The following is a 134,417-nucleotide window of genomic DNA, read 5'->3' on the forward strand; positions in this document are numbered from 1 at the left end:
AACTTTAAAAAAAAAAAAAAATTGACAACAAAACCAAACACCAGCGCAAACAGCTAATTAATATATCCGAAATCATAAATTATGCAAATTATTTTACACGGAATTCATTATTGATTTCTGCTACGGACTTTGGTTCATCAAAAACACTTTTCAATAAATAATATTTAATAATAATAATATAATAAGTAATCACCAACTGGCATTATGCTTCAAGCGCAATGGCATTATGATCACAACAATAGAAATGACAAACAAGACGATGTGGCTTCTTCTGTTCAGATCAAGATAAGCTCGAATGTGACACGGCGTAGGATATTGATTTGAATATGACTAATGCTGGGCCCGTTCTATAAATCACATCTCGCTCCTAAAGCCAGTTTGTGCCTGTTCCTGCTTGGTTGCTTTTGCTATCACAGCTCGCACACACACTGTCTTCTGCGGCTGAGAGCTCAGGAGGGCAATGTGTCTGGTTGCTGTCCAAGCACAGACCGCAATGGAACTGGTCAGAAAACGTCCAATCAGCCGGATGGGAGCTCACTATTCCAACAAGAGCAAGTTGGCCAAGGGCATTTTACTTCTGGGCTTGTTACAGATTTCATGAGATAAAGTCTACAACGTCTTGTGTCTGTTTTGTGTTCTGAAATTTTTTTTTGCAAATACGGCTCATTTTATACCCTTATTAAAATGTAGTCGGCAAGATGACCAGGCCCGGTCTGGAAATACACCGGCCATTCGTGAAAATGCTCCCGATGGCAACCTCACCCTTGGATGCAGTACAAGAGGTTGACCACTACAACTACCAGAGCAGTCATCTTGACTGTTCTCAAACATGCTGCATTTTTATTGCGTTAAACACTATAAAAGTAATTACATGTCATTATTCGATCAACTACTGCAACGGTCAATTTGAGGCCTAATTCATTTCATTGTAACCCTTACACATCGCTGGGGCGCCGGTGGGTTTCCATAGTAACAACCTGCTGGAAACGATGGTCAATTAAAAACGAACGTATACGGTTTGAGGAGGCATCACATCTGCTCCTGAGCATGAGTGGTCGTTGGATTGCTCGGCTGATACACAGCCAGCTGTCCCTGCCCCGGCGAAGGGGAGCCATGCCGCGTGGAGGCTGCTGGATGCGACAGTCATTCAATTTTGGGGGGATTAATTAAAATCAATGAATTAATAACCTAATGTGGTGCTTGTTGAAATAATTTCCCCACGGAACTCAGAGTTGAGGGGTGTGTTCGGACTTCCGATTAACTTCCTGTCCTTTCGATGGGAAGCGCAGTAAAGTATTCTTTTCTTCGGCACCACCAAATAACACAGCAAAAACACATCTCGTTACCAGGCGAGCTGTCAAAATGACTGCTCTGGTAGATCCCGGAGTTTTCAAATTCCGGTACTCTTAGTGGCAAAGAATGAATCTTATGCGGTGTTGATCAGGTAGATTACGGTTCTCAAGTATCGCCAAACGTTTAATTTGTATGATTGATAGAAGGATAATTATTCACTATTCACTATAACCTGTACGGTTCGCATAACACAAATGTATTATCAAAGATGAAGATTATCCATTGCCAGTCTTAATGCCATGAATAAATTGGTGCATCTCCTGTCCTGATATTAGAAACTCGAATCAATATGCAAGCAGCAGAGGAGCGTCTCTGAGGGAGGATGCTCAGCTCAATGCTGTGATTGTCCACTCACACAAAGTAATGAGATCATCTCGGGTGAAGTGATGCTGAAAATGAATCTTCTCCTCTTTGTCTTCTAACAGCACAGTGGCCACATTTCTGTTGGACCTTGTACTCCGAGGCCATCCGTTCTCCACCACATGGTGAGGCTTCACCTTTCACAAAGAAGTTGACGGCAAAGACGCATCAAGTAAAAATATCATTTTCCACGTGCATTCAATCACGGCGCACTTAAGTGCAACAACCAGTATCGCTGCCAAAGGCTCCATATAAAATGTTCTTGAGTGTTTTAATCAATCCAGAGGGTGTACACTAGTTCTGTCAGAAACTTGATTCAAAACACAGGGTAATTTTTGCACAATACAATGTTCGCTATTTAAAAGAGGACGGTGAAATGGGAGGTTTAAAAAAAAAAAAAAATCCCCATGAAAATGTTCCATCCTTGTGTTTATGCAGCTTTAAAACAGTTTTACAGAGCAAGAAAAATCTTTCCAAATACCAGGTTGCATATTTTCCACGAGAGAGCGGGTCCATAAAAATTATGGTGGGAACTAGTTCTTGTTTGCTGAGAGTTCTCGTGTACTTCTAATTTTTGAATTGATTAAAAATGTTTGACGACTAGATGTTGTCAGTTTCTGTGTTCAGGCCACCTTTTCGATGTTATGAATCTTAGAGAGTAGGATTAAGATTAAAAAGGTAATGAACTTTTTGGGACCATTTCTTGCGATTTGAAACCTCCTCGCATCGGCTAAGGTGCCATAAATGGGGGCGGGGTTTATGCAAATTAAGGCACCGCGGACATAAGCCATCACTTTCGGATTCCTCAACATACCGTAAGAAAATTGGGCGTATGTCGAGGTTGACATTTCTTTGCATTTATGAGTAAATGAGGCCCATTGTCGTTACAAAAGATGTCACGTTTGTAAAATCTTTTAGACAGATCAGAACAAATACGCGATTGCCATCAATCAAAATGTCATTGCACGGGCCTGTCCATACACGGACCGAGTACATGCGTGTGTGTGTGTGTGATATTCCCCACACCATTTTGATCAAACACAAATATAGGCACAAATAAAAACATATCTTCATGAGAAAAATACCCCTCAATCTGTGCAAATTGATACGGCCTAGAAAATTTGACACTTACCTTCCTCAAAGTGTAATACTGCAAGTACAGCGACCTACATAATACAAAATAAAACATGAGAAGGAATTAATTATTGCATTGGAGAATTCTAAAAATAAAAGAACAGCCTTCAAAATGAAATCACAACCTCGTCTCACGAGCGAAAATGACGATTCACAGCGGTGGGAAATCCATTAGACATCGCAGGGATGCTTTCACGCTGCCCCAATCTTAATTTAAGGCATATTGATGAAAGATGTTGTTGCAACAAAAAATAAATAATCCACTCCAAAGGAAAAAAAAAGGGGATGTGCCATGTGGCGTTGAAGATAAAGCTTAATCTATCAGCACTCTGCGAGTGCACGAAGAAACATCGTTTAAAGGTCTGAAATAATCGCAGGTGTCAGAAGCTATTTTCCGAAGTTGTGAGGGTACGAGTCGTCTTGCAAGTATGACGTCTGGAGGAGCTGTGCATTATTGTCGGAAAAAGTCTGGGAGGAATATTGCAGGTCAAGGGGTCAGATGACTGACAGGGCCACAGGAGATAAAATGAACACCGTCTGGCTGGAGGGAGAGACATCCTGCAGAGGACAAACAGGCCTTTGACCAGCTGACAGAGTGCGAGGAGCACCGTACGCGCTCTAAAAATGTCAACGACGACGCCGAGTTCCGTGTTGGTGATTAATGAGTCACTCTGGTCACCGGTTGTCACAAGAACGAGCCAACGGTGGCTAATGACCATGCAAATTTGCCTTGAAAAGAGCTGGAAGAGTCGCACTGCTGTTGAGGTGGCCGTTTATTGCCAAGGTAAGCGGCTCATCGCGCGATGGCTTCATTGCAAATCCATTTAGTGCGCAGTGCATTAACGGCGCTGCGGGCGGACGAGGCTCGCCACCTTTGCTACGCCGTGGATTAAATGGCAGTTTAATAAACGCAAGCTCTGCTTCTGCTCATGGCATTCATTTGTTTTCGCTAATGTTGCATGTGGCATTCAGCAAGAGCACAGACTTGACATTGCCATCCTGGAGTTGAATAGATATTGCTTATCACAAATATCGGCATCCTGTGAACATAACTGCGATAGGGAAAATGGCATTATTCTTAACTATATTTAAAACCCGTACAGGTTTTCTCTCATTAGCTTCGCTGACGATGTCCTGGTGACTTTGGACTCGAGCCTGATGTTCAAAACTAGCGCGGGCCACCGTTTTTCATCAGTGTTACCAGGGCGACAAGTAAGACAAGAATGCCATTTTAAATCTGGTCAGAATTTGTGCATATGTGGGGTTTTTTTTTTATTGGATCGATAAACATCGCAGTATTGTTAATTGAATGATCCAATGCATGGATATATAAAAAAAATAAAAAATAGCTGCAAATTTTTTTTCAAATCAGTTGCAAAAGGCGCTCTTCCATGTAACACCATTCAAAGATGGCACAAAAAATCAACTCACTCAGAGATTTTTAAACTGTTTGTCCTGCATGTCATTCCAAATCCCCAAGGCCAACTCACTCAACTGCATGATAGCTCAGTAAATTTTATTCTGTTTTCTTGTTGCCATCCATCCATTAAAGCCGCTCGTCCAAAGCACCAGGTCCACCCGGCCCAAGTATTTATTTCATAAGAAGGGTGCAAAAAGTAAACATGAGCTCCCAAGTCCAGTGCAGCGTGTTGCAGAGCATTCCAATTTCTTCGCTTCAAAGCTGTGAAATTTTATGAATAAACTGGGCTTCTTTTTGCACGGAGCAGAAAAAGCCCAAAGAAACGCTTCACTTGAAGGAAAGCAAATTACAAATCAAAACAAATCAATCTTTGTGAGCAGCTCCATTGCCTTAAAATGTGCGCGAGTCAAGCACGTCTTTGTTTTTTTTTTCTTTTGTAAAAACACACTTCATGATATTTGTCGCAAGTGGGTACAAGCAGCAAACAGTTAAGACTTCCAATTCCCTAACATGAGCGAAGCTGTCCGGCGCAGTGGTTCACAATCAGAAAGCTGATTCCTACGGTGACCTCGGTGTGTTCATCCTCACAGTCCACTCCATGCATCACCGTTATCTCTTTTGCCCCTTCGGGCATTTTAGTTCACTCTGCTGCCTTGAGAGCAACACATGGTGATGGCAGATTGCATGAAATACAAACATAGCCTTTCCTGGTCGTAAACGCAATCCAGAGGCGGCTATAACTGGCCTTCTCTTTGAATTGCACTCTAAATAAAAATGCAATGTAGATGATATTAGAGAGCTCACTCATTTCCAGTTTTATAGAACGTAGCGGTAGTGCGCGGAATATGTGGTTGGTGACCGCTCAGGATCAAAAACATGAACATCACCTGTTCATGTACACCATTACAGTCTACACACAGCCAATAAGCACAATTGCAATTTGATTCAGACCAAATTGGATCATATGATGTGCATAAAGCTAATTAAAGACAACCACTCGCACCAACGCACCACTTTGCTTGAGTTTTATCGACAATAATCTGAAGAAAATGATGGAAAATATGATTTTTCTAAGAATTTGCAGGTACTGTCCATAAATTTAGCTCTCAGAAACCAAAGCATGTAAACAAAGGCATGTGAGAACCTTCACCTACTAAGGAGTACTCGTTGAGAAAAACTAGAGCTGGTGCACTGGCCAACATGTGTGCCGGCATCCACCAGCTTAGAATATTTGGTGTGTGTTCAATGTTATGAACATTCTCTACAGTTACAAGTGTGCCTTTCCTTCGTTATAGTATCACCAGCTGGTTTGGCAATTTAACGAGAAATGAGATTTCTCATTTAGTTAAAACTGCAGGTTGGATTATGCAAGAAATGCCTTTTTATCAGACAGTACTCATGTGTTGAACTTTCAATTTATTCTTCTGAACCTTGGACGGCGATCGAGGCTTCCCCTGTGCAGGGACAATGGTCTTTTGTTCCAGTGTCAATCAAGCTCCTTAACAAGCACCAATGAATTTGACGTTCCTGACGGTTATCTGGAAAATGAATGGGCTGCTCTCGTCATTGCATTTTAGCGAGGCCTTTGTTCCAGACAAAAAAAAAACAGTTCTTTTTAAATATGCCAGAAAATTATATCCTACTTTAAACTCAGAATTTAAAATTGGGCATGGATTTGGTCAAAATTTGTCAAAAGCACCTTGAATGGGCGGCGAGGGGGCGGGGTTCACTATATGCAATGGTTGTTCTTTGCCTCATTCCTGGGACCTTGGCCTCAGTCGTAAAGCAGCAGAGAAGTCATTATCATTACACATAATAACTCAAGTGGCCATTCATGTAAGGGCAAATCCCAGAGGATGGCACGCCTGCAGTATGAACATCATTATCAATATAGGGCTCCCTTGTGAAAAGCCACCCCCAGAAATAGAAAGGAAGCGGCAAGGGTAGATTTCAGTTTCATGATCTGTGAAGTATGTGCTTGGGATCCAGGAATACAAACTATACCAAGGGCAAATTGGCGCTTATCAGAAGCATCCTCTTAATTAGGGTATTCATTTCATCGTAATTGCCGCTCATCCAGCGGGACATCAAGTGCTACGTTCCCAACTTCCTGATATTGAACAACCTGGGCAAGTTTTCAAAGAGACACATTCAATAATTTGCTTGAAACTTTGATATTAACGCTCAGTGTTTGTCGTCGTCTGTCAGCACGTTACATGCACTTTATTTGTTTTTCGTTTAAGGAAAATCTTTAATATGGGGAGTGTCAACACAGTTATGCGTATCATTAGTTTTTAATTATAACATATAATTAAAGATAATTTGAGCGTTTGGTTTTTTTTGTATCAAACTGGTAACCTTTCGTATTAATAAGTACCGAACAAGTAAAGTAGCTCTGTTTCAAAAAGGTTGTTAACTCCACTATTAAATTATCTTGAGAACCAGATGCTTTTTGTTTACGCAACGGAGTACCGTTGTACAGGTGCGCAATACTTCACAGGCATGTGGCCTTTTGCTACGACGATTTCTAATGACTCACTCAATTTCCTCCTACTCAGTGTGACAAACAATTGAGAGGACAGACAAGAAAGAGCAATCCTTTTTATCGCCGTGCTTTTGGACCAGCGTCTGACCTGTTTGCGACATCACTGACACACGGGCCGGGCTGTGTAACTGATGAGCTGCCTCGACAAATTGCTTTATGTGGGATTTTCACTTTATGCCAAATGAAACCTGTGAAAACACTCTTCTTGTGCTTTTTTTTTTACTTTCTTGAGCTGGGCTCTGTGTTTATTTCATGAAATGATGACATGAACTCGCTTTATATCTATCGAGGGGTGTGTGCCTTTCCAGATCACGTTGACGCCATTCATCATACACTGCAAGGTCATCGTACGTTTAGCGGCCACAACACACCAATCTGACATCGGCTGTCGGAAAGTCGGTACACACCGTCTGTTTGGTGTAACGTCGTAAAGTCGTTGGGGCGTCGGCTGACGTCAGATTGGTTTGTAGAGGCCTTAACGGATTTTCAAAGGTTTTGACTTTCATATCACACGGCATTTGTGCAATTATCAGAATCTTCCTTATTTATTTTTTCAAATGGCAAAGAAAAGGGCGGTGACTCCACTGTCGCTCTGGCTTCTTCCGTTCTAGCCTGACCAATTATTGACGCGTCTGTTGTCGCTTCTGTTTTTACCTCAAGTCTCGCCCTGCTCTTATTAAGTCTCTCAAAGCGTATTTGCTTGTTGAGACAACATAGATTTTTCCATCTAATTGTCTCTTTGGGGAGATGGGTCGCCATGTGTGTTAAAAAAGTGGGCACCAAACATTCTCCGAGAGACAAATGACCGAGTTGCAAGTCTTACCAGAGCAAAACAATCTTCCAACCTTAAAGCCTTTGAAGACTTCATTCTATTTGTCTTTCAGAATGTAAAGCATGAAGTGTCGACGACAACATGCTGTGCATTTATCGCAGGTCCCACCCTCACGTGATGCCCCGTATTCAAAGTTTATTTATTGTTTTTAATGGAAAGCTTTCCAGTCCGGGGGTGGTGAGTCAACGAAGGCGCTGCTGTGGTTTGTTCACAGACTTGCAAGTTGCCACCCCCGGAATGTCAGAGAAGAATCTCTGGCAAGGGAATAAAAATACACACCGGTTGCATGAAATGTTTTCTTGTGTTCCTTCTGAAACAGAGCACTTCATCTTCACACTGTGTCCCAATATGTTCATTTAAGTGTCACATTCCTGATGTGATAAGGACACAATGTTAAGCAATGTGCATATTGTGAAAAGACATAACTGCTGCCGTCTAAAGATAAAGGCTGCCACCAAATGTATTCTTGAAAAAACACTTAAGGCGGATTTCAAATGAGAAACTGACAAGAACAAAGGAAATTATAAATAAGAGAAGCAAATAAAAAACATCTTATTTCCCTTTGGATTGGCAACAGCAAATCATCCTCTTCTGTTTCTCTCAGCCCTCTTCATCTTCTGCTGGAACTCAAGCTATCAGCAAGTCTTCCTTCACCACACCCATAAATCTCTTCTTCGGTCGTCCTCTTTGCCACAGACCGGGTAGCTCCATTAGCAGCGTCTTTCTACCGACAGCGCGTCTTTCCTCGCTCATCTCAATATGACCCCTCCATCTTTGTCTACCCGTCGGTGTTGTCCGTCTGATGACCTCATTCCTGTTCCCGTCCATCCCCGTCACTCCCTTTGCGAATCTCAACATTTTCAAAAATCCAGTTCTGTCTATAATAAATGGTGTGTTGAATTTACTCAATTGTATTTCATCAAGTGGATCAGATTGATTCATTTTTTTTTGTTTACTCAGTAAATAGATGGGTCATCTACTCAATTGAATTCAATGAAAAGAAGATTTATTTTCAGTGTATATATGCAAAAATAAAATAATGCAATGTTGAAACAGCGTAGAGCATGGGTGTCAAACTCATTTTTGTGGACAGGCCACATCGTAGATGTGGTTTCCCTCAGAGGGCCGGTATGACTGTGAACCCATAGAAACTGATTGGAAAGCCAGTTTTGAAATCAGAAGCTAGTAAGTAATTGTTCTACAATTTTTCCATTTATTTTAAAAGGGGAGGATTGGTCACAAATAAATGGTAATATCTCATATCTCAGTGTTGTTAAAAGTGAAGAAAATATGCTAGAAACAGGAAGTTGATGCAGATGATTTGCCCTTTGCAGGCCACCTAAAATGAGGTTGCGGGCCAGATCTGGCCCCCGGGCCTTGAGTTTGACACAAGTGGCGTAGAGTGACCCGATTGGCTTGCACGCGTGTGTGGGACAGACTGATGCTGCATGTTTCATTGGGAGCGACCTGCTTCCAAATTCCCCCCATCTGATTGCATGCAGAAACACGGGCGGATAAAATAGAAGCGAGATATATGCCAAGCTGGAGAATCCAGGATGACAGAGGAGGGAACACCGTGGCTCATTAACAGCAGACGCTTGGACCGATCCCAGGACTCAGCCAAGGGAGTAAGAGCCAACTCGCTCTATTACCGAGAAGAGAGACACTTCTAAAGGGCATGACCATCTGGAACACGCTTTCACAATTTTATTTTTTTTTCTAAACTGCATTTGGGTGGGGAGGCAAAGCCCAGACTCTTCAAACAGGTTGACAATTAGGTGACACAGAACTCCATTCATGTTGGTTTGAATTGTCAAGTAGGCTCCCGGTGAAATATTACAGGCAGATGGAATGCATTAAACAAATGTGGCTTAAACAAATAGTGTTGGAGAGCCTAGAGTGGACTGTACAGGTGACTCAGCTCAAAGGTGATGTGCTCTTTTCACCCCCGGGTGTCGGTTAGAACGCAAGGACGAGTTCAAGATGTGGGTTGGCAGTTTAATGGTTTCTCATCAACCAGCATGTACAGCTCAGGCGGCGGCAATAAGGAATGCGCACTGCCCCTAACGGCAGACCTGACGTACATAGACGTACAAAACTATACAAAGAGGTGCGCCGTAGTGGAGCGCAACTTCCTTTATGTGACCAACACACAGAGAGGAACATTTAGATATTCACAAGTCCAGTTAAGGAACACACAATCACTTACGCGGCGAATTTCAAAGGGAGCTCGGCGACAAAGCACAGCAAGAAGCACGGCGGTGACGCACAACGACAAAACCGGACGAGACAAAAATAGAAATGACGATGCACGGCGGCGCGATGAATAAACACAATAAACGATACAAATTCACAAGGGTACTCACTTGAGGTCAGGAACGCACACGAACACTGAGGCATCGAACACATCTCATGCCGGCGGCTGTCGGCTAACAACTGCGGCGCAACAGGCAGTTGTCAGTAACCCGCATGCAGGTACTTCTCGCGAGAGCTCGGCACTAACGCGAGTCTAATCGTACAAGAAGAACGCAATTCATGACGACATCCAACTTTAGGAACCTTTCTAACAAGTAGAAACGTGAAATGATGAACTGTTTTTTTTTTGTTGTTGTTGTTGTTTAAATCACAACAAACTGTCATTCAGATCAACGACAAAGAAACAGCAGCATCTTTTTCCTGATGTCAGTCAGCGTTCCGGAAATGTCAAAATGTTATCTGCAGCGTTGAGATGACACCCCTCAAAGGACAAATGGCTGGTTATGAAAAATTGATATATGGCAGGAAATAGACTCTTGGTCCAATATAGTTAGACTGACCATGTGACTTTTGCAGTCGGAATCCAAATTATAGCGCAATGAATTATTCACGAAACTGCCACGCAGTATCAAAAAGCTCGACACAAATTACGCAAGTTTTGGCTTGTTTAAGGGAACATCCAGAACAAAACTAATGAGAAAAGGCACACAGAGTGATGAAGAGGCCTGAGGCTGGTCTGCATTTTTTTTCCAATTATAAATACAAGATAGATAACCGCACGTGCCCATTCTTGTTTTTTTTTTTTTTTGTTGAATTAATAACAATAAACAAAACAATAGTAAAGTATGATTAAAAAAAGTTGAGTAGTGCTTCGCAACCGTGCTCGGATCCATTCTCAAGACGGAAACATAAATAATCAAAGCATGACAGAAGGTTTTACATTTCAAATAACCCAGGGTGCATTATCAGCAGTTATTTACAGTGCATCACTGCTCATTAATTTTTAAACGAGCCCTTAAAGTCTGGCCGACGGGCAAAGCTGGCAAGCAGAAGCAAAAGAATGAGCTGTTGTTGTTTTTTTGTTTCACTCGCGATGTGAAATCTAGTAATGGCACTGAGCAAAGTGCTACCAAATGCATTATTAATGAACTGATGTTGTAATACGTAAAGGTCAAAGCCGTTGTCTCACCACAGAATAATTTGTCATACAAGCGTGTCGCTCATTTCGCCGCGCCACCATTTTGCATGACAATAACATTTGAGATGAAATGAACGTTTATAAATTTTATGCTGAACTACTGCCGAGGCAGTTGTATTTTCAAAGCAAACTCACAGCAGAGACTTTGCAGTGCAGAACAGGGACTGTATGGCGGTTGTTTTTTTTTTTTTTTTAAATGCTGGGTTGGTATAGATTTTGAGCAAATTGGGTTACTTTTACCAAAATAAGCTTAATTATTTTGGGCCAGCTGATTGCGTCGACAATTGGATTTGGGTGGGATGACGAGCTCCCATTTTTGATTAATATTTTTTTGCTCACTGAAGCTGAAATAAATTCAATGTAACATTTTTATAAAAGGTCACTGGGTGGTGAATGGATCCGTGGGGAACACCATTCACTGGTATGGACACATGGATGGGAGAAAATGGGTAGTTTGCATCAGGAAGGGCATGAGCCAACAGTTTTAATGAGTGTTGGATGTTGGATGAGTGAAAACAGATCACATCACTGTCATTTGTCCATCCACGGATTCTACGCTTGTGCTGTCATAAATGTTAGCTGGATTACACGTGCGGCAACATGCAAGCTCCTCTCGGTGACTTCTTGTGGTTTTTTTTATTCTGCTTCGTAATCACATTACCCATGCATGTCTCATTAATTCCCCGCATTGCTCAGTAGCCTACGACTCCTGCTGTCACAGTCCTCCGGCTAACGCATGCCAAAGCAAGACCTCTCAACAAAATGGCGGGTGAAGTTAAAACGATGGCCTGCAGAGCAGTCACAAATCATTGATGAGGGTCAGATGATTTCAAACTGAGAACGCGCCACGGGTATCGAACGCTCATATATAAAATCTGTTTGCAAACGCTGCTGCAACATTTAAATGGTTTTATTATTTTGGTACTGTGTACAAACATTTTAGGGCAATTTGTTTTCATTGTAAACATTCAAAATCAACCACATTATGCTGTGATATCGCAAAACTATTGAGGAAGACTTTCAAGGACTAGGGACTAATTCACCCCGTGACTTGGCCACATGAAGATTATAAAATCATGGTTGAAGATGGCCGACAATTTTGGAGACTTGGATCAATTTGGAACAGGGTCAAGAATGTCTAACAGTGCTTTGTGTTAGTGATAGCTAAGTATCTGTAGGCTCATCACTCCAATACTCCCCTCCTTGACATTACAGGAGATAATATGACCCACGCAGTGAATTATTGATTATACTAGCCTTCCAAATACATTTTTAATACACTTTGTGAATCATTATTGACTATTTTTCACTGCTTGGATTATAACATTACATTTTTGTATTGGATCATATTCAGGGACGAAATGATTGATTATGATTGACATTGTAAAAGAGGCCTCGATGACCCTCTCTGACCGCTTCCAAGCAATTATTTACAGAATTCCGTATAGCATACCCACGGCTAGGGTGGCGCAGGGCATCCAGACTGCCAGGAAAGAAGGCTAAGCTAACTGTTAGCGTAAACGGTAAGGACTGTATTTTCCGGACTGCGGAAGTCGAACCATCCCCAAAATACATCATAAGGGAGAAAAAAAACAGACCTAAGTTGCAGTGGAGGATAAGTCGCATGAAGGAAAAATAAACATGAATAGAAAAGGTGTCTAGTGTTCATGTTCCTGTTTTTGGCACACCGGTGTCCGTGCTCTGATAGAGAGGAGGTTGCGTTGCATGAAGTCCTTTATGTTTATCGCCGTTTGAAATGAAAAATCAAAAAGTGAATGAAATCTCTATTTTTTTTATTTGTCAAATACAAACACATACACTAAATGTAACCACATAAGTCATTCGGCTGATACTCTATTTGCTGTTCCTGAGGCTGCTTTCAAGGCACACAAGCTAAGAAAAAGTGACAAATGGCACTGTAAGAAATGTAAACACGGCTCTGTTCGGTCATGAAGAACCAACAATGCACAACAACACAGAATAAAGTTTCTATCATGACTTCTCTTGCTCGCACTTTCTCCATAATCGGACTCTCCAGTGATGCTCTAATTAACCTCATTTCATTCAACCCTCAAGCAGTGATTATCTTCTTAATACACCCGTTTCACAGGCACTTAATAAAATCCTTTTTTTGTTTTATGCCTCATCGTTAGGCAATGTAGCAGTTATGCATACAATTACATTTTATTCTTCCATGAAATGTTTTGTAGTGAGGTTCTGTTTGCTTCTCATAACAGAACTGATAGGAGATAATCCGGGGGGGGGGAACTACTACTACACACACAAAAGCTCATTTTTAAAATCAGCGCCGACAGTATTTGGAGCTCTCTGCACGGGTGCAGCACTTGGTTCCGCAAATGTGTTGATGAAACCCCAAAGCTTTTATTTGCGTAAATAACACTCAAACATCTGTTTCTGTCTAAATTGCGTAAATAGTCGGACATCATTCCATACAGCGCCGAAGCATAAAAGTCCAATCAATTAAGTGGAGAAAATTAACACAATAGTCGTTAAAGCGGACATTTTATGGGAAATTGACTTTTTAATTGCTTGCACAAACAGTTGGGCCAAGTGGGATACTTGACATTTAAATTTGGAAAAAATACATTCAATAATCAAGTTTTACAGATGCGTTGGAGACAATCCCATGTCGGCTTTCGGGACAATATTTTGCAAAAAAATAATAATATAATTATGAGCAGACTGCTTATGATTGTTTTGTTACAATTATAACTCCAAGTCATTGATTAAAAAAATAGATTATGCAACATTCAATGAATTTTCAACAGAGCCATTTGACAGTGATATTTTTCGTCTCACATTGAGGGAGAAGCAGATGATGGACTAAACTAAAATGAAGCCTTCACTTTGTACTCGCTTTTACATCCTTTGTAATTGGAAGCATGCACTCTTTCAGAAGGCTTGTGCTGACGTCCCGCAAAAATGCATCGCCCTACAAAATTACCATTTAAATGAGAAGCTGTTGTGTTTTCTTTCTTTCTTTTTTTTTGGGGGGGGGAACATCATTATCAACCAACATGTCAGGCATAAAATTCCAATATGATGATTTCGGCTCAAATTAGAATTAGAATGAAAATGATATGAGCCTATTTGTTGTTGACCAAGGGCTGTGTTTGAATGGCGTGTTTGGTGCAATGCAAAGCCGGCGTGACTAACCAAACGTAAAGTATGACATCATGGATGCTGAATGATTCAATCAGCAGATTTGAATGCAACTCCTCTCATGCCTCCCACTCTGAGTCACTCACAAAAACCAAGAGCCTCAATAATGTGCACACCACCAATTTAGTTTTTCCACTTGCACCGTTGCAAGTTGGCGGCGTGGAAACACCACCTGATGATTTCAGCGAGGTGTCCGTGTTGTTATTGCCGAAAACAAACACGTAATGGCTGATGAGACGATTTTTAGTTCCAACCGTCATTGGAGAAGTTGACACTTAACTCGTGGAAGACTTTCATTTTTGGAGATGTGGTTTACAATCGCTAGGTGGGATTGGTGCGACCGGTTATGATGTAATGACTGGTCACCTTCAGTGCTCTTGCAATGTTATATTTTTTTGGCAGAATTGTTTGCATGTCAAACATGTCAGCAACAAGTGAAGGTCGTGTTTGTGAAATTTGCAGTATCTTGAACAGACGTGAGTTGTGAAGTGAGGGCCGAGCGAAACCCGATTCCCCGCCGTCAATCATCTGACATGATTACGGCTCACACTTTCTGGTCCATTGCCTTTCGGAATCCGTCCTTTTGATTTCTCAGAATTGTTTTTTCCCAAAGGCAAATCTTTTCAACAAAGTCTTCATTCTCTCAAAGATGTTTTAGTGTAACTGTATCATGTTTAAGTCTCAACGCAAATATTAACAATGTAACAAACTCCATTTATGCTAATTTCTGTCTTGTTTATGATTGGTATTTGTGGCTGCAGAGAGTTTTTTGTATCCATGTTGTCATCGAATGATACTTTTGATGGTTGCGTTGTATTTTAAAATGGAACGGAGATAAGTCAACAGGCAAACAAGTCATATAAAAAAAAATGATGAAAAGGCAATTTAATACATCCAAAAACACAAATTAATCTTCTGAACATGCAAAATGCCGGATTTTTCTTTTTTCTTGTACAAAACAATGCAGTGACTCTGGTGCCTGACCTCAAGTAAAATAACAATGGAAGTGTCAAGTGTTTCTTTTTCGTTAACACATTTTCTAAATATGTAAATGTAATTTGCAAAAAAAAAAAAAATAATGTGTTCAGATTTAGAAATCACCTATTCTATACATTCATCATGTGACATTTTGTAAACTGGGCTGTTATAGCAAGCAACCGAGGCATAATGACAACATTTTTACTTCTAACATCAATAGAATCAAGACTCAAAAATATTTATGACGGCCAGGAAAATATCACTGGAAAATAAGTTAATAAGTAACCTTTACAGATAGATCAGAGTTTGAATATAGCTTAGACAGAAGCTGACAAGAATACATTTGAATGGATATAATGTTTATCAAAATGACATTGGGCCTCATTCACAAAAAAATGCGTAGAAATGTTCTTACTCTGCGCACAAGTTGAGCGAATACACAAAATTACCGTCGGATTCATGACACAAATGCGTGGAGGCCCGTTTTCCTCAGAAGTCATTCCAAAAGACTCCGCCCCTATTTCTCTCGAAATGGCCATTCAATTGACAGCATCCCAGCCAATGCAAAAGTTTCTTTTTGTGATTAAAGCCCAATCCATCATTATTCGCGCGTGCGTATGGTCTGAGGAGTCGAAATTTGTTTACAGACGACGCACATGTATCAACATTTTGCCAAATAAGAGATCTGACAATGAAAGGAGTGCGCGCACACAAATTAGTGTGTAGGCTCTCCTAATGAATGAGGCCCATTGAGGGCAAACAATAATAATCAAAAACAGGCCCTCTATATTTTATTGTAGTAATAATTAAAAAAAAAAAGACACTTCATGTAAATATCCATACACAGTTGACCTCGCCCCCCACCACCCGCTATTCATAGGACTGGGCCCACAATTAGCATAATTCTGTAAATATGTTTTTTTTTAACCCCCAAAATTCTTCACAAAACACATATAAACATTTGCTCTACATTTTCTACAAGAAACAAGGAAAAATTGAGGGGAAAAAAATCCCGGAATCACCCCCATAAAAAAAATATATGTATTTAAAAAAAAAAAATGATGAAAAAAAATTCCGCAAGTGCGCGGGTCGACTGTATATAAATACGTATAAGTATTTATTAATGGTCATTGAGCTGCAACTAAATAAAGAAGTGCATTTGAAAATGAGGATGGCAGCTCCATTGGCAATGACGCATTGCATTTGACACAAAACGCGTGCTCTTCATCCCTCCCGCTTCCATTTGTCCCGCTGAGCAGGTTTAATGAAAAGAGCGCGCACGGTGAAAGATGGATGGAAGTTGGGCCGCTCACGCCAGGCTCTGAGCGGTGGCTTTGATCTCAGATGACATCCTCTTCTCCTTCCGGCCCGCATACTCGCCTATAAAAGAGCCATCTTCGTTGAAGTGAGTGTCTTCTTCCGCGTAGTCGACCAGGCTGTCCCCGCTGTCCCCCGCTTTCATCTCTTTGCTCAGAGAGCGGTGGCTGCCTTTTAGAGGCTTCTCGTCGTTGTCGCTGTTGGTGATGCACAATGGACTTACATCAACGCCGTGAATGGCTTTATATTTACCCATAAAAGGGCTTCCAATGGTTGCAGTTTTGAATTGTTTCGACATCATTCACGTTCTGCCCCGTTGGCCCGAGTCAGTCAAATGGGGTCGAGAACGGACTTACCGTGTATATATATATATATATATATATATATATATATATATATATATATATATATATATATATATATATATATATATATGTATGTTTCCGTTCATATGAACACACACACGCTTTGTGAAAAAGAGCCTACTTACATAATCAACAATTCAGTAATAATTGAAGGAATTACGTACAAATTGCACATGCAGTGGAAGTGAAAATTACTCCACACTGAGAGACATTTGGCTTCATTTTTTATGCATTTGTGCTTTGTAGATGCCACTGATTGGGAAATTACAGTGGAGCACAACCCATGCGGTGGTCGTCTGTCATGAGTTGGACCACTACAGGATTAATGAAACGTGCACAGATAATACTGCCCTAGAGAAGAGCTGCTTTCAAACACTGATTGCTTTCAGATTCCTGCTGTGTACTGGGCAGTCTGTGCCCAGTGCCATCAGAACAGGAAATGGCCGCATTTCAACACTGCAACAGCTCCCTTCAGAAAGCAATGGCTATAAAAAAAAAAAAAAAAAAAAAAACTGTGCACAATACACTGTAGGCGCTTTGTGACCAGAGGAACTTTTTCTAGTTTGAGGAAGTGTTGGCAATTTTTTTTTTTTTTTTTTTTTGCACAACAACCCTGTTTCCACCATGCAGAACCAATCGGTTTCGCCACAACTCATAAAGCCAGACAGTGCCAGTACATTTGTTCTTGTGCATTCAAGTAAAATGTCAAGAAAGAATGCAAAATACTGGCTTGACTTCATTGTCACTCTGTTTTTCTTTTTGCCGACTCAGTGACGCTTTTTGTCAGGGGTCTTCTATCCAGTTTGTCGAGGACTGGACTCCTGTCTGTTTTTCATCTCTCCATGATTAGGATTGTTATTTAGCTTCTGCAGACTTTGCTGATTAGATCATTTGAATCCGTGTGTGTTGTAGCAAGGAGAGATGGAAAAGCGGCCCTTGGGGAACAGCTGCGATATTGTAAGCAAACCGGCTGATTGAAAGTGATCGCAAGTTGCCACTTATTGTTGATCATGACAAAAAAATGGCCGACCACTGAATGTGTTGAGTGTGGGCTTCGTTAAAGCAGCTCGTAGAGAATCGGTTGGAATAGTTGGTGACTGTTTGGACTTTATTCACTGGAGGACTTATTCATTTTAAATAACATTTAAAAAAAATATGAGCTTCAGTCATTTGGACTGCTGGTGACTTATGGGGCAGCTAGCAGCAGGCTAGCTTGCGCGCCTGCTCATGTAACGTAAGTAAATCAGTCAATATCACATCTCACGACTTTTTAAACATTTTTTAAATAAAACAAACTCTAGATCAGCATTCAGCGCGTCACAATTGACAGTACTGGTTGGTGGAAACGTGGTTATGGATCGAGGGATATTGTGGCATCCTCCATTTTGATGTCACACTTAAAGGTTTGTCTTAGGGAACATGAAACAGTAAGCTGTTTTTTAATTTCTTTTCAACGAAATAGATATTTCCCTCGAGCTCTCATTGGTCAGAAACCGCCTCGTGTCTACGACTACGACTGCAACAACACGGATGCGCAAACAGCTCACGATGCTACTGCTGCAGTGCTCATCACGTACGTTCCAATTCCCCAGCACCATCAAATTTCTTCCACAGAAGAAGTACGAGGCTCCGCGTCAACCTCATGAGTGTTACGTTCTCTTTGCAGCAATCGGGGAGACATAAAGAGTCGCACTGAGATCGGAGGAGAGAGACGAATAGCGAAGCGCGGCTTTGACGGTGTCACTTACCTGTATTCGCAAAATGTGTCGTCATTCATACCCTGGGATTCCACGTCTGGATGAAGGTCCTCCTTTTCTTTTACTGATCACAAAAAAAAAAAAAAATGAGGAGACAATGTCAAACATACGCTCAAGAGGGCTGCAAATGAAAACCGTCGCCTCACAACTCTTGACTATTACCTTGTTTTGCAAGATAGAATCAAACTCTTGGATGCAAGTTCGAAAGAGATGTTATTTCGTTCATGCGACACATTTACAATCATGTGATTAACATCGTACACCGGGGCCGCTTAGTTTTACACAAATAATACCAATTTGAGACGGCAATAATGGGAATTTAATGAGAGAACAAAGAAGTGAGCGGCGTATCCCTTTTGAACGCTACCCAGACACCAACCTGATGGCCATTAGCTGTGAATAATAAAGGCAATTACGGAATCTCCAGATCCCAGTAGAAGAAAAAAAAAAAAGGGAGATAACCATAAAGCCTATGTCATCATTGCTGCACACGGACAACATGTGCTGCATTTGCATCTTGTCCCGCTGTGGGCTCGACATTGTTTGGAATGCTGCTGGAGAATTTGAGTGTGTAAATAATGCAACATTCAAATGCGGGATGGAAAAAGCCATTTCCTATGACCGCCAGACTTGTTCGACAAAAATAATATACGGCTTTATGCATCGGGTTAATAGCTTATCACTATAAAAAAATTGCGTGTGTGTGTACGTGAGCACATACCTGAATATTTTCCTCCTTTATTCCTGTTGACAAAACAGGCAATCAGCACAATGAGCGTGAGGAGAGCAATGGCGCACAGCAGGCCAATAAACCAGCCCTGGTTAGATATTCCTCCGTGGATGCTGGCCAGACCTGAGGAGAAGAATACTCAGTGACTTTGACACGCCTTAACCTTTTTATCGGACGGCTTGATTGAATGTTTACATCGACATCGCCTATCTGATGCAGAAGCCGTCGTCCAGTGATGGAAACCGTCCAATATTAATATTAAACAGCTAATTCGCCCGTCTAATTAATCAAGTATGGAGCACTATACAAATGGAATTCCTTGATCCACGCCGCCAGATTAAATCCTTCCGAAAATGGAGGACCACGATCTACAAGGACACACTTGAAGTCAGTTAAAAAAAAGGGGGGGGGGTCGTTTCAATGTAACGCAGTTTTTCTGTGATTTTTGTTGTTGCAGGAATCTCAGCAAGCGAGGCCCGTGCATCGGTCCGCTAAAGTGTCTTGGAGGAAGAGCACAAAATGTCAGAGTAATAACCCCATTCTGACAAATGCCGGAGATGTTTATTGTTACACAACTACAGCCACAAAAAGTCAATTTTCTCTTAGCTTTGCGCAACACTCCAAAAAGTGTCAAAGCAACATCCATATTTTGCTAACATGGCATTGTCATGTTGGGTTGAGTAGACAGTCATCAGCTAATGGGTGTTTAAACATGCTTGTTTCTCCCCTGGTTCGATTTGTCCTCATAAAGCAAAAAAATCAGCCCATAAAGCAGCACGAGTGTTCAGTTGCTAACTTCTGGATCAGACTAGAAAACACCGGCAAATAGCCAAGCGCACTTCAAAAGCACGACTGGAGCATATCATCCTTGTTTGTTCAAGACGACATGCTGCTAGCAGTCACTAGCTATGTGGGGTGATAGCTACAAACGCAGCAAAGACAAACGACGATTGGATTCAAACAACTGAGCGGTACTCGCGTGAATGGCACCGTAAATGCGGTACCTTACACGCTTCTCGTAATTTTCTGATCATCGATCAAAACGTTTTGGTGGTAAACCAGCCGTGATGTTATTTTCCCACAAATTCAAGTTTGGAAAACAAAATGGCAGCACACAGAGTCATGAACACTTAGATAGCAAATATACTAGCGGTCCCCAAAAAAAATTATACAAAAGAGTGAGTGGGGGAAAGAAATAGCACGTTAGCTACTAATTTTTTTTTTCCCGCCATCACATTTAGTTACACATTGACATCATCAAATTCAGACGTATCAAATAAGTTGGCCTTCTGCCGGTCAAGCGGGGAGGAACGGCATCTAATAATGTCGTGAATGATGTGCATCATTAGTATGCCTTGACGGCGGCTGTCTGAGCAGGTCGACATCAATCCACTTCATTTCCCCGTGGCAAACATGCAAATCTTCTGTCGTGCCTTCAGCTCAGGTGCTTTATTTACTCAGGTGATAATTCAGCACACATGGACACCTGCGTCTGTGTTGCCCATCCCAACCAGCGCAAATGACACTCTTTGACTAATGTTGATGGATTAGTCGGCGACGATGCTAATTCCAGTCATTGGACCTGCACAATGAATTTGACTAAGATCAGGCCCTCATCTAAAAATATCCTCAGGCTGTCTCATGTGTGTGTGTGTGTGTGCTTGTATTTATTTATTTTTCGTCATTGCACTTCTCAGCTTGCTATAAAAAAAAAAAATGCTGGAGAAACCAGCTGTTCAGACAACAGGGGAGTTGCTCTCTAATCTGCAGCAGCAAAGTCAAGGGGACATTTGGATCAGGTGACGCCACCAAATATTCGGATATGACCGCTTTCAGCGGCTTCCACTCATCCATTTGGCGCACTGGCCTATAAATATCACCCTTCCCACTATGCGCTCACAAATCTCCAGTATAAGCCCGGAGGACATTCCTTCTCATTTTCTCCGCGCTCAGAAAACTTGTCGTCTCAACGCAGTACCGCTGCTTAGCCAAGTCAGGTGTGTGTTGGGTCAATATACTGCCGTGTCGAGTGGGGAGTGGGGACCGAGGCCCGAGAAATCAATCACTGGCAATTAGATGTGTTTGTCCCATTCAAGTGATGGCACTCTCCAGAAACACCGTCTGGCTAGAATATAGATCTTGTATCTTTTAATCCCCAATGGTCCAGCAGGGAAATGAAAACTCTATTCCAAGCAACTGATCACTTAGTAACGGCAATAAATCAGGCGCAGAAACTCGTTAACGTGCGGCTTTTTAGAAATCATTCGTAAAACACTTTATAGGAAGACCACAAAAAAAAAAAGTCCAGTAAATGAGTAATTATGCGCTTCCAAATGGTCTGCGCAAACTTTTGTGATTTAAAATTCCTCTTCTGGCTTTGATGCTTTATTGCAGGGGTCCTCAATCCTGTTCCTTGAGGGACGCTGTCCTGGCCGTTTTCAGCATCTCACCCTGCTGCAACATATCGGATTCAAATGATCTGATTATCAGCAAGGTCTGCAGATAACTAGATAACGATCCGGATCATTTGAATCAGGTGTGTTACCGCATGGACAGGCAGAATTGAACACCCCAACCATTATGGTGTCTGTATGTGCAGAGGTTCTACCTATGGTGGACTGAGTGGATTTGGTCAAATGGGACTTGGGAGTGCTTGGACGTGAGAGAGAAGTGGATTTGCCTGAAAAGAAACATAGACCTACAGATTATTAATTGTGACAGCGCACATTTAACTACTTTCTAGTGTTGGCATGCACGTTGTTTTGAACTACCCATGGACATCTAACTAGATTAGTGAAAATTCATGCTGCTACTGAGTAAATTGAATTCTGCGTGTAATATTGATTATTTAGTCTGGTTTGATTCTGCGTTTACCCCCCATCATTTTGCGCCTTGAATTGTCATAAATGTTTGAATATAAGTTAACATGACACACACATATACATGTTTATGTATCACTGGGGGGACACGGTTGACAATATTTACTATAAAATGACTATGGTTTTAAAGCCCATACACACACACACGCACACCCCCACCCGCACACACTCATTATGAGCCTTGAATTTTTACAAATGTCAGAACAAAAGTTAACATTACACACACATTATACACGTTTATGTGTCCCTGGGGGGACATGGTTGACAATATTTAGATTGGTATGACTATTGTTTTAAAGCCCAAAAACACTCATTTTGCACCTTGAATTGTCATATATGCCGGAATAAAAGTAAACAGTACCCATTATTATGTATTATTTATATTATAGTATTATACACGTTTATATATCACTGGGGAGACATGGTTAATATTATCATGTATGCACATTAGAGAAAGAATTATCCTTTTGCCTGCTAAATATAACTATTATTAATAAGGCAATAAGCGCTAAGAAGACAATGTTTTTTTATTTATCATAAGAATAAGCGCTAATTGCTTCCTACGGATGGCAAGGGCCAACACTACACATCGGTAATTATCTGTCAGCCTACATAAATTATGTTGAAATTATATTTTGTCCAAATAAATAAAAAACAAGTCAACTTGAATAAGACATAGCAGGATTTTTATTCCATTTGGAACCGTGCCCAAAGTTATGGATTCCTATTAGTATTAAAATTAGCTCGGGCGTCGTGCGTGATTGCATGTGTATGTGTGGAAGGCCATGCATCTACGCTGTTCTACATACTGGGGCCATCAGCGGGAGGTGGCGTGGGAGCTGCAAGGGTGGAAAAATAAATCAAAGAAAAAAAATACAAAAAGGACAAGCAAATGCATTGCTAAGCAGGCGTTCAACCACATTACGCGTTACATGATCAAAGGTTCCGCTTGAAGCGACGCACTTATACGCAGCACGACAACGAGTCGACAACAAAAAAAGGGTGCTAGTGAATATTGAAGTAATACCTTTAATACTTACTGTAATTGTTACACATGCGGTGATGTAAAGAATTGAAACGGAATACAGAAAAGACAATTCAGAAAAGATTAAAAAAAAAAAAATCCCACGCACAGAGAGAATTAAGTTTGTCTTGGCAGGATTTGCAGCCGAATAACAACAACGTTCATTATGGCAAAGTGATCTGAAATTAAAAGCAGCGTCTCGCCATCAAGGATGCCGGCGGTCTGTTTGTATTGAAAGTTAAATATGTTTCTGTTTCATTTCCACTCGCAGTCGAGTCCACAGATTGCCTTCACGAGGTGAGCCGTGTAATCCTCAACAAATGATATGAAGTGACAAAGAGACAATTACATGCTACAAGCTGGATCATTATGCCGACTTAGCCGGCGTCGCTTTCATGATTGCGCAATTTATTATCAGAACCTTCAGTTACTCCCCGCTCAAAGCCACTTTCTTTCTTTGCTGATTGTCTCATAACTTACGCTATCTATCCAATCAATAAGCACTTGCTCTGGCGGTGACAAATGAAAAGCGACAATGCAGACATATTAAATTGTTTGTCCACAAATATAACTTACTGGGTCAACACAAAAGCTCGGCCGCCCGGGCTGTAGCTTTTACAGCAAAGGAAAAAAAAATGGCTTTGTTACGCGCCTCACTAAGCCTGGATTATACCGAACCAATTCGGTGCCACAACTCTAATGTTGTTGTTGCCTCTTAATGTAACACAAGCACACACCCCAGTTAATTCAATCCAGTTTAAACGGCGGGGCTTCGCCCTATTACTCACTTGCTTCAAGGGTGGTCGTGCTCTCCTCGCTGATAATGGGCCCGCAGCCCACTGTGGTGCAGGAACGCAGGTGGAACTTGTATTTGCTTAAAGGCTCCAAGTCCCGCAGGGTCCACTTGGTCGTGGCGGGTTTGCTGATGTCAATAGTCTGCAGTTGGCCCACTTCCTCTGTGTTGTTAACTACACTCAATGAGAAGGTGGCAAAAATGAAAATAATGTTACTCTTGGAGATGTGACCCACAGATGAATCATAAAATAAATGCTAAGTAAATGCTTGTTTTATTAAATTGTTATTTCTTGAAATTTAGCCATACGCTATCAATTTTGAAACCAAGTTGAATAGGTAAAGTATTCATTGTAAGCCTGTGATGTACGGGAACTGTCAGTGTTTTTTCAAATACCGTAAAATCCCGTAAATAAAACGTCATTTCCGGGCCATAAAGCGCACCTTTATATAAGCTGCAGTAGCTTAAAAAAAAAAAAACAAACAAACAACATAAGCCGCACCAGGCTATAAGCACGGCATCAACTTTGCTAATTAAACAGAACAGACCCAAGACAAAAAAAATATGTAGCGTATTTTCTGAGCTATAGAGTGCCCCTACTGGTGAAAGAAAAATCTACAGAAAAGCCACACCGTTGTATTAGCCGCATGGTTCAAAATTGAGGAAAAACGGTGCAGCTTATAGTCCAGAAAATACGGTAATACTTACCCGTATATCATAACAGCCCCCAAATTCAACCTTAAAAAGTATTTTTGTCTCTGTATCCGTGTATAAGATGGTACTTGCTGGTATCCATTATCATCACCTGGTCGCATTTGTGCATGTTTTTAATGCACCCATAACATAGTTGCACGATACACTTTTTTACTGTTTTAACCAGTCTGCCTCTGAAAAGTAATCTGACAACACAAACGCTGGCAAAGTCGACGTACAATAGAATGTCAGCGTGATTAAATCATATTTTTAGCACTCCTAATCAGTAATTAAACATTATTTCAGGATTTTGTCCTCAACGTTGGTAAGTAGGAAGTCCGGGGGGGATCTATATAATGTACGGTAAGTTTCTGACTCAACTGACATTCATAAATTTGGCACCATATTTGATCGGACGAGGAGAATATTATAGGCAATATCCTCTCTCCTCCGTTGCATCTTCCATGTAACAGTTTTGTTCCAGCAGATCTGCCAGTGAAACTTGTGAGCCACAAAGCCATTAAAGGCTGACATGTGGGTGGGTGTAGCCTGGTAACAGCTGCTCCTGAGTTTCAAATGTCACTTTTGTCACTGACGGTGCCTTGGCAGCTGGCTGCATTATGCCCAACTTTTTGCACATGACTTCTTTCAAGGGGACTTTAGCATAGTCACACCTCAATGAGTCAATCAGCTTTATCACGGCGGCTTCATTGAAAATGTCCTCTCCTGAAATACACGGTGACATTTGGCCCTCTTCCCCAGCTGCCAAATCAAACTCAATTAGCCAGGAAATGTGGCAACAAGATGATGTTGGAAGTTACTCCTGAGCTTTACTTTTACTTTTGTTTGAGGAGAGCACCTGGGATGTGTTCTGATCCTGTTGGGACTGTGCGATAAAGTCCCCTTGTCAACAGCAAAGGGTCACTAAAACGAATCCCGAACAAACTTTGACATCGGGGCGTCAACCTGCTATGTTTCCGGACCACATTCTGACATCAGTATGACCCAGTGGTGGGAGGTCAAGGCCTTCTCTGCTGGCCTAACATAATCACGAAAAAATTATCATATGATATCCTTGTGTTGTATTTTTTGGCTAGAGTTTTTATCCAATCAGAATTCAGCTAGCTTGTGTTGCCAGGCATATTTCATAAAACCAGTAGCAAGCACTATTCGTCCCAGGCCTTCAGACACAATCATTAAAAATCTTAGATTTATTCTTGATTTTTTTTTTTCAAACCACAATGGCCGATGGAGGGAAAAGTGCGGATTTAATTGCAGATACACTTTTGAGGCCATTTTCAAGACGGACCTTTCGAGAGAAGCTTGGTCGTCCGACACTCACTCAGTACTGTTTAAGTGTGTTTCTGTATATTATTTGTCCAGCCGTGGTGTCAAAAATGATGGTCATGTGAGGGGGATTGATTCAAGTAGGACTTCACTGAAGGCCTCCGTGTGAAACGCACGGCCTGCCACGGGTATTTCCTGAATCTCATTCATGGGGCAGAACGATTTCCGTTTCTGGGATGACCTTGATGACAATCGACAGTGGTGCAAATATTTGATTTGGACAACAAGGCAAGACTTTTTAATGATGTGGTTCCCAAAAATTCCACGTTTGTTATGTGTATTAAGTTGCATCCTTGTTTGAATAATGCAAATAGGCCAAGGATGTTAACATCATTAATCAAAGAGGAAAAAAACAATATTTTCTTGTGGTGAATTTACATCTGGGTCACTTATGAAGAGAATGGATACATACTTAGCTGATATTCCAAAAGATATCCCGTCAGAATCCCATTCGGCTCTGATGGTGGCGCCCACGCCAGAGAGACGGTGTGCTTCTGTGTGTCGGTGACCTTGAAAACGGGATTTTTCTCGGGGACTGCGGGAGGAGCAAAAAAGGTGAGAAACGCAATCAGCACTTGGATTCGGAAACCAAATGTTCCTTTCTTTTGCTTCTCTTTTGTAGCTTCACACCTTCTAAATCAATCTACTTCACGTTGTTTTTCCACAATCCTACCTCCCTCTGGGGTCTTGAAGTTGACAGGATGACTGCCAGGACCGTTGCCACGACCGTTAAAGGTCATGACGATGAGACTGTACTCGGAGAAGGGTTGCAGTCTCGGAACGATGGCATGGTTACGGTCGCCAGGTAACGTTAGCGTGTGTTTGTCGCCGTGGCTTTTCTTCAAATCCAGCAAACTGCGCAGACGCCACCAGTTGATCTGCCCGCCAAGAAAGAGACGCCGCCGGTAAATATCCAACATTAAAGTCTCGTTAAGGGAGGTGTGCAGAAGTGAATTGTGCTGAGGAAGATGTGTTGCTGACGGCGGAATGAGAGGACCAAACGTTGAGAGCGGGTCAGGGTCAGTCCTTTTAAACCGTGGCTAAAAACAAAGGGTCTGTTTTGAAGTATTACCCTGTAGCCTCTCAGATGTCCGTGCAACTTGTCCTTGTTTACGCGGCTCCAGCTGACCTTGACCGCTGAGCTGTTCATCACCACCACCGCTACATCATCAGGTGCAGCGGACGGAACTGCAAAAGCAAACACAATTGAATATATAACACGCCGCACGTAAGCCGGGCAAGGAGAGCTACAACTTGGAACACAGAGAGAGACCTATTGTGACAAAATCCAGTTGACATTTGCAAAAAGCCACGTCACAAATGAAGATCACGCCACACAGCTATGGATATATTGGGAAAACAATCGACTACAGGGATGGAGGGGCTCTACCATCAGCCACAGAAATGTGTCAAGTAATATATAGGACCATTTATCTTCTATCGAGAGGTCGTGACCTGTGTTGGTCTCCTGGGGACAAGTCCAGAAGAAAGCTACACACACAAAATACAAAAAATGTTTTCTCCTTAAAAGACAAAAGTACCATTAAATAACTTTCAAAGCCAAACTCAGACTCAAATAGTCCAATAAAATGTTCATGAATAGCGGAATACGACTGCATAAAGATGAATTAATAAGTGAAGTAAAATGGCTCGTATAGAATATTCATCTTTCTTCTTTCTTTTATATATATATATATATATATATATATATATATATATATATATATATATATTAAAACAATAGATCACAAACACACCGGCGAGTCGAAAATTGACCGTTCAATATCTAGAAAGCATGAGTTTATGTCAGTAAGGAAAAATGGCTCTCAGAGGGTACGCATTGATTACATTTAAAGTTGGATTTCCAGCAACTTTTCAGATAAAATTATAACATCTCTCTCTCTCTCTCTATATATATATATATATATATAAATATATATATATATATATATATATATATACATATATGGAAGTTTTTAGCTCTTTCATCCCCATCAATGTAAATACTGGGACAAAAAGTAACATCTTTAACATCCATTATTCCATCAAATTCAATGTCATGGTTTCATCACGTTGCTCTGAAGCAGTACATCGCAACGTGCAAGGACGCTTGTTAAAGTACAGGAAAAAAAAACAAAAAACGGTTGTGCTCCCAAACATTGTTTACATTTGCTGCGAGGGGGGAGATAATAAAAGTGTGCAGCAGTTTGAAATGCAGACAAACAGTAGAACCAAACGACTTGGTTCAAGCCCATCTCCTTAAACATTCATGATTCTCCCACAAGCAACGCCTCCGCAATAGATCCTGTTGGCTGTCAAGATTGCAAAACTAATTAGTGCACAAGCAGATTCCAAAAAGCGTGAATGCTCACAGTCTTCGCCGGAGTAGCCCGTCACTATGTTTGGCTCGGGGCCCCAACCCTGGTTGTTCCTGGCTTGGATCTTGATCTCATAGGGCACAAATGTGGGCGTGTGCTTCACCACAAACGAGTGTCTCTTCACGATGTGTTCCTTCCAGTCCTCCTCCAAGTCCTGCCGTCTGTAGCTCACTTTGTACTCGAGACCTGGCCCGTTGTGTTCGATTGGCAACAAGGGCTAAAAAAAAAAAAAAAAAAGAAGAGAAGTGGCTTTTAAAGTTGGCTTCCTTTATTTGTGTAAAACACCACTTGTATTTTTTCTCTTCCCAATGTCATTCCTTCCATTTGAGTAAAATGAAAAGTCTGTGCTCGGAGCGCAAGCAGTGTTTTATCTTGCCATCTATTAAAACAATGGGTTGAGTATTCTGCTCGAGCGGGGCTTTTCTTAAACGTAGGCTCGGGCTAGAGCGTATTGCAAGTTATCTCTGAATAGAGGACATTCTGCAAGAAATACAATGAGATGCTATAATCCACAAAAGGACATGATTAACAAAAGGGGAGCTCATCAATCCGGGATTCAGGAGCCACCTTTCTTTGACATCAGAAGCAGCCAATAAGTCAAAGCAAGATTTGTCTCACTGCAAGAAAACGGAATATCATTGTTCTCTTTCAACGGATTCTCATTCAAATGAAGATCAAAGCCAAATCATTGAAAAGCATTCATTTTCCCCGAACTTAAAAAGTCGTCCATATGAGTTATTCAGTTGGTGCACACAACAAGATTTGCTGCAAAGTCAAGTCATCTTTTCTTACCTCCCAGTTAATATCCATTTCGTGTGGCAAATGACCTTCGATTTTGATGTTTTCCGGGTTTTTGTCAGGGGCTGTGGAAAAGCGTGAGTAACGATTTAGTCCGAATTGTGAGTGCGAAAGCAATCTCAAGTGAAACCGTCACACAAAAGATGGCGTTTTCAAGAGTGGAATCAATGATGTCACAGCTTGGAGTGTTTGAACGTTCACACAGATTAGCTTTAGCAGCCTCGGGCCAATTATCCTAACGTATAAAGTCTAAGGAACAACACACGGAGGATGCATCGGACCTGTTGGAGGGGTTTGGTATCTCTCCGTCGGCTCGCTGGGAGGACCCCTCCCCACACCGTTAACGCCAGCCACACGGAAACGATAGTCGACGTGCCCGTGTAGTTTGAGGACGGATGAAATGTGATTCCCAGGTACTCTGAGCAGCTCCTTCCAATTTCCGGGCTCCCACTGGCTCTCCTCGTATTGAATAATAAACTCTGTTGAAAGGCAGAGAGACAATCAGCCCCTAAGCGCGATGCTTCTTGCCAAAGAATTGCTTATCTAACCACAGGCTGTGCAGAGCTCTCTTCGCTCTATGCTTTTTGGCCTTTTATGTTCCACAGAGACACTGATCACAATTCATGCTTGGATGGATCAATAATTGATACACGTTTGCTGAACATTTGCACAAAATTTGAACAGAAAATCATGCATGTTGTCGTACGGCCGCATTTTACCTGTGGTGGTGCTGTTGTGACTGTCCCCTGGGGTCCATTTGAGTTTCACACTTTTGGTCTGGTGTTCTGACAGTACCAGGTGCTCAGGTGCATCAGGGACATCTGGAAAAACATTTAAAAAAGAAAAAGAAATCAATCTCAGCGAGAAACCATGTGCAATCAAATCGTCCCAACCGTGATGGCGATGCGGAGTCGCCCGGCTTGTGGTCATGACAAATCGAACTCATGCTAATTGTACGTAAAATCCAGCATTTGACATTTTTAAAGCCATGGAATGGTTTGTTCAAGGCTTGGGCCTGAGGTTTTCAACCCAGTTCCTTGAGGGCCGCTGTCCTGCCTGTTTTCAATCTCTTCCAGCTGCAACACACCTGATTCAAATGATGAGATCATCGGCAAGGTCTACAAAAAGCTGAATCCTGATCCGTTGAATCAGGTATGTTGCAGCGGGGACAGATGGAAAATGGGCAGGACTTCAGACATTGAGGAACAGGGTTGAATACTGCAGGTTTAGGCTTATATTTATCCATCCATTATCTGTACCGCTTGTCCTCACAAGGCTCTCGGGGGGTTATGGAGCCTATCCCGTCGGTCTTCGGGCAGTAGGCAGAGGGGACACCCTGAACTGGTTGCCAGCCAATCGCAGGGCACACAGAGACGAACAACCATCCACGCTCACACACACACCTGGGGACAATTTAGAAGGTCCAATCAACCTGCCATGCATGTTTTTGGAATGTGGGAGGAAATCGGAGTACCCGGAGAAAAGCCACATAGGCACGGGAAGGTCATGCAAACTCCACACAGGAAGGCCGCAGCCGGAATCGAACCCACGACCTCTGCACTGTGAGGCCATCGTACTAACCAGGCTTACATTTACGCATTCTCAAATGTCATAGTGTAAAAATGTTACCGGGGTTTTGAAATTGAATTTCTGTGTGAGCTCACCTAACACCATGAGCAGTGCGGACGCCGTGTCCTGGTCCACCGGACTTCTTCCGACACATGTGTACACACCCTGGTCCCCGTGGCTTACATTAAAAATTTGAAGCGTTCCCTCCTCCACCAAGTATCTGTTAACGACAAGGACGATACACAGTATTGATTGACAAAACGAGGAGCAAAAAAATGACTTTCCCGTTGGGAATAAGTCTGTAATGCCACACAAAAATCCACGACCCTACCTTGCATTCTCGGTATAATTGAAGCCGATGTCCAGATCTTCTTTTACCCACAGGAGCTCAAAGTCGTTGCTGAAGGACTTGTCGTATTCCGCCAGGCATGAGAGCCGGGCTGTGGTGCCTATTAGGATCTGTTGGTCTTCTGGGGCCACGCTTATTCTCGTGGGATCTTTATAAGCAGGACACAATTTAGTTTCATTTCCTCCCTTTTGCATCCATGGAAAGGAAAACAAGGCAGACATCAAGTACAAGACAGAATACCTTTCACGTAAAGCGAAGCTTCAATGGCAGATGAGCCTTCGGTGTTTTTGGCGTAGCACGTATACTGTCCCGTGTCGTCTTTTTCTATGGTGTAGATCTCCAATGAGCCATTGTCGTGGACGGTAAACCTCGGCCCCGCCACGGATTCGGAGGAATCATCTTTGCTCCTGTAAAACAATAAATACATAAAAAAATGTAGTTAAGGTATACTAGCAGGTATATTCCAGAGAGATTTTTCAAGTTGACTATATGTCTACTTAAATAATGTAACTGGATCCACACCATTTTTTTGGGGGGGGGGGGATTTTTAGTTAAGGTCAAATATTCCACTTAACATTTACTGGGAGCTCATAAAAATACCAGCTAAAGTTTTGAATGGCCACGGATGCTGAACGTATTCAGTGGTTGAGATCTACTGCTCCCTGTTGTTGCCACGAAGAATAGCATACCCTTTCCACCCACCAAGTGATTGTCGATGGCGGCGAGCTGAAGACATTGCAGTGCATCATCACCCCCCTCCTTTCGACGGCCGTGTAATCCTCCCCCTCCTTTGTGAGAATCATTGGAGCGAGATCTGCAAGGCAGAAGTTTTGAATGAGAAGCGGCGTGCGCTTGTGACGGCAACGACACTCCTCTGGGAACAAAAAGAAGGCGTGTTGTTTCTTCGTGATGCTCCAATGAAGCCTCATGAAGCACTTGTGATCATTTTTGACTCCTCTAGATGGCAATCTTGGTTTAAATCTGCAGTGAAATTTTAATACAATTTCATTGCACTCGCTTTATCTTCTGCCAAGAGCATATGCATCGTAAAAAAAACAAAACAAAAAAAAAAACACACAACTGCTTCATGAAGCTTCATTTTCTCATCCGGAGCTGGTGTACCAGCTGCAATGATGACGTGAGGCTGGTCTGAATCGATGTTTGCCAACATCAAGACCAAAAAGGTCTAGCAGGCACGTCAGTCAGCAATCTTAATATGACTCACTGGCGGGTTTGATATTTATTACAATAGTGTCGTCACATAAAGCTTTGGAAATTAAAATGAAGGGCAAAGTCATGCCAAGTAAAAGGTACGTACTCATGACCATGATGTTTGCATTCGCGAGGAGGCTTCCATGTCTGTTGGTCGCTTGGCACTGATAGACGGCGCTGTCGGACGCTTTGGCATTGTGCAAAACGATGGTGTCATCAAACACCTCCCTGTTCGCTGAAGGGGCTTCTGAAGAGTAAGATGAGAGATCGCTTAACAAAATAATAGCCATGGCTTTAGACAGGTGAATATGCAGGAAAATATTCCGGGAATAATGCTGCCCAATTCTTTTTTTTTTTTTTTTTTCGCTTTACATTATTGGAGGATGCTGATTGCGATGTCAGTGTTGGCAAGCAAAGTAGATTCTGATGCCAGCATCATGATTGGCACTGCCAATCGTTTGGCTTCTGACCCAAGAAAACAAACTCCTTGTTAATTGCTCATTGGCATTGCATTCATGACATTGGCATCACAAACAGAGAGTCAAATGATGATCAGTTTTTTTTTTTAAAATACCATCAAATATAGCGTCTGCTTTCACAATGTATATCAAGAAAGCAGACGCCATTCTCCCACTTTTCCGTCATGTATCACTTTGAAGCGGCAGATTTCATCAGGAGCTGAAACTCCATTAATAATAAAATAATATTTCCCCTTCATTTTCCGATACCATCTTCGTATCCCAGCGGAGAGATTTCAATTTGACGATTTCCGAGTGGGTGACAGCTCAGGACTAAGCTCAAAGTATTTCAAAGAAGCTTCCGCTCATCCTCTGAGCATTTGAGAGTTGACTCGCATCGCAGGCGGCTTTTAAGCACGCGCTTCCTCTTGTTGCGCCATCGCGCAGCAAGTGGTGGAACGTGAAGGCAAAGCGACACAAAGCCGCTTATGATTTGTAAATTCCGATCGATTAAGCCCAACGCTAGGCGAGTGCGGGACTAACCATGCAGAGGCAGGCCGTTCACCCTCCAACTTATTGCTGGCTTTGGCGTCCCAGTCGCTGAGCACTTGATCAGCACATTTGAGCCAATCATGCTGAGTTGACTTTCGGGCTCCAACAGCCACTCTGGAGGTTCTGGGAAGACACACAATCGGGATGATTTGGATCAAAGTGAATACAGTGCAGAGGAGGAGTGCATTTCATTCAACACAAAGAGCTCCGCTGCAATAAGGAAATGACTGCCGAAAACTTGGACGTAAACTCATTAGTTGGCCTTCCTGTGTGGCGTTCTCCCCGTGCCTGTATGGGTTTCCTCCGGGTACTCCGGTTTCCTCTCCCACATTCTAAAAACATGCATGGCAGTGTTGATTGAACACTCCAAATTGTTCCTAGGTGGCGGTTGTTCGTTTTTGTGCTCGAAAACAACTGAGGAAGGCTCCAGCACGGCCGCAGACCTCGTGAGAATATGTGGCTTTGATAATGGATGAATGTTCGAGAGTGTAAACTTCACTAGCCCAACCATTTCCTTCTACTCAGACATCGAGAACGTGTCGATTCATTTACAATTAATTGAAGCGGAACAGATAATGGATGGATGTAATTAATTCAATAAATTTAAGGATAAGCGGCTTAAATGATGGATCATTTATTTACCGGTAATTCTAATCATACATTTCATTTAATTAACCACTGAACCCTTGACACTCACTAGTGCTCATCGTAGTTTTATTATATTAGTTGAAAACACGACAATTCTGTATTGGTTGTTTTAACCAAAGGATTGGTCGGACACATAACTACCAACTAGATATATATCACTTTTTAACCAATCCGTTTTTAGGGTGTACAGTTACGTCTTCATCAAATCGTCCCATGTGGAATGAAGAGTGTTTCAATCAAATGAGATGCAAGCTGAAAACGTCAACTAAACACATTTTTATTTACCTTCAACGGTGACAGTGAAGTAGTGGACGACTTCTCCGAGTCGGTTCTTAGCCTTGCACATATACTTGCCGCTGTCATCTTGTTCAACGCTCGGCACAATCAGCAATTTGCCATGACTCTCCAGTTTGGCTTTGGTTGCAAGCTTATGGCCCATTTTGACCCACTCGACCTGTGGAGTTGGACTTAAAAAAAAATGAACAAACATTAGGCATACATAGAAAATGATGACCATCATTTAAAAAAAATATTACTCGAATAATTATTAATTATAATGATCAATTATATATTATTATTATTATAATATAATCATTATATTAATAATAATTATTCATATTTATATTAAGAGACTAATAATGCACTATATTGCTTCCATGCGATATAATTGTTTATTCCAGCTATATGTTTACCTAAATAAATGAAAGCTTTTTTGCATACATGTAGTTCAACTCACAATCCCTCAGGAATGCACTCCAGTTTCAAGTCCTCTCCCCTGACAAGACGTTTCTCTGTCCGGACACCAGAGGGCGTCATAAGCAAGGGTCTCTGCTGCAGGATGGCGTTGGCTGATGGGACAAGGGATGAGGAGTTCATTGAAGATGACCGAAATACAACCAGTGTGTGAGCCCCACTCACTAAAGTAAGATGAAAAGGTGCACAATACACTGAAAACTCACCAGTTTCAGGACTCATGCCATGACTTTTTTCTGAAATGTAGGAGGATGGGATGAATAAAAAAAAAAAAAATAAGAACACAAAGTGGATGCAAAATCACAACTATCAGTGAGCTCACAAAGCAAAACCAAGAAGATGCATGTGAATAAAACAGAATGGCACACGTATGGCTGTACAACTGCAACTCTGAACTTTAAAAGTGCAAATAAATCATGCAGACTTCCGGCAACATAATAACAACAATACACCTACTTGTCTTGACGACGACCGACATGGCCGTCTTCTGAACGATGGTTCGTATTCTTGGGAAGGCAGCGAAGCAACAGTAGTCCCTCCTGCTGTCCTTCTCCACCGCGTGAGAAAAGTAGAGATCTCCGTTCAAGCCCACCGACACCCTCTCGTCTTGTTCTATATGTTGCAGGTCTGAGAAGACCAAAGACAGAACAGTTGTTTCATATTTCTAATCGCACATGTCAAGAAACTAGTGCTACTAGTGACTAGTTACAAAATGTTACTAGTTAACATCTAGCTTTTTACTAGTAGCAGCAAAACTGTAGTCGATGGCAATAGTGGGAAATAATAAACTGGCTGCCAGGATGGCCGAGTGGTCAAAGGCGCCGCGTTCAGGACCCAGTCTCCCCAGGAGGCCTGGGTTCGAATCTCGAATTTCCCCATTGTGGGACTAATAAAGGGAATATTATTATTATTATTCTTATTATTATTATTAAACGTTATTAGTCACTACTAGTTCTAGTGCTGAACTGTCTTCCTAATAATGACAAACAGCATACTAGTGCAGCATTTGGAGCGTAAGATGAATAAGATCTTCTGCTCAAACGGCTTTCCAAAAGGTGTGAGCCCGCATAATGTTTGGCGATAACATTTGCACAGAGGACGTCAATTCGAGGAAAGAACCACTTACTGATAGTCATCCAATAGATCTGCAGCGGGGGGATTCCTTTAGGTGGGTCACATTTCAAAGTAAAAGGCTGGCCTTCCTCCACCACAACAGGATCAAGCGTTTCTTTTGGAAACTTTGGGACATCTACAAAAGAAAAGAAAGAAAATTAAAAGAAAATTAAAAAAAAGGGGGGGGTGTCACAAGGAGCAAAAGTGTTGAGTTGGCTCAAAGTGGATGCTGTGTGTCGCTTATCTAAACTGTCGAGGGTAATGCACTCGGAGTGAGTGGGAATAAAAATACACATTTTTAAAATCAGGTGGGGAGGTTAAACGTGTACGTGATGCGCTTGAATGCTTTCTGCCGGCTCAAATTGACTCACGGCGAAGAGGGCCAACTCATCGATACTGTGCACAAAAATGAACTCAAGTCACTTTGCTCTGAAAGAGCTGGAATAGAGCAACACACAAATACCTTTCAAACACACACACGCACACACAGGTAAGTGCATCGGCTACTCACGAGGGACAATGAATTCAATCTCCTTGGAAGTGGCGGTCCCCAGTTTGTTTGAGGCGTAACAAAGATACGTTCCCTGGTACTCTGTAAGGTTCCCATTATTGGGGATCACAAAAGTCCCGGAATCGTCTTCCTTCATCAGCCGAGGGTCCGAAGAGGGGTCGAATTCCTGGCCATTTTTCATCCATCTGAATCTACACCATAAAAAATAGCAATGCCTTCAGCTCAGATTGTGCTGAGAACCACAAAGTCAATATTTGCCGCAGTGTGTCATTGTTTTCTGGCTTTGCGAGGAGGCAAAGTGATGCAAAACTCGCAACTCACTCCGGCTGGGGATTGCCTTTGGCCTCGCACGTCATGGGATAACTCTCATCGAACGGGAAGGCGATAAGGGAGCTTGGCGACTGGGCGGTGATGGTGGGCAGCTGCTCGACTGAAAGCGACAATATTTGAGGAACTCGTGAATCGTCATATGTCGACTTTCACAAGCATTACACAATCAATACAACTCCTAAAAGCCCGAAAAATACGGTACATGCAGTTCAGGCAATCATATAAAGTGCCAATGATGATCTTATGTCAATAATGTACTGAAATCAGAATATTGCGTTGAGTTCCAACATATATTCAAAGACGGAAATGGAATGGGCCCCTCGCCAAACAAACGGTTGCGTTGAGCGACAACATGGCGGAAGACGAACAACTGAGATGAGGACTGCAATCCAGTTTGACAATGTGACAGTTTGTTAGAATAAACTTACTGTTGACGTGAGCTAAAACTAAAAAATCCAACGCAGCGAGTGGAAAGAAGACAAACAACGCAAGAACAAAAACATAGTTTGGGATTCATTCCTTTTTTTTTGTCACATGCGATTCCCCCTAAAGACAGACCTAAAAAAAAAAAAAAGTTATTCTCATTTTTAGAAAAAAAACATGTTTGAACTGCTCTTTATCGAACCCTACGAGACAGCCTTGAATAATTTAGAGGAAGAAGTTTTGATTTGCGTTTCCAAGGAAACTGAAAGACAAACGTTACAAGAAACACGATTCGAGACAGATAATAGCTGTAAATATATTCCATTCACACAGTGCTTGATGAAAGTAAGCGTACGTAAATTATTCATCGTCTTTCTTTTCCCAATGAGAATAGAGTTTTTTTCCCCGCTTTTTGTTTATCTGTTTAAGATTGCACGCAAAAGGGATTGCAAGAATTATAAATAACCTTTCCTTGCAGAGTTGCATTTGCGGTTGGCACAGATTCCTCGCACCACCAACGTTGAGCTGCAAATTTGAATTCATCTCAGATCGCGTCTTACCAATTTACAACTTAGTACCACGTAAAAAAAAAAAAGTTTCATTGAAGACTCAAAATTGCCTTGAGGTGCAAATGTGCTTGTCTGTCTCCATCTGTCAGTCTTGTGATTGAAAGTTTTGACAGTTGAGGGTTGAAGCGTCACAACTAAAGTCAATGACTGTAAACAATCCGAAGCACGTCTGACTGGAATAAAAAAAAAGAAGAAAAAAAAGAAAGAAAAAGGTCCTCACAAGATGTTCCATTCAAGCCCTGTGGGATGCAATGCCGCTCATCACACACACACTGATATTTTTCAGTGAATCTCCCTCCCTGGTTCTGGTGGCTCACTGGGCCTCCGTTTCTTCTTTAAAAATATATATACAATATTTTACAAAGAACGGTGGCCCCTTCGTCTGGTTATGAGTTTAAATATCCATTGCCGACGAGCATCATTTTGAAGAACTTCCATGATCTGTCAAGCAGCTGCTGTCAGCCACCCTCTAAGTCTAAGCTATCGAGAATCTCATTCCTCAAATTATTGTTTGGAAAAACAAGCTAAAAACGTGGCGGAGTGAACCTCGAGGAAGGCGACCACTTTATCTGGGAAAATGGAGTCCTTGAAGGAAAAAACCAAGCTTTAAGATGATTCGTGAACCAGTTGTTGTGTTTGTTGAAGCCACTAGATGGCACTGTTCAAGATAGGGCTGAAAGCACACTTAGACCCCTCTCTTTAAACCAACAATGCCATCGACAGGAGTAAAAAAAACCAAACAGAACTGGTTCACGAAGCAAATTTGAAGCTTCATTTTCCCTTCAATGGTAATTAATCCCCAGAGAGCAATGCAGATCAAAATATAATTTACTGTCCACACTTTACTAGTTGTAAACTGTTGTATTTCGTGAAAAATCATCCCTTAGTGATTTCCTCACAAGCCAAGGTTGATTTTTGGGGATTTGAAAGGCATTCTTAACGTGTTTTGCTCTTGCCTAAACATTAATTTCAACATTAAATTTCAAGTTCTGTTTTAAAGAGTAAAAAGCACCACTAACCTTCCAGCGGGATGTCAAAAGCTGCAGAAATCTGAAAGGCGCAGATAAAGATGACCGAGGCAAGAAAGCCGACGATTCTCCAGCTTCTCTGTAACGTCATTTTCATTGTTGATCTTAGGCATCAAGAAGCAAGTGCTTTCCAGTGTTTCCTCAATTTCGGTCTCTGCCGTAGTGACGAGGTAGTACCTGCGAAGGCAGAGCAGACGGAGAAGCCCCCCCCATAAATGCACCCACGTACTGGCAGAGCAAAAGGCAAACCCCAGACACAACAAATCCCCCGTGACTGCGTGCCCGGCTGCTCTCTCTAGTCAGCCATGCAGAACCCGGCACGCTCAACATGTTCATTTGCAGCAACAGAGAATCTGCTCAACATGTAAATTTGGATGAAATATTCACATTCAAGTCTCCTACCTACCCACTCAAGTCAAACACCCACACACGGAGTGCATCCTCCATCACTTGCCTCTCAGTTTCTTTTTTAAATTTGATGTCTACGACTGCATAAAGTGTATTTTGCTTAGGACCATGGAAATAAAAAAAGGGAGTCGGTCCATTTAATGATGTGTGACAAATGTTCCCAATCATTCAGGTGTTAAAGTTACATATATTCATTTGGAATGAGTCACTGTCGGTGTTGTGACTTCTGTGCTGGCTCTCACTCAGTATGAATGTCAGCGAGAAAGGTTGTGCAATATGTCTTGACCTGCTCTCCGTGACCCTTAGCAAGACAACGGAAGGATGGACGAATTACCATATTTCCGGACTAAAAGGCGCACCGATATATAAGGCGCAGCAACTCTTTTTGAAAAAAAAAAAAAAAAAAAAATATATATATATAGATAGATAGATAGATAATGATAATAATAATAAAATACAAGCTGCACCAGGATATAAGCCGCAGTTTTCTATGTTGAAAACAAAATTGTTGTTTACTGCACGAACAAAACTATTTTGTACTGTGAATGTGTACCGTATTTTTCAAACTATAAGGTGCTCTCAAAATTACTTAATTTCTTCAAAAATTGACAGTGAGCCTCATAATGAGAAAGAGAAAGAGCTTGCTTTACCGTCCAAGAAAGGGGCCAAATGGTTTTGAAAAAATCCTGGCAAGAAACGTTTGTCACAACCATAATCGATGAATTACTTTTTAAAGCCCAGAGCCAGAAGCAACGTAATGTAATGAATTGTCCAGAGACCAAAGCGCAAATTCAATTAATTCTGTCCAGACTTGTTCTCAAATGAACATGCACTCTGATCTTAACAACCATTCCTCAAGTTAATGGTATTAACTAGGACTCTCATGGGTCACTACTCGTATTTAAATCAGCTTGCGACCTGGGCTCCTCCCACATATGTCAGTAACGGGGTCCAGGGCCTCAGGTTAGCGTTACATTCACCACACTCGATCACGATTCAGTGTTGTTGACCCGATCTGGAACCGGAGGCCGTCGTTTCGGTGTTATAAGTCAGCTTAAAAAAAAAAAAAAGTGCCCGAGGCATTCATTTGTTTCCCACACATTTTGATTCACGCTGAATGAAATCAAAAGGTAGATTTTTTCCGATTCGCCAAAGCCAAGCCATTGTTTTCTTAATGTCCACATTTGCCGGGCAAAGGCCGCTCCTCACCCTCACCTCTTCACATGGATTACATTTTGTTCAAACTGTGCTTGATGATTTGCTTTCTGATTTAATTTGTCCCCCCCCCCCCTTCAATTAAACATTTATTGAGAACTAACACCGCCATCTGGTAGTGGGCGGTTCACTAAGAATTGACTGTGGTGAGTGATAATGTCTACATTGAAGTCGTCCTATTCGACATATATGATGCACATGAGGGGCCCCCTAAAGATGGCCTGATTTAAAGACCCCGGGGTCTTCTTAATCTCCGCCCCGTTCAACAGCGATCAGACCAGCCGGAGATTGATGAATCTGGCAGGAGGTTAAAAAACGTTCGCTGTGGGAAGGCTCAAATGAACCCTAACTTTGGTGAGCCAAGACTCAGAGGGGACAGACGCTTCGCAGTGGAGGAGGGGGGGGGCAGTCAGAGGCAAATGAAATCTTTTACAACTTTGAAAGTCTTGGGGTGACTTTTGTTCTGGAAAAGAGTGTCCGACAGGAGAACGAAAGACAATTCAATTCGCACACAAATGACTTTTTTTTCAGGTTACAGACAAATGTTGGTCCCTTGACTTTTTTTTTTTTTGCCAAATGTTTAAATCACTGAGCAGCTTCAAGACAATACTTTTACTATTGATGTCCTCATGCAATTAATTTTGCTATACCAAAACATTTAAAGTTTGATTTTTTGCACTTAAAATAATTAAATTTTCTGAAAAATCATCAGTGAGTCTTATAATCAGGTGCGCCTTATGTATAGATGATGTGTGGAAATCAAGTTGACTAATTTGCTGTACTGGTTTGTTTCCAATTATTACCGTCTTACATAAGGAACTTCCCAGCAAGTGTTTTCAGTTGCTGGATCGGCAGCCAGGTCACAAAGTTGCCTCAAACGTCCTCACTGTGTTGCTTTGGCATTCTCTTCTACTGTTCAAATTTTTTCCTTCCTTTGAAGTCCTTCAAAAGGCAAGAACCAGATTTGGTAAATCGAGTGTTCGTCAAAATGACGACCGCACGCCTCCGTAATCGGCGGTAGGTGGTCTTATCATGTTCTGTTGTCGACTACCATTATTATAAATCTAATGGAGTCACTTTCTGCCATCCGAAATTCATTTTGGCAAGAACTCATCTAACATTATTTGACATTTTTGCTACGAATTCTGAATCTCTATGACACTCAATGACTTTTTGGCTGTTGGGGGGAAAAAGAAGTTGGCAAACCTGTTCTATATTTTTGGCAAGCTCCGTCATCATATTCCGACCATCTGGCCCGGCCTTCCACCTTGACTGTGACCCTCAAAAGCGTTGCATGTTGCAAATTCACAATACAATATTTTGACACACTTGAAGGGAAAATAAAATGTAATTGCTCGGGAATTCCGGACACTTGTGGCTACGTTGTCGAGGGCGGTGAGGGGGTCGAAGAGAAACCATGCAAAGTTCAATACAGTCGCCTCTCTTGCTGGCACCATCTGCTGCTTTCTCACACAAAGACGAGAGACAGGCACGTGTGGCCCAAGTGTAGTTTACTGTCAAAGCCTGTAATAGGATTAGGCAGCGCGTCGTCTTAAAATATTGCCTTTGCTTCAAACCATGAAGCTCCACACTACTCTGACATTCATTGTGATGTGCCTCCACGCCCCCCCTCCAAAAAAAAATCATTAATCACCGATCGTTAAAAGGAACTGCTTAACAAAGAGCATCAATTTGCTTAACTTGAGGCGTGCATGTGCAACGATGTTTGCAAACCACTGCATTTATTTTCATTATTTTTTTTTCTTCTGGCAAAATAATAAGCACATTCAATTTGCTACTACAAGCTTGGCCATGCAAGTCATCTATTATTAAAAACATTCTTGGTGGGAGAAAATCTGAAACAAGACACGAAATGAGATTGGGAAGTGGGAACAATATTGGATCATTTGCTTCTGTAATCGTCCAATTTTGCCGCACTTCAGTAGCGTGACAGTTCAATTATGCCACGATTAATATTTCAGGAGTGTGTAGCATTAGCAGGCTGAGGGAACTTAGAGAACTGTCAAACGAGGATGAGAGAGGAAGTGATGAAGCTGAGAGAGAAGAAATGAGGCTCAGTTGGAGTCGAATATAGATTTGCTGAACCGAGGCGCCGGGATCGGTGACCTGTGTGTTCTAGATCAGCTAATGAAGTGTGACCTCTCTGATCCATGATGAACCTCACTGAGGGTCCAGAGAGTTGATAAATTAAAAAAAAAAAAAAAAAAAATGGAAGATGAAAGAATATTACCCTTTTATTTTGGTCATTACCCCACGCCAGAAATAAGACTTCACTTCAATTCAATAAGACTGTGTTCATGACTCAAAGCACGTTTTGATTTTTAATCTCAATCTCAAATCATTTTTCCCCATTGAAATGAATGGGAACGCAGTTAATCCGTTCCAACCCCCCAACATTTCCGCTCTCTTCTCCACCTTGCCAAACCATTTCCCAACTGAAATATGTAATCTGATTATCAGCGCAAGCGGTATGGATGTCAAAACAAAGCCATCCTGCCATCCTCCCTCTGAACTTGTTAATGTGTTTAAGCGAAGACCAAGGTGTGCTGCACCTGTCTTGTATCTCATCATACGCCTTTTTCATCATGTTGCCTCTGATCTGCTCTCTTTGAAGCCCGGCAGGGGCGCCCCCCCCCCCTCCTAGGACGGTAATCACATTAGTTGCCCAGTGGCCAGCAGAGAGATGAATTCACAAGTTGGGCGGCACTGACTGGAGTCATATTTTGCGGCAACAAGCACAGCGGACTCCTCTCCACATTCATTCGCTTGGTTTGACTAATGCAGGCTATTGCATGTGATGCATCTACGCCACAGCAGGTCATGATTAATGGTAGTCGTTTCTCAAATCTTTTCTCTATATCAAAAGCTGAAGCAATGTTTTTCAGCCAACCACACTTGATTTCGGATTTCAGTTTGCGCAAAAAAGAAGAAAACGCGGTGCATGCATAAAGTGTTTGAATTTCCTGCTCTGGTCCTGAGCAGAGCATCTGGACAACACAACAGCGGTCATGGATGTATAATAAAGCTATCAGATATGTGGCCTACTTCCTGTCATCGGGTCAAGCCGAGGTTGTGTTGAGACAAATCCAATGGAATGATTAAAAGAACAGACACTCGAGATTTACATCACCGTCTCACTATTTATACTGAATGCTGACGTGTTATAAACATCGCAAAACCGAATCCGATAGGCTTATATTTTGGAAAATCTCAACCGTCCAGATCATTTACTCTGTATCTCTCATTTGGACGCAACACAGAAATTGTTTTGAAATATTTCTGTTAGACAGGACATTGCGCATGGCATCTTTCAAAGGCGTATTTGGCTTATGAATTGAAAAATTGAAATGTAATTCTGTGAAAAGGGTTCAAATATTCTGGTTCGGTCTCTGGTCCACTCTACTAGTAACTGAAATAATTATTCCCTTTGAAGATGACAAACACAATAACGGGTAACTTTTTTCACTCACAGTCAATTACAAAATGCTCAAGAGTTGTTCTTGAAATCATGACCATTTTTTTAATCATATGCTAAGTATGACATGTAGATGTTCATACACCTGTCATGAAAGAAATCCATGTCTGCATGTATCATCTGAGAAGGAAATACCTCAATATGCAGTAATATCCTATAAGACGCACCCGCATATAAGCCGCAAAAAACAAACACAAAAACAAAACAAACAACAACAAAAAACAGACGCACCTGCATATAAGCTGCAAAAAAACTAACTAAATAAATAAAAATAAATAAATAAATGAATAAAAACATAGGAAAGCCGCAGCAGGCTATAAGCCGCAGGTGCATAAACACGTTGTTAAAACAGAACAGACCCAAGGAGAAGAAAAAAAAAAATAATCGAGACTTATTTAACGTATTTTCTGAACTACAGAGCGTCCCTACTGGTGAAAGAAAAATCCACAGAAAAGCTGCAGTGTTGTATTAGTCGCGTGGTTCAAACTCTAGGGAAAAAGTAGCGGCTTGCGGTCCGGAAAATACGGTATCCATTAATATATGTCTCTACTTACAGCAAGTGACAACATCGTTCGCTCGGGTCCCCATAAGGAATGTATTTCCTTCAAATGTACAAACATCCAGTGTAAACAGCGAGTGTTTGTTAGTAAACGAGCAGAAAAACGAGAGCTGGGCTGGCTTTGAGTGTTGTCAGAGAGGCTGGATATGGAGGAACTCGAGCAGTGAGGTCTGCGGCCACATATGTTGCCTAAAGCTTCTGGCTTGCTTAAGACGCTCATTAAGCCTTTGACAATCAATCCCGCAAAGCTCCATGTAAAAGGCTATTCACATGGAGAGTACAAAGAAGTGGTGGAATGCAACTTCCACCCCCCCACCCATCTTGGTGGCACAAAACTAAAGACAAATCTGTATGACCATGTCATCACTTACAAGAGTGGCCAAAATGATCCGTTATCTGGATTAGCAACACAAATCAAACCGATATTTTTTTTGTACGTGATAAATTGTGATAGCAGCGACCAAAATAAATTTCCATGCATGCAAAGACCCCCCATGTGCACTGACACAGTTCTCTTTTCTTTTTCTGTGGATTGAAAACATACGAATATAAAGTCAAAAGATGAATTGGATTATGTTTCTGGACCTAAAAAACGGCATTATTTTTTGAAAACCACAAAACCAAAGGGTTTGCAAAAATCCTGGAACATATCGTATGACTATTTTGGAAAATGTACTTTTATTTGTTTACAAATGCTTTTGTCTCTGGAGTGCGTACCCACAATTCATCAAGTATGAAAATCATTTGAAAATGATTACGAATGAAATAAAAACAATGTTGATGTTTTCTTTAGGAGTCATGGCTGGGATTTGAAATGAGTTCATCAGAGGCACAGCCAAGGTTTGATGTTTGGGAAAAACTAAATTTTTAGCAAACTTTGATGTCTTGGGTACATCCGGTGGGGAGATGGTGAATATGTTGGTCGAAGGCTGATGAAGATGAAGGTTCCGGAAAAGAGGAAGTCCGAAGATAAGGTGGATGGATGTTGTGAGGGAATACAATCGGTGTTAGAAAGGAGATAGACGTTGACGGAAAAGGATTTCAGGACGTGGTGACCCAAACAAATAAGTTTATTACGGTGAAACTACTGAGTGGAAGCTAGCTGAGCACTTACCAGATTGCTCTAGATTGTTTTTGCCGACTTCACTGCTTCCTCCATTTCGTTTTGAAACGCTGCTTTCCTGTAGTTACAAGATCTCGTGAATGTCATGTCAATATATAAAAATTGTATATTTGATGCCAAGTACAAAGTAGTAAGTAAGAAATAAAAGCTGAAAGGTTTGGTCGGTTGTCTTATATTCATTCTTTTTTTTTTTTTAATGTCCAAAGGTCCAAAAAAGGATTAAAGTGAACAGCAAACCTGCCTTGGTGTTCATTTCTGGGATGTTAGAACAGCAATGTTGAAATAAATAACACCATTTTCCATTGGCCATGGCCGAGCTATTCATACGCTTTTGAAGCACACACAGTGTGTCGGACATTGAGCGGAGAAACAAATGAACTAATCGACCGTTTTAGACTTTTGCCTTTACACAGAACGGGATTGTTCGGCACTGATGAACAGGGAGCTCGACTCTTTGGCGACACAGACGGACCGAGGCTGGGTGACATGTCAAATGAAAGCTGGGTGAAGTGCTGAGACTGTTGAGAAGAACCTTCCGCCAATAGCACAAGCTCGCTCCCACAGCACAAAGGGGGGGGGGGGGGGGGGGGGGGGGGCAAAGCACCAAGCGCGCTCAGTCTGGATGATGTATGATGGAGGAACTGCTCTTCGACTTGAGTTTTACCAAGGAGAAAGGCAGAAATGAGAAAGGGGGGATGGTCATGCTTGAATTATGCTGATGTGGGTTGGAACTGCAATGGAAATGCAACAAAAAGCTTTGGTTGCCTCACCAGAACTAGCAGCCAGGAAAAAAGGTAAGTATGTCTCGGCCCTCTTTAAGAGGCTGATGGTTTGGAATATGCAGCATCAAGATGATTTATCAATGCCTAATTGATACTTGTGTTTTTTCTGTCGCTAGACAATCATGTCTTTCGGTTTAACACTTTAACATGATAGGTGATACTCGATCTGTTAAAGGTTTTAGAGGCGGGGGGACCCGAATGAGTGCAGTCAGCCAAAGTCAAGTAATTGAGAGCACTCAGAGCTCTCCGCAATGCCACTGCCAGATCCTCAGAGTCCACGAGCACTCATTAAGCCACAACAGGATGGAGCCGCAGAAACACAGGGAAGCCTTGTGAACGCTCCACAAATGCCAAGTGCTCTGAGGCTGGGCGGTCCTGGAAGCTGAGCGGGTCAGATGGGCGACTAGCAAAGACAGACACTTCCCAAAGGCTTCACGTTCATGCGCTTCAAGGCAGGCAAACCTGACAATGGGGGAAAAAAGTCTCCTTTTCCGCTGTTTCTTTGTGAATTAACTTTGAATCGGTTGTTAAATGACCTCAGAAGCATTCAATTTCCCAGAAGAATTTCCCACGGGATCAATAGAGTATTTACCTACCCTACTTACACTACATACCTGCCTGCACAGGTCCAAGTCGATAACTTTTATTTTCATTCTAAAAGCTATGTTTGCTGTCACCACCCTCGCAGTCCCAATTCCACATGCCATGATTTATCGTAATCTTCCCCCCCCAAAAAATATAATCTGCTCTGCTGCCACAGAAAACGCTTACAACATCTTTAATTTATGACATGCTTCTTATCTCCCTCAAGCAGCAATCATGAAATGTTATCAGAGCGCTACAAGATGGAGGTCTGCAAGAGGATCATTCCGGCGGAATTACAATAATGCTGTCGTGACCTGCTGCACCTCATCGGGCATCCAAGGCCAAATAGCGGGGAAAAAACGATCGCAGACAAATTCAGATTAGTAGCGATCTTTGAGAATTTGGAGAGGTTTTCTAAGTGAACTGAATCAGTTCGTCAAAAAGGAATAGTTCAAAAAGATTCGTTCACCAAAAGAAAATAAATACCGTATTTTCACAGCCAAAAAATGTGCCGTATCAAAGGATGCAGAATCAGTTGAGGGTGCTATTTCAGTATTTAATACTTACACTGGGCGCGCCGCATTATGAGGCCCATATGCTAGCTCACGTATGCTAGCTCGCGCATGCTAGCTTGCGCATGCTAGCTCGCGCATGTTAGCCCGAAACGTTCCTGAGCTCAAATTAAATAAGAAAAGAACAAATCACTTGATGAAGTGATCCTGTCACTCACATTCATTTTGAACGAATCTTTCAAGAATGACCCAACCAATTGTGTAAATCATCATGTTGACACCTGAAATTGTCATTCAACCTGTTCGCAAATAATAAACATTATTTCTTCAAAGGGAATTTCAGTCATGAGTTGAGGCATTAATATCCCTGAAGACTGCTGAGGGCGGGAAAACTTTCTCCCCTTGTACATCATCTGGCAAATGTTCATTAAACACAGCGTGGGACTTTTCATTAGCTTCGTTTGGACACATGGCCCTTTCCGCCAAGAAGTTGTCTGTCAAAATCAGTCAACAAGCCTTAAACCCCCCCACACACACAGAAAAGGATCGACTAGCCCTTGGCTGATGACAAACATTTGTTCTGTACCTTTTAAACGGAATACAGGCGACTCTCACGTTATAACGCTCCAGATTTTGTCCGTGTTGTAACCGCACAACAGATTCTACACCATCGCCTTCACTAAACGAGCATGTTTTCCCTGGGAAGTTAACTGACTTGAGCGAATGTACTTCTATTTATCTGAGCTAGTTTGTGTCATGAATATGAAGAAAGTTGGGTGGATCATTTGGTGGTTTAAACTATACAGCATAAAAAATAGTAGTCTGTGGATTATGAAATTGGGGTGATAAAAACACAAAATGTGCGTGGAAAAAAACGTTGTACTAAATCAATATTTTATTCTCATGGGAAGCATAATTGTCTGGCGACGTTTACTATTTCCCACTTAACACCTTTTGATTTTTTAATTCTGATGCACAGATTAAACGCTGCCTGCCCCATGTTGCTGCTGTGTTTTCACACATGAACGTGCGAGTTCATATCTTAGAAATAACAAAAAAAATGGACTGAGCAAAAGGATCACAACATTTGATTTGCGTGGTCCTTTTAATGATCTGTGAGGGCAAATGAACAACAGGCAAAATTCCAGCACTGCTGGCCTTTTCATCTACTCCTCAATTATTTCCAGATCTCTGTTGACAGCGGATTTATTCAACGCAGCTCAACAAACAATCCGATCAAATCAAAAGCTCTCTTCAAAAGCCACATCAAACACCTTGCGCTCATTCTACAATGGTTCACTTGAAGAACATGTTTGGCATTTTAGCTGCGGTTTCACTTAACACGGACTTTGAACATATGTAGGGAACGTGGACGCTAAAAATAGGAAGGCAGAGTCCTCACTCCAGTCACACTGTTAGCGCATCACAGATGGTGTCCTCAGCACTGAAAATACACCTACTGAATGGGAATGAATATATTACAAATGACGATCAGGGGTCCCCAACCACTGGGCCGCGGCCCTTTCCGAGTCCGCAGGCCACTTTGGACCAGGCCGCACAGATGAAAAGAAAAAAAAAAACTTGCAGTACTTTGGGTTTATTTATTATTTGAGGCTAAAGGATTTTTTTGTTCCAATGCCATCATTTTAGACAGAGTCTGTCAAGGAAGCTGCAAACATACTCAACAGACACGCCGCCTCCGCAATGGCTTACTTCAAAATAAAGCTTAACAAATAATACAATGAATCACTGATGTCAACGCAAAAGCCTTAGAAGACTTTTACTTTGAAGTTGGCCCTCGTGGTAGCGTAACGGCTACCTTGACTTCCATTTTCGACTTTTCGGCTTGCTTTAGCGCGGTTTTAATTGACATGTCATAGTTGCCGCCAACATCAACACTATGCCATGCCGAAATCATGTTCAGTCGCTAATTCAGGACGCTAACAAACCGTTAGGTAATGACGCCGTCGTCGTATAACACGACACAAGTTAGTGGCTACTACTTGCTAGCAGCTAGATGTTAGCATTAGCATAAAGTGTGTGTATGAATGTTGCCCCGCAAATAAACTCAGTTTATTTAGGCGAGCGGCTCAAAAAGCTTTTTTTTCCGGATCAGTGAGGTCACTCACAGAGTGGAAATGGCTTCTTCTATCCGGCGATTTGGAGTGTGTACACAGCTGACAGAGAATACAGAGGCAAACATGAGCTTCAAGATGAATCCATTAAGATAACTGCAAGGCTGCATAGTCAAAGCTGGGAGGCATGGAAACTGCTCGGGCTGTGCTTGCCATACATAATATGGTTGTGTTGAAAGGATCAGCGTGCACACGTTCATACCGAATGATCATGCAAAGCACACTAACAAGGAGAGACTCGCATTTGCTTTTAAGTAACAATATAGGACATGATTGTCATGAGTTTGCCATACAAAGATCCTTGGGGTGAGAATCTCCGTTTTGGATGTCTTTGTGTGGCATTTGCATGTTTTTCATCTGCTTGTGTGAGTGCCAGCCCGCCCCGTTTCCTCGAATAGTCCAAAAACTCCTTACAAAAATTGTAGACTCTCGCGATTGACTGGCATCCAGTCCCTGTTCTACCCGAAACCTCTCAATCAAAGTCACCTGTGATAATCTACAGGATAAGCAGTGGAAAATGCAAAAATGAACGATTTCAAGTACACTGTCGTAATAACACATTAGGGCCATCGGCGGTGTAGCCGAGTCAAATCGGCGACAGGAGCGTAGCTGTCAGAATATGTTTGGTTTATATTTATTTTTGCATCTCATTTACTGTATTTTCCGGACTATAAATCGTACATTTGATCATTGTTTGGCTGCTCCTGCAACTTATACTCTGGCCCGACTTATACATGGAAAAATAAATCAGTTTCACAGGCAGCCACAAGAGGGCACTCTAGACTTGTGCACCGATATCTCACACTCCTTACAAAGACAACTGAGAACGATTGGACACAAGAATTATATTCTGCACTCTCTATGCGGCAAGTAATGCAATTTTTGGCTCAAAACCGTAATGGAGCAGCAGAGATGTTTGGGGTGTATGATAAACTTGCATAAAGCGATGAAGAGAATAAAAAAAAATAATAATAATAATCATATACGCCAGTGCGACTTATATATGTTTTATTTCTACCTCAATATGCATTTCTGGGCTGGTTCAACTAATACGGTATATCTGAACTTCTTCAGCATGTAATCAAATACGCAGATGAAAAGAAAAGCACCTCGGGAGGCTGATCATTTCCACCCACAGTAGCTCGCCTGTCAGAGAAGTTTTTTGAGGCAACACTCAAAACACAGGCAACTTGCTCTCCTTAATCCTGTTACGCCAACAAGAAGGTTGAATTATATCCAGAAAACAAGCTTTTTCCTTCTTATGGTCTTCTTACAAAGAGAAGCACATCTGACCATTCACTTGAACTCGACCTTCGAATAAGCAGTGAAGATCTAATGGCCTTTTAAGGAGTGTCCTTCAGGTCCACACACGTTCTGGGTCACCCTTTCAGGACCACGAGGGATAAGAGGCCTGTCACACTACACAGCTAATCCCGCAATGGAAATTGTCGCTAGGATCCGTCTCACATGAGCACACAGCACGAGATGAAGGGAAGACCAATATTTTAGACAATTTCCTGATTGCGTGTGCGTGTGTGTGTGTGTGTGTGTGTGTGTGTGTGTGTGTGTGTGTGGAGGTCAATGGGTGCGGTCATGTCTTTGTGTGATTTTTGCACAGACAGCTTGTCAAAAGACAGACGGGTCGACTTTTCATGCCGTTTTCTCATTTCCATTCAGGAGCGACATAAAGGCAACCCCGGGAGGTCGATTTTACAAAGTGTGTGGGCAAACAGAATTGTTAAAGCATCATAGTTAAGTATTTGGACATGTTTTGAATCAGTGATTTTAATTAGTTTCAATTGCATTTCTTGCTTGTATTTAATGTCCACGCGTTTCGCAAATGAATCGTATTACTGTGGGAACACTGTAATTGTGGACTTCTCAGAGCGTCTCTTGATAGCCAATTAGTTCATGTCAAGTCTATTGGCCTAGAGGCACATTTATATTAAATGCTAACAATCAAACTAGCATTATATTTGCCTTCTAACTCCAATTTATCGGTTACACTTGTGTTAATTGTCTTATATATATATATATATATATATATATATATATATATGCGTTTGCGTGTGTGCGTGTGAAAAGCAGGCCAAGGATGAAGTAAAGGCTAATGAAAGTGTAATATAAAATAATAATAATGCAATAAATTAAATTACACATCAAGTATTTGGCATACGCCCACAACTACGGGATATAAATCCATACATAATAAATCATAGAGAAGGTAGAACGGTCGGTCACTAAGGCAGATTGTCTTAGTTGCTATCAAATTGATAAGGCTGGCTGGAAAATATTTCCGTACCATTTGTTAAAGGTGAAAATTCTTATACTCTACCTGGAAAAAATCCTATTGATCGCGTGCCATTCTGCAGTATGATTGCTTTGCTGCAGCGGCGACTACATTTTGCCACTCATACGAATGTGATCACCTCAATGCGTAGAGATTAACATCATTGATTAGGTTGTTAACAGGTTGGTAAAGCACGGCTAATCATGTGGGCCATGATTAATGTCTGTTACCAAACCTCAGAGACCCCGTTACCGTGTGCTAGCGTACGCTGACGTGCTGAAGTGCAGAAAGCCCAAAAAAAAAACAACAACAATTCGCTCATGACTGAAATCCAAAGCGTAGTATATTTGAATTCGCAATCATCTCAATACAAGACCACATTTGTCCTATCAAAAGTCATGTAATGACATTTTGCTGTGCTCCACAGGTTGGCCAGAATGTCGCCGGAGAATTACCTTTTGAGGCCTCGACATAACATCAATCTCGGCACGCTTGAAGCCAGACTTTGCAACCTGCCTTTCGCTACACATACAGATAAGAAATAATGACTTTGCCTTGCAATTACTGACGGACGCGTGCCCGACAATTTTCCCTCAATATTTCCGGGACTTTTTAGACCTATAAATCATGATAATCCAAAGACCTCATTTGCACACTTCGTTTGGGTTCTGGACACGTCAGCTTGATCTGCATCCAAACATTACATCACACCAGCACTCAATGGCTTGATTGTACAGATTGCTTTTCGGCCAAGAATGCGAAGTGTAAACCGAGTAAACCAAAACATCAACTTCATCTTGAGGCACAAAGTCTGTTTTATTACTAACAGGTAAACCAAAGAAGACAAGCAGCCCGGGCACAAAATACACTAAATGGCTATTCCAAAGTCTTGCTCTGTGATCCATGAAGTAGTATACTTACTTTGCTATGACCTCGTAATTTCCGGACTAGAAGGCGCACCTGTATATAGGCCAACTCTTTTTGAGAAAAAAACAAACAAACAAAAAAACAATATGCAAGCCGCAGCAGGCTATAAGCTGCAGTTTTCTAAGTTGAAAAAAATGAGTTGTTGACTGAGGTTTATTTAGCGGATTTTCTGAACTATAGAGCACCCCTAGTGGTGAAAGAAAAATCCACATAAACTCTGCACTGTTGTATTAGCTGCACGGTTCAAAAGCTAAGAAAAAAGTAGTGGCTTATCGTCCAAAAAATACGGTCATACATTTGATTAGACGTTTGCAATATCACGATGGGGAAAGCAACATTTAACTTCGCAATGCATGCTCACTTCCAAACAGAGGTTTCCTTGTCGTAAGACAGATGTCAGCATTGAATGAAGAAGCAGAGTCAAAAGGCTGGAAACAATCTGCCTTGTTTTCATAGTTGTCATGTTGAGTAAGAAGTCCGTCTGTGATACAGTCCCAGGCCAACGAGACTTGGTGCCCTCCATGTCGTGTCACGAAACGGGAAGCCTTATAAACGTGTTAAGACGGAATGGTGTGGCATTTTGGACACAAATGAATAGAGGCATTTGTTCCTGTGTCCCTTGAAAGAATCTATTAAAGGAAGGTTTAGGATTTTCAACTTGGTGACGTTTGGGCACCAGATTCCGAATCATTGACACGATAATAAGAATTCATTGACTCATTTCAATTCAGAAATTATGAATATAATTCTCATAATTTGCAATCCGCAATACGTAACCACGATCCCTTCTTTTGACTACAAATTGCAATCTCCTACCAGTGGTGTTTTTTTGTCGTCCATTTGCAATTATATGGATCGCAGAGAACCGACCAGAAATACTTGCAATGATCAATATCTTATCTGGTGCCACCGTTTTAGCAAAAAGAGACCGGATAATCTTTTAATCAAAATCTACCTTGTTTTTCTGCGACTAATTGTCAAAGTAAACAAATTACAGACTGCACAACCTTTTTACGCAGGAATGTTTAGCAAACTCAGATAACCAATTAAGTTTCGTCCCCAAATGGATGCGCTAGTGGGGAACGCGACCTCTACTCGATACGGGTGACTGAGCCCACGGACGATGAGTATTGATCTGCATCAGGTAGGACAGAGCAGAGCCGCGGGGCGGATCATCATCAATGACGCTCTATTTGCCACAATATCATCAAATTCAATTAAAGGATTCATGCTGCTTCATATGCAGCGCATTTTGTGCAGCAAAAAAGCAAAAAAAAACATGATTCGCAGAATAAAAAGCTAAAATCACCGTGCAGTGTTTTCGAGTGCAATGAAATGAGTTAATGAGCTTTTGGGTGGCAACGATACGAGGAATATATCAAAGGCTCTCAGGGGCGCGTTGGAGTTTAGTTCCTACTTTGAAAGCATATAGATTGAAAGAAAACGTACATTAAAGAGCGCAATGGACGTAAACATAGAAAAGCACCCATGAAAATGACTCCAGGCTCGTCTGTAAAGAAATCTATTTTGTCTCTTTTCAAACAAAAGGTGGACGTGTATCTAAGCGTGTGATAGGAAAAAAGACGGCCATCTACAACTTTTCATGTTAATAAATAAACAAATGTGATAAATGTGATTGTCCCGACCCGATATTGATTTTCCAAATATTGCTTTTTCACATCTTCCAAAGCAAAATGGGGTAATCCGTCTTTGTGAAATACGGTCACACACGTTTGACTTTACACCTTAAAATGCAGAAATATTTGATTTCGAAGGTGCCGATGAAGCTATTTCCAATCTAAGACACAATTGGGAGTCACTGACTCCGCACCCACAAGCCATCAATTTTACCAGGCCCATCCCCCAGTTTAACACGGCTTCCTGTGTTTCCTCTCATCCATTCCACGAGTCAATAATAAAAAGCCGCGTTTTCCAGCTCTTAAAAGAAGATAAATGAGGACAAAATTTGCCAATTAGCATCCTTTGTTGATTTAGAGTGGCCTTAAGAGGGTGTTTCAAATCTTATTTTGCCTCCGTCACATCACAGCATTCGGTTTCACTGTTTGCGATATGAAGTGATAATTCGCCTCGATGATTTCATGTGTTCACACCATGAAGTCCCCGATGAAGCGTCTGAATGTGCCGAGACAGCACTACAGGGACGGCCATTAGTGTCCGAAGCGGCGGAGCTCTAATGATGATGGCGGTGGATTTGCTGCGCTCTGCATTGTGGCGAGCAGAATCTCTGATATTGGTCACATCAAGTGGTCGTCAACATTTTTGCGGATGCATTTCCTCAGGCAAGGCAAGAATCTAATAGAACAAGCGTGATTGCATGTGGTCTTGGCTTATGAGAACACAACCGCTTCAATTTCAGTAACATGAATGTGATGTGATGTCCCGGATTTCCACTTTTCGGTACGTGTCGTGACAAGGTGGTAAAGCTGTCATTTATGACCTTAACATAGCGGAGAGTGTGTGGCAGAGAAGCATTTTTGGCTCTTCCATAATTCACATAGCACACAAACATACCCTGAAAAAGTTTTTGGTTGAATTGACTCCATTTTATTTTGTCAAGTCTTTGCACAAAACAAAATCTTTTTGATCAAGGCACATTTTTTTTCAAAGTAGACTATACATCTACGTAAAAAATGAATCTAGTTCTAAATGATTTTATTTTGTGCAGCCACTTTTTGAAATGAAATTGAGGAAATTCAACACAGAGTCCACATCAATATTTGTTGGATTTTTTTTTTTTTTACTTGAAAAAAATGTTGCATTCTACACCCAAAAAATACTATTATGTGAAGTAATTGTACCTCAATTCAGGAAGCATGCTTGTTACAACAAAAGTTCACAAATCGAGGTAACTTCTCTCATTGAAATGAATGCAAATGCAATTAATCCGTTCCAGCCCCGAAGATTTAGATCCATCCATTTTCTAAGCCGCTTATGCTCACGAGGGTTACGGGGGCGCCTATCCCAGCCGTCTTCGGGCAGTAGGCGGGGGACACCCTAAACTGGTTGCCAGCCAATCGCAGGGCACACAAAGACAAACGACCATCCTGGCTCACACTCACACCTAGGGGGAATTCAGAGTGTTTAATCAACCTATCATGCATGTTTTTGGAATGTGGAAGGAATATATAGTACAAAGTATAGTAAGTATAAAGTACCCGGAGAAAACCCACACAGGCAGCCAAAAGAGTCAAAGGTGGTGAAATAGCGTGAGAAGCACAATACTGCTCGAAAGGCTCGCCAAACGAAACGTACATAACTATATCAATTTTGTGTGTAACTTGAAAAAGGGTCGTTCTCTGTAGCGTATAAAGAGGAGAAAAAAAATAAAAACTTGACAGAGTATAAAAAAAACTTGACAGTTTATTTATTTTAACAAACCACGCTGAACCCAAAGGAACATCCACAAAGGATGATTTTTTTTTTAATTGGATGTTCGACTGTCACATTATGTTAATAAAACGCTTCTTTTGATGTACACAAAAACACAGTTATCCTTTGAGGCTATGCCAATTTCTGTGAAAACAAATAAAATACCCAAAACTAAAATGTGTTCCGTCTATTTCAATAATTCTTTCCAAACCCCACAATGTGTCAAAAGAGACCAAACAAAGCTGTTTACTTCCGGACTGAGATAACTACAGACAGCCCCCGGAGTCACTCGTTTGTGTCTAAACAGCTTTGGAAAATGTGGAGTTTTGTCTAGACGAACGTTTATTCGGAGGAAAACCGTTTGGAGGAATTGGTCCTCGCTTGGTCAACACACGATGCTAATAGTGAAGCTTTTGCCGCATTTTCCACTCTGGCCAAGATCCATCCACCCTGCAGGAGGTCAAGAAAAAGAGGCACACGAGTCACCAAGAGGCCTCCATGTGGTATTAATGGCAAGCCGGCACACCTCCTCCACTGGTGAAGCACAGGAAGAGGTAGAGCCATCTGTGAATTTGCTCGGGGGAAACGGGGACTGCTCTCTTGCTTGTGGATGTGACGCTAATGTTTGAAAGGCGGCTGAGTTACACCGCAGCACAGCTCAGGGGCCGATAAAGCACCAAGCTCAACAAGAATACACACCCTGGGGGGGAGTCAAATCTGCGAACAGAGCTTCATGACTTGCCTAATGTCTGCTCTCCACACACTCTGAAGTGGATAATCGCAATTCCAAAGTGTGGGTTCATCTGGGGCGAGCACGTTAGTATTTTATTATTATTTTTTTTAAGGGAGGGATTACTGAGGTGTAAAATGCTTTTAAAAAGGCAGCTATGCATTTGTTATTTATTTCAGAGGGCACTCACCCGTGAATTCGACAACTGTCAGAAAAGTGACAGGCCTCAACATTACCGCCGTCAATTATTTTGGCTTCCTGAAAGCATCTCTGGAAGCACCGAGCGGAACTGTCACTCCAGGAACTCTGTGCCCCTCCTAATTTATTGTGACCCCCAACTGAGACTGTTTTTTTTTTTTTTTTTTTTTTTCGGAAACTGGATGAATTACAGGTGACTTCAATGTCACAAACGTGTTATTGCCCTTTCAGAGTCATGCAGAACATTTGCTCACATCTGGCGGGATTTCACATCTCACAGTTGCTTGGGCTCAGATTTCACATCCTGCCCTCAAATTGGTATCATAAAAAGAAATAAATAAAAAAATACAACCCAGCATGACCCATTAAATAAGCAACCTCAACTTTACATCCACAAACAAATGAATTTTCTGCCATTCCAACACCCAAAATACCGTATTATCCGGACTATAAGGTGACCCCGTATATAAGCCACAGGAACTATTTTCTGGAAAATAGCAGGCTATTAACCGCAGATTTTTCTATGCTGAAAAAAATGAGTTGTTTACTGCATGTACAGACCGATTTTGTACAGTGAATGCACATAAAGGTACAATAACAGATTTTTAAAAGAGTGCCTTTTAACACGGCAACAACTTTGCTCATTAAAACAGAACAGACCCAAGAGAATTTCTTTTTAGATTTATTTAGCGTATTTTCTGAACTATAGAGCGCCCCTAGTGGTGAAAGAAAAATCCACAGAAAAGCCGCACCGTTGTATTAGCCGCATGGTTCAAAATCTGGGAAAAAAAGTAGCGGCTTATAGTCCGTAAAATACGGTAAATGTCAAGACAGCTTAAAAGCAATGCTGTGATCTGACTTATAAAAACTTCCCTGCGCTGAATATTTTCTGCCAGGTGACAAATAATCCCATCGCATTGCAGTCAAGCATGACTGAGTAGAATTGAATCTGCATTTTTGAGAAAAGTTACCAAACGCCCGATGTCCGTGGTTTGCCCGTACTATGAAACAAAATGGAACTAACTCGTCAATGAATATGAATCCAGTTTGTGTTATGCAAGAGAATTTGAAGCAACGTTACTGTTCAATCTCTGTCACTCACTTAAAAAGTCAATCAAGGAGCCAAGAAGTCAATTTAAATGCAAATGTGACCACAAACTTTTCCAAGGAGGTGTTGAGCTCCTCTGTGAAGCGCCGCTTTAATGTCCATGCCAGGAAGATGACACAGCTCACAAACTGCAAAGCTCATAAGGAAGCCGCATCGACTAAGGCGTCGATACAGGAAGAAAATTGTGTGAGAAGGTGGTCTTAAACTAAAATGTTACTGGTGGAATCATATCAATTTTGGATTTCACTCCCGTCAATTCTATTTACTGCACGTACAGAACGATTTTGTCCTGTGAATGCACATAAAGGTACATCAACAGATTGTTACAACTCGGCAACAACTTTGCTCATTAAAACAGAACAGACCCAAGAGAATTTTTTTTAGATTTATTTAGCATATTTTCTTAACTATAGAGCGCCCCTCGTGGTGAAAGAAAAATCCACAGAAAAGCTGCACCGGTGTATTCGCCACATGGTTCAAAATCGAGGAAATTAATTATATATTTTTTAAATAATTGTTTCGTTGTAATAGTTTCAAATTCTTGTCTCGCAAACTACATGTAAAAAAATCGTCCAAACAGATTGCACGAAATTTTCAGAGCTCTGCCAGCCAGCACGTTTTTTGTTGTTGGTAAGCTTTATACAATCCTCTCTACCAATTAGGATGAAGAGATTACGTCATTGGTCGTTCATGAATTCTCCAATAAATTAAATGAGTCAATGGGACTTCTGTTACAGAAAACAAATACGGATTACAGACGTGGTTCAGGTGGTAGCCCAATTAGCAAATTGGCCACTCAGCAGGTCAGCCTTTGCTTTCGTGAATCTAATCAAGGTTGATTTGCCGGCTAATCCTCACGTTGGAAATCAGCGTCGTGTTAAACCTGCAGGTATCAACAGCCGCTTACGATGCAGAGCAGACACCACACTTCAAGTTGACGCCAAATCAACATGGCCGACGCAGGTCTGTGCCGGCTTGGGCTCTTACAGGACCCACGAGAGCACCACATGAATTAATGAGGTCCCAGAGGAAGCATTTGGATGCTTACAGTCACCTCATTTTTGGCCCATTGTCACCTTCGGAATGACATCACAAGTTTGCAACCCGTGATATGGTTCAAATCGTGAATTCATTTTCTCAAGTTACCGCAACGTATTAATGAGCAATTTCATCATTGGAACGTGAGAATAATATAAGGCCTGTTTAAGTTTGGGCCGAGTTCATGGTCCGTGGCCCCTGTCTGTCACGTGTCCTCCCTTATCCTTGGGTGCCCTTCACTCGCATGTCCCCCGGGGTCCCCTCGGATTCTTATCCATGAAGCCACACACACAATACCCTTCACGCAACACAAAGCTAGTAACACCGTGCTCCCCGCTTCTATTCTTTACATTTGTCACTTTTATTCCCGTGTTCTTTGTTTGCCTTGCTTCCGTATGCACGAGTTGTCCCAAAGTGAAAGCGCGCTTGAAATGGAAATTTTGGCTTTTACCAGAGACTGAAGGGCTATAACTTGTTACTCATTTGGGCATAGCTGTCATTTTTGTTGCTCCTCAGAGGGTTGGGAGGCGGTGTACGACAATGTTTTTTACATGAACATTGAATTTTATGGACATGTGTCCGGTGCTGTCATAGTTCGGTCTTAGCTACAGTATAATAATCGCAAACTCACAACAAGCTATCTGGCTTTAGTCATGCCTGGGCCAAAAATTTGAAGAAATGGTGATTACACGAGTAAGCGCGAATGACCTGGCATTGGGTGTTCTAACTGTTTGCTACGGGAAACAACAAAATTTTTTTTTCGCAACCTATTTATTTGTGAACTAAGATTCAACTGTAAACAACCGGACCGACTGCTTTTTCATTTTTTGACAGCATTGGACTATTTCGCGATACTCAGTCGTCCACGAGAAGCACTACGACAGTACAAATATAACCTCAGGCAGCTGTGCACGCACAAGATGGCCAGCCGCTAATCTTTTTACAGGTATGCCATTCCAACCTGTCCACGAGGTTCTGAAAAAGCATGAATGGCGTTGAACACACTGCCAGTACGTCGCTCCGATATTTCTCGATATTTCTCCCAATCACATGGGGAATAGTTTTTTTAACATTGTTGAACATGGCTTACGATTACATTTTTCATTATTAAAAATTCTAATATGTGTGTGACGCAGTGAGGGACTGGTTCGCATGTCTGCCTCGCAGTTCAGGGGTGCAGGGTTCGATTCCGGCCTTCCTGTGTGGAGTTTGCAAGTTCAGCCCGTGCCTTCTGAGGTTTTCTCTGGGTTCTCCGATTTCCTCCCATATTACCTGTGATTGGCTGGCAACCAGTCCAGGTTGTACCCCTCCTACAATTTGAACTAGGACAGTCTTGAGGTGGGTCAGCCTAAAATATATTGATGAACAGCAATCTTAAAAGTTGGTCGCAATCATCCAAGAATCATGTCATTTAATATACGGTACAATTTGGAATCAATGACTGCAAGTGTGCATTTGTGGGTGAGTAATAATATTTCACAGATGCAAGAGGTGACTGCACAGGTCTGCCAACATTATAGACCACTAAGGTAGGTGATTCACGGTTGCCATGGCGACACTAGAGCCACGCAAGTCTCCTTCTTTACAAGCAACTGGAACATCCACATCGCACTGAAGCTCGCATGGCGAGTAACGTTTCTACGTGGTTGTTTCTCACCAAACATGCACGTCGTCAAAAGCTTTGAATACAACAACGGCGGCTCAGAGAGAGAAAAGGGAAATGGGGCGTTTCTTCATGCTTTCTTCTCATACTTTCCAACACAATGCAACGCACGTGCGAGAGCAAACAGAGACACACACCCGCACACACACGCAGACTGTAACCCCAGGTGTGCTTGTTGCAAGGCAAACACGATATGAACAGGTGAAGCCTGCTTTTATCTCAATGCACGTTCACCTTCAGAGGCCGTTTGTGGAGTTGTGCAATCACACACACACACACAAAAAAAAGAAAAGAAAGGAAAGTAACACACATTAGGAACACTCGTCTGTGTGTTTTTCACTTTTTGTGTCTATGGCGCAGAGAGTGTTAACAGAGAGGAAAAACCCTCACTGATGTCGTCCTGAAACACCGAGCAAGTGCAACGAGCGCTAAGATATGAAAAACGAGCTTTTCTGCCCGTTGACAAAGGATGTTCTGTTTGCTGCATTTGGTGATCTAACTGATTAAAAGCATGAAAAGGTCCATGAAATGCATCAGGTTGGAGTTGCATATTAAGAGGGTTGGGGACTCGTGGGGAGATGGTGGACACTTTGCTTGTCCAATTACTGGCCCTTGCTCAAATTGCTCGGTGAGAAACATTCGACCTACTTCTGGACACAAAAGCACCGCTGCCCTGAATAGCGAGAGGCTGCGGACCATGTGTGATGACAAGTGCTATTACAAGCTCTTGTCTTTGGCCTACAAATTCAATCACAGGTAATTGTTGTGAATGTGCGTCCCGTGTTCATAAATAGGATCTGCTTCACTTGAAGAGCAGCTTGAGATGATGACTTTAATTCATGTCAGTCTGACCTTCACGAGTGCTCCATGTTAAATAATTGAGCCATATGGGGAGGGACTTTGTTCATTAGATTAAATTGCGCACAATTTGCATTTTTAAGAAAGTAAAGCCAGGCACGAACAACACAAAAACTACAACTCGAATAGAGACTTCAAATATTGGGATTTTTTCTTTGTCTTTTTAAGAATCAGGAATGAGAAACTGCAGTAGTAACACCATCAAAACGAGGTGTTCACTGTGAAGCAAGTGAGATGCATCTGGTTTAGAAATCCATCAAGGGCACCCGCTCGGTAATGCAACAGCTCCACAGTGGCACAGCCCCGTCAATTACAGCAAGCGATATGCAACAATCGACTATAATGTCTTTTTAATCACACTCACTAAGGTCTCATCAGTCATTGTAATTCTGGTGTCATGCATCGGAGCGCGACCGGCAACGGGCAAATGCGCTCGTGCATTTAAAAGCACGTTTATTCCAAATGACATTTGTTCAAACTTGCGAGTTTGGGACATTTTCCGAATCGACTGACAATATTTATTAATGCTGCTTATTGCTTCATTTGCAGTAGTATAAAAATTTGAATTAAAATTTCAGTGACTGATCAGATGTACTTTACTTGAATTTATTTATATATTTTCTTTTTTTTTATCAGCAAGAGTCGAACAGCTTTGACAAACTTTTTCATTATTTTAAAGAAGAAAAAAAATATTTTATATATATATATATCTATATATATATATATATATATATTTTTTTTTTTTTTTTCAGAAAACACCAAAACTTGACAAAATACAGCTCACGTTATTTGCAAGAATAATTTCATTTTGGCGTTACAACTGAATAATCTTGACTGAGGCTGATTTCAGCAGAAGTGGCCAGCGTCACAAGGAACGGTTTAAGGTAAATACTATAAAAAGTCCAAATACAGACTGAGGCAATTAATTATCATTGTGAGCTGACAAAATTCACCCACATTAACACATGCTAACATAGCAGAAAAGTGAAGTGCAACAACTAACTTGGAAAACTAAAATCAAGTCACCATTTAAAAAAAAAAAAGCATCATCGCAAGTATTGTCATTTGTAAGTAATAATTGTTGAAACTAACCTTCCGATGCAATATAAGGCAGACCTTCACCAACTTGGCTAAAATCCCCCGTCCAGCCAAGGAGAGCAGATGGATATGCAGCGGCGTTTTGCCCGGCTTGCAGTGAGCGGCTCTGAGCTGTGGACCAACCTCCCCTCCTCCTCCTCTCGTGGATGCTGCTTGTGCCACTCCCCCCGCCTCTGGAAGAAGAAGAAGAAAAAAAAAAAAAGTAATAGTGCTTTCTTCCTCCGCCTCCACAAAGACTGACTCAAATAAAAGTGGGGACCCTGTCGCAGTCAATAGGTTTTAGAAAGAAAAAAAAACCCATGGCAACGCAAAAAAAAGCAGTGGGCAACTTCCCCACGTCGTGACCGGGTTAAAACGCCTCCCGCCCCCACCCCCTCTGACCCTTCCAAAATACAGTCACAGTCCACAATGAGCAGGTTTTATTGCGTGGAGGTGCAGCGATGCTGTTCATTTGTGGTTTGGCGTAAATTACCCCAAAACATTCAAGAATGAACTGAATATAAAGTCCCACTCACAAAATGGTCCACTTGCACGATTACATGGACGCTATCTAATTTGTCAGACAATTTATAAAAATAATGCAAATGCATCATTGACATTTGTTGTTCTTTGAAGTGAAGAACTGGAATTAACTGTATTTTGTAATTATAGACAAAAAAAAAACAGAAACAGACATTTGGATGAAATTAACTCATTTACTGCCATTGACGGCTAAAGACGTCAAAGATCCATTTTTATTTCTTTATTAATTTTTTTTTTTTAAACTTGACTGTTAGTGAATGATTTAATATCACGCTAGGCATAGAAAAGCAGCGCAAATCTTATGTAGTTTGTTACGGTTGTGTGGTCAAATGATTATGACTGATGTGACTACTTTGTAACGGAAACTGTTGATGTTTCACCCCGAAATCGCCGTGTGAATGCATTGAATTCGCCATTTGAAAGTTGCGTAAAATGTAATGTTTGGTCGCTCACAAGCTCGTCGAGATCTCCCGGCTGAATCACCGTCCGGTTCAATAACTCTAAAGGAGATACCATCACCATGGTAACCTCCAAGTGCGGTTTGATGCTCACATCTTATTAAAATCAGCTAATTGAAGTCTTTCAGCTAATTGAGATCAGCCAATTCGACCGTGAAGTCAATAACTGTTTACGGAATGCGTCGTGTTATTGCCGGAGTTTGTAATTGCCGCTTTGAACAATAGATTGAATGCATTTGTTTTCTCATTCTTTTTTTTTTTTTTTTTTGTGATGCGTTCATATCAGAATCATTTGGTTTGTGGTTTGTTTTGCGGACTTTCGCCATTCAGTTCCCACTTTAGTAGGTAAAATGTATGTTCTGTTGGGTTTAAGTCTGGAGATTGACTTGACCAGTCTAAAATCTTCTTTTCAAGCCCTTCTTTCTTTTCATCTGCTTATTACAAATGGTTGTTTCGTGCAAGGGCACTGATTGATTATCGATTTTTTTTTCTCAGCATCACTACTGTTTGTTTTTCACTCAGAGACATCTCTGTGGTCGCCCTGGAAAAAACCCCAAATCTGACTCCAAATGTATACATTCAGGGTTTGATCTTTCTTTTGCCCAAAATCAAATCCTCCTTTTGCCCCGCAAGGACGAGTGTTGAGAAATTGAAGGATTGATGTCAATACAAACATGTTCACTGCTTCAGTTTTGTGTCGGACTGCAGTACATATTGCGATTGTCCGTGATAAAAGAACCAACGACTTCAAGTACATATTGTATTCACATTATCAGTGTTGCCCGACCGAAAACACATTCCAATTTTTTTCGTTTCATCCTAACAGTGGCCTATTGTATCGTCAGCAAATAGTCTCTGAATGGATGTTTGATTTCAGCATTTCCGACCGCACCAGATCATTAAAAACTCTTTGAATCAGAAGAGCGGTCGGAAAAGGGCAGTGAGAAATCAATTGAGTGACCTCAGTCCCTTCGAGAAATTGAGTGGATTCCCATCCGAAAAATGACGCCGTGGTTAGATTTTATCACCGTTGCCAGCAATGAGAGGCTCACTTTCCATCATCCTGACTCACTGTGTTGATGACCCAGTGCCGGATGGGGGGGGGGCTTGGCGGTGGGGGCGGGGGAGAAATAAAAATCAATTAGCTGCATTCAGGGAAATGTGCGTGACAATAACACTTTTGCCTTAAAAAGTGCAAACAATATTGCTTCTCAGTCCTTATTGGCATCTACCGATACAGTAATGACTTCAATTGGGAAAACAACACTGAAAAAAAAAAAAATCTAAACACATCTAATATATTTACTGATTGCGTCAGTCAGTGTGAATTTAGTATAAATATTTAAATGCTATACATGCAATCGAATGAATCAAGAATCAGAGATGGTCATTCCATCCCAAAGACAGAATTGTCCGTCCGTCTGTACGGTTTGTGACTAGTGCTGCGTTCGGCATTGTTTGGGGAAAAATAGCGGATACCAGAATTTATAATATTTACGCAACGTCCCAAACCATTTTCCTTTAAGAAACCTCTGTGGTTAGCCTCTTATCATGCACGGAAACTTCTTTTTATTTATTTCTTTGAGTCAGAGGGGACAGCGAACTGGCTAAAAGTAAAGACAGAAGCCCTTTAAAAGGATGCAGACAGACGGGGACACAGGATGATTATTTTATGAATAAGGACGAAGGGACGATGACGGAAGGGTGTCGAGGTCGCGAGTGGAGGACGGACCAGCAAAATGGGAACTGGTACAGCGCTTTTCTGCCTTCGGTACTCAAAGCGCAGTTACCTCATCGCCTGACTCACTGAAGACGCAGCATTAGGTGCAACTCGGGCTTCAGTATCTTGCTCAAGGAGTCTTGGTCACACTGGTTGGGCATAGAACATTTGATTACATGACTTTGAAAACTTTGGCGATATATAAGGTATCTGGAATTGCATCATCTATTCATTTTGGTTTCATCCTCGGCACCATCAAAAGGAAACACGATGCTCTCGTTCCTCTACAAAGAACACGAGCGAACAGATTGACTGGATTCTAAAACCTGATTATGGTTATCATAATCGCATTGAAATGATTTCACTGTGCATTGAATGAGGCCTACATGTAAAAAGATACTTTTGTGAGCTTTTCACAGCTACACTGAGTGCTCTCATCAGATCAAATTAGATTTGATGCTCACATCTGCTTCCTTCCTTTTTTTTTTTTTCAGACGGAACGCGCTCATGTCTTGGTGGTAAATGTTTTACGGGAGCCTAAGGTATTTCTTTCAAATGACTCGAACGTTGTTGCTAAAATATATATGATAAATAATTGTACATTTTATAGGCTTTGATTTGAAGATTTGGAATTGTTGGAATTGTTCTTTATAGGCTTTCATACTATTTAATACTATTAATATATATACATACATACATACATACATATATATATATTTTTTTTTCATTTAATTTGATTGAAATCAGGAATTTCAGCAAAAAAGAATAATTATTATAATAAATTTAATTAATTAAAAATCTATTATTATTAAAAATATTTTATAAATGATAACAGATTGTCGTTATTTGGGTTCTAGGTGAGCTGAGCCCTTTACCGATTTTGGGTGAGAGCTGCAGGTGATTACCAATAAGTATGCCACTGACCGTCATTGACCGTGCACCCGTTAGAAGTGGCATATCGCTTATGTAACATTTTGCAGATTCTAGCAAATATTTCAGAATCATGACTGCAGGGATATAAACAACTTGGAATCATAGCACCACCCCCCAGACAGGAGAGCCTGAGAAGAAAAGAATGAGCTGCTTCCACTGAAAAGCCTGAAAACAGAGGCCAACTCTGTCAAAGGTGTCAAAGTTCACATGCAGAGAATGAATGCACCCCCATTGGTTTGTTTCCGTGCACTTGTGTCTCTCTCTCTCTCTCTCTCTCTCTCTCTCTCTCTCTCTCGCCGTACCATTCAAAGACCACGGGACAGAAATCCCCACGCTGATGTCTGCAGGCCTGCATAATGAGAATAAATGAGCTGGAAGTAAATAAGCAGGCTGTGTGTTGCTCACCACTCCATACCAGTCACATATAGCCTTTCATCAAAAATGAAGATGGATTATGTTGGCAAAAGATGAGAACAATAGGACAGTGTTCGGCATGTGAGGGAAGAACAGCTTCAATGCCGTTTTAAAAGACATGATACATCAATTGTTTACTGTGGGCTTTCACTTTATTGTATTTTGATTTTTTTTTTAAAGAAATATTTGTCGGAAAGCAGTTCCTCACCATGTTGGACTGTTGGATTTTTTTTTTCCCAATTTCATCCAAAGGAATGTGATGTTACCGTATTTTCCGGACTATAAGTCGCTACTTTTTTCCTCGATTTTGAACCGTGCGGCTCATAAAGCGGAGCAGCTTTTTTGTGGATTTTTCTCTCACCAGTAGGGGGCGCTCTATAGTTCAGAAAATACGCTAAATAAATCTCCATTTTTTTTCTCTCTTGGGTCTGTTCTGTTTTAATTAGCAGAGTTGTTGCCGTGTTGAAAGGCAGTTTTGACAATCTATTCATGTACCATTATGTGCATTCACAGTACAAAATCGTTTTGTACATGCAGTAAACAACTCGTTTTTTTTTTCAACATAGAAAACTGCAGCTTATAGCCTGCTGCGGCTTCTATATCGTTTTTTGGGGTATTTTTTTTTTTTAAGGGTTGCTGCGCCTTATATACAGATGCACCTTATAATACGGAAAATACGGTTGTTTCCCTACTGCTCTTGTGTGTCGTCTTGTCCTGCCCCAGCATCCTTCAGGAGTGAATACCACCACCTTATTTTCAATATCTAATTAATATCAGGTGTGACGAGCGACGTTTCCTTTGGCAGATTGCGCCACGTGTAGGCGCCGTCTCTGGAGACAATGTTCGGCTCTGCTGATCGGGCTTAATCATACGCCTTTGTGGAATCATTTCCTTTTTATGAGAGCAACAAGGGGCACCCACATAGTAGATATATTAGTTGAGGGATTCTGAAGTGTCTGGGAGAAGGCAGGCAGGTGCGGGGGTGGGGGCTGGGGGTGGTCTCACTGTATCGAACGTGTTTCCATAGCAATCCACGTATTGCCGTTCTAAAATGTGAGCTGAGACGGGAGACCGGTGCCGGTGTCTGTCAGTCATTTTCTAAATAAGCAAATGGGGAATACGCTGCCGCCCCGTCCTCTACTAATATAACTGTCACACTCTGTGTGATAAAGATGAAGTGTTCTCATTAGGTATGTGCATTTGTGCTTGGCACAGTTGTCTTTTACAGCTTAGGAGACAATTTATTCAGCAGAGCATAGATTCCGTTCGGCAAATGTGTTGACTTTCTTGTTGAGAATAAAGAGATAAATCAGTACAATGGAAGCTGGCTCCATTTCGTCGCCATCATACATATTTAACCGGCAAGAACACGATCGGCCTTTCCATCGTTTCTTTCTTTCATGCATGGGGGGGGGCGTGGCTTATCTAAACTTAAAGATGAAATCATTTCGTGAATGCAATTGACATGAAGAGTCCGAACAGAAATGTGGCCTTTCTTCTCCCGTTTGAATGCAATTTGGTAATTACATTTCTTTGGAATCGGATGAACACAATGGCCGTCTGATCATGCAAATGATTTATAAGAAATACATGCTTGTGTGTATTCATAAACATGAGCGTTCCCGTCTGTCTGACTCAAAGACATTTGGAAATGTTTGAATGAGGACGGTTGCTCCAGAGACGGGTGAGCAGTGTATGATGACGAGGAAATTGCACCCATGGGATAACAGTGTTGGGTTATTTTGTCCGTTTCAATTGAATGTCTTCAGGAGCCTTCGGAGGCGTGACTGAAACATTCGGTCGCCGCACAAACGCTAGCCGCAGGGGAACACGAGGGATCAATTGATCATAACCGGCAGAGTGGCTGCAAAGGAGTTCACCAACAGATCAATTACTTTAAATCCAAAATCAAGAATTAAGCCCTGGAGCCATTCACAAGAGGAACATTTTTATTTGATTTCAACTTTTAGTTTCATTTTGCTTTTTTCTTGGTCTTTAACATTGCGAGGACTAATCCAAGACAGGATTTTTTTACAAATTATATGATTATTTACTGGACTTCACGTCAAAGAAAAGAAAGTCACGTTTGGATTTCGACTGTCCGTCATATATTGGCCACAATGTCATGACGAGCACATTTAACCGCCTTTTGGATTGGACGGGTCCTTTTTTTAACCGGGATTTTTTTTTTTTTCACTCTGACTCGCTGTGGCTCACCCTCAGACTCATCAATATTTTGAAGCAGATGTAGTGCCATCTCTACGCTACATTTTTTTTTTTATAGATCATTGTGACCAACAGCGTTTCTCAATGCAGCCACTGGTTGCTATGGAAACACGACAACACTGTCCCATCTCAACGTGCTTAAGATAAAGTAGAGCCGTCAAATTGACGGACATGCCGTGATGACTTTGCAACTATTTTTAGATTGTTTAAAATGTGCAAAGTTCCGATTTTCTTTTTAGGAATAAAACAAGTGTAACACACAAAAAGCGGTCATTGAAGCAAGGCGACTTTAAACAGTCCCATTTCGCAAAACTAAATCAAGCGTGTTTATCCCCCGATTGACTGCATGTTCTTGAACAGCCTCTTTCCTGTTCCTGCATTTGGATGCGACATCCTGGATCTTGTTACCCGTCTAATGTGGACTCGTGAGTTCATCTCGAAGAGGTGGGGGTCTTGTCAAAGAGGGGGAGGAAATCGCACATGTGCCGTCCAGGAGGCGAGCAGCACTGAAGCAGGCCTGACTGATGTCACTTTGACAGAAAACAGAAAGCACCGTGTTGGTGTCAGCAGGAAGCCAACGCACCAAGATCCCCTCCTTTGCCGCTATATTAATGACCTTCACCTCAACGGGACCCCCACCCGCACGACCCTATCATCTTTCCCACATATAATTTGTATAATCGTGTGTTATTCACCCAGAAATATGAGCTTGAACTTAACGTGAGCGATCCAAGGCGAAAAGATTGAGGACGGGCTCAAAACCTTCAGTGGGAGTGTGGAAAAAGGTTGTTGCCATGGAGATGAAGGACTACGTGGAACTCAGGAAGTCAATTAGCAATCTGGCCGCATCTCATTAAATGTTGTCCGGCAGCGCTGAGAGGCTGGCACTTTCAACATTCGAGGCCTGCCACCAGTGGGAAGGTTGAACTCTTAGATGTGTTTAAATGCTTTAATGGGACTTTTGTCAATCTTAAATGGGGTCAAATAAGGACAGAGCACATGCTATTGTGTCCACTGTCTTTGCCGTGTGGAAGAATGTGTCGGAAGCTGGGAACAGGCACAAAAGACCCCACTGATAAATCTGTCAGTGGAACTAAATCCTCCGTAGACACACACAAACAGAGGGCCGGCGCTGCCTACGAGCAGAGCACGCCCATCGTCCATCGGGGGCGTCGTCTCGTCCGTGGGGACGATTTGCGACATCGAGTGCACATGACATGCGTGCACAAGCTCGGGGGTTAAGTAAATTTATGGTTATGTATTCAGGGTAGAAAAAAAAACTGTCACTGTATTTCATTACTGTAGCAGGGAAAAAAGTAATCAGATTACAGATAAATTTAATAAAAATATATTTGTGAAGTGAAATTCTCCTCTCTACCTTTTACAGTCCAAAACATGCATATCAAACAGCCATAAGATGAGAGGGGAAAAAAATGAAGAAATATATCAAAATAAACATTCTATTGATTTTGTTGTTGGATTAATTCTTTCGACATTTCTGCTATTGAAGAAATACAAAAGTAAGTAAACATATTCAGGTTATATTTCTTCAGTGCTTCTCAAATAATGAGGCGGGACCCCCTGGGGGTCACGGTGCGATGCTGAGGGGGGTGCGTATGGCCCTGGGGGACATGCTTTTTTCCCACCGTACGACAATAAAGTGTCATTCCACATCCACTCCAGTAGTTGGCAGTGGCGCTTTTCGGTTTTGCAACAAAAATGCTATTATTTATAGTTGCTGCGGAGCGGGTGAGGTGGGGTGGGGGCACCAATTGTTTTCTTCATGCTGGGGGGCCGGAACATAAAATAATTGAAAAGCACTGCATTACTTTAGTATTGTGGCACTTTCATTACATTATGAACTAAATTATTTAACAGGTAACTCGTAACAGTTTGTATGAATCAATTTAAGAGTCAGATGCATTCCTGGATTCCCTGAACGCACGAGGCTCCCGAAATAACCCGAAGTCGCTTGATGCTCCGTTTCGCAGCTTTGTTGTGTCTCTGAGGATCAAGGATGGAGCATGAACACAGAGCAACACCCCCCCCCGCAGCCCCCCCATGTTCTAACCTCCCACACAGCTCACCCTCCTGATTACTTCCATGTAAATTCCAAACGCAATATGAATCCACCAATCGAGTTGCAGCGCTTGTTATCAAGCCACGATATCACGTGGCACGCTGCCGATATCTGACAAAAAAAAAATGCTAATGCTTCCTTGTTCATTATTGCCATTTCGCGCTTTCATTGTTGGACCTGATGAATCCGCCAGTGGAGTCCATTCAGCGGCGTGGCTTCCTGTCATGGTGTGTGACAAGCAGATGACTTCAGCGTGCCCTCGGGGTCAGCCGTGTGGGGATGCGCCTTCTCTTCCTCATCACACAAAATAAAAGGGGGACTTTGATGGTATCGTCTCGGAATCTGCCCCTGCGCACAAGAAACATACAGTCACTGTCACATAACAGGAGACTTCCATTTCCCCGGTAATTGAGTTTCTGTCTCGCCACTTGTGTTCAGAAGAAGCGCAGCTCAAGTAACCTCATCCCAAACCGCCTCCCCACTTGGGTTAGAATACCAACGCCAAGCCTCGTCTGTGTCTCGTACTCCCTCCCAACTTCAATAGACAATAATTATGAGAAAACTTATAAATATGAAACATTTGTTGATTTCATTTGAAAAAAAAACGCATCTTAAAACACATTTCATTTATTATTTAGGGCTTTTGAAGCAGCATAATACTCTGCTTTGTTTAAGTGTTTACTATTTTGATGTTTTAACTTTCTTTGCTCTCCTCAATGACGACGGGTTAAAGTGCACCATAAACTATGCTAAGCTGTGTGGAGAAAATCATATTAATGTGATCAGTCTGGACAGCAGACCCAGTGATGAGCACACCATTGCGGAATTTTCGTGTTCAGCCTGCGTGTGTGTGTGTGTGGGGGGGGGGTGTGGGGGTGTGTGTGAGTGTGCTCATGCCCACATTGCAAAAACAAGCATGTTAAGTTGAGTGAAGATGAAAGTGTTCATAGGTGTGAATGCGGCTTTTTGTTACTGCCCGATGACCATTCCAGAAAGTACTCGACCTCTTGTCCAAAGTCAGCTGGGATAGACTGCAATTCACTATGACCTTAAGAAGGAAAAGCTGTGTTGGAAATGGATAGATGCATAAATCATGTGCATTAGTTTGATGATCCTGCCTGTTTTTAGTCATACTCCTTCAATTTAACGTTTCAAATGTGATGCTGAAACAGGTAAACAAGAATCTGTTTGATGTTTAAGACTTATGGTCAGCGATGTGCAATTAGATGAGGAAGAAAGAAAGAAAAAAAGAAATAAGAAGCTTCCAAGTTCTCAAAAAGATAAATGAATTGATGAGAGTTATGCGCTGCTGCCCTCTGCTGGTAGAACTGCGAATTACATTTGCCCAAAGTTCCATCCCAGTATTTTCCATTTTATTTTGTTCTCAGTCGCCCTCTGCAGACCATTTAGGTTTCTATAAATTACACCCCAACAAGGCATGCGAGGTTAAATAAAAAATCACACGTTGTAGCCTCACTGCTGGTATGCTAGTTTGTGATTACAAATAGATCCCCCGACGATGATAGCAGCCAAATAAAGCGACCTGGTGTATAATTCGGCATAATTATTATATTTTTTAATGCTTTGCCACAAAGGGGAAAGAGATATGACTCCCGCCCATAAAAATACTTTTGAATTTCACGTTCTTTTCAGACTCCCCTTGACTTTGAGCTCCCCTTGCCACTGGGGTGTTGCATTCTTTCCTCCGAAAATTGTCTCTTGAATATAATTAAAGTCGCCTTTTTCTCCTGTGTCAGCAGGGGGGATATTGTGCTGGGTCAATAGACCACTGATTTAACAGCAGGAAGATGAATCTAGGAAGCGACTCTTTGTACCCTTGAGCAAGGTGCTTGTTCTTACGAGCGTAATTGCCCCTTCAGCTTAGCGGTAGTATAAAACACATTATCTATCAACAAGACGTATATCTTAGGTGTGTCTTCATGAACTCGAGCAGCAACATCACCCTGTTTTACGTTAGCAAAATTATAAAAAAAAAAAATAATAATCCCAGTGCAGCTGGAGCGGGTCAGTCATTTCTGAGTAATTCAGGTGTTTTATTAAACTTCCGGCACACAGTTTCCACCGGGGAATTACAATCGTGAAGAAAACACACACTACTGTGCTGACTATATTCATATTTTGAGGGGGGGGGACGGGACTTTGATGCGGTTCACCCAAGATGTTGTGGAAAGGCAGAGTGGATTCCAACACGCGATGCATGTGAATTTCCTCCCCTTCATGCCACCTGCTGCTTTGTATGAATTCGATTTCTCAACTGTCTGTCGGCAACATCTTCACACTAACACGGCCTCCTGCCATGTGTCAATGCCATTCTCATCATACACCCCACACCATCTGCCGTCCACCTTCTGAATAAGCTTCCAGATCTGTGTAGCGGGGAGCAAAACATGCCACGCATGCTTCGGAACATACAGGACACTTAAACTCAAGTGGACCGGCACATGGATCGTTAACTGGAACACAAACGCACGTCCAGCATTAAAATGATCCGTCGATGAAACTAGTGCACATTCCTCTCTTGAAGTAAAACATCCACCATCCCCTATTTACCTGCTCCAAGCAACGCTCGGTGAACTTTCTTGGAAGAGCTAATGAACGGAGAGAACAGCGCTGAAACGTAATGAGGGCGGAGGTCATCCTACTAATTTGCTGCTGCTTAGGAGGGAGTCTAAAAGGCTTATCAAAGGCAGCATGGTCACTATATTGAACACAAATCCAAAAGAAACACTTTTTATTGCGCCCATTTTTCATGACCCCAATTCAAATAGACAAAAAAGGTTTATTTGTCGTAAATACTGTACACAAGTCTTTTGAAATCTCAGTTGGTGAGCACTTTTCCTGAGATGAACCATGTACCTCACAGGTATGGTATATCATGACTTTGATTTGTAGAGATGGACAAATGAAGCTTCATGAAGCACTTTAAAAATGTCACGAGCCTCTTTTTTCAAACCAAGAGTACCATCGAGAGGACTAAAAAAAATAGCACAAGTGCTTCATGAAGCTTCATTTATCCATCGCTAAAAATGAACCATTCCAGCATCGAACAGTCATTAGTGATGGACATATGAGGCTTCATGAAGCACTTTTTTGACTCCTCTGGATGGCTCACTTGGTTTAAAGAGGCGGTGGAAATTTTATACATTTCCATTGCACTCGGCTCCGTCTTCAAAACAAGAGCACCATCTAGAGGAGTAAAAATATATCACGTGTTTCACGAAGCTTCAATTTCCAATCACCGCTGATCAGGCGTTATGATGATTGCACAGGTGTGCCTTAGGCAGGCAAAAACAAGGCATCAGCTATTTAATCGTCTCGCTTTAAGGCAGCTCCTGCACTGGAGGGAGTCTCAAACTTCCCAGAACATAAAAATTCTCTAGATTTGTTACTCGTGTTTTTTTTTCCCAAAAAAATAATCACTAGAGAGGTTAGAAAAGTCACTTAAATATTGCCAAAAATCAATAAATAAAGTTAGAAATTAATTTAAAAACACATCATAGCCGTTGGTTTGCACTGCTCTGACTCTTTGTCTGGCCGTTGTCATGGTAACAGAAGGCAGATTCAACATTCGCTTGACACCGAATTACCAAGCCAAAATACAATCGATTTCAAGTGTGACAAGCGGATACTGTGCTTTAATTCTCCGTCCTCTACATATTTTGACAGCCACCTTTAATAAGTCGCCTAATAAGTCTCTTTTCAATGTTGACATACATTCTACTTTAAGAATATTACTTCATGTTATGAGTATTGTGGCCTTTGTCGCATTCATTCAGCTCAATCCATACGCTTGATGAGTTTGATGTTTGCTTTGGGTTGAAGAATGCTAAAAAAAAATAATTTAATTTGTCTCTATTGTTAAAACTGGCCAGTGTTCAAAATTTCACATTCATCCCAGCCTCTTTAAACCCCATGAAATATTTTGTATTTTATTTTTTATTTTTATTTCTGGTAAACATGGACAACAAAGAATTGTTTGGAAAGTCTCCCTTCAACCTCCTCTAAAGCAAACGGGGAAAGCTTTTGGGTATATTCTGCCAGTTGTGCGGCCAGTCTTTTTGAAAAATTCTTTTGATGCCACACCAACATGTGTCCCTTGAATAGGAAGTGTACATTGATGCTGCTGCAACTATTTAATGAGCGTGCGGGTGAATATTGGCCACCCTACTTTAGCCTCGCTAATAAGGCCAGTAGAGGGCCCAGTTATTACATTATCAAGCCCAAGTCTCAAGGGCTGCAATCTTGTGTGCAGAAAGCAAAACCGGCTGACTGGAGTTGCACCGAGGGAAGCTTGTTGACAATCCCCAACCTCATTAGAGGGCTAGTCAGAGGCGTCTCGTTGCAGTGCAATCCTGCGGAATGTATCTCCACACAGGAAGGGCTCTGAAGCCTGCTGGTGCCTTGTAACCATGTCGGGCTGGGGGTGAAGCCAAAGTCTGTTTGTAGCGTTGCACTCTTTTGACATGAACTGTCCTCCCACAGCAAACATACTGAGGCTCATTGCCAGCAGTTGAGGATTTGTTTACGGAAGACATTTAATATCGAAATGAAAATGTCTTTTGGAACGTTGGGTTAGTATATGTCAGCGTAAAGAGTTAATGTTCACCCCCCCCCTGTCAAAATGTTTCATATCTTTGTAATGTTACCAACAATTTGTCAAAATGTGTCAGCAGGAAATTATTTCTCACACAACAGCCAATTGTGAAAAAACGACGGCAACCTTTTCTAGTTTGACAAGACCATGCTGCGATATTAATTTAGAGAGCTGACATTGCAATGGTCACTGGGTTGAGTATCTTGCTCAAGTCGCCCCGTCATTTGTATGAACGAGTGTGCAAGTGTACATGATTTGACAATTAAAGCTGATTATGTTTCTTCCAAACGACAATGATTATGCTAGTCTTGCATTTCTCCCACTGGCTGCATTAAAAAAAAAAAAAAAAAAACATTATCAAACATTATTGACCGGAAATGCACAATTCAGTCCATGCCCTGCGTAATGCAATTGAGAAATAATTAGCAAAGACGTGTTTCATAGCCTTACACTGAAAACTCCTTTTTACTCCCTCTATATGATTTACGGCTCCACGAAATTCAAGCAGAGCAGAAAAAGGCGGAAAAAAAACAAGTCTCTAGGACATTTGATAGCCTACATCAATGTTTGAACCTGGTTTGCCGTTGACAGGCAGAATGGAAAAGGCCTGCCAGGAGCGAGACAGTGCACCGCACTGCAGTGAACAAAGAGACTTGACTATGAGACTTACTGTACTGTACATAGCACACTCAGACACGGATGATGCTCTGGAGCAATGTCAACGTCTCATGACGCCCTTGGCCTAATTCTCATTGATGCAGAGAGCGTTAGCAACATTATTATCTATTATTTCTATAGCGCAGGACACATGAACTCTCGATCAGTGCATTTTAGATTTTGTCATTTGGACGAAAATGCTTATTAGTTTTTGTCACATTTAGTCATTCCTATTTGTGATAGTTTTAGTCTAGTTCCTGTAGATTTATTCGACCAAAACTCAAAAAAGGTTTTAATAAAAAATATGCATACAAGGTTTCCACCCAATAGCAAAAACTTTCTGATGGACAACTAAAGATTATGCATCACAAACAGAAAAAGTGGTACCAGTGGAAATCTATGCTCATTGCTCCCAAATAAGCCGAGAACCAAAACATTTTAGTTGGCAACTGTTGTGGCTTTATTTCACATAAAGCAACATAAAATAAAAACGTTTAAACAAACATGTCTTGTTTACTATCAAAAGCAAGTAGCCTACCGAGAGTCACTGTCGCCATGGTCCGTCAAAGAAAAGCGAGCCTGCGAGCGAGCCGAGATGAACGACTGCAGACATGTTCGTGTCTGTGCGCGGCGCATGCGCCGTGCGTGCTGTCCCGGTAGTGGGCGTGACCAAACGAAGGGTAGGTTGCACCAGCATTGAATTTTTTGAAAGACAGATTACATGTACAATAGGAAGGGATGTCATAGATTTTGAGCGTCTGACGAACCACAAGCTAACAATTTCGTCTTGTCTCGTCTCGTCAACGAAAATTCACGTAAGTTACGTCATGTTTTCGTCATCAAATAACCTCGTTTAGCTCGTCATCGTCTCGTTATCGGCATGAAAAAGGGGCGTTAACGAAATATTTTCGCCATGGTTGACGAAAAAGCACTGCTCTCAATAATGTTCAAAAAGATAACAGGACCACCCCCCCACCCGACCCCCCCCCAAAAAACCAACTACATACATAAATCAAATAAATACAAAATCAATGTGAGGTGAATAATATGAGACCAAGTAAAGACGTGTTCAACTTGGTCAGGCCGTGGTGCTTCTTATGAATGGTGCAAACATCGTGTCAAGCCCTTTGCCCTCGGGGTGCACCCAAGAAATCGTAAGCGGCTGGTGAAGCCGCTTGCATGGCCAGCTGCAAACACACAATTAAAATGACATTCAGCTTTCAGCTACTTGTCTTTTACAATACACATGCTCCACAGCACTCCAACTCCCAGTGAGGCGAGCTTCGTCAGTGAAATCCCTTCACCCCTTCGAGAGAGTTGAGGCAATAATACTGACCTTCCAGCACTTCTCATTCACTAGGTCGCCAGATTGATCTGTCATGGCAGTACAAGAACATACATCAAAAGATGCTGCACAAAGCGCTAACATAGTTTGAATCAGTCATTTTAATCGTTTTTTTTTTAAGTAAAATGGTTCCTGGATATTTACTAGCATAGCAAAGACATTTAACATTTCGTCATTACCGTCATTACTTGGCCACAGTGGCAAGCGGATTTCGGACCTAGACCTTCAGTGGGGACTTAAGTGACCTAGTTCACATTTTAATAACACCATCATATCAAATGGTAGTATACAAGAGAGCTACGTCACCATATATGACATTAAAGAGGAGAGATTTTGTATTTCATTTGATTCATGAAAAAAATAAATCCTGTTTTTCTGAGTATTTTTTGTGGCGGTGGGGGGGAGATGGGACTCTTTGTTTTTTGGAATTATTTTTTTGTCAGTTTTTCAGAATTTTTTTTGTTTGTTTTATTAGATTTTTTTCTGTCTTTTGCACCCCCACAAAAAAAATGGAAACAAAAAAAAATTCTGGAAAAAAACCCGATAAATTCAGAAAAACACGAAAAAATATTCAGAAAAACAAAAGAAATATTCAAAAAAGAAAAAAAAAATCAGACAAGCAAAAAAATATTTAAAAAAAAACCCGGTAAAATACAAACACAAAAACACAAACACAAAAAAATTTAAACACTTTTAAAAAGCCTCCCAAAAACTATTATGCAGAAAAACAAGATTTTTCTTTCAAGTAAATGCAATACGCTTCTGTCTAACATTATTACTTTACCGTAGCTTTATCTTCCAATGAATCACCCTCCCCCCACACACACAACTCTAAAATTTTGAGCTACAATATAGCAGTTCACAATCAATCTTTATCTAATAACATCACAAGAACATAAAAGCATTAAGTTAAATACATCCCACTACATAAGTGACGCGGATGTCGACCTCCTTCCTTTTCTCCTCCCTGTCCGTGTAAGCTAGTTGGAGTGCTCATACAAGCTGCTCTGAAAGTGTCCCAAAAATTATTTTCCCCATAAAAACAAGCAAACCACTAGTTTGTCCTGAAAAGTGTGCCATAAAAATGAAGTTTTAAATCATATCCGACATTTTCCCCCCCTGAAAATCAATGTTTGTGTGTGTGTGTGGGGGGCGGTGTGCGTGTGTTCAACGCCAGTGCTCAGGATTGTGAAGGCCTTGGGCAGATTATATATACATGGCAACACGTAGAAGCTAAAACGTGTTTGACCAAGGAAATCAAAAATTCTCTGTCCTCGTCCGGAAGCTGGGCAGCCGAAGCAAACGCAATGAAACAAAACAGACCACTTTTATTTTTTTTTTAAATTTCATTTTATTTATTTTTTTATTTGAGATTTATTCCTTTCTTAAGTCATTCTCTTTTTTAAGAGGAGATTTTTTTTCCCCTTACAATTGAAATCTTCATTAATGTACATTAAAACCGTTTGAATCGAATCAAGGTCGGATGACATCGCTTAAAAAGCGTCGGACTCCAATACCTTCCTGGTGTTCCGTGCTACCTTAACTAACCATAAACATTTTATTTTCCTTTCCAACTTGCTCAATAAATAGCGTGCAAACCTTTCCTCATTAAGCAGGCAGCTGCAGCGGGATTGTTTATGAGGGTTCGCAGGGTCTAATAGCTAATGGATTCCATAATTATGTAAAGGTTACAATTTCTTCAAGCATCTTTACTGGTCCGGCAGTGCAGCCGTGTCTACTTAATCCCCTAATAGTGTAATTGTAGCCTATGCTCATAATTTATTTCATGTACCACATTTATTGTAGGTTACATAATAAATGGGACTCCGAGGTTTTATAGCTGAGTAAAATATCAGGGTCTATTGGAGGTGTTTTGTTCCTCACCTTATATATTTGTGTCGGCTTTCTGGATGAGTTCCAATTTGCAAGCAATAATTTGCATATTCATTTAGCAATGGAGAAAAAAAAATGTGAACATTTGATTGCTCAAGTTAACATGTGGAAGCTGATCTACTAAACGGGCACAACGACCCCGATTGCTATTGTCTTTTTGGGGACAAGTAGTTGCAAATAGATTAATTAAGCACCTGCAACCTGAGTCATCATACGTAAGAGACACATTTTGGCTGATTATGCATCCTGAAGTAAGAATAGATTGGAAAGCAGGTGAAAGCAGAACCGAATGATGACCTCATGACCCTGGTTAACCAGAAGCGTTTGTGTCAAGAATTTTCTTTTCAAATTTTAAAGCGCCTGATATTCGAAAGGCATTCGTTCCCAAACTTTATTGAGCTAAATTGCACATTTTCCACCACCACAGTGTGTTGAAATGCATTCGCATCTGCTCTCCATGCGCGAGTCCAAAACCGTCAGCAGGCACGAAATGCCGACACTCAAGACGCCGTCACACTTCTTGACCACTCACATCTGGCTTTGACTGACGAAGATGAGCTGCAACAAAAAGGCAAAGCACTGTAATCAAGTGCTTTGACAAAATTATCGGTTTAAGGCTGTGGTTATTATTGAAAGTTTTACATACACGTTAGCTTTGAGGTTTTTTTTTGTCAACATTTAGTCAGGCTGTTACACCACTGTTTTGAAAGCAAAACTCACAAGATTTGTTTATATCTCGACTATCAAATGGCATAACTGCTAGCTAGCGAGCTAGCGCGCAAGATAGCGAGATCTGAGAGATGTAAAAAAAAGACAAATGGATTTTACTGTCCATGGCAGAGAGGCAAAAGGCAGGCACACATTTTTTGCAGTGCATAATGCATGCAAAAAAACGAGTGATAACGCAAGCAGGAAAGCTGAAAACATTGCTTTACAACCAAAAATCAAGAAATATTTCTGGAGAGCAAAAATGATGAATGGCTGGCATTTGGAATGGAATGAAACTGGCTTACTTTGCCTCCTCAAAGTGTGACTGATAGCATGCCAAAGCTGTATCGAGCGGGCAACTTGAAGAGAGAGAACTCGGAGGCCAGCGCAACAGGCTTGGATTGAGTCTCAGCCAGTACGCTGAAGAGGTTGGTCCAGGACACCAGATGGAAGGAGCCAGAGTTAGAGCTGTGTTCCCAAAGCTCAGTCCATCACTTGGGAAGAATCAAGCAGCTGGGCTTTGAACCATTGTGAATCGTCAGCCCTCTGTCACTGCACCAGTGAAAATCAAAACAGGCTATTCCAGATGGAGAGACAGACTATGCACAATATGTCCTGGTACCGTCGCTGTCACCGACTCGTCCCCGGCACCGGTGAGGCAGCATGTGCATCGACGCGATATTAGTTTGCGCACTTGCTCTTTAAGACTGTTGGAATCCAGTCAATCTCAGTTAAAAATCGGATCGCATGTCAGGATTTCTCTGAGAGAATTTCCAGCAGTCACACCAAACTCATGTAAACTGACCTCTTGATGAGAGCACTTTGAGACGCCCGAAAGCGAATACGCCGCTGAACACGATAACTTTCCAAATATGATGCTGAGCCGTGCGTCTGCCTCTTGCCGTTTCTGTCACAACCAAGACACACCAGAGTGACATGCGGTGTATCTGAGCGTGTTCATGTGTGAATGGTTTCGGTGGCCCAGATTCAACGTGGCTCGCGCCGGGCCCTCATGCATAACGGAAGAAAAAGATTACACGTTAATTTAGTGGCCTGCCTGTCCGAGGTGACGTCAAACACCTGTAGAGGTCTTTACCTGCTGCATAAAATATGATATCTCACAGTCAGCTTCAGTCAAAAGAGGAGAGACAAAAAAAAGTCTGTAGGGAAAAGTAGACACCAAAGTCGGACTAATCAAAAGAAATCAATGTAGCAATTTTTTTTTTTTTTTAGAATTTACACTAAAATGACTATTCAATAATAAATATATATATAAATATATATATTTTTATAAATATATATATATATATATATATATATATATATATACACGTCTAAATCATCCAGCAGTCATGACTCGAAGCTGTTTTAGACTTTTTTTTTTCCTACCGCTTCAACCGCCCCGATTGTTTCAAACATCTAAAAAAAATCAAAATCGTAAACTGACTTACATCGCCCACAAAGAAAAGATCATTGCTCGTTTCCTTTTAAGTCTGTCACAAATCAGTTAGCCAAGTAATTGCCGTACTTATACGCTCGCGTCACTTACAAAGCGATTGTTTATAAGCGAACAAACGCGTGTGTCAGCGACTCCAAAGCAATTGTGATTGAAAACTATTTTTTCAACGGCATGAAATGATGACACATTCCTAGCACCTCCTCCACACTGCAGTCCCAGACGGCTCATTATCGGCGGACCTAAGCAAGACTCACATCACCCCCGTCATTTCCCCATGCTGGCATTTGTTAACTAACAGCGGAATGGCTGCCTCTGTTGTGTCTACACAACTGTAACTTGGCAGCATGTGCATGCATTTTCAAATATTTCACTTCTGTGTCTTTTGTATGTTTCCGCAACAAAGGCTGACTGTGTGTTTACATCCCTTTGCATCAATCTTCCCTCATGTTGTAAACAAATGCAAAGCCCACAGGAGCCCTTGGTCACACTCTTTAAATGTGATACACATTCCATTTTAAAAGAACAACCTGCTTCAACAACACGAAAAATGTGTGAAACAGATTGAAGGTGTGGAAATATGAACCAAATTACAATTAGTTATTTATCACTGTATGTAATATATAGAACATTTAAATGTTCGGTCAATACACAAAGTCTCTTGAGATGATTACGACTTCTTACATCCATGAAACTGAATAATTTGAAATTGTATTTCCACTGTTTTCATGAAATGTTCAGCATCAAATCGACCTTGTCACGATGACATCGTGGCAAAAGCATAACGATCGCCGATTGTAACGGTAATTAAACCTTTTCTTTGTCAAAGCAGAGCAGATGAGAAAACAGATTAAATGGGGATCTTAGATTTCTTCTCTATTTTCTATTCTTGTTCAATTTTAACGACACAATACATGCCGTCTCTTTTTTTTTTAATTTGAGCACAATCCAAATTTTTTTTTTTTTAAATAAAAATTAATACTAAAACTAATTAAAACGGAACTAAAAAATATTTTGGGGGAAAGAAAATAACTAAAATGAAAATAAAAATAAAAAATTCTGAAACTATAATAGCTTTGACGGGGAGTGTCCCCCCCCAAGGCCTCCAAGAACCGGTGTCAGCTGGCTATTTACGTCGAGCGGCAACCTTGCTATTGTTGATATTAATACCAACCTAAAGGCTGGAGAGAGGAAAAGTTGTCGGAGGAGTGGATCTCTGTGTTTGGGATCAAGGACTGGTAGATGTTGGTGTTCTGCACCCCCCACCCCCGAACTGCCAAACTAATAATTGTGACTCAGAGCAACCATTTGAGCCAGCAGAATCACATAATCCGTGGTGCTGCTCTGAGGGTGGCGCGCCACAATAGCAAAAGCCTGCTGACATTCCAAGGGGCTCATTACGTGGCCCTTTCTGAAAGGAAAGTCTTCAGAATATCGCTTTGGATGCAAAGGAACGAGAAATACTTGAGCCCGACTGATCTGTCTCAAAGATGAAACGTTATCATTGGTGTCGCAAAGGCTGTTTGCATTCTCTGCATGAGCCACTTTGCAAATGTTTCCTCTCGGAGCTTAGATACTTCACGATCGCTGAGGCGGGTGCGAAGATAATTTAGCGATCATCTTCACAAGCGGTTGAAGGGCACGTATGTGGACGTTGACTATCGCAGCACACCAAACGTTCACCGAAACTCGAATTCAAAAGTCAGTTGGATGAGTCAGAATCCGGTTGGAGGCATCTTTAATTTGCAAAAGTTAACGCCCAGCTTGACAAGACTAGCTCGGAAAAGTGAAGTCAAGACTTCCCTTTGTGGTGCGGAAGGCAGCAGGTGTTACCGATTCTAATTAGGAACATCTGGAACGCTGTTGAGTTGGGTAGAGGTGTCAAGAAAGAAATCCTTATGAATCAGACATTTTTTCAAGAAAACCTTTTTAAAAACTACTTTTCATCATTGAATAGGTGAATAAATACCTGTATTTCTTTGCGAAATATAGCTTAAATACACTAACTATTGCTTTATTTAAAAAAAAAAAAAAACATTTTGAGGTTAAAAAAAATGCATATACACAAAACACAGAAAACGATTTTTTTTTAAAAAACTTTAGAAAGAAATGCCCTCCACACAAAACCTCTTTAGTGAACTTGCATTATTACAGTCGTAGCATTTAATTATATTAGGGCAATTTCGGTGATGTTTGCAAATGCCACAGTACATCATGAAAAAAAATAATAAACTGGAATATTAAAAAGAAATAAATAAAAGAAAATTGCCAAACAAATTTTTTCCTAAACCCGTCCAGCCCTAATGGAAAGCATCAACAATCTTATCGCTGCAGTGCTTCTATGCGTGCCTCGTAATGTTGAGCAATATTTGCCATTTGATGGTTTTGAGAGGTCATTTCACCTGTTAAACTATCGGCCATCCATTCAATAGTGTCCAATTTTTACGGCTCCATTAGCAGAACATTTGGCCGGCGCAGGGTCAAAAGCTTCCAGGCTGGGGTGCGACGCGCAATCGTGAGCTTGGGGTTAGACAAAACGCAAACACGATGAAACCGTTTTTTTCTACGCTTTTAAAAGCATCAAGGCTTACAACCATAAAAATGCCAAAAATAGCCTCGGTTAAAAAATACGTTATTCACCATACCAAAGCAAGCGCAAACAAACATCAGAGCCGCCATTATAGGACTAATAACCAACGGCAATGCCAAATAAATTGGAGCGACGGTATCTGAGCGGAGGAAACGAACGAATGATGCCTTCTCAATTAATACCCAATTTTAAATAATGATTTAGCAAAATAAATAATGAGGGTTGGGAATTGACGCTCTCTCTTGCAATTAGTTGTTTCATTTCTAAATATAATTTGGCTTAGTTGAAATGCCACGGCTGTGATTCCAAAGTGTCTGTCTGCAAAAGGTCATTTGAAAGGTTCCGCTAAATCTTTTTTTTTTTCGCTCTACATTCCTCCCAGCATGAAGTTAATCACTAAGAAATAAACATTGCTGCTGTGCCGATGCATTTTTCCTGAAATGATATTGCTGTGCGATCTTCATTTGTGATCTTTCGGGTGTATACAATATGCATAGAAAATTTGTCAAATTACTTTGACGTGGAATGTCGGCGAGGCTACAGAAGTTCAGTGGCACGACTTGCAAAGCTTGTTCCAAATTGCAGCGGTGAAGCCGTCACTTGCGAAGAACAGTAGACCTCACGTGTCCATTGAACGTTTGGGATTAAAATGAAAAAAAAAAAAAAAATAGGAGATAATTAATAGTTGAGCTCTTCCCGGCATTTCCATCTGGAACTGATACATAAATTATATGTAGACAATTATTCTTGATATTTGTAATGGAATACCACATTTAAGGTCAACAACTATGCATTGATCCATTCTCTGTACTGCTTCTCCTCATGTGGGTCGCGCGGGGCGCTGGAGCCTATCCCAGCTATCTTCGGGCAGTAGGCGGGGGACACCCTGAACTGGTTGCCAGCCAATCGCAGGGCACACGTAGACGAACAACCATCCGCGTTCACACGCATACCGAGGGGCAATTTCGAGTGTTCAATCAACCTGCCGTGCGTGTTTTGGGAATGTGGGAGGAAACCGGAGTAACCGGAGAAAAGCCACGCAAGCACGGGGAGAACATGCAAACTCCACACAGGAAGGCCGGAGCCGGAATCGAACCCACGACCTCTGCACTGTGAGGCCATCGTGCTCACCAGTCATCCACCGTGCCGTCCTTCCAATTTAACGTCATGCTCAGATACAATACAAGAATAGACAAAATCCTTTGAACTATCAGCAATTTAATTTACATTTGCCCATCTTTGTTTTGACTCATCTGACTGGTGAAATTGTCAATTCCCAAACAGGTGAATGATTTCTAGCCGAGAGCGTCAAATGGAAGAAACATGATGCATGTCATGGTAACGTGTTACAATTAACACCAGCAAGACTGAATCGTTCCACTCTCACACTTGATCAGAAGTGTGTGGGCACGGAGAGGTTTACTTGGGATTTTGTGTGGGTGTGATGTCGTCAAATCTCACGGCAAAGACGAGTTTCGCCGTACGCCTGTGATGCATTCCTAGGAGGCGTTTTAGTCAAACATGCCGAGCGAGGCTGTCTCATTCAAATGATCCAATAAATCTTGAATATGTGAGCCAGTATTTAACCATCGTGAACATGTCACGCGTGTCAGCAAAATAGATTTGGCTTGAGGAAAAAGCGGCACGACTGTTGAATTTTTCACGAGTTGTGTCAGGCCTGCACGATGCATATCGTATGCACCGTGCCTGACAATAACATTTCGATCGGAACAACTTTGTCAAATGAACGATTCGGCAGAGATGTGTAAAGTGCGGTAGAGAGATGAACGTTCACACCCTGATCCGTCAGCAAATACACTCGTAATAAAGTTACAAAGGATCCCACCTCAGGTGAATGCCGGAATGTCGCCACGTTCTCTTCAGTTTTGCGCTGCAGTTTTGTAATCCGCGTATGTCCGTGCAGACGTCCCCACAAGGTGGCTTTGGAACGGGTTAAAATTGGTGCACGGTCCTGCTGGTTTAATCCAGGCCACTCTATTTTCTACACCGAGAGAATAACGATCCATTCCCTGTTAAATGGGGCAAATGTGTCCGGGTGTGCGTCGCCGTTTGTATTCAACCAATAGATGAAAGCATTTTAGTGCGGGAGTTTTCAAATCGGCTATGCAGTAGTTCGAAGAAAATCGAACGGGGTCTGTTGTTGCCTTTTGTTGGGACTGTAACGCACAAGAAACGTCACGTAGAGACGCTTTTGTCTTGATTGTTCACATTAGAAGTTAACTTTCGGAAGTGTGAGCAACTATGAAGCAAGTGTCCAGTCGTGTGGTGATACCGATCAATAACAACGATGCTACGACGATAGATGCGGTAAAATTCCAATTCACCGGCCACTCCCCTGAAAGTTGGCCAAAAAAAGACCCAAAGTACACTGCCCGGTGTTCAGCAAGCCTTGCCTTGTGTAAAGAAATTGCGCGTGTTCTGTTTTTTTATTTTTAAATAAATATGGTAAAAAAATATATATTTTTTTAAATTCTCATCCTGATCAACTCAAATTTCCGGTGACTCCACCATCGGATGGGGAATTGGAATGCTGAAATATTTATAAGATGATTGCATATTCATCGAGGGGTCCTTTGTACGTGCTCATGTGATCTTTCACAACATGTTCAAAAATTAAATATTAATGCATTCAAATAAAAAGGCCAGTTCTGGTTCCGTTAGTGTGTGCACATAAGGGGGCAGAAGAGAATTGTGTGCTATCAGGGCTGACTGGTGTTTAATCTCGAAGGGGCGGGGGGGGGGGCTTTTGAGCTTGTCAGAAAGGAGATATGAGAATCACCTTGATATCAACTCATTCACAGATATTGGACTCGGCCACACCGCCCTCGATCTATTTCTCGCAATGATGCAAGCGCAGTATATATTGATGTATTCCTTGACACCGTGAAGTCCTTGTTTTACGACCGATCATTGAGTTGCAGTCTTTCGGGTTTTTACGGTACTATATACCGCACGGTCGCCGCAACCTGCCTCTTCAAGCGGAATACGTCCAAGCGCTTGTTTGATTGCAGCTTGGATGATCCCATTCGATTGAACGATCGTCAATCATGAAATCGCACCAAGGTTTGTTAGAAGCAAACACTTTTGAAGTATGAACATATCCGCACTGTCAAACCGGCAATCAGTCCAAGGTTTATCCGCTTTACTTTGAAGTATTCTCCCAACCATTCAAAGTCAGGGGAACTTTGGCAAAGATCTCCTGTATTCCATGAGCCTGGCTTTTCTGTGTTGTGATGGATAAATGAAGCTTCATGAAGCACTTATATATTTTTTTTTTTTTTTTTTCAAGTCATCTAGAGTCTAGATGATACTCTTGGTTTGAAGATGAAGACTAGTGCAATGAAAGTTTATGACATTTCTAAGACATTTTTAAAACAAGTGTGCCATCCAGAGGAGTCAGAAATGATTCCAAGTACTTCACGAAGCTTCATTTGTCCATCTCTAATTCTTTGGACTTGGAGTCAGGTTTTCCGATCTCTGTGGTGGAGGTGACTGCGGTGGTCCAAAGCTCTTTGGTGGCAAGTCCGCAGGGGTGGATAAACCCGCCCCCAAAGGTTCTGCTTGTTTTGGGGCTGTTGTTTTTGACACTTCTCTGCCACATCAAGTGGACATCAGGGACTGTTCCTGTGGATTTTTTTAGACTGCGGTGGTATTCTCGGTTTTTAAGAAAGGCGGACAGAAGGGTGTGTTCCAACTACTGTGGTGTCACACTCCTGGACGGGAAGTCAAACGTCAGGTAGGAGAGGCAGTGAGGTTTTGGTCTTGGTCCTCGAGGGTGCGCAGCACCTCATCCAACCTGTCGAAATGTGCTTTGTAGATTTGGAGAAGGTGTTTGACGGTGTCCCGAGGGGGGGGTCTTGCGGAAGCTGCATACTGAAGTCAGCCCTGAACACAACCTCATCGCAAGATCGACTTCCGCTGTCATGTTGCCTGACGCAACCAGCTCCGGGTTGGAGGTTTTTTTTTGTTTGTTTTTTTGCCGAATCCACAAGCCAAATTTGCATTTTTTTCTTTCCGAATAAAAAGCTGCACCTGCTGGCTTTGCCTCATCACCGGAAGCTCGCATCTGTCGATTTACTTCTCACCCTGCCCGGATTTAACCCCCCTGGTCATTTTTGAACCATCAGTCAACATTGTGCACATTTACTTGACTTTTTTTTTTTTCTGTTCTTGGGTCATCTCAGTTCCTGCATTAACACCCACACGACAGTACGTTTCACATGGAACAAAAACGTTAACATGAAGTCCTGCCGTTTTGACAGGCTCCTCATCGATCATTCCCGAAAATTGTCAGCCTTTTAATTACACGATTATTCATTAAAGCAAACTAAGAAAATATAAAATGCTCTTTTCTTGTTTCTTCCTCGAGGTGCTGAGTTAAAAAAAAAAAATCAACGACAGCAAGCATTTTCAAATTGAAATAAGATTGAACTGGGTTTCTCTATTAAAGACCCTGTAAAGTTGTCTTGGTGATGCGTCTCTAAAAGCATTTAATCGCTTTAAAGATAAGTGCTCGTGTGTAAGTCCACACAAGACATAAACAGTTCCGTGTTGTTATTTATTGTTGTTTTCTTAATACGATATATCTTTGCTTTGTCACATTCCTGTTTTTTTTTTTTATTTGTTTTTTTGGGGTGGCGTTTTTAATATAAGTTGTGGGCCCAAATGCAAGGAAGCACGAGTGCACGGTGGAATAATTTAAAGGAAAGAAAACAAAAAGGCAAACAAGCAACTGAGATATGCAAAAATTTGAAAATGCAAAACACAATATAACAAACACCGAGGGGGGGGGCGAAAGACGGGGGGGGGGTTGACTTGCACTGCAGATAAACAAAAAGCAGAGAAGGACACAGAACTCCGTTTTTTTTTTTTTTGCATTCCAAAGTACTGAAATGATGAAGATCATCAGTTGATCCATTTTGAGACACTGATACCTTCGGGCTCAATTCGGTTTTGGCAAACCTGGACTCTTACAGAAGACTGTGACTATGCCACAAGATAATTGTTTTTGGAAATCTTATCTTAGGAGAATTTGTCCCGTTAGTTTTTTTTGTTTTTTTTTTAGTTTTTTTAATTATTTTATTTATTTTTTTACTTTATTGTTTTTCTAGTTTAAAACTCCTCATTTCCAGACTTCTGTGGTTGATATGGGCCTTGTATTTTCTTATTTTTGCCAAAATCTTTTCAAGTAAAATCTTGTTCTGCTGCCAGATAATTTTGCTTATTTTAAGTATTATTTATTCTTATTTTTTCTTTCCCTTAGAATTTCCACTGGAATTTTTGCAGAAAAATATCACTTTTTATTTGACTTTGGCCCACATGAACCATGTGACCCAATGTAGCATAAAATAAATAAAAGGCTCTTCTTGCCTGTAGATGTTGTTTTACTCCCTAACTTGAGAGGACTGGCAGTAACAACAATGAGGGCAGGACAGTATGCTGCCAAGCCTCAAGCAGAAAAAAAAAAAAATAAAATAAATCTCACCATTCTCTCAGTCAAAGCGATATCTCACAAGGGAGCGCAGCACAGCTTGAGGTGAATTTCCTCTTTCTGATCACTCGGCACCAGCCTTTTCTTCCATTCACTTTTCTCCTCGTGCAGTTTTAAAAAGAACACGTTCATCTCACGTATCGAAAGAGCTGAACTTTGCGTTCTTGTGTGCGTTTGTATGGCCGTACTGTATAGAATGTAGGCCAGGTGGCGTTTGTTTTACCCCAAATATTAATCGCTTGTGTGGTAAATGCAGCGTTCTGAGCTCATTCTTTTCATTTGGAATGTTTTATTTGTGACGGCTTCATCAAGACAATCTTGACTTATCTGACACTGATTTCACATTCGTGCGTGTGCGTGAGCCGCTGTGCTTTGGCGAGGCCCAATTTTTCAAAGCACGCCAGAAGAGGGGAAAGCAAAGCTTGAACACGTTTGACACCTCGTTTTCAGTCTGCTCCGATACTGCACTCAAGTTTGCTAATTGCTCGCCGTGATTGGGGCATGCATATTCATTTGATCTCAATGAAAATAATCAGACATTTTTGAGCAGTTTATTCTCGTTTTTCTTTTATTTATTTATTTTTTTTTAACACTTGTAGACTTTAATTGCACTAATAATATCTCAACTCGACTTTATTTATTTATTTCGCACTTTCACAACAACCGCAGCTGTCACAGAACGCATGACAAAACATTAGCCATAATATAATCATAACAAACCAGTAATTGCATCACATTAAGTAGCCAAGCGGGTCACCGTCTCGGAGCCTCATATAGATCTTTAAAATAAAATACTGGATAGTCTTGGAAACATTATGCGCTGTAGAATAGATTTTAAAATTCTGCAACTGGTCAATAAATCACTGAATAGTTTGCGTCCCGAATACACGAAAGAAATGCTGATTAAAAACAAAACCCAGTCGGGTTCTGAGGTCTGCAACTCGGCTCAGTTTGTGGAACCCAGAGTTCAAAGTAAACATTGATAAACTGCATTTTGGCGCGATGCTGCACACAAATGGAGCTTCCAACAGTCAGCCCCGAGTGTAAATGCTTTTAAATCCACGTTAAAAACTTTGCCTTTTTTTCTCAATTCTTTGATTAAGATCATCAAAACAATTTCGAATCTTTTTTTCTTTTAGTTTTTTGGTAACCCAATTTTTATTTCTATACTTCTCTTTTACATTTTTTTTCAAGTTTTCTGTTCAATGTTGTGAGTCATTTTTGTAAGCTACTTTTGTTTTTTCTGCTTTGCTTTTGATTGTTGCTTGTAAACGCTTTGCTTGTGTGAAGCACATTGAGTTGTCTCGTATAAAAAATGTGCCGTATAAATAAAACGACATTTAGTTGCTTTTTTTAAACAGTCCACTGGTGTTTCAGATTTACTGCTTTGTGGTGGAACTGCAGCGTTGGATGGAAGTGAGCGGCGGCGGGGGTTTAGCAAATTGGACGGACCGGATTGTTCAAGTATATTGCCAATCCGGGTTTAACGGTGAACACTCGGTGGCGGAAACAGCGGCGGATTACGTCATCACTCTCAGCCGCCGATCTGGTGGGTTGAGTTTTGTATTTGGACACACATCTATAGCCCCCCCAAAAAGAAAAGGCTGTGATTCGAGACATACGGATCGCTTCTGTTTTAAGGGGCACATCATTACTGGCTTTACGGTACTAAGGAAACGTATCGACCAATTAGATGCCAGTTAAGTCATCCCATGTGACAGCCAGTCAAGTCTGCATGTCAGGCGGCAATCACTCACTGTAGTGCAGCAGACCGTAGAGAGGAAGACGAGAGAGAGAGAGAGAGAGAGAGAGAGAGAGAGAGAGAGAGAGAGACTCGGCGTAGAGACAAGAGAGGGAGAAGGTTTCCGAAAATGAAAAAAATCAAAAGAGAAAATTTGGGACAAAAATCAAAATGGAATAACCTGACTCATTTTGGCCTTGTCCCAAGTCTGTTTTTTGAGTTTGGTCATGTGACGTTCGCAGGAACTGTGATGTCATTTTCAGGCGACAGCAAGTTGAAAAATGGCCGTCCCCCGGAATGGATAAAAACGGGTTGATTTTGCGATCTATGATTTATAGTCCACAAACGTACTATTAATAACAATGTCATTTTTTTTACTAGTATTGCCTAAATCATATTTGAGTTGACTTCTCAGGTTAAAAGAGTAGCAGACTCCGCTGCGGCCGGCAGCCGTGTTGCCGAGCTAAAGCGACTTTATCCCAATATGTTTCCGTTCCATCAAGTGTCATTTTTTTTTTAGATACAAAAAAAAAAAACAACATGCTGCAACAAATCTTGCGACTTTTGAAACGCTGCACTGTTAAAATTGTCAGTACGCTCAGTCTATTATTGTGTCTAGGGGCGCGCACGCTTTTGACGAACTTCTCTTTCGAGATGGAGCATTAAAATGAAGCTTTCAAAGGGGAGATATCTGTCACTTGCATCATGAAAATGTCACGTTGAGGTGGAGGTTGAGGAGGACCCAAACGCAGGGAAGCGAGGATTGGGGAACTTAAATGGTGTTTAATTGAAAAATAAGAAGGCAAACCAGGAACTGGGAGCAACAAAAAGATAAAAAAAAAGCAAAATAACAAGGATCAACAAAACAGGGACTAGAAAAGGATTAAATACTATGACTGTGACTGAGAAAACTGAAAAACTCGAAGAACCGGACAACAGAACACCTTCATGTGAATAGTAGTGATGGGTCCAACGACACCGAGGCGTCGATGCGCGCGCCGAGCTTCCAGGGCAGACCCCGTGTCGGTGCGCGTACCGCTTTAAGAAAGTCACGTGACCACTACCAGAATCGTGTCAACACAGCGGTCGCGCGCCAAACTGTGTTCATAAGGAAGCGCATCTGTCAACAGGATGGACGCTCAAAACAAGCATCGAGTTATTGGCACGTTACTTTGCGTTAAAGATCCGCAAGATGGAAGACGTCACTGTCAGCAGGACACGTTGCACGTACGGAAGACCCGCTCTTATCCCGGAAGTCCATGGAGGCAACGTTCCCTCACCGATTTATATTAGCCACACAGGCGTTGTGCACACCGGCCTCTTCAGTGCCTTGTGAGAGGATCTTCTCAAAGGCGGGGGAAATTGCCTCAAAAAAAGAAATAGACTGAATAACCAAACGCTGGAGAAACTCATTTCTTTTGAATAAAAATCTTTAATTACAATGAGTCCATTGTCATTCACAACACTTTTACTTGGGCATTCAGACAGATGTTCTCTTAATTTATCAACTGCGTCTCGAATATCAAAGATTTTTTTTATGAAATTGCGTGTATGTAAAAATAATGTGAAAGCAAATGCCTAATCAGAATCAGAAATCCCTTTGTCATTGTACTCAAGTGTGCAACGAGATTAGAGAGCTCCCCTCTCCAGTGCAATACAACAATAATTCAGTTAAATATATAAATTAGATAAGAGAATAATTAGTGCGATGGAAAGTAGTACGAAATAGGATATATAAAAACACATCACGTCGCTAATCAATGGAATTGGATAAAATTAGTTTGACAGATCAGTGTCAGATGACCCTGTCAAATGTTTCCTGCAAGTCCACCAGGTGTCAGTATTCAGCAACACAGTGTCAATACATTGTGTCACTGTGTCGAAACGATACAGGATGCCTCATCTACCCATCACTAGTGAATAGCAACTGACCGGGACAACAACAAGGACAGCGACAACAGACCAACAAGAAGCGAAAGCAACCAGGGAACTAAATACAAACAAATTGATGAGACAACGAGGAGCACCTGGACAAGACGCAGAGGGTTGGAAGGACCTGATTGGTCAACACAAGGCTTGGGTCAACGAACACAGGTGGACACGATCGACTTGACGAGACAGAAGACACAGAGGAACACAAGTAGTGATGGGTAGATGAGGCATCCTGTAGCGCACCGACACGGGTTTTGCCCTGGAAGCTCGGCGCGCGCATCGACGCCTCAGTGTCGCTGGACCCATCACTAAACACAAGGCCAAAACAGGAAATACGAACCCAAAAACAACAAATACAGATCATGACAGATCAACAATTCATTTGAAATTAGGTGACACCATGAGAGTGAATTATTTAGATCAGGGGTGGGCAAACTTTTTGATTAGCGGGCCACAATGGGTTCTAAAATTTGGATGGAGTGTTTTGGTAACCTCACCTCATCGGAGAAGAAAAAAAAATACATTTAATTTGAAATGAAAGTGAACAAAAGCATTCCAACGATATATATGTCTTTGAATAACCACCGTATTTAGAGAATAAAACATTAACAAGGTTTATTTATTTCATTTTTTTCAAGTCTGGACATTTAACGGGCCGCATGTGGCCCCCGGACCGTAGTTTGACCACACCTGATTTAGAGCAATTCCTGTTCACCTGCTCTCAGTAGAAAAAAACATTTACCCTTAATTTAAGACCCCTTTTGTTGTCCTCAACGCATTTTAATGTGGCTTTCATTTGATTTGACCTTTTTTATTGAAATTGTACCCAGCAGCATAGTGAGCAAAAGGCTGTGACACATTGAGTAAAATTAGGAGGAGGGGAGCAATTAGGGGAGCGTGCATGCTATAAAAAAAAATAAATAAAAATAAAAGCCCAAGGTGCTTTTTCTTGCCACTTATGCACCTCCGCTGTTTTGTTCGCCAAGAATCCACAAGTTGCTGCATGTTGGTATAAATGAACATAAACCATTTGAAAAGTATTTCCAATAAAACCGATGAAGCAAATGCCTTTCCTGTGGCACTTTTTTTTGCCCCAAACCTCCTCCAATTTCACCTCATCAGGCTCGCACGCACTCCATTGGTGCGCGCGAGGGGGGGGGGGCGGGGGGCAGGTGCCGGGTGGCGCATTACGGTGCCGCAGCGCACACACACAGCAGAGCATTTCCACGCGTCACCAGTGGGCGCATGTTTGTGCGCCGCGCACGGGATGCGCACAGCACGTCGAGAATCGCCTGCACAGTCGCACCGCCGTCCTCGCCTGCTTGCTTGCTGGCCGCATCTGCTTGGAGTGGCAATTGGAGGAGACGATCGAGCAACGAGGAACGAGGAACGCGGAACGCCCCGCTAAACTGCGCCTATCACCCACCAACTGTGAAATCACGGCGTGGAGAAGGGGGGGGCGGATTTGTGGAGGTGGACGCGCACCAAGAGGGGAAGAGGATAAAGTAAAGAGCGCACGGAGCACGGAATAACATCTTCGGGTTTGCAGACTCACAAACGCCACTGCGAAGAATGTTTTCAGCACACTAGCGGATACTGGAATTACAATTAAAGCAGTTTCATCAAGAGGAAGACAAAAAAAAACTGCATCGCAAGGGAAGTAAGTATCCATGCGTATAGGCTTTAATTTGATTTATTAACCCGTTTTGGGGAGGGTGCGAAATGATATGCAAAGTTGACATGCGTTTTTTTTTTAAACCCAACGTGATCAACGTTGTGACAAGAAAACGGAGGAAGGCGCATCGATTCAGGGTGTGCATGCTGAGAGTGGTCACTCATGCACGATGCTGATGATGGCGTTTCGAGAGAAGTCTCAAATGGTTCGGATGGTCCAAGTGGGATTTCAATGGATGTGGCTCATTTCCTTCATCCAGCACAGATTCCATCTGGTACCACGCTGCTCAGTCACGCAGACAGCGAGCAGCAGGGCCACAAGAAAGGCTGCCTCCAACTTTCTTTGTTTTTACAGACACTGATTCCAGATTTAGCCTTTAGTCGGGAATTGTATTATTACATTGTTACTATCTACTTTTGTACAGCATCTTTCTTTGTGTTAACTCAGTTCACTTGCTCCCGAGCTGTTAGAAAGCCAACTCTAATATTATTTCCTCTAGAAATCGAATTATTCTCTCACGCTGGTCTGCAAACTTTGTTTGTTTTTTTTTTAACCTAGACCTGATCGAAAAACCAGCATCTTCAAAGTATCCCCTTATTCAGATGGGATTCGAATGCTTCTCCTTGCCGTTCATGTTTATTTATAGTCCTTTGCACATCATTTGAGGATATCAGGCAGCAGCTAAATGGGAGGTGAAACATGTCTTTGAAGCCATGCAGCAAATTATTCCATAGCCCAGCAAAATCCTGCATGGCACTGCAGGAGCGTCTTTTTATAGCACAATTTGCTTTCAAAACTATTTGGCAGGATGTGAATGGCAAATATACATCGACGCTGCGAGAGGGAGAAAAGTGACGATGATTCTAAGGGCCCGTGACTGGCAGGGGCTCAAGAAAATAGTATTTCCAATTTGCAGCAAGTGGTGGGGGCCCAAAGTGATTTTTTTTTTATATATCTCTGACAGCACTCCTGCAGCCAGTTTGCTCTGAGTTTGTTGTAAACTGAAAAATGATTTGGAAACTACACCAAGAGAGAAGAAGGGTGGAAAAGGTGTTAAAGGTACCGTGTGTGTTTTTTTGTTCGTCTTCCTTGGCCGCCAGTCGTATTGTTTGTTCCAGTATCTGAGACGAAGGTCTGGGGGATGTGCCTGGTTGATGATGGGATTGAGAAACGGTTGACTGCCTCCCTGTCTTTTAAGTGAGCTCACTCCCATTCTGGGTGTCAAGCAGCAGCTGAGGGTTGCAGCCACGCTCAACACGGCTCAGGAGCCGCTCACTTGGGCCATGCCGCTGTCTTTGAGCCAATCGGTGCATTGCACGTGGAAATGCACACTCAGATGGCTGATACACACGCACACGCACATATGTACACACACACATATATATATATATATACATATATATATATATATATATATATACATAACTAATTAATCGCAAAAGAAATTCGGAATTCATTGCGATTAATCAGCTTGTAACAGATATCTATTTGAAGAAAATCTTGAAATTAATGCAAATTTTACGAAATATGAAGACTATTTTAATTCAGAGACTGTTCAAATAGCGTTCTTTGCTCCTGGAATATGATCTAGATGTCATCTTTACAGGCATTTTCTCGCAATTCAAGAATGTAACAATTCTCAAAACCTATAGAGTACATTTAGTTCTCTCACTCCATCAGTGGTGGTTTGCAAGGCCCAGTGGTAACTTGAGGAGGGAGTTTTGTTCTAAGATGATGTGCTAAAGATGGACAGCTAATATGGTACAGTACTTGAATTTGGCTTTGCAAAGTATGCAAATTAGTTTGGGAGTAAATAAAACTGAGTTAACTGAGCTAAAATATTTAAAGCAATCTCCAGAGTCAACACTTTAATTTTTGACAGCCCTAATATATATATATATATATATTTATATATATATATATATATATATATATATATATATATATATATATATTATATTAGAATAAAATTTTCATACATCCCCAGCTAAAATATATCTTTTCTGCAGAATGAAAAACAATGTATCTTTCAAGGAGTGAGACAGCAGTCTTGTGCTTATCATGCTCTCGATATTGTGTCATGCCATTTCAACTTTTAAGCGGCAAATCGACGCTGGAAATGAACTCAAGAAAATCAACGCTGAGAATGTGCATTTAGCCTGCTAAATACTTGAGCTTTGAAATTCATTGTTGGAGTATCAGGGCAATTCAATCAAATAACTTGATATTTGCGATGCATAATCGTCATGGAAATCAAAAGCGGCACCGGCGCGGCACAATCAATACCTTACAATTACTTCTCGGCTTTTCTTTTCATCAAGCTTTGCGCTGATGCCTGATTCGTGAAACACAGACATTAAACCCCGACTTTATTTGTTAATCACTTGAGTTCTTTTTTTTTTTTCCTGCCCTCTGCGGATTATGTGAAATGGGCTGCTGCGCAGGTCTTGAGTCAGAGTAAATTAGGAGGCATCAGCGCACGACTGACTGTGAATCTTCATTCATAGGCAAAGCAGCTGTGCGCAGCATCCCTTGGTGGTGGATGCGTGCGTGTCTTGCGGGTTATTTTAAAGAATGAGTTCAGCGAGAAGGCTGCAACCTTTCAAGGAAAATAAGACACTGGAAAAAAAAAATAATGCATTTCACCAACAACGCTACCCTCAAGGGTTCGGATGATGTCGGCGACCAACAACAACAGCCCCGCTAATCAACAAATCATCTCATTTAGTGTGAGATGCATTTCAGGCCCGTGACTGCGATGAAGTCTGCAGAGGTGAATGTGAAACGTCTCATTATATCCTGCACCGCAATTTTGTGCTCATGAGAATATCGGAAAAAAAAAATCCACCCACTCGTTCATTAACATGGTAAAGTTGTACTTTTGTTAATTTTTCTCTTCTGACAAAAAAACCTCAACGTTTGCGGTTCTTTATAAATGTACAGTTTTGGAAGTCTCTTGATATAAATTTGTCTTTTTAGAGTACCGAATTTTCCGGTCTATAAACCGCTACTTTTTTTTTCTGGATTTTGAACCATGCGGCTAATACAACGGTGCGGCTTTTCTGTGGATTTCTTTTTCACCACTAGGGGCGCTCTATAGTTCAGAAAATAAATAAATAAATAAATCTCGATTTGTTTTTTCTCTTGGGTCTGTTCTGTTTTAATTCGCAAAGTTGTTGCCGTTTTAACAATCGTTTATTTTCCTTTATGCCCATTCACAGTACAAAATCATTCTGCACATGCGGTAAATAACAATTTTTTTTTCAACACAGAAAACTGCAGCTTATAGCCTGATATGGCTTTTATTTCATTTTTGTTTTTTTTTTCCAAAAAGAGTCGCTGCAGCTTTTATGCGGGTGCGCCTTATAGTCCGCAAAATACGTTAACCTAAAACAATAAAGAGTTTTTAATACTTAGCACAATACAATGGTTTGCAATGGTAATCGAAATCAGTTTAATGCTCAAATGCAATGATTGTTCTCCTTGAATTTCACAAAATAAAAATGTTTATAAAGTAAGTTTGTATTTCTCAATTTATTCTTCACCATCCTGCATCCCTGAACTTGAAAATGTTTCAGAGTTTGAATATTAACGCTTGATCATTTTCAGACTTCTTTCCAGTTTGACATTCCCGTTCGACATGTTAAAATGTTGACATTGGAATTCAGCGAGCCCTCATAAAGTGCGTCACGGTGCCGGTCGCTCTCTTTTTAACGCGCCGTCTAACACGTTTTCTCAGCACTGTATTTCGCAAGCTTTCAAGTGAAGCGCCTCGCAAATGTGTCAAATCAGCAGAGACTCGGCGCCACTGAAAACAACAAAACAAGAAACTTGCAGCCAAAGTTATTCTGGGAGCGTTTTCTCCCTGGAACCTGACGCCTGGTGAACCCACGGGTTAGGAAAACTCGCGACGCAGCCCATCGACAGCGGATGGCAGTTCTTAATACCGAGCCACTGAGAAATGCAGCATTTTTTTTTTGTCTGCTCGAATTCGCAACCGTGTAATTCAATGTGATGGTTTCTCTGACTGGCAAAACTCAGAAATAGAGCAAATCCACTCTTGCTGTGACTGCATTTGCGCCGCACGAGAGGAACAGTCTCCGGCAGTTTCGTTCCGACGACGCTGGCCATTCAATTAAACTCAACTTTTAATGTCGTCGCATTGTAGCGTTCGTGCTTGCTCAGCACTTCAATGCTCTTCTTTCCGCAATTTACAATTTGTTCAAAATGGGACTTTTTATGAGGAATTCCCAAAATAGCGCAGGGTTAATCACCACAACCGGGTTATGTTGTAAGGATGAGGGGCTGGCTTGGTTTCTTAATCCTGAGAGGCATATCAGTTCCCACTTACTGTGATGTAGGTCAGAGCTTGAGCAAAGCCCCTTCTGTGCGACGGATACCACAATTGCACTCGTCAAGGCGCCGTGCACATACGCAGCAGAAAACTTTTAAAGACCATTTCGATCATTGAATCGGGTCGATTTGGTCTCGATGCTAGACACACTGTAAGTTTTTTTTTTTTTTTTATTAAGGTGCTCCAAGGCTGCCTCGCTTGAACTTTTTGACCGTAGAAAACCTGAACAGAACGGAAAAAATGTATTCACAAAATCATTGCACGCCTTTGAGTCTCTGTAGGTCTGTAGCCACACCCCCTCTCTAAACCCGTCTTCTCATCTGCATTCGTATTCACTTATTTCTGACCATGTTTATCTTTGATGGCGTATCATTTTTGTATATTTTCTCTCTATGCTAAATAATTTTCAACATATATTCAAGAATGGAGTGGTCGACTGGTTAGCACGATCGCCTCATTTTCTGGAGGTGCAGGGTATGATCCCAGCTCCGTGATCGTTCGGTGCCTATGTGGCTTTTCTCCGGGTACTCGGGTTTCCTCCCACATTCCAAAGACATGCATGGCTGGTTGATTGGACACTCCAAATTGTCCCAAGGAATAATTGTGAGCGTGATTGGTTGTTCGTCTGTGTGTTTCCTGCGATTGGCCGGCAGCCACTTTAGTTTTCTACGGCCCGAAGACTCGTGATGGGAAAATGAGGCTTCAAGATGATTCATTAACCAGTTGTTGTGTTTGATTGATTGATTTTTGGCTTCCGCAGATTGTCTTCTTGGTTTCAAGATAACGCCAGTGGACAATTGATCAAATTTCCATTGCGTCTTTAAAACAAGAGTAAAAATGATCACAAGAGCTTCACGAAGCTTCATTTGTCCATCACCGCTTAGAGTCATGAAATTCGAACAGACTGAACAGATGTGAGTCTTCTTTTTTCGGACGGCTTTTCGTTGCCAAATGTATATTTTCAGACTATTGGCAATCCTTTACAATTTCCTTCCCCGTCGTTATTATCCGTGGCATTACATGTTCATCGGAAATCTAAAGTGTGTGGACATAATTGGCGTTTGCTTGCAGTGACTTGAACACCCAACTCTTTGTTCAAGTGTGAAGTGGCGTTTTGCAGAGTTCTGGTATACACAGTCTGCCAGCTCCTATTAATAGTCAAATAGGGAGAGAGTAAGTATCTTTTGAGGTCATTCATTCCCTTCCTCACTTCTCTTTTAAGCCGGAGATATGAGCTTGTTAGGCAGGATGAGAAACACGCATAGTCGAAGAAAACACACCCATTAAGCAGCTGTTTCTTCTTCAGTGCCACCTGAAAATTGCACTGACGGGTTTGCACCCCAGATATGTTCAGCTATTTTCTCCAATGTTGCTTCCGGCTTCCATTCGACTCGCTTCCCATATTTTGACTCCGGAATAACAACGACGAGTTTTCACACAGTCTTTTTCATAACTACTTGCTGTATTTCTGTCAGAATGTCACATTTTAATCACATCTCCAATTGCTTCCCTTCAGATTAAAACTCTTGTATTCACGAGGCGAGAATTCCATTCACAAGTCATTGGATGAGAGTCCCATTAGCAACTCAAGATGGCGTTACCATGGAAACAAATTGTTCTCCTATCAATCACGGGATGCCTTGCAGGTAAGAGAGTTGAAAGCGTTTGTGCTGAGGGACATTAACCTTGTTGCCATATTTTTTCATACCTCAAAACAAGTGATGATTTATAATTGCATTTTTTTGGGGGGCTTGCATGTGCGTGTCATTCTCGTATGCGCCGTGAACCTCTGAAGTCGATTTTCCAATTAAAAGTCGTGTAGACTTGGAATCTCAAGTTCTTCGTAAGATAGAAACCCAATTAGTGCATCTGTAAACAAGTCCGGGGACATCTCCAATGAGACGGCGCTGATAGAACGACAATATGATGTCCTTCACTTTCCCCGAGAGGACCGTCTTAGCACACATAAGCAGCAAACCGTCAGGGCCAACGGGGAGGCCAATCACCATTCCTGTTCATGAGCTGTCCAGATCATTATCGGGACCGTGCAATGAATCTCGCCGCTCATTTAGGCTCCATTCAACACGGGTTCTCTCTCTGTCCTTGTGGCCGCTTGGGACCCGAGAGACGAGCACCAAATAACACGCTCTGCTCTAATGCCGAATTAGTTCGATTGTCTGGTGAGGCCATGTGACTGAATGCTTCGGAAGCCGTGAAAATCCCGACAGTTGGGGATGCTCCTGATGTGTGTCAACGCTTTTATACTCCTCTAGAGGGCTGCGATTAAATGTCGATCAATCTTTCATTTTGGAATGAAATATTTGTGATTGATTTACCGTATTTTACGGACTATAAGGCGCACCTTTATAAGCCGCAGCAACACCCAAATAAATAAATAAATAATTTTTAAAAAAAGATATACAAGCCGCACCAGGCAATAAAAAATGAAAAAAATGAGTTGTTTACTGCATGTACAGAGAGATGTTGTTCTGTTAATGCACGAGAAGGTCCATAAAACAGTGCCTTTTAACACGGCAACAACTTTGCTCTTTAAAACTGAACAGACCCAAGAGAAAAAAAAAAATCGAGATTTATTTAGCGTATTTTAGCGCCCCTAGTGGTGAAAGAAAAATCCACAGAAAAGCAGCACCGCTGTATTAGCCGCATGGTTCAAAATCTCGGAAATAAGTAGCGGAACAATGATTTTGATGAGTTTTGATTGTGCGGCGTGCAAGCAGTCGGGCGGCAATTATTTTTCCTCTGACCGCTTGTTGGCTCTGCCTTCATTTGACACCAGATTTTGTTCCACTTGCCTACCTTTGAAGCTCTGAGAGTTGCGTTCGCCCATACAGCCCTTCGTTATGTTCTCGGAGAGCGTGACATAGATTATCTGACTCTTCTTTACTTATCAAGTGCATTGCTTACAAGGAATTATTTATCACGGAGACCTTCCTCCTCTTTCGTCTTTGCGATTGTATGATTGCGATTATTCATGGGATGCTACACCAATGTATACAAGGTGGGTGGAATTCTACCTTGTGTCGTATTTTCACCGTAATGAAAGCAGTATATGACTTATTGCGAACATTTGTAATCATTTGCATTTTCGTTTTGAAGCCGGATGAGCCAAATATGTCTGCATATGCAGTTAAAGCCCAAGATAAGCGGGATGCATTTTCCTCGCTGCAAGATAAGCAAATAATACACACAGCGCACCATGGGAATAGGCCGAGTGCATTTCTCCTTGGGAAAGAAAAAGCACAACCAGGAGGAAAAAAAAAAAAAAAGAAACGCAAACCAAAAAAAGCAGTCCCGTCAGTCTCGGTGCGATCCGTAACTTTTTGGCTTTGTCTGCAGCCTTTACAGACGATGTCATATTTCAAGGGCCGAGATTGAGGACGGAACCGGTCGACCTCATTTTGCCTATCAACACCCCCAACCAGCAAGCCACCATTTTGTGTGAGGCAGAAGGGAGCCCAACTCCTCAGTACAGGTAAATAAGCCCGTCACAAAAAGTCAATCTGCTCCGTGCTACACAACCGCACACGTGGGGGTGTGTGTGTGTGTGTGTGTCCGCTTTTCCCACAAAAAAAAAATAATTGTTTGGTGGTTGCAAAAAATGAAATCTGGATCCAGATATATTTTTTAGTTTTTTCAAAATATTTATAAATATATTTCGTGCAAATTCTTCATGTAAATAAAATGAGTAAATTCAACCAGAACATTTTTCATTGCACAGCGGCTGTTGAATTTGCCAAAAAAATGTTGCTACCGATCGAGGATAACTTTGGTTTGGTCAATTGTTTAATCACCTGCTTATGTTTTGGAAAAAAGGTCTACGTTGCAGCATATGTTCATGTTGGTAACATGTTTGAAGCGATTTCCTGCGTTGGGATTCTGCTGGCGATGTTGTGGTAGATTGTGTTTCGGTGCTTGGTCAGCAGCGTGTCGATGCACAGCTCGCAGGAGAGCGGGTGCAGTAACCTTGTGAGTGACGTTACTTTAAACACAAAAGTGTCGGAGGAATGTTTTGCTGAAAAAAAAAGGTGGTGGGGCAGCTACAAAGACGCCAGCACGAAAATTGGAGAGAACAATAAATGTATGGGGTGGGAAGGGTCCTTAAAGGGGAAGTCAACCCCAACATTTTTTTTTCTCTTTTTTTCCAATAACATGTTCTATGCGCCTCTACAATCGAAACATGGCATTTGGATGAATATGACAGCCATTTTTGCCTTTGTCGACTTAAAATGACATCACAGTGGGTGGTCGGATTTTGCAGCTTAATTTATATTCCACAAATGCAATATTAATCAGAATGTCACGTTTGGACCAGTGGCGGCACATAAAATTTTTTTTGCCAATATTTCTTTTTAATTTTTGGGGGGGTTGACATCCTCTTTAATGTTTCCACTGGCTTTCCTCAGTCGTTTACCGGTGTTGGCTTCGTCCAGGGTCAGCGTCATTATTTTGATACTTAATCGGCTTAAACCTTTTTTCAGCCTACCAAACGCCAATGATATTTGCACTTTCTATTCCTTTCACACGCTGACTCATCAAATGACGGGAAATTAATTTCGACCCGTCCGTTCCTTCAAGGTACACTCATCACAATGAGTCAATACTGCCATGAAAAAAATTAATTGTTGCCAAATGTCCGATCAGAATGCAAAGGTTTCTCGAAATCTCAGAAGAATTGCTCGGATGAATACGGTGTTGTCGGTATGACCAAATGTGACAACGTAGCAAAGATGCTGCGTTAAGGTATACGAGAATTAGCGACTATCCAAGCTTCTCGATCCCGCGAGTGTATGGAGAGGAGCCCTGACAGAGTGGCTTTTGATAAATAGTCCAGTGGCGCCACGCCGGAGCTGCAAGCTGGGCTTTATGAATACACCTGTCACTGTGTTTACTATGAATCTGCTGTAACGCAAGATCAAGGACACAGCAGTGATTGGGAAAGAAAAAAAAAAACACTGGATGGTCTCCTATCATGAAATGTGACTTGAAGCAGATTTATGGCGTTGGCTGTGTTCATGGCGCTGCACCAGGCATAATTACAAGTGAGGGTGTTTCAAGATGAAGATGTTTGCTCTCAATTCACTCGCAGCACTTGGGCAGAAGAAAAACAGTCACTCCAATTATGTAAACCGGGATCCTTTTGAGACGAGAGCCTGCATTTATCTGCACACGAGTATTTTCCGTTTTTTTTTTTGTAACTGAAAGATGTGATTGTGGGGCAGATGTGCACGGGAAGCTTTTTTTTTCTATCCTGAATGTAAAAAAAATCTGTAAAACGCATGCACTTAACCTAGCACTTGATGAGCAACTTTCAGGATAGATTCCTTTTCAAATTCAAAATCAAGGTGCGCAAAATGGGCAAGACTCGAAATTATAATAATCTTTGCTGAGCAGTTGTGAATCCATGACTTCATTTGAGGAGCAATGTTTTACTATTGCGGATTGTTTTTTTTTTTGAAGCAAGGATTTTATTAAACAATAAAAATATGATCCACCGTCATGTAATTTTGAGAAAACTCAACAAACAAATAATAATAAGTGTGATATAAATATTCACTTTCTTACTTACTCAATTCTACATCCATCTCAGCGTAGTGCAATTTCTTTCCGTTTCTGTTGAGCGAGTAGATTTCCTCTCCAGACTCCAGACGCTTATTTGCCTGCTATTTTGATTTTCAACGTTGGATCTTCTCCTCTTTAAGACGTCTGTAAAAAAGGGACTCGATCTCCCAAGCAATTCACAAAAAAACCGGAGTGAGCATCTTAAGTTAGCTTAGCAATTAGCATAGCTTTTCCCATCATCAGAACGATACTTTTTAGAATTCTACCAATTTCGCCGCCACAGAAGCAATGATTACTGACTATGGTGCGACTCCGCAATGTGTTTAGTGGCAGAATTAGCCAAGTGAAGCTCATTGCTAGCTAGCCGAAGTAGCCTCTTTTTATTTATTTTTTTTTTTTTGAGCAATGTAGAATTTTTTTTTTTGGTCGAAGTGGTGGTTGACTGTCAGTTTTCACTTCTTGCTAAATGCAGCCATGACAAAATCTGAAGTCAAAACGAAGATCCTGAAAAGCAGTTTTGAATGAGCACTGTGGTGTGTGCGTGTATATGTGCAGTCGATGGCATGTGCGGCCCCAGTAGAGGTCTGGCCTCAAGGAAAGCCAGATGAGATGGTTCAGTCAGCTCCAGTCCAGTCCCCAGTCTGTTTGATGAGACTTCATGCAAAATGTATGTGATAGCCAAGGTTACGGCGAGGTCACTCACGAGCCTCACATCTGGCTGCGCCTACAGCACAGCTCAAAGAAAATAGGACTGTTGGATTTATAGTAAGCTCCCCTCGGACTCAAGCTCCATGACGCGAGATACAATACAGTTTATTTGAGTTCAGGTTTCGCATGCTTTGAGGCCGTACCTGTTCGTATATGAATGTACTCTACACACAATTTCAGATTTGCCAAAACTCTCATTTCAGTGCCAGGAAAATGGTGATTCAAGTGCGATATTCAGGAAACACTCCACTTCATTGTCAGTCGTGATTTGCCATTGCTGTTTGCTAGTGATGGGTCGATGAAGCTTCAAATCTGCGTCATGAACCAGTTGTAGTATTTTTAGACTCCTCTAGATGGCACTGTCTCTACAACATTGGGCTGAAAGCGCAATGAATTGCCATTTTTAAAACCTTTATTTAAACCAACAGGGCCATCTAGAGGACTCCAAAATACAGCAGCTGGTTCATGAAGCAAAATTGAAGCTTCATTTTCCCATCACTACTGTTTGCTTTATTTTGCATTTTCTATTTGAAGCATCACAGCCACTTTGATGCCAAGAATGAAGGCGATATTTTCTTTAACTCATTCATACCAGTAAAAAAAATGTAAAAAAAGTAAAAAAGAGTAAAAAAAATAAATATAATGGACATTTGACGTCTTTAGCCGTCAATGGTAGTAAATGAGTTAATTACATACAGTAATATAAATAATACAGTGACATGGTTTTTTTTCACCCACATTTTGCCGCTCAAATAACATGCACACACACATGGACACGAACACACACCTGCACACACAAGTGGACTTTCAATAATAATGAGCATCCAATCAGTAAGACAGACAGTTGCACCTTGGCTGTATTATTAACACAAGCGTATGGCAAAATCACGCTTTTCGCATTGCAATTTGAAAAAAAAAGACCCCGATAGTGTCTGACCACCTGCAATGTTTCCTAGCGAGAAAAAAAAAATGCCAGCTAACAACACAAACAGTGACCTGAATTTAAATGCAGCATAAATGAGGCCTTTTAATGATAATGTGTTGATGGTGAGTGGTAGAAGAAGAGAAATTGAAAACACATCGTTGTTTAATTAAGGGATGATGCACTCGAACTACTGCAACATACAAGAAGAAGTGGGAGGGTTCGGTTTGTTAGGGACTGATTTTCTTTTTTTTTTAAGATACTGAAATTAATAGATAATTCCAATGTAGTCGGAAGGTCGTGAAAAAAAAGGTTCATGGTGATCAGTGTGCAATAATGTTGACAGTACAGAATGGAGGGCAATGTGATATTAATCAATCCCTCGCAGGGTGGAATTAAACGTTTTAACCCATTAGCCTGCGCCGTGGAAAGTTTGTTTTCAAAGATTAAATCAAAACAAGCTTTCAGAATTTATTGAAAAGAATTTTCAAGTTTTTTTTTCCAGTTTTGACTTCTGATCACCTGAAGCTCACAATTCTTGAAAAAAAAACAAAAAAACATGCAGTCGTTCAATTCAATTCAATTAACTGTTGGAGACGGACAGCGGACGGACATTTCTACCAACAAGAAAGCCAGAAATACTCAACCTTCGACTCAACCGGGAATTTCTTTCATCACACGCTGACAGTTTTCCTTTCAGATACAATTAAAATATAAAAAATGTTTTTAAACTTGCATGGCAAGCTAAGCAATTACTAATGGCCGCAAGGATGTTGCTTATTTGATTGAAGTCAAGAAATAAATAAAGGAAACCATCACGACGTACTCACAAAAACACAAAAAGTTTGTCTTCCTAACTCTAAAATGCTCTCCAATTTGTCTGTTTGTTGTGGACACAGCACGATATTGATCTTTGTGATAAATACTGAGTGCGCATCTCCTGGGGGCCCCGCTCCTGATTGTGTTTGCGTTTTTTTTTTCAGATGGTCACTCAACGGAACACTCATTGATCTTGAGAATGACTACCGGCGTCGCATGTCTGGGGGCAGCCTGATCATTAGCAACCTGGACAAGGACCAAGACTCGGGGATGTACCAGTGTAAAGCCTCCAACACGAGGGGCTCCGTCCTGAGTCGGAAGGCGAGCGTCCAATTTGCATGTGAGTAGCAATATCTCTGGCGAGACTCTTGACTCGCTTCGTCTGGGTATCTCTTTTTAGGTCCTCCTGATGTGCATGTAACGCGTTTGCGGTCGAGGGCTTCTTGAATTTAATATTCAGTTTGCTTCCACGTACATTTTCGCGGGCCTGATGGTAATCACAAGAAACGGCAGACGCAACAAACACTGCGGCAAAAGCAGCTTCTCAACTCCATTGATTCTAATTAGTGCTCTGACAGTTTCGATGCGCAATGAAAACTGACACATAGTTTGCCGAGTCAGAAGGAAGGCACCGTGATCCGGACTTAAAAGGAGACCAGCTCCTCTAATATTGAAGTAATACGACATTTGTCGACTACGTAAATATCAGTCACATTTTTCTGTGTATTCTAGAGCAGTGTTCCCCAAGCAACGGCCCGCGGGCCACTTTGGGCCGGGCTTCGGCGGGCCACACAGATGAAAGAAAAAATAACTTGCAGTACTTCTGGCTTAAGTATTTGACGCTAAAAAATATGTTATTTTGAAAAGTGACAGGCTTCTTTCTCTCCGATGGACAATTGGTGCAATGGATCATTTTGACTCGTGATCCCCCCCCAACACCAGTTGCCAATCCGCAAAATTTATGGACTTGTATGAACCGATCCACGGCTGATAAAAATTTGGGGACTGTGCTAGAGGACACATCTCTTCAGTTTTTTTTTTGCTCCACTGCCTCTCATTCGAGGTATCCAAAACAGAAAAGCCATGAGGTGGGCTTTTCACTTCCTGACGAGCACTGCAAAAGAAGCTCTCTCCATTTGATCAAGACGTCTGACTATTGATTATGCCCCAAGGATGAAGACCCTTTAAACGTCCTCTCGCAAGCTGGCCTGCCATTATCCTCGTGGTCGTGTAATGAATCGTCCATGCGGGGGGTTGGCTGAAGAGCATCGCTGCTTGACATTTATTGTCTTCCAAATGGACAGTGAGGAAGGTCTCGGAGATCAGCCGTGGTGATGCACTTTCTGTGCGTAATGAGGGCAATGTTCCGAAATAGAAACAGTGTGAGTCCTTTCTGCCCAGTGTCCTTTTCAGGCCAGTTTAGAGAGCCAAATTTCCAAAGGAAATTTCCACATCAGCATGTTTTAAATGTCAATGATAAATTACGATGAACCGTTCATTCCAAGCACTTCCGACCTCTTTGAAGGAAAATCAGCAAGTGTTTATATTCGTGGGGTGTACAAGTTATCTAAAGTCGTTTGAGAAAGTGTTACGAAAAAAAATTATTTTTCTGGAAAATAGCAAGATGTTTCTGTGATGCAATCATTTAAATCCTGAGTCAAGTCATATACAAATTTTTTTTTCCATCCTTTTTTTTATTTTTTTATTTCCGGGCCTCGCCTTTTCAGGCAAAGTCATTCTTGAAAGAATCACTGCAACTACAGTGAGGTTAGCCTCAAGCAAATACAGTGTGTGATCAGTTCACTCGAGTGAAGACCAAAATTTTTTCTGCCACAAAGCCCCCAGAAAGCTTTTGGCCTCTAATGGAAAATCGTTACCCCGTTAGGTGACATTTTCTTTGACAGGGTTAATGAGATTATGTATTTTTTTTAATTCACTCTTCTAAAAAAAGAAGAGAGATTTAAACAATATGACTAATCCTAATTAAATTATTAAAATACAAATTAATTAGATAAAACTCGATTTTTAGCAATTTCCATATGGAAAAACAAACAGGCTAAGAAAGAAACTGCAAAAAAAAAAAGAAAAGAAACTCAAGGCCAAAAGTGTTCCAATCCTTTAGCCCTTAAAATTGAACTCCAACAAAAATGTAACTAACTACCCTTGATACTCGTTGAAACGTGTCTAAATCTCCAAAACGATTCACAAAGGCACCCAGCCGTAAATATAAGGCCACGTGTCTGTTCAAACAGATCAGTGCAATAACCTCGCCGTGACATCAAAAGAATTGCCCCAAGGCATCTGCGACCCTTTGTGGCAATGTACAAATCGCTGTATGGGCAAAAAAAAAACAGGACGGTTTTGTACATTATGGCCCACTAGCCTTTTACTAAATGGTCACACGCTATCTGACCCGTACCGGTGCAATATGTACAAATGTAGTGGAGGTAATGGTGCATCTGAAATACAAAAAAAAAAAAAAAACTCTGAAAAAAGCCTCACCTGAGTGGGGTATTTTGTAATTTCCAGTGGCGGGCGGTCAAGGCCTTCTGCTGGTCGAACATAATCAAGAAATCATGATCGTATTCTCCACATTGATGTCAGAATATATCCTAGTGTTGATTTTTTTAGGTTAGAGTTTTTATCCAATCAGAATTCAGCGAGCTTGTCTTGCTAGGCAGATTTCATAATACCAGTAGCATGCAATATTTTTCTGAGAACTTCAGATAGAATCATGCGGACATCTGTTCTGTCAAAGCCAAGGAGCTTTCAGAGTTGATAGTCAGTTGCGATAGCCAATCAGATCACGAGTTGATGACAGTAAAGCCTTCTCGCTAGCCTCACGTTGAAGGTGATAAACGAGTTTTGTGATTGGATACTCACTCGTGAAAGTCGTCACTGGCGACCATTTGACAAAATTAAAATATATTCTTCATTTTCAAAACCACAATGGCCGAAGGAGGGAATTTTACTGCAGATACACTTGCGACACCATTTTCAAATCGGACCTTTCAAGAGAAGCGAGATCGTCCAACACTCACTCACTACTGTGCTAGTGCGATGAACTCATCAAGGCAGCCCGCTGCGATCACAAGGAAGTCACCTTTGTCTCCATTTCAAGTCGGCCATCTCCTCCCGTGACCCTCGTGTCCTGTCGTGACTTGGCAGCACCGTTTGGTTCCACTGCGGTCATCATTAATCTTAGCAACGCCCCGTCCCACTTCTCGCCATAATCTTCTCCCCCCTAATTTCCCTTATCGGTCACACTGACTTTTCTTTTGTTTATGTTTGGAAGGCTTAGCCCGCGGTCCGTTCGCCGGAGGCTGCGGGCAGATTAGAGAACGGACAGCAGTGTCTTACCTCACGTCGGAGGTGGTTTATCATCCCAGGTTTGGGTTTCGTCTGCCAGAAAGTGCTTGTTCATTTGAAAGGGAGAAGTTGTGCCGGCCGGGGGAAGCTGGCGCTTTTAAGTGCGAGATTACACCACATTTAATAATGATGCTTCTTATGGCTGCTGGCAGCGCAAACTCATTTGTCATGCATGCTCCCAAGTGTTTGCTCAGTCCGCGCGCCGCCTAATCTTTTCCTCGTGCAAAACAGTCAACGTCACACGGCGATATCTATCTCTTTCATCAGCGCTCCAGATGCTTTCAAAGCATTATGGGCTGCCGGGAGATGTCCCAGGGCAACCAATGATGTCCTATTAAAGTCCCATGGCTCAAAGTGGAACATCAAATGCATGCCTCAGTGAAGAAGTGAAATCTAGGGAGCCGACGTACATGATCCTGAACACATTGTCCGATATTGTTAGCCATTTTCCGATTTATTATTTTATTTTTTTTGTGCCGCCTTCTAAATCTGGTTTTATCTTATTTCCTCAGATCTCGATAACTTCAAAACGCAAACGGTGAGAAATACAGTCAACGTCCGAGAAGGTCAAGGAGTGGTTCTTTTATGTGGCCCGCCAGCACATTCTGGAGGTAATTGAAGTTTTTTTTTTAGATTTTGTCGTTTTGAATCTTACTGTATGTTGTGATATGGCTTGCAAAGATTGAACAGTCGATTTCATTTGGGCTACGTTCACACCAAATCCGTTTGAGCGGTCCGCTTTGCTTACTTCGCTGGCGTTTCACCGCAAAGGTGTTTACGATGCAGCCGCTTTCTCGTGCTCATGGGGGAGGGACTTCGCTTTGTGACGACCACAACGTTTCCAAACAAGAACAAGGAAAAAAATGGTTTCGACATCGCTTTTAAGTGGCCGACGCGTTGCTGAAGCCATGTTGGTAACATTTCAAAAGTTAAGTAAAAAAAAATTAAAAAAGAAAAAAAAAAAAAAATCGAAATAAAGTTTACGATTTTGCAGAAAGGGCAACTGGAAGAATTTCCGGTGCTTCGCTCTTCGTCCCACCGCTCCAAACGTATCATTTGCAAAGGTGCGGCTGTCCGCGCGAACTCCATTGATTTCAATTCATGCTATCGTAAACGTTCACAAGGTATTTGGTGTGATATTGTAGCGATTATGAAGGGTACAGCAATGACCTGACCCTGCCCCCATGCAAACACACACGCACACGCACACACACACACATTCTCAGTAGTCGTAAACCCGTTGTCCCAAATTTACCGACAAAGCTATTCCTTCGCAGACTTTCTTGGTCTGGATTTGCTTTGCCAAGTTTATTTGACTGTTGCCATTGGTTTTGTCTTCTGGAATAATTCAGCCAGACTTGTTTTTAGAAGAAAAGGCCAACAAATATTTTCTTAAATGACACTCCAAATAAAGATGAAGTAGTTTTTTTTTTTTCTTTGTGGGCATCTGAGCAGCTTGAACAATGGCTGCTGTTGAGTTTGCGTCTTTCTTCATACAGTAGCTTGCACGTTGGAACAGCCAATTTCCCACACAAGAGAAGCGTTTGTGGAACGGTGAATTGTGCAGCCGGTCTCTGGGATAATAGGCCCGAGTCGCTTGTGTGAAATACACTTTGACAGCTTTCTTCCCTGACACAGGCTTATGCGCAGTTGCCTGCTGTAACCGAAGCGCGATTCTGTATTGTCACATTTTTAGAAATGAATGAAAGGCAAGCCGGGGGGAGCTTGGTGTTGCTTTCTTTTGTCGGCCATGGCTTGCTCCTTTTATTTCGCATTTTGAAAGACGTGACATGAGCGTCAACTTCTTTTGACACCTGCAAAGCTCGCTATTCAATATTCTCGGAGATTTGAGGCGGGCTGATGCACTGTTAAAGTCTTATCGGACATCAATGAATGAGATTCATGGAAATTGGCCCGAATGGTCATACGGCGACCACACCAAAATAATCGCGCATAAACGGACCAAGGTAGCCTTGTGAAGGAAATGTGCTTCAAAAATAAAACTTGACTTATTTCATGTTTAACTTTATTTATATCCAGCTTTGTTTGATTTTAAAGATGACAAACCCCACCACTTTTACACGTGGACAACAGAATCTGTGAATCTGTGACTGTCTCATTGAGCTTTCGGCGCAACTCATAAGGGAAGCATGTTCGTGTCGTTTGTGTTACTTTTCAAAAAAATGCATTTGGATTTCATGGATGGCTGAAACTTCTTGCTCATTATTTGATGGGACAGCAACAAGCCAAACTGCATCAAGTCATAACACGAAACTCCCTCGCTTTGACTTTGAATCACGAGCAGGTGCAGTGAGAGCCGCCATTCAAAAACAATACATTATTGTTCAGACTATAAGGCGCAGTCTTGACAAGCGGGGCTCATTTGGGAAAGTTCCATATATTGGGCTATAAGGTGTAACGGGTTATAATGCGCCACAATGCACATCATGGGAAACACACCAATATAACAAATAAGTCAAACGTTATTCTACATCCATACATAAGGCACACCTGTTTATAAGGCTCACTGTCAGTTTTTGCGGAAATTAAAGGATTTTTGGTGCGCCTTATCGCCCGGGAAATACAGTACCTCTAAACTTGTACAGCATTTTTTCCAACTTGAGCCATTCTACTTGGTTTACATTTCACTAACGTTTAAATACTACAAAGCCGCCAATTATCTTTCATCCAAGCATTACTATTGTATATGTACTTCTTACGTAAAGATTAAAGTATTGAGTCGACTTGCACACTTGCGAGTATACAGTTTGCTCCGAACTTCTACATTGGGACTTTTGAAATATGTGACACCGGATTGTCAACTTTGTGTCTGTTTCGCTGCAACCAGGTCGGAATATCCACTCCTCCCCATAGTCTTCCCTTTGAGACTGAGCCTGAGATTACGTTCGGTGAATGACAGTTATTCCATGCCGGTTTTGACTCCTACCTCCGAAAATGATACACGCCGCAGGACTGCTCTTCGAATCGGTTGAGTGTGATTCTGTCAGAATTAGATCTGTATTCACCACGGCAGGTCATTACTTTCCTTATTGTTGAACCACTGCTGGTGAACAAACATTGACAAATGCTACTCCTCCAAGTCATTGTCTATATCCACTGTGGCTTTTTTTTTGTCTGTGTCCATGCCATCCATGAGCAACATTATTTCGTGACCTTTGAGATCTCACATCTCGAGGGAAGGCCTCTCAAACTTAACCGTGCTACATCGTACACGCTTTCGGTTTTTCCGTGCGGTGAAACGAGCTGAGCAGCACGGTGGCTGCGCAAACATTGAAAAAGTCAATTGAAGGCTTTTACTTTGTTTTTTCAGAGCTGACTTTTGCGTGGATCTTCAATCAATATCCCCATTTTGTCCAACAAGACAGTCGTCGCTTCATCTCGCAGGAGACTGGAAGTCTGTACATAGCCAAAGTAGAACCCTCAGATGTGGGCAACTACACTTGTGTGGTGAACAACACCGTCACAAAGGAGAAGGTGTTAAGTTCCCCGACGCCACTGGTCCTAAGAAGTGACGGTAAATGAACTACTTTGTTGTCCACCAGTTCACACACACCCACACACATACACACACACTTTGTATTTTCCGGACCATAAGCCGCTACTTTTCCCCTCGATTTTGAACCGTGTGGCTAATACAACAGTGCGGCTTTTCTGTGGGTTTTTCTTTCACCAGTAGGGGGCGCTCTATAGTTCAGAAAATACGCTAAATAAATCTCCATTTTTTTTTTTCTCTTGGGTCTGTTCTGTTTTAATTAGAAAGGTTGTTGCTGTGTTAAAAGGCACTGTTTTAACTATCTGTTCATGTACCTTTATGTGCGTTCACAATACAAAATCGTTTTCTACATGCAGTAAATAATTAATAATAGAAAACTGCGGCTTGTATACAGTTTTTTTTTTTTTGCTTATAATTATTATTATTATTTACCCTAAAAGGAGTTTGGCTTGTATTTATGTGCGCCTCATAGTCCGTAAAATGCGGTATATTGAATACAAATAAAGTCATAACTCACATCTTCACAGAAGTTAAATCTTTCCTAAGCAGGTATTTTCTTAATACCTTCCTTAAGTCTTTCCTAAGTTGCCTTGGTGGCCACTTATATTCTGCGTGCATAATTATTTTATTTGCTGCCCCCAGTGTCACCGTTTTCACTTCGATCCAGTGTGTATTCCGTGGCTACGATTCATAATTGATGTAAAAATGTTCTCCCTTTTTTAGGCGTAATGGGAGAATACGAACCCAAAATTGAGGTTCATTTCCCTGACTCGATTCCAGCTGCAAAAGAATCGCTGGTGAAACTGGAATGTTTCGCTCTGGGAAAGTAAGTCAGCATCATCGCGGCTCTGACATAAGCTCGTCCGTGCAATGGATTAGCGCTACTCGAGTTGATTTAAGGTTGCTCAAGCATCACATTATTAATTTTCAGATGAATCAATCCTTTTTAAAGCCTTTAAACGCTGATATGATCTTGTTCAAGTAAGCAAAAAAATAAATAAATAAAAATCATTGCCATTTTTAGAATGTTTTTCTTTTCTTCTTCAGTCCTGTCCCAGAAATCAGTTGGAGAAGAACAAGTGGTGTCCCTTTCCCAAGTAAAGTCAAAATGAAAAACTCAAACGCTGTTCTGGAAATACCAAATTTCCAGCAGGAAGATGCCGGAACTTATGAGTGCATTGCGGAAAATCGACGGGGCAAAAATGCAGCGCGAGGTCGTCTTTCATTCCACGGTCAGTACACACGCTGCTTCTGACGGTAACAACGTAATGAAATGCAAGAACGTAAAAGGAGGATTTTTTTTTCTACCACAAAAATATAACCGGCAACGTTGAATGAGCATTACCGTTTTTGTTTGTAAATTTTTATTGCCAACATTTGTAGGCCAAGCAACAAGCAAACCAACAACGACACCGACGTGTCTGCGTTTACAGCTTTTTGATTGTTCCTGTCACACTCATCCAGCCCCCGTAAACACACGTTTGAAAAAGTAATCCTCTCATTTATTTCAAGCCAAACCTCACTGGTTCCAGACAATGGCAGACACGGTTCTGTCCATCCACCAAAAGCTGTTCTGGGAGTGCAAAGCTAATGGAAAGCCCAAACCATCGTACAGTTGGCTGAAGAATGGAGAGCATGTGATCACCGAGGTAATATTACGGCTTGGCATTTTCACGACAATACAAATATTGTTCCAAATGATTAAATCTGTGATTCCAAACCTTTATTGAGACAAGGCAAATTACCGTATTTTCCGGACTATAAGCCACTACTTTTTCCCCAGATTTTGAACCATGTGACTAATACAATTTTTCTTTCACCAGTAGGGGGTGCTATATAGTTCAGAAAATACGCTAAATATCTCTCCATTTTTTTTTTTCTTTCAAAGTTGTTGCCGTGTTAAAAGGCACTGTTTTAACAATCTGTTTACGTAACTTTTTGTGCATTCACAGTACAAAATCGTTCTGTACATGCAGGAAACGACTATTTTTCAACATAAAAAACTGCCGCTTATACACTGGTGCGGCTTGTAAGTCTTTTTTTTTTAACTAAAAAAAGAGCTGCTCCGTCTTATATACGGGTGTGCTTTATAGTCCGGAAATTACGGTACATGTTCTGTCTATAACAATAAGCCACGGTTATAGATAGAGGAACAAACATACATTATTTGTCATAAATAAAAGGGTGTGGATCATACTTAACTTTACTTAACTTAAAGTTTAATAATTTAACTTCATTTTTATTTCCACGTCACGTTTCTGCTTCTTATTGTAATTACAGTATATCACCGAAATTGAAGCTTTTTTCCCAAAACATTGTTCATAATGAATAATGTGACTGTTTGCAGTCTTATATATTAATATTATTATTACTAGGTAGAGATTTGTCTGAAGCGCCACTCGTGTGCTGCATTAAAAAAAAAAAAAAACATGTTTCAGCCGCTAAACATGTCACGTCACTGCTGACTAGCGGGTAAACATGTCGCATTTGTCCCCGGCATCCGTCACTTTAACCTCAACCTGCAACAACCGCAAATTACTTTCCAATCCATAATAAGAACGCAGGGGAGCAATTTTTGGGACGTTGTCCTCATGCGCTCCAATATGAACATATGTGGAATGCCACAGGGCTCCTTAGGCCTTTATTTCTCCTTTCGCGCTGACTCCCTCCCCTTATGCTGCACCCGTAATTGCTTTTGTGCCTTCGGACAAGAAAAGACTGGCATTGCAATGGATATGCTCAACTGGTTGTTTTTCCTCTGCAGGGCCGGATACAAATCGAAAATGGGGCCTTGTCCATAGCTGCGTTAAACCTGTCAGATTCCGGAATGTATCAGTGTGTAGCTGAAAACAAACACAGCATTATTTATTCCTCTGCCCAACTAATGGTGTTAGGTAAGCTTGGCTCCTTCCTTTTGCTTTTATGCTGCTTAGCTGTGTGCGTGTGTTTGATCATCTCAGATAAAACGCAGCAGGCAGCCACATCGCTCGCTTGCAATCAGTCTGCCGACTCATTTTATGGACACTGCCAGCTAAACAGGAATCCATAAGACTGTCTCATATTCATCTCAGTCGTTTCGCCATATTGATTTGGCGACTGCGAGAAACATATGCATATCGATGACGTAATGATTTATTTACACGCGTGGATGACTTTCATCGGACTGAGTACTTTTATTGTGGCTAGGTGTATATATCATATATACACACACACACATAAAAAGAAAATTATATATATATATATTTATTTTTTTATTATTTTTTTCATATATACTGCATAGGATATTTTTTTTATTTTAATCTATGGTTAGAGATGGGAGGGGATTTTTTCAGTGGGATATATATATATTTTTTTTTTTTCTCTATTTCTATATCTATTTTGTATCTTGTTAATGTTTGTGTGCAACTAAGATCCGAGGGGTCTTTTGCCTTCATTTGACTGAATACTGCTACTTGGCAAAGTTCTCACTCACGGCTCAGTGAGCAATAACCTGATGATTGATGAGGAACGGTTCAAGTTCTCCATTTTTTTTATTTTTTTTTTACTAGTATCACACTCACTTTCCCTGTCTTCCCTCCCACTCAGCATCACCTCCCAGTTTCTCCAAAAGTCCATTAAAGGCCTTGTTAAAAGCTCGCTTAGGTAGCGAAGTCACTCTTGAATGCAAGCCCCAAGCCTCGCCGCCAGCAATTAGCCTGTGGAAAAAGGACAACGAGATGCTGCAGAGAAATGAAAGGTAGGCTAACAGATTTCATTCACAACCATTGTGAGCAGACATGTTTGCAGAGTATATTTGCCATTTGTGCAGATGCATAAGGAAGGTGCTAATGAGGAAGAATAGAAAGTTAATGAGGACTGAGAAAGAGGAGAGCAAGGCGTCCTTCTGGGGAAATTGCTCATTGCTAACACTTTACGACAGCACGTGAGACCCATTTATAAAGTGCTTGGTATGTGTGATGAGGATGCTGTCAGTCATATCTACACCGGCTGCCAGAAATAGTCAACAAGATAAGCAAATTCAATCGGCGCCAAGGATACATGCCGTCCGCTCGTATTAAAAAGTTAGACTGAAGCTATTGCACCTGTAATTAGACACGTAAATGTGTCCTGCTTTATCGTGACATGCAAATAGAGTTTGAGGCATATAATCAGCGCAGTTGCCGAGACAAAGGCCTTGTTGTGGATAATAGTAGCTGCAGCTCGACAGACTATGAAGAAAGCCGCCACGATAAAGCGGGGCCTGATTTATTTTGTTGTTAGTCAGTCGGAGTGTTTATTGTAAACAGAATCAGCTTCATTTGATCAAGGAAAAGAATGTCACGCAAGAGTCAAGATTCACTCGGAGCAGACAAACACACAAGCAAGCCGGAACAGAAGCATGAAAATACTTGAGAATAGAATTGAATATGCAAATGTATCTTTTGATTAGAAGGGAAATACTTTCAGACGGGAAATTCAAACACACACTTGCACATGCAAGGGAAATACTCAAATATACTGGTCTACTTTCATTGAGCAGGGCAAATGCTGTTTGAATTATTCCCATGTTACTTTCCGTAATTTCCGTAGTATAAAGCACACCTGAATATACGCCGCCGCTCCTCTTTTTGAAAAAAAAAAAATATATATATATAAATGGACGACTTGAGATAATGTTAACAAATCATTTTGTAACACATCAATGATACTCTTTTGTAGACTCCATCGGATTCCAAAGTTGAAAATTGGTCCAATCCCCAAGATGACTGACATTTAGCACACTATAGGAACCATTTTTCAAGGAACATGGCAATAAACGTGTGTAGGCACAGGTTGGGAAAATATTTTCCAAGAGGAAAGGGCCTTGCAATTCCGGGGGGCTGGAAGGGGGGGGTGGGGGGCGCAGCAATTGGACCACAAGCAGCGCCGCTAGATAAGATAAACAACAATGTTGACGCAACACATGCTTCAGTTGCGCCTTCAAAGACATCTCTCTGAAGCAACCATACAGACACAAAAAAAAAAAAAAAGTGTGGAGCCTATCCCAGCGGTCTTCGGGCAGTCGGTGGGGGACACCCCGAACTGGTGTACTGGCGCTCAGTACGGCAGTTGACGGTCTGACTGATCTTCCCTCGACAGAATCACACTGTTTTCCAGCGGGACGTTAAAGATCACCAACGTAAGCAGAAGTGACGCAGCCAGCTACACGTGCTTAGCCAAGAACCAGTTTGGGTCAGCGAGCACCACTGGAAGGCTGCTCGTTACCGGTGAGTCATCTTGAAAGAACACGTTTGTGATCGTCCGCCTCTCAAGCTTTGGATTACATCTTTGCACTTCCTATGCTGTGTACGTCTTGATTGTGACACTGAATATTTATTTTTCGCATTTGACAACTGGCCTGTTCCCATTTCAGGTAAAAAAAAAATTCATATCGTCGCCGTCTGGCGTGAACTTAAATATGATCAAATACAATTTTGTCACAAATCGATACAAATGGACTGTCGCCACGTGTTTGTATTTTTTTTAATATTTATTTTGTGAATTCAAGGCAGTGAAAATACAAAAAATGCAAATCTCTTTAACACAACTTATGTTAAAGAAGTGTTGTGGAGGTGAGGAAAAACTATTTCAGCTTCCTTACTCGGCGGAAGCTGTGTGCTGTCATTGTCGCCTCGATTTTCACGTCTTTGTGTTTTTTTCAGACGATAACGAGTTATTGTTTGATTGTGTCACTCATGTTTCTTTGACCTCTTGTACGTTAGCATTTTGCCAGTACGACAATTCCTGTCACGATCGTGTGTGCAGAATTTTGAACCCCAAAGCTGAGCCAAAACAATAAAGAGTAAAACCTGACTTTTATTCAAACAAGGGAGCACGAGAACGTGAACAAGAAATAAATGCAAATGAATCAAAACAATAACAACGTCAGCAAAAGGCTGACGCGTAAACAAAACTAACGCAAGTGGATGGGCGGAGGCCAGTGGAAGTTTTAGACGGCGGCATAAAAGACAAAACTAACGGAAATTAATGTAACAGAAGCGCAGTGAGCAACTAACAAAGGTACTCAGCCCAAATGGGAGAAAGACAGGTGACTACAAACAAAACAAAAATAAGTCCTTACCACACAAGGTAGGACAAACAAAAGCAACAAAGACAGGAAGTACTAAAATCGGGATTTTTCTCACGTGGGAATAAATAATACGGCGAACGACAGAAGCACACGATTAACAACCAGAACCCAGGCTAGCAGCAACAACATTGTGGCGACAAACTTCCACTTCTCCAGCACCTTTATACCCCGCTGATTGGAATGAGCAGCAGGTGTGCACTGGAGGCTCCGCCCATCCACCAGGCCCAGGGACTGGAAAAAACAAAACAAATGTTAGTCATTTTTCCTACAGTTTTTTTTTATGCATTTCGACAGAGCTACTACATTCCATCTCATGGAAAGTAATCGTTGCATCCATTTTTCATTTTTAGAAAAGCCGGCTAAAGATTGTTATTACAATACAATACAACTTTATTTATAGCCCACATTTCCAAAATGTACCCAACAACGACTGTTTAGTTTTTAACCCTAAAGTGCGATTCCTGTTGGAAGGTTATCCTCGTCGTCTGAAAGGGTACCCGCGGCATAGATAACACATTTTCAATGTCATCTGTTTCCCTGCTCAGAGCCAACGCGAATCACTGTGAGACCCACAAACATTGAGATTATTGTTGGCGAGAGCATCGTGCTGCCGTGCCAGATTGCCTGCGATCCAGCTCTGGATGTCTCCTTCTCATGGGCATTTAACGGCCAGCTCATCGACTTCCAGCAAGACAGCGATCATTTTGAGAGAGTGGGCGGGGTGAGTCAGCCCAAGCATTAAACTCAGATACTGTCAGGCTATTCCGGGATTAATTGGGACATACAGTGGAGTGTGCAAGGGGTATGCCAGGCAGCCCCGTAGAGGGCTACTCAGACGTGAATAATACTCAAGCACACAGCACTTATTGGAGGAAGTTTGCATGTGTGGTTTTCCATATTTTGGAAAAGCAATAAATCGAAATACGGCAATAAGGTCGCGAGGGGTCAATGAAGCTTCAAATCTGCGTCATGAACCAGTTGTTGTATTTTTGGACTTCTCTAGATGGCACTGTCTGTACAACATTGGGCTGAAAGCGCAATGAATTGCCATTTTTAAAACCTTTATTTAAACCAACAATGCCATCTAGAGGACTCAAAAATATAGCAGCTGGTTCATGAAGCAAAATTGAAGCTTCATTTTCCCATCACTGCAATAAGGTGTCCAACTGCGACGGGCTGTTGCGTTTTCCTCAATCAGACGTGTACTTTCTGGCCTTAAACTTATTGTACTTTTTTTTTAAGCCATGAGAGAAGTATCTTATTGTGAATTTGCATTTCTATTTATGGATCTTGAGCTCCAAAAGGGTTTCAGTAATAGGTTTGCTGGCGATTTCCCCCCCGGCTTGTATAAAAGCTCATTTGACATCCTCAGGCATGGAAATAATCGATAAAAAAAAACATAATTCATTGGCAGATATTTGTTTCTTTTTAGAAAATAAATACTTGACACACCTGGTTTCATCATCTAGCGTTAATTGTTAACGTATCCCACTAGCATGTACAATACAATAAAATGTGACGTTCACATCCAATCAGAATTCCGCTCAATTTTTGGGAATTGCCAAGATTCTATCCTTGGGAATTCCAACGACAAGTATTATTGACACGGAATTGGGCATGGGTCCGTAATAAGACATTTTTAATAGTTTCATGTTGCTCCTGTCCAGAGAAATTGTCAGACCGTTGCTCAACAGCTTCTGGTGAATTCATTAACATAATCAAAGCAAATCTGTCTCACTTGCTTCCTGCCAAGGCGGAGATGCCTTGCTTTTCAGCCACCAGCTCTCAGGTCGGCCAGGTGGCTAACTGACATGAGGGATGGAATCGGCTTAAAAAGATGAGATGGAAAAACAGGAGCAAATAGAGAGGTAGATTTGGCCCACGGCTATGCTCAATCTCATCATTGTTCTCTCAAAGAGGTGGCGATCTATGGCTTAGCTTGCCACTTCTTTAAAAGTGGTTGCATCTTCAATGGATTAAAAAAATTATATATAAATAAATAAATATATATATATATATATATTACAGATAAATATATATATATATATAATAAATTTAAAAAAGAAATATTTATATATATATATATATATATAAATGAAAGTGGCAGCTTTTTTCACACTATATTCTTATATTCTATAAGAATACAATGAACCTGCATTTTTTTCTGCATGTAAAAATTTAATTTGTCCATTAGATGCTAAACCCCGTATCGCATGTTTTTCGAAAATTGTGAAGCCCTATTAAGTATGATATCTCACAATGTACATGTAGTACAGCCCTTCAACTTAGATTCTGAGGGCCTTGGATGTATACATATTTTACAAAATACAAAAGAAAAAAAATGTCATTTTAAAAACAATTAAAAAAAATAATATGATTAAAATAATCCACGACTGAACAAGTAAGACAAATGCGCATGCTGAGTACTCAAATTATTTCCTTTGCCCAAACAAACTAGCTTGCTTGCGTATTTACTGAATTGACTTTTTTACTCTGTTATTTTCCGTGTGGCCATTAAATCCACGCGGCTAATGTGGAATTATGTTTGCTTCTTTCCACTCTACTCTTATCTTGCTTATGCTTATGCAATTACAAGCTAATTAGGACTAGCTTAGCAATTAACTCGACTGTGTTTGTTTTGTGTTTCCTGTGAGGCGCTCGTAGCTGTTTGCGGAGATGAGAAGCTGCATGGTGGGATAAAGCCTGAAGGCTAGCCAATAGCTTTACGAGCGCTGGCTACATCTGCCGTGTCTGCTGTTGTTGTTTGAAAAGATGAAAACATCGGCGGTCTCGAGAGACGATGATTGTGCAAAGTGTCATAAATGTTAAAACATTGAAAAAAAAAAAATGAATGATGAAATAAACCATCATCTCTTTCTGAACACGTTCATTATTCATACTCCTTTCTAGAGCATATCAGGGGATCTGATGATTCGTAACATTCAACTGAACCATGGTGGCAAGTACGTCTGCGTTATTGACACGGAGGTTGAGAATCTGTCCACCTCCGCCATTTTGGTTGTGAAAGGTAACCAACACTGACTGTTTTTTGCTTTTTGTTTGAATTTTAGATTATATAAGGATCTTTGGTGTGGAATTGCTTTGAGTCTACGGTGACGAAATATTTAAAAAAAATCAAATAAACGGATTCTCCCTAGCTCAGAAGAAAGCTTGTTTTCTTTTTTTGACATTATACATGTGCCGCTGAAATAAAAAAACAATCAACATATGCGCGCCGCACGCGTGACTCGAGGCCCAGCTGAGGTTGCCTCATTGGTATGTGCGCTGCGTGCTAGAGGCCTATCTCTTGTGATTTCCATTGGTATTCATGCCCTGAACAAACCTTAATAGCTGTCCCAGGTGCTTTCAGGAGGTAATGTTTATCATATAAAATGAGCCTAATTGCTTCATTTACACATGGGCGCAATATGATGGAAAACATTTGAATAATGGAGCAGCACATCAAAACAACGAGAGAGTGAGTGACTCGCACTCTCTCGCCGTGCTCCTTAATTTGGTCTTCGCCGTTCCCTCTTAACTCATCCGCTTTCTCCGAAATGCTCCTCATTCAATATCGCTTTTGGTTCCGGGTAGAGCCATTTAGCGGCAGCACATCACACGTAACAGGTCCCTTCATGCGCACATCACGGACTGAGCTCTTAATTAAACGGAGCACGGTGGCCGTGATGAGTTTGATGGGAGGGCTTCTCGCGACGAGAGGGGAGTTCACCCAACCCGTTGTCTCTTTGATTTAGGTCCGCCGGGTCCTCCGGACAAAGTGACGGTGGAGGAAATCACAGACAGCACGGCGCAGCTTTCCTGGACTCCTGGAAGGGACAACGGCAGTCCCATCACCGGTTACGTCATCCAGGGTCGGACGCCGTTTACTGTGGGCTGGCAGGCTGTTGAGACGGGTATCATCAAACATTACACACTCCCTTGATGAAGGATCTGGTATTCATTTCAAGTCCCTGGAAAGTGAAATTTAATGTCTTCTAAGTTGGGTGTTAGGAGCCCTTCCAAATTTGAATGATTGAAAAACAAAAGTCCGCATTGCGCTCAAAGAAGTTCTTATGAAGCAGAGGTTCTCAAATAGTGGGGCGTGTGTGACCCTGGGGAACATGCTTTGTTTTCACCGGACTACAATAAAGTGTAATTGCACCTCCACAGCGAGTATGAACTCAGGTTTGTTTTGCAACGAAAATTATATTATTTATTGTTGCGGCGGAGAGTGTGTGGTGGGGGGTCACGAATTGTTTTCTCCTTGCTAGGGGGGGTGGCTTCTCAATAATTGAGAAGCACTGCTGTAAAGTCAAAATTAGTTTAGTTTTAACAGCCCTTACAAATTTGAATGATTGAAAAAAAAAAAGTCAGCTCTAGGCGCAAAGAAGTGTGAAAAGGTCGACTCACTCCAGGGTCCGATTGTGTCACTGAGCCCAGTTTTGGCCGAGCGCCCAAAAACTCTCGCAAACCTGAATTGGTGTAAAACAATTTGTCGCTATTTCCCCACTCGATCTTTTCTCGCTAATCATCATCAATGTATTAAGAAACTCATTTGTAAATGGACTTTTTTGTGTTTGTAATTTTTTTCAATTGCAGTACCTGAAGTGGTAAATGGCAACACGCTGACTGCGACAGTGGTGGGACTCAACGCTTGGGTGGAGTACGAGTTCAGAGTCGTGGCTCGCAATAATGTTGGCCTTGGAGAGCCCAGTCCAGCCTCCACCAAAACCAGGACAGAAGACACGAGTAAGTAAACGCAACGCCCACCAACAAATGCTGACCTACTTCACCGGGGGACGGGGAATTATCACTCATTCCAGTATTATCGTTCCCAAAAGTATTGTTTGAATAATTGTCTTTTACATGAACAAGCGACAATATATCATATGCACATGGGACTAATATAGTAAATTGTGCAAAAAGAGGAACGTAAGCGCCAAAATATTTTCATTATCTATAAATATACATATATATATATTATTCCAAAAACATAGATAGCTTGAAGCAAAAAAATAAATGAATAAATAAATAAATAAATCATGAAAGTCCAACTCAAACACTTTTTGCTATTTATTTTTGATTAAAAATGAACCAATGACTGTTGGGTGAACTGGCTTAATATTTGTGCTTGTTTCTTGACGTCCTTCACGATCCACCATCTGATGATTTTTCTGCACTGTGTCACTACGTGTGTTTGAATATATTGCTAGTGACGGGCAGAATTCCAATTTTTTTTCAATGCATTTTTTTCCATCAACGCATACCGAATCTGCGTGGTGACACGCCAACGTTCAGATGGTGTGAGGGAAGTGAGAGGTGTAAAATAGAAGTGTGTGCGCGGAGGCAGCCTGTCACGAGCCTCTGTGTACAGTTGAGGAGTTTGTTGCGTTTTGCGAACTGTCTTCTAATTTTCTCCCTTCTGCACTTTCTCGCTTTCAGTTCCTGATACAGCCCCCACTGATATCGGAGGTGGTGGCGGCACAAAGTCTGAATTAGTGATAACATGGGAGGTAAGTCATCTGTCACATTTTACTGTTCTTGCCACCGCCGAATAGCAACTTTGCTTAATTTTGCAGATTGAGCGGAGTCATTTTATGAGCCATCAGTGTGAGACATACACCATACTCCCTTCCCATTTTGCCCTCCAAACGCAGGGACAGAGAACCTTTGCTCTCGGCATTTCGATATTTGCATCGCGATAGAGGGACATACGCGGGTGGTTGCGAGTTGCATTTCCGAAGAACTGATTTGCGTATTTGTAGCACGGAGCTGGTTCTGTCTGTTTCTCTATCTGTATGCATTTTAATATCACTGTAGTTTTGTGTTTTGCTCCCAGCCTGTGTCGGAGGAATTGCAGAACGGTGAGGGCTTCGGCTATATCATCGCCCTCAGGCCCGCCGGCACAGTGACTTGGACCCGAGCCATCATCTCCGCGCCCGGCGTTGCACGTTATGTCTTCCACAATGACACCGTCCCGCCGTTCTCTCCCTTTGACGTCAAAGTGGGAGCTTTCAACAATCGAGGGGAGGGGCCCTTCAGCTCGATCGCCACGGTGTATTCAGCAGAGGATGGTACAGTATCCACCAACAGCCAATCAGTAACGAGAGATGCCTCAAGATGTGCTATCTCCTCACAACTTGACCTTGAATGCTAAACTCAAGCTGGGAATGTCAACCTTGTATTCGTTATCGCGCCGTTAGATTCGCGGAGAACCGAGCGGACGCTTAGCGCCGCGTGCAGTCAGGGAGGTATAGTGTTAATTGAATTTGCGGGGCAGCAGTATTCCCTAGCATCGGTTACAAATCCCATTAAAAGAGCAAGGGTTTTCGGTGAAACCGCGGGTCCTTCCCGTGCTACTTTCTACTTATTGCTGTTGGTCTGTGAGATGCCGAGCCTGGTAGATTCTCACTATGTGCTCACTTTCTCTAGTCCCCAGTGTAGCGCCTAAGAGGGTTATACCGAGGATTGTGTCTGCAACGCAAATTGAAGTGATCTGGGAAGCTGTTCCGGCTATCCCTGAAAGAGTGCTTGGATATGAGGTACGTTATAACTTGCGACGACATTTGTATTCTGTCCAATGATGTGAATATTGACTTGTTTGTTGTGGTTTGTTAAATCATCCGTTCATTTATTATCCAAGATACTTCTCCTCACAAGGCTCGTGGGCGTGCTGGAGCCGATCCCATCTGTCTTTGGGCAGGGGATGTGGAGGGGGGGGGTACACCCTGAAATGGTTGCCAGCCAATCGCAGGGCACATATAGACGAACAACCATATACACTCACAATCGCACCTTGGGACAATTTGGAGTGTTAACCCACCAGGCATGGTTTTGGAATGTTGAGAGGAAACCGGAGTACCCGGAGGAAACCACAAGGTGAACGTGCTAACCAGTCGTTCGCCGTGCCACCCGTGTTAAATCATGCGTTGTTAATTTTATAAAATAACACAAATCAGCCTCCAAGATTTTACCACCTCCATAACTTTCATTTTAAAAACTCATGAAAAATAAAATCCTGCAACCTTCCAAGAATGAAAATAGGGCGGAGCTAATTTTTATTTTCTCCTGATGTTTTTTCAATATTTCTCACCTCTCGGTCTGGTCACAAATATGTTCCGTTGCCATAGCACTGGGCACATTGTCCTTGCAGAACGCACTTCTTTCATAGCGCGGAAATATTTTCCAATCCTGAATCTTAATGTAGCACCAACAGCAGGGATCCAAAGATTGAAACTGCACATGTGCAATATTCATGGTTTAATTAGCGCAGCTTAGAATTGCAATGTCGTTTAATTACTTATTAGCATTCTGCCCACACAATTACTATCAACTGTATCCCAGCAATGATCACATGGCTTTAATGGATTCAATGAATGTGAGCTGAAGGCATCCCTAAGGAGGACTTCACATCTCAATTTTACCATTCATTGACTCTGATTATTATTATGTCACTAAATACAAATATGGCACTCTTGAAGTCTTCTTAAAAGATTCAACCTTTCAGAAGCCTTGCACACATTCTTTTGAAATGCGCAGAATTAAATATTTGCTGATCTATTTTATTTTTTATCATTTTGGTCAATATCACTAACAACTAATAATATCTATTTTTAATATTCAAATGAGGTATAACGCACTAATCACCAGAGCTGTACCGTATATGAATGTAAAGGCAGAGACGAGCATCACAGTCGCAACCAAAACTTAGCGTATATTATGTATATTAACTCGAGTAATGGACTAAATGGATTCATCCGAATCTGTGTGTCCCTTTTACCAGGTCATTTACTGGGAGGACGACACCAAGCCTGACACTGTAGGCAAAATACGCATATCGGGAAACTACACCGTCGTTAACATCACGGGGCTGAATGCGAATACAGCGTACTATCTTGCAGTGTCCGCCTGCAATACGGCTGGCCCCGGGCCGCAGTCGGTGCCTATCAACATCACCACAAAGAAACCACGTAAGTAAACGCCGGAGGGGTGCTGGATTCATTCCTCTGGTACTCATTTGTGGGCCCTCCCAAATTGAAGTCACGAGGCCTTTCAAATAAGAGACACCGATTGTATTCTGCTTTACGGAATGATTCCGGAAGAGAAAACTTGACCTGAACGGAAACCTCTTGTCATATCTTCATGTGTATAGAGTGCTTGACTTCTGTTTTTTTCGTATCCCAAAATACCAAACAAAATGTATCTATCTGAATGTGGTTATACGGTTATCATATAAGGTGATCTAAGACAGGCTCGTGATCTTTGTCCAGCGCCTGATCGGGCACCTCTCAACGTGCAATGGTCCATGATTGGCTCTACACTCTCACTGCATTGGGATCCAGTTGTAGCCACGGAGAGAGAATCCAAAGTCACTGGCTATATGGTAGGTCTCATTTCCCCTGCAAAGATCACCGTTGGTTCACATGAAAAGATCTTTGCCTTAGTTTACTTTTCATCTGCGACCATCGTCCTCTCCTATAGGTGCTGCTGAAAAGACACCGTCACAACGATATCAACTATTTTGTCACCAATAAAACGTCCTTGGAGCTCAGCCTGTCCAGCAACGACAACTATCTCATTCAGATCAAGGCCACGAGTGATGGTGGTGACGGCGCAGGCAGTGAAGCCATCCATATCCACAAATTAAGTGAGTTTACGGGTGTGTCTGCCTTCCACTATCCTTTCAAAAGTGTGTGAATAACTGAACATGACATTTGCCTTCAACACATCCTTTTTCAAGCCTGGCTTATAAATCAGTTTCAGTGCAAGTATGCTGTAAAAAGTTTTGTTTTTTTCTCAAGTTATTTTCCCCTATTACTGTATTTTTTAATTATAAGGCTCACCGTATTATAAGGTGCTGTATGAATGAACAAGTATATTTTTGGAAATTTCCACATATAGAGTGTACCAGATATAAGACACACCGGATTATAAGGCGCATTACCGCACATTAAGGGGAAAAAAATACAATACAGTAAATGAATCAGACATTATGGAACTCCAGTTTAACATCCATACGTAAGGTCTACCGTATTATAAGGCGCGCTGTTGAATTTTGAGAAAATTCAAAGATTTTAAATGCGCCTTATAGTCCGAAAAATATGGTAACTAGTTAGACAGCCTTCCGGCATAGAGTTCATGGTCATGCTGTTCTTCCAGTTTTTCTGCGTCTTCGCAGAATAGGCTGGGGCAACAGTATACAGGACACTTTTGATTTTGCAGATTACCAGAAGTTCATCAACTGTCTCGTCTTTGGTTTTACAATGACTTGTTAGAAGTATAGACAAAATTATTTGTACTTATATGTGTGTTTTCTCAAGCTAATCATCGGATGGTTTCCTTTCCAGGTATGGGAGCACGGGGCTCAGGGGCATACCGTCTGAACCCATTCAACCTCTCGGCAACACTCATCAGTGCACTGCTCTACTTTATCTGGTGATGTCTAATCGGAGCATCCAGCGCTCCCCACAGTCCGTTTGGTCTGCCTGTCAGAATGTTATCCCTCCACTGGTGGGCCCAGGGTTCAGCGATAGGACTTGGGATTCCTTAAAAGGCACAACTGTTTAAAAAAGTGCATACCCGTAAAGACTCTATAAGACAAAGATGTAAGAATTTGAGTGCATGATACCGTCCAATATTGCATTTGGAGTTTTAAGTGCCACCTTGCTGTTTTATTTTCAAGGTTATGACATTATTATGAATTATCCAACGTGTCTGTAAAGTTGGGATGGGAAAATGAAGCTTCAAATCTGCTTCATGGACCAGTTGTTGTTAGTTTTTTACTCCTGGAAGCACACTGACTTACCATTTCCTAAACACATTTCTTTAAACCAACAGTGCAATCTAGAAGAGTAAAAAAAATATATACAGCAAGTGGTTCATGAAGCAAATTTGAAGCTTCAGGTTCTCATCGCTGCTGTAAAGTACATGACTGCCTTAAAATCAATCGTACACATGCACCCCATATCAAATTAGGCAACAAAGTATGCTTATTTGATGAAATGTTTCATTCTGGAAAAAAAAAAATCAAAAAGATAATGTCGTCTCAAGGAGAATCTGTCCATTGAGATTAGTCCATTGTCATTGGTTGCTTCTGAGTCATCATCTCAAAATGCAATTTTATGAGACGTCTTGAACAAATTCATTTGATCTAATCAAAAAAAAACACACACAGGACTTATTTGGTATTTTGAAAAAGAAAAAAAGAGCTGAAAGATCACCATGTTCTGAAACGTACCAGTTGTCTTTCTAATTGATCAGCTCTGCCCATCATGTTTCCGCATACTTCACTCGTCTCCAATTTGTTGTCCAGCCACCGACTCGTGTGCCCCCAGGCCCTCTCTACAATACCGTGAAAGATGTTGCTACTTTCTCTCCAACTCTTCCCCTTAAATAATAAATGGCCATCATCGTCGGCTTTCTCCGTCGAGCGAAATGGTTGCTTTTCACAGAGGAATTCGCTATCATGTCAGACAAATCCCACACGTATTGTTCCTCTTTCGAGATGACCGACAGTATTTTATACATCACGCAACACCAGACACCATCGACGATTGCCTGGCCCAATGCGTGAATGGACGACCTTATACCAATAACAGTGCCTTCACCTGAGCTCAAATTTAAAAGTTGTTTTCGCTGCTCAGACTTGACATTGCAGAAAAGTTCGCTTTTGCATCCTTGCTACGTCTCATGAACAAGGCGCCGGATTGAAAAATGGGGAGAACGGAAATTGTATAATGTACAGTATATGGACGACATTGACTCCGATAGGTATGGTCGATTTGTTGAACCTAGGGACAGAGAGTGAAGAAGATGACAATTTGGTTCTAGTATTGTCTATAAAATGGAGGATAGAAAATATATCGGGCCATTCTGGCAACAGAAATGACATTGCCCCGCCTGCAAGTGCAGCAAAAAAAAAAAGCATGCCTGCCGCTTTAATCTCTTCCCAGAATAAATAGCGAGCAAACGACACAGAGCGAGGGAGTTCTCTCCCCTTCATTTTGAAAAAACACAGAAGGCTTGCAATGCGCTCACCGGAGTCTTCTCGATAGCGCCCAGATGAAGGTGCGACTGCTGGACATTTACCGTGCCTTTGCTGAACACGGGACGGTGCACAGTCATCAGCTCGGAGGTTATCATCATCACGTGTCGTTTTGCACTCTCCCGCCACTCCCAAAGTCAAACAAAAAAAGCACAAGCAGCTGATGCAAGGTGACTGCGTGTCCCCACGTCGCCGTCTGAACAGGTGCGCAGACCTTAGAGGACTCATAAAAAGTCCCCCAAAAAAAGGCTGACCTGTTGGCTACCTGACTGGTTTCATAAAGCTGTGCTCTTGTTAGTCAATGGAATATTGATTTTTTTTTTTTTTTTGCTGTCATTTTTTTTTTGGAGTCGCCTGGGTGATTGATGGCCTCCTTTAATGTTCTCATTTTGTTATGTTGCCGTCAATGATGATTCACTAGTTCACTACCTGGTTGTGTGTGTGTGTGTGTACGTGCGTGCGTGCGTACGTGCACTGAGTGTTTGTTTTCCAATAAATGTTTTCTCCAAACTTTTTTTTTAAAAGACTTTTAGTGCAGTGATTTACAGTTTTTCAGTTTTATTGATTTTTGCGAGCAAATCGTCAAACATTACTGCTATTAGATGACTGCGCTTTCTTCACAATTGCGGACGCTACGGTATTCTTAAAAAGCCCGATTTTAAGGTGTGACACTGTCGTTGTTTTTCGCCACCTTGCTTTGGAAGGAGTCATTTCCTTTTAAAAATTTGAGCAAACTGCATGTTAATGAAGCTTTGGCGACACTTTGAGGTGTGCGGCAGGGTGTTACAGAAACTTGTCACAGTATGTTTTAATTCCAGATATAGTCACCTCATCGAGAAACAGGTAACTAACAAGGTTCGCCAACAAGTTTTTAAGCCTCATCATTTTGGCTATCATCGGGGGCAAAAGAAAAAGGAATAATCAGCGCTGTATCTTATTGAGACAAAATATGAATGCAGACATCTGTCATTTTTAGAAAGTCAGCTGCCTTGACAAAGGACTGCACTCTCTGGGCTCGATATTCTTGCCAGGTTCAAGTCGGGCCCATAGCATGGGCTAGTTGTGTGAAGGGACGGGCTACAACAATTTTTTTCTAGTTACCGCTACAACATTTATGAAATGCGCCGTTAAAAATGGGCAGTTTGCGCTGTTGTGGGTATGAACAGTGACTTTAAATTGGCGCACGACGGGGCAGTTGAGTGATTGTAATTTTTTAGTTTCTGAGTTTAGATGAATGTGTCAAAGGTGAGGATTCTAAGACAACGAGATTACATCATCTCTTAAACATCATGTCCGACTGTCTCCCTTCCTTCGCCATTTTAAACGTATAACTTAAAAGTATTGAGGCAAGGACGTTACCGTGTGGATTCCCAATATGTGACACGGTGGCAATCAGGTTTATTTTGGGAGTGAAATGTGTTCTGCTGGAAAAGACGTGATTTTTATTTGTGTGTGTTGTTAGTATGTCGTACAAAAAGTTTGTAGTGGGCCTTAAATCCGATGGTGATTCCAAACATCGACAGAAAGTGTCCTGATTTAAAAAAAGCAGCACATGAATTTGTTTTCAAAAGGATGATAATCTTGTCAAAGAGGTTGGCGAGTCTTGAACGTGAATTTCCTACCATGTAAATATTTGCATCTATTTTTCAAATATGGTCGCCCAAGACAACATTATTACTCTTATATAGTGCGTTCTCCAGCCTAATACTGCTGTATTAATCGATGATCTCTGTGAGATACTGACTTGTAGATTTGTATTTTCATATTGAAAAGTAACTGTTTTGTCTTGTATACTAAAATTGTGCATGGTCATCATTGTTTGTGAATTTGTGTTGGATTTTTTTTTTCTAAAAACATAACTTAATAAAATTGTTTATTCCCGCCAGTGGTGTTTTTTTTTTTTTTTTTTGCCTTCTTGTGATAAACCTTTCTTCTCATATCTGTCTTCCAAATGACAAAAGTTGCCTCACCTTAACGGTACATATTCTTTTAAAACACACACACACACACACGCACATTCACCGTAACTTAATGAAGTAATTAATATGATAGCTGAGCATTCCATCAAAGCAGAAAGTGCAGCTTGTTAAAATGCTTATTAATGTGTGGAAAAAAAGTGCGTTGCTCATTATTACTTTTGCGAAAGCAACTTCCTTTGTGCATGGTCACGTTCCATTTTACGACTTCCGTTGGCAGATTTTTGAAAATCCCGTCAGTGACAAAATGTTTTTAAACACCATGTCGTAAAAGTTTTGCATTTCAAATCAGCATCATTGAAAGGAGAAGGGCTTATTATTCACCAAATTCTAGCCTGGCTGCGGGTCTTGCTTCGTTTTTGACAATCATTTTTATATACTGACTATTCTAGATCATTGGCAATTGGTTAATTCAATTCTACTTATTTTTTTCCCCTACCCCTTCAGAAGAGTTTAGCTACACACCCCTTCACTAATTTCATAGTTCAAATCAGGTATTGTGCAATATTGTTGTTCCGCTGGACAGCAAAGGAGACAGCGGCCACCTGTCAATAGTTGCATGAGCCAACTTCTGC

At 41.5% G+C, this 134,417-nt stretch overlaps 2 protein-coding genes and 1 long non-coding RNA gene across 6 annotated transcripts; 1 reads left to right on the top strand and 2 right to left on the bottom strand.

Annotated features, from left to right (window-relative positions):
* Positions 1 to 1,571: 1,571 nt before the first annotated feature.
* Positions 1,572 to 10,030, bottom strand: LOC148326731 (uncharacterized). Its single transcript, XR_015845758.1, has 3 exons — positions 10,011 to 10,030; positions 2,846 to 2,879; positions 1,572 to 1,850 (listed from the first exon to the last, which is right to left on the bottom strand). It is a non-coding gene; the product is annotated as an uncharacterized LOC148326731 (long non-coding RNA).
* A 5,535-nt stretch (positions 10,031 to 15,565) lies between these two features.
* Positions 15,566 to 77,280, bottom strand: chl1b (cell adhesion molecule L1-like b). Of its 2 annotated transcripts, XM_088310083.1 has the most exons (31): positions 77,134 to 77,280; positions 71,501 to 71,671; positions 62,965 to 63,143; positions 45,648 to 45,714; positions 38,847 to 39,032; positions 37,264 to 37,281; positions 36,827 to 36,935; positions 36,506 to 36,696; positions 36,008 to 36,130; positions 35,338 to 35,508; positions 35,088 to 35,117; positions 34,865 to 34,976; positions 34,414 to 34,595; positions 33,472 to 33,603; positions 32,577 to 32,717; positions 31,961 to 32,072; positions 31,499 to 31,665; positions 31,241 to 31,406; positions 31,005 to 31,129; positions 30,060 to 30,161; positions 29,622 to 29,819; positions 29,335 to 29,405; positions 28,537 to 28,759; positions 27,620 to 27,655; positions 27,237 to 27,352; positions 26,838 to 27,042; positions 26,577 to 26,699; positions 24,120 to 24,299; positions 19,420 to 19,551; positions 18,690 to 18,762; positions 15,566 to 16,773 (listed from the first exon to the last, which is right to left on the bottom strand). In XM_088310083.1, exons 5-31 carry the CDS (start codon positions 38,950 to 38,952, stop codon positions 16,569 to 16,571), a joined length of 3,549 nt encoding a protein of 1,182 aa, XP_088166209.1. In that variant the 5' UTR covers positions 38,953 to 39,032; positions 45,648 to 45,714; positions 62,965 to 63,143; positions 71,501 to 71,671; positions 77,134 to 77,280; the 3' UTR covers positions 15,566 to 16,568. The 2 variants fall into 2 exon arrangements, with proteins under 2 accessions (XP_088166209.1, XP_088166210.1); XM_088310084.1 differs by lacking the exons at positions 27,620 to 27,655; positions 37,264 to 37,281; positions 45,648 to 45,714.
* A 17,723-nt stretch (positions 77,281 to 95,003) lies between these two features.
* On the top strand, positions 95,004 to 133,751 carry LOC148326733 (contactin-3-like). 3 transcript variants are annotated; one of them, XR_015845872.1, is made up of 23 exons: positions 95,004 to 95,432; positions 101,318 to 101,447; positions 103,159 to 103,294; positions 107,995 to 108,170; positions 111,712 to 111,810; positions 114,531 to 114,734; positions 115,437 to 115,539; positions 115,761 to 115,945; positions 116,226 to 116,362; positions 117,478 to 117,607; positions 118,299 to 118,449; positions 119,832 to 119,959; positions 121,368 to 121,543; positions 123,733 to 123,850; positions 124,578 to 124,736; positions 125,422 to 125,571; positions 126,265 to 126,335; positions 126,662 to 126,896; positions 127,255 to 127,364; positions 128,606 to 128,650; positions 128,724 to 128,792; positions 129,093 to 129,205; positions 129,304 to 129,453. XR_015845872.1 is itself a non-coding variant. In XM_088310085.1 (23 exons), the coding sequence occupies exons 2-23, from the start codon at positions 101,393 to 101,395 to the stop codon at positions 130,259 to 130,261; spliced, it is 3,081 nt and encodes a 1,026-aa protein (XP_088166211.1). In that variant the 5' UTR covers positions 95,004 to 95,432; positions 101,318 to 101,392; the 3' UTR covers positions 130,262 to 133,751. The 3 variants fall into 3 exon arrangements, 1 of the variants encoding a protein (XP_088166211.1); XR_015845873.1 differs by having other exon boundaries at positions 128,606 to 128,641; XM_088310085.1 differs by adding an exon at positions 130,170 to 133,751 and having other exon boundaries at positions 128,606 to 128,792; positions 129,304 to 129,469.
* Positions 133,752 to 134,417: the final 666 nt, after the last annotated feature.

The sequence above is a fragment of the Idiotropiscis lumnitzeri genome, chromosome 11 (assembly GCF_059441095.1).
Source record: "Idiotropiscis lumnitzeri isolate Australia: NSW breed Sydney's pygmy pipehorse chromosome 11, RoL_Ilum_1.0, whole genome shotgun sequence".
Classification (NCBI taxonomy): domain Eukaryota; kingdom Metazoa; phylum Chordata; class Actinopteri; order Syngnathiformes; family Syngnathidae; genus Idiotropiscis; species Idiotropiscis lumnitzeri.

Coding starts and splice junctions, on each gene's coding strand:
- LOC148326733 (XM_088310085.1), top strand. CDS start 101,393: ATGGCGTTACCATGGAAACAAATTGTTCTCCTATCAATCACGGGATGC. Junction 111,811..114,530: donor CCCGCCAGCACATTCTGGAG/GTAATTGAAGTT, acceptor TTGTTTTTTCAG/AGCTGACTTTTGCGTGGATC. Junction 125,572..126,264: donor AACCAGGACAGAAGACACGA/GTAAGTAAACGC, acceptor TCTCGCTTTCAG/TTCCTGATACAGCCCCCACT.
- chl1b (XM_088310083.1), bottom strand. CDS start 38,952: ATGAAAATGACGTTACAGAGAAGCTGGAGAATCGTCGGCTTTCTTGCC. Junction 33,604..34,413: donor CTTCACTGTCACCGTTGAAG/GTAAATAAAAAT, acceptor GTGTCTTCCCAG/AACCTCCAGAGTGGCTGTTG. Junction 32,073..32,576: donor TGCAAACATCATGGTCATGA/GTACGTACCTTT, acceptor TCTGCCTTGCAG/ATCTCGCTCCAATGATTCTC.